This window comes from Pituophis catenifer, unplaced genomic scaffold, assembly GCF_029215685.1.
Source record: "Pituophis catenifer annectens isolate HBS135680 unplaced genomic scaffold, rPitCat1.0.hap2 SCAF_3, whole genome shotgun sequence".
NCBI lineage: Eukaryota > Metazoa > Chordata > Lepidosauria > Squamata > Colubridae > Pituophis > Pituophis catenifer.
Genome location: NW_027256883.1, coordinates 31,652,274 through 31,794,797, shown reverse-complemented (window position 1 = coordinate 31,794,797; position 142,524 = coordinate 31,652,274). Strand labels below are relative to the sequence as shown.

The window sequence follows — 142,524 nt, the reverse complement described above, 5'->3', positions numbered from 1 at the left end:
CTCTGTGGAACTGATCCACAGATTGGGGACCACTGTTCTACCTTATGTTTTTGAAGGTTAACTGCTTATCTAATTCAACAAATGTGTGGAGTAACATAATGCTTTTTAAATCCAAAATGCTAATGTTGAAATCTTCAGATAATTTAGGTAAGAAAATAATCAATTATAGAGTCTTGTTCTGAGATAGAATTTGCTTTCCCAATGCAGCATACTGCATTGGGATATGGCAGGGAACAGATGTTATCTAATTTTTAAATACTTGCAAATTGTTTAAACTCTACAAAGATAAAACAAGCAGAACCTCAGAATATGTGCATCTGCTTAAGTAAACTGCATATATGCTTACATATATGTTTTAGGGTACATTTACTCCCTGTAATTAATATAGTTCTTTAAATTGGATAAGAATGGGAAAGAGAAATAAATTTGCAGAAATAGAAGGAAAGCACCAATGGAGGAGAATATATATAACTCGATTGAACAATGGAGTAATTGGTGCTCTCTGACTTGGTTGTTTGCTTGCAGAGCTTTCATTACCCAGACTAGGTAATATCTCAATGTTAAAAAGAAGTAGAGTTTTCTCATTGTTTATATAGAATAGCTTATCCTGTCAATGTTGGTGAGAGAGAGAGGTTAGAAGTCATAATGAAAACTCGAAGTGAAGCTCGAGACAGCTAAAGGTCAATCTGATGATTAATTAAATAGGTATATTGAAATGAGTTGTACTACAGGAAGTAGGAAATAAAATGGAGTAAGGATATAAGTTTATGTAAATAAAATGCAATAATACGTATTATGGATAAGTAAGAATTCCTATGGGTAGTACTTTGTAAATTAAGATAATCAGGCAATACCATGTAAATAATAAGTAAATATTATGTATATGTATATGTATGTGTTTATCAACACCATGAAACCGGAAAGGTGGAATTGTATTATAATTTTCTAACAATAAAAACTTAAAAAAAAAAAAGAAAGAAAACTCCTTAGTTTCACAATGGACAGACTTGAACCATAGTTTCAACTGGAAAACTGTGAGCATCCTAGACCAAGCTAAATACAAAAAGACCCTAGGGATTTCCTGAAAGCCTAGCATTCAGACAAATTAGCCATCAACAGGCACATAGAGATAAACAACATTTGCACACTATTCAAAAGAGACCACCCCCCCCCAAAAAAAGCCAAAAAGCCAGAACATCAGCACCAGCAAACAACACTCATAAATAGAGGTTAACACCAGGGTTAATATCAAACAAAAAGCAAACAGTAAATAACAGCCTATCAAGGAACTACCAAGGAAGAAAACAACACCCCCACCAACACTGAAAGGAAAAACTACAGTGCTGTATGTAAATTTAGAGCAAACCCCACTCCTTTGTAGCATTGAAGGAAAGAAAAGTTTTGATTTAGACAATATGTGAAAAGTTCTCAAAAGGCAGATATATGAAAAGATCAGTTTTCCAGCAACTATATTGCAGGCTTGAAGTGAAAGGCATAAGCATTTTGCTAAATTATTTGACCACTATTTAAGGCATAAGCATTTTGCTAAGTTATTTGACCACTATTTGTTTACTAAATCAAAGGATCCTGAGTGGCGTAGGTGGCTAATGCCTCCTAAGGCAGCATTTAACCTCCAGCTGCCTGCAATTACTGCGAGTTCAATTCTCACCAGGCTCAAGGTCGACTCAGTCTTCCATCCTTTCTAAGGTGGGTAAATTGAGGACCCAGTTTGTGGGGGCAATAAGCTGACTTTGTATAAATATACAAAAGGATGAAGGCTATTGCTTAACGCATTGTAAGCCGCCCTGAGTCTCCGGAGAAGGGCGGCATATAAATCAAATAAAAAAAAATTAAAAAGTATGTTGTGCAAATGCAGCTATTGGAATTAATAAACCAGACAGCTATAGCTTACTTAAACATGTTGAACAATCATATCTTATTCTTCACCCATGTTTATCAAATGTTAAGCATTTACAGTAAAAAGGACTAGGATGATTAACATATTCTTAGGTATTATTTGCTTATTGAGATTTGAATCAAACTGCAAAATAACTCAATTTACTGAAGAGATTATGATCAGGAGAAGCAGTCCCTATCCCATCTGCTTTCCTTCCAATAACAATTTGCTAAAAATGGAAGACATCAGCAATAATGATCAAATGATTCACATACAGTAAAACAGAAGAATCTGTTTTTCTGAATGCTTTATCTGATGTTAACTTACAAATGCCTTATTGAGCTGCAATAGATTATCTCTTAATGTTGCAGAAGTAAAACAGAATCATCCATCTGTGGACTGCTGATAGCGGCAGCTAAGAAGGTGTTAGGTTTGATATTGCAACATTCTTGAATACTGGAGAAAAAAGTCAAATGGAAGATCATTTCCCAGGCTCAGCTGATGCTGCCTGGAGAAGCTTCCTCTGGAGCAAGTACTGGACATCTAAGTTAATGAATAGTATAGAGAGGGAGAATCTATTCATTTTTTTTTCCAGGTTAAATAAATAAATAAATAAATAAATAAATAAATAAATAAATAAATAAATAAATAAATAAATAAATAAATAAATAAATAAATAAATAAATAAATAAATAAATAAATAAATAAATAAATAAATAAATAAATAAATAAATAATTTTATTTCTAGACCGCCCTTCTCCCGAAGGACTCAGGGCGGTGTACAGCCTATTAAAAGCACAAAGACAGACATCAATTAAAAATAATTAAAATTATTAAATAATTTCGGCTCAGATTTAAAACCCCCAAAATTTAAAACCCCCAATTTAAAATCATTACATTACAAATCATTACATTAACCTGGAATCAATCCTGCTATTGGATTGGTTTAGTGCAATATGTGAACCTAGTCACGTTTTTCTTTAATCGGTTTTCCATTTAATATTCTGGAAGTTTAATTAGTCCAACATTTCAATAAGCCTTGCTTAGGAGTAGTGTCTAGTTCACCTTCAATACAGTCAAAATAATGTCTGTGACCAAGCAATCAAAACCATCATATTAGGGGTTCAACCCACCCATCTACCTATGGATTCTCTTGAATGGGACTGATGATACATTTTATTTATTAATTATTTATTTATTTGTCAAACATGTATAAGATAACAGATATAAGGATAAACATGATTATGAAAAGAGGATATGGACACCAATAAATGGGGGACAGTAGGACAGGGATGGTAGGCACGTTGGTGCGCTTATGCACGTCCCTTACAGACCTCTTAGGAATGGGGTGAGGTCAACAGTAGACAGTCTAAGGTTAAAGTTATGGGGGTTTGGGGAAGAAACCACAGAGTCAGATAGTGCATTCCAGGCATTGTTGCTGAAGTTGTATTTTCTGCAATCGAGTTTGGAGCGATTTACCTTAAGTTTGTATCTATTGTGTGCTTGTGTATTATTGCGGTTGAAGCTGAAGCTGAAGTAGTCATTGACAGGTAGGACGTTGTAACAGATAATTTTGTGTACTAGGCTTAGGTCAGACTGAAGGCGGCGTAGTTCTAAGTTGTCTAAGGCCAAAATTTCAATCCTGGTGGCATAAGGTATTCTGTTGTGAGCAGAGGAATGGAGGACTCTACTCGTGAAATACTCTGGACTCATTCAAATGTATTTGACCCCTTCTTCAGGCTCAGCCTGGTCATCGCCTATAAATTGTGCTATATTGGCTGATATTTCTTATTCCAGAACTGTCTTTACATGATTCAATCATAACTGTCGCTCAATTGGATATTTAAGATAGGGAACCACCTGCTTTTAGTGATTTTCTGTCTTCTTGTTACTCCTGCTGCCATATTAAGCCTTTAATCACCAGACTGACCAATCTGTTGCAATTTCTTCCTTCACCAAGGAGCCTTGGGACTCAGTTTCTTTAAATTTTATTAATGACCCTACCATGTGACAAGGACCTGGATATTATATTGGTCACCACTGACCTTTCTCATGATCCTTTTCATCTTGTATAGCAAAACTCCAAAGATGGCTGTTATTCAACTACATTTTCTGGCACTGAGCGATGCCTAATAATCTCATGTTGATGTGAAATTCCAATTTTCCTTGGACATCACCAGGGGTGGGTTCTACTTACCTTTACTACCGGATCGCAACGGGGCCGCATGCATGCTTTTCTGCGCATGCGCAGAAGCATTTTGATGATGTCAGGGTCGGTGGGCGGGGCCTCCCGCCAGTTTTACTACCGGTTCTATAGAACCGGTGCGAACTGGGGGCAACCCACCACTGCACATCACCCACAAGACAGTGTGGATAAATGTTATGCTGGCAAAAAGAAACCATGAAGGGTTTGGTAGCACCTTTTCCAATTAGCAGATTTTCTTAAAAGGCATATGTTTTCATGAGCTGCAGTTCACTTTGTCTGATGCATGGAGTGGCTACATATCAATTTAACTAGGATTTAATTAGGGAAGCATCTGAAGAAAAGGAAAGGGAACACAGACTGGCTATTCATATGCAGGTTAAAAGTGAGACAGATTACAGGTACCTTATCAATTAACAGTTGTAACTGTTAAAAGCCCATTGTGTGTTGAGAGCTTTGAGCAAGTCTCACAAGCTAAAATCAATTTTGTTTTCCGTTTTACTAGACTCCAGTACACAGATAATAGATTTAAATTGCAGGAAGACAGATTCTATTGTTAGAAATGTTAGAAAACCTTACAGAATGGAGTTGGAAGCGATCTTGGAGGTCTTCTATTCAACCCCCCCTCCCTCATTCATGCAGGAGGCTCTATACCATTTCAAGCAAGTGGTTTCCAATCTATTCTTAAAAACTTCCAGTGATGGAGCAGCCACCACCTCCTAAGAGAAAAAGAACACAGTTTAACAATGGAACCAATTATTCAGAGAGGTAGTTTCACCTTCACTGGATCTGTTTAAGCAGAGATTGCACAGCTACAGTATCTATTGGTAATATTTTAATTTCTGCATTTAAGAAAGGGTTTGGACTTGATGGCTGAAATGGGATCTTTTAATCCTGCAATTCTAATCAAGAGTTGAATTTTCTTTGCTCTTGCATTAGGACTGGGCTGGAATTACAAGATTGGTGTCTTATAAGAACAGCTGTTTCTTACACCTTCTTGGCTATAGTGATTTCAAGTTGATGATTAACTTCCAACTAATCCTGACTAGTGGTAAGGAATGCTGGGAGGTGTAGTTCAGCAATATTGGAAGTTACAAGACTCTTTACATCAGGGGTGTCAAACTCAAGGCCCGGGGGCTGGATCTGGCCTGAGGGGTGCTTAGATATGGCCACTCTGGAAACAACGAAGGACCGCCCGCAGCAGTAGTGGGTTTCAATTTTGGTTGCTACTGGTTTGCTCACGGGTGCGCGTGCTCACGCATGTGCACAACGCTTCTGAGACGACTGGGTGGGTGGGCAGAACCTCCTGCCACTGCCACTACCGGTTTGCCCGATCCAGTAGCAACCTAACACTGGCCCGCAGTGCCTCTGACAGCGAAAATGGAGCTCCCAAGCTCCGTTTTCACTGGCAGAAGTTTGCAGGAGGCTGTTGCAGCTGAAAATAGAGCTCGGGAGCCCATTTTCACTGGCAGATCTCTTGGGCCACAACAGACACCCCCAACATGAGTGACATTGAGCTTGCCATGCCCACCCTGGCCACCCAACCCCGCCCCATGAGGTCAAATACAACCCCGATGTGGCCTCAATAAAACTGAGTTTAACATCCCTGCTTTACATGGTTAAATTATTTGTGCCTTCCCAACACTAGGATGTTCATTCATTGGCATCTGAAAGAACATTTCCTTTTAATGGTGTCACATCTGTGTCTGATGAAGTCCTCCCATTGTTTAAAACAGCTTTCCCAATCTGCCACTCTCCAAATATGTTGGAACTTCAATTTCCAAAATTTCTAATCAGCCACTCTAACAGGGTTTTTGGATATTGTTGACTAAGGATATCCAGAAAGCATCACATTGGAAAGGACTTCATGTGCCCAATCCTAGATTCAACCTAACATGGAGATGATGATGATGATGATGATGATGATGATGATGATGATGGTAAATAATCTCCCTTTTTTCCTACCAGACTCATGTGTTTCTTGTAATAGTGTGTACATATGTTCCAAATGGCAAGTTCAGTGTAGAATTAGTGTTAAATTTGCCAGCAAAGATTTTGAAGAAAAGAGGATTGACAACTGTTATCCATAATAGGTAACAAATCCTAACCTTTGAAAATCCTTAACAATAATAATTATGCTTACACATCCAGCCTTACTCTGAAGGTTGCAACTTTGAAATCTTTCTTTCTAGGCTCCAAAAATTAAAGGGTATTTTTTAAAAAAATGAAATTCTAATTTCTCCTTTGTTTATTAGCCAACAAGGAACTGTGCTTTTAGAACAGACTGTTAAATTGCCAATAACTATGGCTGCAATTTGCTACACAAACAAACACATTTTCTTTCAGTCACCATACTATATTACATAAAGAAAACAATGCCCTTTACTTTGACAGAAGGGTTGTCAGATCTATAGTCAGTGAAACCAATCTGAATAATTACAAGAATTGCAAACAGCATTGCAAATCCTTATAGGATGGTTTCCCTGTTGGTCTTTGGTCCTTTTTCTTCTTGCATCTCATCATGGTTACAAACATGTTCAAGCAGCATTTTTTTTTTCTGATGGATCCTCGTGAAATTGTCTTAATCATATCTTTAACACAGGAGTAGATAGCTTCTGCCAACTTAGCTATGGTGTTGTTAAAGTAGCAATAAAGAGTCGGTGTGGTTTCGTTGTTAGGGTGCTGGCCTAGAAACCAGGAGATAGCAAGTTCTAGTCCTATTTTAGACATGAAAGCTGGCTGGGTGACATTGGACCAGTCACTCTCTGTCATTCACAGGATTGTTGTTATGGAGAAAACAGAAGGAGGAAGGAATATTATATATGTTCCGTGTCTTGAATTGCTTATAAAATAGTAAAGGTGGAATACAAAAATCGATAAAATTTTGCCTCTTAATCCAATAGCATTCAACAGCACTATAACAAATCTGATGTGCTACTGGGAGATGTAAACTTATATGAACCAAAGTAGGTAGAATCAAGTGGTTACTTATTTGATGCTTTAAACTGATATTGACGTATACCCAGAGGTGGGTTTCAGCAGGTTCTGACCAGTTCTGGAGAACCAGTAGTGGAATTTTGAGTAGTTCAGAGAATCGGTAGTAAAAATTCTGACTGGCCCTGCCCCATCTATTCTCTGCCTCCCAAGTCTCAGCTGATCGGGAGAAAATGGGGATTTTGCAGTAACCTTCCCCTGGATTGGGGAGGGAATGGGGATTTTGCAGTATCCTTCCCCTGCCATGCCCATCAAGCCACGCCATGCCATTCCATGCCCACCAAGCCACGCTTACAAAATCATAGTAAAAAAAATTGAAACCCACCCCTGCGTATATCTATATCCATGTCTAGTCCTCCTTCCTGTGCCTCACTTTCAATGGTCTCTGAGGACATAGTGAATTGCCCTCCTATCTCAGCCAGTCTTCCAATGGATTAAGAGAGATTAGTGCTGCAGGCAGTTAATTGCAGAAGGTGGAGCACAGGTGGTAGTTTCATTCAGTAGCCCTCAACTAAAAGGTGTGGTAAGGATAGCCAAATTAGAAGGATGGAAATGTAAGGAGAGTAGCAGTGCTTCTAAACAGAAGCATTATCACCTTGGCCTTCACCTGAGAGGTGAGACTCCTTACCCCATCTATTTTGAGCTAAAGGGATGAGTGTGAACAATTTCTATCACTGAGTGGAGGGGGAAAGGGCACAATGCTGAAATTGCACAACAATGAAATTATGTTCAAAAAGACTACTTGTTAGGAGAGTCAACTCACGTTAACTTTGCACACTCATGGGGATGTGTGAAACAGCTGCTTTGTTTCCCTGTGTTTAGTTGTCTTCTATCTGGAGACAGGTGCAAAAACTCTAAAGTCATAAGAGATCATCCCATTCCCACATCACTGCAGTAACATTTCCTGATGACTGGTAATGTCCAGAGAGAGAGGACTATGAAGCCCCAGGGTTAAAGCAGTCAGTTTTCTTTAGTCATCTTGCTGTGCTTAACTCATCTGGCAATGAGCTCAAAAGATGCAATCAAAACAAGACAGAAACTGACAATGGATTAGCAAGTTTCATGTTGGTAAAATTTTCCTGATTCAAAAAGAAGCAGAGAGAACTTTGACTCAACAGTGGGAAAGGCCCAGATTCTTTCAGAATACAAATCATTTAGATTTTAAATTTTAAAAGCAGGACCATAGACTGTAAGACAGCTTTCAAATTCCAAATTATAATATACAATTTTTCATTTTTATCTTGAAAATTACAACCCTATGCAGATCTATGACCAAAATGCATAGATCTATGCAGATTATGACCAAAATAGAAATTTTATTGAAAGTACATCCCCCTATATAAACGAAATGCCATTAAGTTCCATAGGCTTCAGATAAATATACAAGTGACTGCAGTCTCCACAGATGTGCCTCCTTCCATCCTCTCATTCTATATCAGCCTCCCCCAAACAGGTAGTCTTTCACTACATTAGGAGCACACGAGGCCCAGAATTCTCAATCAGAGTGCTATTTGCTGATAATTGGAATCATAATAGAATTGAAGGGCATCAGACAAAGGTGTCCAGGTCAGATACTATATTGCTAGAATAGTGCCATCTGGTGGATATCTTGACAAGCATTCTCAAATTAAAGGTATCTGAAAGCAAGTTTTTTTTGCCCATGGATATTGTGATCTCTCCATATTGGCCAAGTTGAAGGAGTGCAAAAATTGTGCCTAGTTTAGGACAATGTGGAAGAGGACACATCTAACTTTTTATTTTAAGTTATTTAATTGCATAACTTAAATAACTTATTCAAGCAACGAATCAGCAAACCTAGAAGCAAACAAAGTAAATCAAAAGCCAACATAGGTTTGTCAAAAACAGATCATGCCAGACTTATCTTATTGCATTCTTTGACAAAGTGACAAAATTAGTGGACTAGAGGAATGCTGTCGATATAATTTACTTGGACTTCAGTAAGGCATTTGACAAAGTAGACCACAACCTACTACTTGATAAAATAGAAACATGTGGGTTAGACAGCATCACCACCAGATTCACAATATTTGGTGGAAAAAAATAAATTAGAAACACCAATACACAGTATGCTGCATTTTCAAAATTCTTTATTCTTGTATTTATCACAGCAAAGAGCAGAGAGTCCTCTGGAAGCACCATCTTGATTTGCATCCAGCACACATTTGCATCTGACTGGTAAGCCTGCTCAGAAAGAAGTGTGAGGAGAGGGTCTCTCATAAACCCTATGACAGTTATGGCCAACACTTTGTGAAACAGTGGGCTGAACTAAAACAGGATTGGGTAGCTTCTGATAAAGAGCATGTTGCAAAAAGCCAGTATTTGTTTGAGCATGTACCAGACTACCCCCTTAAGCTATGATGGTGCTTTTGTACTTAGAGTAAAACATAGTGTGTGAACATAGCACAATCCCTACTAAGACTGTGTCAAGTAGGACACATGCTCTTTAGTGGCAGGTGAAAACTGCTGTAACCCAGATGGGACAGACTCCGCAGGGGTGTCAAACTGCCGTCCCACGGGACGGATGTGTCACACATAGGCCATGCCCACCCCAGCTCCACAAAGGGGAAAAACATTGTGATACATCCAGTGGTGGGATTCAGCCGGTTCTCTCTGGATCGTGCAAACTGGTAGCGGCAACTGCGGGAGGCTCTGCCCACCCACCCGGACATAATGTGTGACTACTGCACACATGAACCGATAGGCAAGGTAAATAAATCCCACCTCTGGATATGTCACATGATGGCAACGTGATGCCACAAGTTTGACAGCCATGGGATAGAGGCACAAAAGGCATTTGAAAAATAACCAAACAGTGCTGATGTAGAAGTATCGATGCGATATCAAAGCCTGATAATGATGATGCCAACTTTTAATAAAGGATAACAAAGTTGTTATTTAACAAAGGATTTGTTAAAAGTTGTTCAGGGTTTTAAGGATTTTTCTCCTTAATTATGTTAAAGGTATTTTCACTTTTTACTTGGCAGACAGTGTTATATTCTTTTGGTGTTCTTTTTTAAGCCTTGGTGTTTTTTTTAAAGTCTTCTTCCACTGTATCCCCCTGAGTCTCCCAGACTCCAAGGAGGTTTTTCAGAGGATTTGGAAAAAGCTATAGCAGTAATTTTCAAAATTGGCAACTTTAAAATGTGTGGACCTCAACTCCCAGAATTCCTCAGCCAGCAGCTTGGAAGTTGAAGTTCACACATCTTAATGCTGCCAAGGTTGAAAACACTGAGCTACATGGTTTATTCAATCAAGATCTTTTGATGAAACAGCCACTCATGTGTATGTGCATAACTACATATATTTCACCAATATGCACATTTTTTTAAAAAGCAACAAGGGAGGTATCAGAAGCTGTTGCTGTGCTGCATAAGCAAGATTTTGTTCCTACTTCAGAGTTTCAAATGTTGGCATTACTCAGATTTATAATTAGCAGGCGAAACCTCGAGCAGCAGCTGCAGATAGCAAGTGATTTTATCAAGCCACTCAAAGTGTATTCGAAAATGTATAAAGGGTAGGTATAAAAGAAAACCACTAACCATGAAAAGGAAAGCATATAAATACTGCATTTTCGGGGACAAAATTATAGGAACCAAAACTAAGAACAAGGAAACGGCCACCATTCCAAAGGCAACTGGTAAACAAACCTGTAAAATATAAACATAGAGTTAAGACAATAGGTGTTAAATAGATGAACAAGCAAGAAATGCAAAAAACCCATACATTTCATACATGAACACAAATCAACTTTAGGCACAATCTTGCCAGAGCTGCATTAGACAACCATTTCTTATGGATTTTCCGAGTACATACAATCAGCTTATGGTCACTAGGAGAACCATAAATAACTCTGGAGTCACTTTCTTTAAATGTGAGGCTTAAGTAATCATCTCACAATAATTTGCCTGAATTCATTCAATTTTGCATATGGCCATTATATATAGCACCGAGCTATTAAGCTAGTTTTTAAAAAAGGTGAATTTCATGAATGCAAAATCAGTACTGCCTGTGATGTTTTTTCTTCCACATTCTCTATCATCCAAACAGAATTTACTCCTTGTACAAACCCAGCAGAGCAAGGTTGGATGTGGTTCTCAGAATCAGGGAATGGAAAATTTTGAGAACCTGAGGACTTGTAAATGCCAATCAAAAGAAATACTGCTGGGATTAGATTGTTGCGTGATCTGATTCAGTGTACAGCAACTTCCTTTGTTTATCTATTCCACTGGTAAAATTGGCACTGGGCTTGCTTAGGGTGACCGACTGACCCTTCAAAGATTACCAGACCCAAACATTACATACAACAGGATGCAAGTTAAAAATTTAGTTATACATTTCCATTCCTTTCTATGTACCTTGTATGGCCTGAGTAGATCAGGCTCTCGATATCGGAGGACAATGACACTAGTGCATGTTAGTCCAGTCATAAGCCAAATGGAGAATCCAAAATAATTCATTAAAGCAATTAGATCGGATGAAATGAGGAACGCAGTTGCAATAACGGTGGACAAAATCATGGCTGGTGCTGGAGTAGAACGGTGGATATTAAGCATGGATACTATAATGGGCAACTGTCCAGACTGACTCGCGGCATAGCTCAACCGCCCAAGAGTGAATACACTGCCGTTGAGGGCACCGAATATAGAAATAGCCACAGATGCAGGAATTATCCAAGCAAATGAAGGGATCACTCTCTCAGCCCACATGACTGCTACAACAACTGAAAAGAAATATCAGCATTGTTAACAGATTATATGTAAAGGCTAAACAGCTTTCCTCAATATATCACACACAGCTTCGTATATTAATGAACCTTAATATGCTTTAGTGAACTTTGAAGAATAAATAAGATTTGGCTCCAGAGTAACAGAAGCAACATTGTTTGGAATTGCAAAGCTGAATAAAGCTCAGCGATCCTTTGCCCTTTCTTAGCTCTAAGAAAGTGATACCTGCAGCAGGTAACCATCATTAGGCAATCTTGCTGGAAGGGAAACCACCAGGTATTCTCATGTCTGGTCATTAGACTTACTTTTTTTTTTAAATCCATTTTAAAAGTCAGTAATGGCAAAGTACTTCCTTAGTGTTATCAACAACAAACAAAAAACTTGTACGCAACTTTGTGTTCACTCAGAATCCTAGGTGGCTTGTGGGAAATTTTCATTACAGAATTTCTGTTTGAGGTTGTCCTGGAGAAAGCATCTGCCAGAATTTTGTATAGTTCAAGTCATGATGGCAATGGAATAGGATGGCAATAAGAATGGTGGAACTGCAAGATGCAGTTGCAAAGATTCAATATATATATTGCAGCAATAATACAAACTAAATGCCTAGAGCTGTTTTGTAAAACCTTCAACTGGACCAATTACACCTTTAATAAAACATAAACATTTTTATACATTATTACTGGCATGAAGTTTGCTGACCACATTACCAATCCCTGTCTTCTGGGGCACTATCAAACATGCACAGGTTTAAGCAAAGCAATTACTTTAATCCTTTGGCTGTGCTGTCCTCCCTCTTCAACATAATTCCAGTCAGTGGGAAAAGCGTCTGTCAATCTCTCTCTCTCTCTCTCTCCCTCTCTCTCTCTCTCTCTCTCTCTCTCTCTCTCTCTCTCTCTCACACACACACACACACACACACACACACACACATCACAGTAGAAAGGGGGTGTTTCTGGATTAATCTCTAGGCTCGTTCCTGAGCCCTTTTCAATTCCTTCCATAAAATTCCATGTAACAAATCAAGGTAAAAGAAAAACAGTTTGGAATCATTAAAGGAGTCCAAGGGAACATAAGCAGTAGTTCTACATAGAATATATCAGTGATGGCGAATCTTTTCGGCACCGAGTGCCCAAACCGGAACCCACATGCATGCACGGAAACCCGAAGACCAGCTGGCCGGCGCATGCATGCCTGTTTTTTGGCCATTTTCAGAATGGTTTTTGGGAGTTTTCAGGCTGTTTTTCGGGCTGTTTTCAGAGCGATATTTGGACGTTTTCAGGGCATTATGCGGGCGGTTTTCAGGGCGGTTATGGGGCGGTTTTGGCCTGTTTTTCAGGCCCACAAACATCCCTGAAACATCCCGAAAAAGGGCCTGAAAATGGCCTGAAAAACGGCCCTAAAAACAGCCCCAAAAGTGGCCGAAAAACAGTCTGAAAAACAACCTGTTTTTTGGCAGTTTTTCAGGCCGTTTTCTGGTGCTCCGGCACCCGTGAAGACCAGCTGACCGGTGTGCATGTGTGCACCAGAAACCAGAATAGCAGCTGGTGATGGCATGCGTGCCCACAGAGAAGGCTCTGCGTGCCACTCCTGGCATCCGTGCCGTAGGTTTGCCATCACAGGAATATATCATTCTAGTCGTTCCTGTAGATAGATAGATAGATAGATAGATAGATAGATAGATAGATAGATAGACAGACAGACAGACAGACAGACAGACAGACAGACAGACAGACAGACAAATGCCAACTCCCCAGTTCCTCTGTGTTATGTTTGGAAAGCAATAAAGCAGTGTTTCTCAACCTTGGTAACTTGAAGATGGGTGGACTTCAACTCCCAAAATCCCCCAGCCAGCAGCGCTGGCTGGGGGATTCTGGGAGTTGAAGTCCACCCATCTTCAAGCTATCAAGGTTCAGAAACACTGCAATAAAGGAATGAAGTCTTGTCATTTCAACATTTAGTTGTTTGAACCATACAATGGAGAAGTGAAAGCAATCAAATCATTTGCAACACTGCTGGCTGAATAGTTTAGTGCTACAGTGCAATTCTGAAAGACCACCATTTAAATTTACCACCCATCATTTAACTGAGGATGCAAAATGGTGACAACCAAATACCTTCGTTTGCAGAGAGATGTGTGCCTACATAAAGCATTTACAACCAGCTGAAGCAGGATTGGCAATACAAAACAAAAGGAACCCCAGTGCTAAAAACATCCCTCTTCCTTTCTTGTTGAAATCTCAAGGGGCCTCCAGTACAAAGCCTATTCTACACAACACAGCTCTGCAGGAAGATACTAGTAGAATGGTGGCAGGCCAGCCTGACTGAGACTGTAGGAGGAAGGGGGAGGAGGCATGTCCCCATAAACCTGAAAGCACTTAATAAGCATCCCTATGCTTTCACCAACAACTGGTCACCTTATTTTACCTCCATTGGAGTGGATGGACAGCTTTGCAACAACTGTTGTTGCACTGTGTTGTTAAGCCAAGAACAATTTAAATCGGTCTTGGGGATTGGAGATGCACTGAAAGTGGTATCCTACAGAGGCAGTCAGAATATTTGTGCCGCAATTAATTGCAAGTGGATAGATTGCCTGTGATTCATCTGAGTTTATCTAGTGAATTCTTTGTTATATCGATTATAGGTGATACAATTACCCTTTGTGAATGAAAAATATAGACTCCCCAGTCATACCTGAGGAAACAATTTCCTGTGGTGTGAGAACTGTCAGATATGAAATGTTAACCAGCAAATAGAAAATAGTGACTAAAGGAAGTGCAGTCAACACAGTCCAAAGAATGTTTCTGCTTGGATTTTTAATCTCCTCTGTAAGACATAAAATAGAAATTACTCGAACGTATCTATTCATATAGCAAGAAAACATACAATCCCAAGTATTTATGAAAAACATTATTTTTTCTGTAATTTTTCTCAAATAAAAAAAGGTTTCCTGCTTTTCCCATTTCCATTCGTCAGGTTCTTAAAAGCAATTTGGAAACAATCCAGAAACATTTTCAGATTCATGGACTCTGAAATGCTGCATATACGAAGCAGTGATTAGTGCCCCTGAATCAGGGGTGAAATCCAGCAGGTTCTGACAGGTTCTGGAGAACTGGTAGCAGAAATTTTGAGCAGTTTGGAGAACCGGTAGCGGAAATTTTGAGCAGTTCAGAGAACCGGCAAATACCGGCCAGTTGTGGCTGGCCCCAGAGCGGGATAGGGATGGAGTTTTCGCAATATCCTTCCCCCACGAGTGGGGAGGGAATGGGGATTTTGCAGTATCCTTCCCCTGAAGTGGGGTGGGAATAGAGATTTTGCAGTATCCTTCCCTTGCCACGCCCACCAAGCCACAGAATCGGTAGTAAAAAAAAATTGGATTTCACCACTGCCCTGAATTTACTACTTTTAGTCATCACCGTTTTTGTTGTAATGCTTTAAATTTGATTTCAAAGCAAACATCATCATTAATAATTTATCACTGCTGTGTCCTGAACAGTGGTACAGGAAATACATGAACAAATTTAAAAATATAAATGGTTGCTCATGCAAAGCATTTCTGTTCTATTATTGATTTATTAGACTTTTTGGCTAGCTCTACCTACTCAACTCAAAGCAGCCAATAAAAGTCAAAATACAAACCACAACACCCAAGAAAAAAAATAACAAAAAAAATCACGATGAAAGCTAACAGAAGAGCCTATGTTCTGAGATGCAACCGTTGTATTTTACAAAACTAATCTGCATCTTATGATGTTAGCAGGGATATCTACTTGTTGAGTTATTCTTAAGGAGATTGACCCTGCCAGAAAAGAACTACAAGATCTAATCTCCCCTGAAGACCTCCAGAAATTACAAAGAGCAAATTTCAGTTCTTGTCATGTTTACATTCCATGAGTTTCTTCAGCCTTCTTAGCAACACCTGTAATCAGGTGCAGATCTTAGGAGGAGGTTCACATCTCTTGGAATCCTTAACCTGTTTTTCATACAGAAATACCTTTCCAGTTATCAGGCTTCAGAAATTTTCTCAAAAAGACACGGACTCCAAAATCCAGTCTCTTAGCATCTGACACTGTCATAAAGTTACATAGGTCTGGAATTTTGAAAATGCGTTGATGGAGCATGCTCATTTAATAATATGTCACCTTGGAAGGATACAGCAGGGATGGGATCCTATCAGTTTAGCAACTGGTTCACTGAGTGTGCACTTTGCGCCCATGCACATGTGTGCGCAATTTGCAGAAAACTGAACTGAGAGCAAGGAAAAACAGCTGAGAGTTGGCAATCCACTCTGCCACCCCAATCAGCTGGGCTTTGGAAGCAGAAATATAGATAAGTATAACACAGGGGTGGCGGGTGGGGGGGGGCACTTGAAAGAAACAGAGAACCGGTTCGCTCATGGCCAAAAGTCGGAGCTAACGGTTTGCACGAACCAGTCTGAACCGGTAGAATCCCACCACTGGGATACAGGTAGCTATACAGCACTGATTTCCTCCAGTGCTATCATCCTCTCTAGGAAGGTATTCCTTACCACCTATTTTATCTTTGTCTGTTTTTAGGCAGTTGTGTACATTTCCAGTCAAAGCACTGTCATACAAACTATATACTACAATCACTCTTAGAAATAAAGATGAAGCTGGAAGTTGTTTCTTCCCAAGATGGATTTTTCCCAATTCATTTACAAAAAGAATGTAACGAGGCCATGATTAATAAGAATTGGCCTATTTTAGTCTCACAGAACTGTGTGAAAATAAACTGCTTATTTCATTATGGCCAGATAAAGAGGGCAGTATTCTAAATGGATTTCAGTTAAATGGGAGAATGGATTCTGTCTGAGAGTTGAATGGAGTAAACAACAAACATGTCCTTTTTTTAAATGGCGAGGGTTGAGGAAGGTGCATAATGAAGGCACAGCAAGTGTCAGAGAGGGCGCACGAGGGAGGCAAAATGAGTTCAGGGTGGGCGGCATGGGATGAGCATAAAGTGGCTGAGGGAGGGTATAAGAGTGGAGGGGTCTTAGCTCAGCACAGGGGCGAAATGCTCTGAAGTCTGCTACTGGTTCGCTTCGAGCGTGCATGCGCGCCAAACTCACGCTTTGTGCTCATGCACACCACAGGTGCTAAGAAGCTTTTTCTGAGTCTGCAAAAGTAAATAGAAGAGCGGGGGGAGGTGACAGCTGTGCCACGCGATTTAGATTTGCTAGAAAGCAGGATTTCCTGCTTTCCAACAAATATAAATCACGCGGCACAGCTGATTGTCGCACAACTGATCTTCGGAACTTTTAAAAAACTTTTAAAAGCATTTTTTTACTACCGGTTCCAGAGAACCGGTAGTAAAAAAAATGCTTAAAAAGTTTTTAAAAAAAGTTCTGAAGATCAGCTATGCGACGTGTGATCGTTGGAACTTTTTGTTTTTTAACTTTTTAAAGCATTTTAAAAGTTCACCCCTGGGGTAGCATTTCACCCCTGCCTCATCAACTTGCAACCTTCCCCTGCCGGCTTCTCAGTTGACTTACTGGAGAAGTTGGCAGGGAAGTTCTCAAATGACAATTATGGGACTGTGGGGTTTGCAACCATCATAAATAGGATCTGTCCTATTTAGGATCTGTCAAGTGCCCAGATCATAATCACATAACTGCGGGAATGTTAGAACAGCCAGAACTGCAAGGATCAGCCATAACTACAATTTGTTCAGCATAATTTCAAATGGTTTTTGAATAAAGAGTGATAAGTCAAGAGCTAGCTATAGTCAAGATTTAGTTGACAGCACAGCAAGCGATTTGGCAAAGAAAATGGAAGACATACCTGCCAAGTAGCTGAGTGACCACCAGCCACCGTATGCATACAACCCTTGGAAAAATGCTTCTGAGATCTGCACAACATCTGGAATCTCTGCACTGAAAGCATTTTCGAATCTGGCTGTGTTCTTTTTCTTTCCTCCGCTCAACAGAACAATTCCACCAATTGCAACAATGGAGAGAGCCATCATCTTGAGAAAGGTGAAAACGATCTGCACCCAGGCAGCCATCTTGACACTTTGCCCATTGAGAATCCCAAGGAACCAGAGAACAGCCAATCCCAAACATTTCTTTGCCATCTCAGGAGCTGGGCACTCTCCATAAAAAGGTTGAATGGCATATTCGGCAAACAGCAAGGCTCGAGCAGCATTCGAGGCTGGTCTATTAAACATGGCTGTCCATAAAAAGATAAAAGCCACTGGAGAGCCAAGAGCTCTTTTTATGTAGCTGTATTCCCCTCCAGAAAATGGCAGTGCTATGATGAGCTCTGCGTAACAGAGAGCACCCATCAGCGAGATGATGCCACAAGCGGTCCAGATTATTAAAGACACACCAACATTGAGTGAGGAATATTTGAGCACTCCAGTTGGGGAGACAAAAATCCCTGCACCTATAATTGTGCCTACTATGAAGCTAACCCCTTCTAAATAGCCCATTGTCCTTTTAAGATGGATCTTGTTTTCATTGGTATTTGCGTCATTACCCTGGTTACCTTGGTCTTGCCCCATGGTTTCAGTTTTCTTTTGGTGCTTTTGAGTGAGCATCTGAGGGTAAGACTGTACCCCCTTCCGTTCTTGAGAGCAAGCAAGTGATTTCAGAACTCTGTCCTTTTAACTTTAAACGGAAAAAGGGACTGATGATTAACCATGTCTTTTCAAAGGACAAAGGTCAAGTTTTGCAAAGAACAATTAACTCAATCTGTGGGTTTTCTGCACAAGAGATATAATCCAGTTCCACTGAGTTTTTGGAGAGTTATCAGCTGGTAGTTAGCAGGCAGACTAATTCCTGGACCTCTACACATAATTTCTGTCTAATATATCATTGGACAGAATCATTTCTACCATTGGGGGAAAAAAAAGCAATGTAGAGAAAGCCCCCCAAATTATGGCTTCTGGAATTCTTTCCAATCCCTATGCTAGCAGCTCCATCGTGTGACTGTGGGTAGCATTCTGAGCCTCAACCCAATTTCTCATAGAAATATACTGGGGTGGGGTGGGGTGGGTTACTCTACAGCATCCAGGACATTTTCTAATTCAATCTTACTTTTTGTGTCTTCTCATTCCACATCAGACTGGATTTCCTTTTATTCTATTTTTGGGCAGACAAACGAACAGAGTCTCAAGCCTCTTTACATAATTTCTTTCCAATGTTCCATTAGATTGCACAGAATAAAAGACTATCTTTGGAGAGAATGTTAATTTTCCTCCTACATATTTTACTCAAAGTCTGCTACCAAATCTAAGTACCTGGTTAATCGAAATGAAGTGCTGCTCAATGTTCTCCCCAGATTACTCATTAAATGAAGCATATGGCCATAAAACTTTACTGGTTCTTTAATGATTTAGCAAACTGCTACCCTGGACTGAGGCAATGCTACAACGCCTTCACGTATTTGGTTTGTCAAAAAAAGAAAAAAAGAAAAAAAAGAAAAGAGTCCAAAGAAAATTCCTACAGGTTTCATCTGCTGGCCTTTAGTCTTTTAAAACTTTTAAAATGAAATTGTTCACCAGCCATTTTTACTGTCTTTACTCCCCCAATCATATGCAAGACATCCTTGCTCAATGACCAGTGTCTAGAGTTACAATGGCACTAAACAAGGAGACAAGCAGGCAGTCCTCAGAGCTGTGGCCATCGCAGCATCCCTGCAGTTGCAATTCGGGCACAATGATGGCTGCAACTTCTTCTAGTCACATGATCACTATTTGAAGCCTTCACTGCCAGCTTCTAACAAGCAAATTAAATGGAGAAGCTGGGAGAAGGTAATAGTCACATGATGTCCTGTTTAACACTTGGGATTTGCTTAACAAATGCACTTGAACTGCCATTGGAAACCAAGTGGATTTTGTTTTTGTTTTTGCTTTGTGACCATGTTGTTTGGGGATGCACTTTCCTGTCCCAATTATGGTAGTTAACTGAGGACTAACTGCCAGTTTGTATTTACAAGTAGTCCTTGACTTGCAAGTGTTAGTTTAACGATGGTTCAAAGTTACAACAGCCTGGAAACTGACCTACCCTCTGTTCTCAAGGGTATGACCATCACACATCACTTCTGCAGTCACCTCCTTGCAATTCAGGCTTTTGGCAACCAGCTCACATTTATAACAGTTGCAGTATCTTGCAGCCACATGACTGCAAGTTGCAACCTTCCCAGCTAGCTTCTGACAATTAAAGTCAATTGGGGAAGCCAGATTTGCTTAATGACTGTGTGATTCAGTTAATGACTGCAGTGACTTGATTAACATCCATAGAAAAAAATATTGTAAAATTGGATACAGTCATGTGATGACTTACTTCATTGCTTATCAACTAAAAATCTGGCCCCAATTGTGCCCATACATTGGGAAGTACCTGTATATGGCAGTGCATGTATATGCAGCGGCTCGACGCTCCAGAGACCGGTATTTTTTAATTGTAGTGGATGGGAGTGTGTTTGGGGATTGTTATGTGTGTTGGACCTGGTCTTTGGGTGTTAAGTGAATTTCATTGTATGGGTATACTGTGTATACACGTACAATGACAATAAAGTTATTTATTATTATTTATGTATTTATATCAAAGCTAAGTTCCCTTTAACTTAATAGTAAGTATGAATCTTATAACTATTACCTAACGCAAAGCCCTATTACAATATTTCTGAGTGCATGTGTAGCAGTGGTGGGATTTTTTTACTACTGGTTCTGTGGGCGTGGCTAGGTGGGCGTGGCAGGGGAAGGATACTGTAAAATCTCCATTTCCTCCCAATCAGCTGGGACTTGGGAGGCAGAGAATAGATGGAGGCGGGGCCAGTCAGAGTTTTTACTACCGGTTCTCCGAACTACTCAAAATTTCCACTACCAGTTCTCCAGAACTGGTCAGAACCTGCTGAAACCCACCTCTGCTCAGGAGGCAGAGAATAGATGGGGCCGGGGCCAGTCAGAGGTGGTATTTACTGGTTCTCCGAACTACTCAAAATTTCTGCTACCGGTTCTCCAGAACTGGTCAGAACCTGCTGAATATCACCTCTGATGTGTAGAGTTTGTGCTGTATTTTCTCAAACATTACACCATAGGCCAAGCCCATGCACCATAAAATACAATACAAAATGACATTATAGCCGAATTGACAGGTTTAATATTGCAGTCTAAGCCCTACAAACTGTTGGCAGTAGATATTTTTCTATAGAATACACGCCTCTCAACAGTTTAGCATTGTTTGGATGCTTTCGAAACAAACACAAGCGATAGGGAAGCAGCTGGGCTGACAGCCTTTTTGTTCACCTTTCTGCCTAGATGGATTGTTTTGAGATAACATGGATGGAAAATTTGGATGAAACTTACTAAATACAAAAGCTGTTATTGTAAAAGATAACAGTTGTAGCATAAACAAAGATTTTTGGAAGGACTGCCTTTCTTTATCCTTGGTTTAAGCAATAATAGATCTAAGAATGGCCTTATTTATTATGTACCACAGAGACCTTTGTGTCCAGGCATTTCAGAGAATCCACACAATTCCTCAGCCTAGAACAACTTAGACCATGTGATGGTGAACATGACATGCCACAATGTTTAGGATGACATGCCAGCAGTGACCAATACCCAACAACTATTCTTAAAAGCATTTATGTATGATATTTGAATGCCATCTGAGAATGTCAGGCTCTCCAGATAGTCTCATCCTCTTGTGTGGCTTCTGGGCCCTCCAAAAATGGTTCGAGAATGGAGCCTGCTTTCGCATGGCTGCAGATGCCACAGAAGAGCATTCTTCAAAGTCGTTTGAGGAAACCAAGACCACCGGAGCTGCCTCAGATGGATCTCAGGGGCCTGTCAAAGGAACGAAAGCTCCACCTGAAGGCAAGCACTTTGCAGCAGATTCTGGGGATCACACAGGTGATTGGACTGTATTTTGTTTAAATAAACAAATACATAAAGAATTGTTTCTCTTTTGTTCAGGTGTGGAGTGACATGCCAGCAGAGTCAAGTTAGGCATTTTTCAAATTTTTGACACATCAAGCCCAAAAGGTTTGCCATCGCTGACTTAGACCAAATCAAGGTACAGATAGTCCTTGACTCATGACCACAATTGAGCCCAGAATTTATGTTGCTAAGTGAGAAATTTGTTAAGTGAATTTTGCTCCATTTTATGACTTTTCTTGCCATATTTGTTAAGTGAATCACTGCTGTTGTTAAATTAGTAAAACAGTTGTTAAGTGAATCTGGCCTCCACATTGACTTTGCTTGTCAGGTGGTTGCAAAATATGAGCCCATGAGCCCAGGACATGACAACTATCATCAATATTAACTAGTTGTCAAGTATCCAAATGTAAATCACGTGACCATGGGGATGCTGCAATGGTTATAAGCAGGGGTGGGTTCTAAATTTTTTTACTACCGGTTCTGTGGGTGTGGCTTATTTTGTGGGCGTGGTTTGATGGTCATGTGACAATTCTTTAGGATTTAGCAGAGGTACTGGTCTACCAGGCTTTTAACTGCTTGCAGAGCTGTACCGGTCTACTCATTTGTTTTTGCAGGCTCTGGTCTACTCATGTATTTTTGCAAGCACTGGTCTACCCATTTATTTTTGCAGGCACCAGTCTACCACCAAACTGCCTTTTACCACTGATCAGCTGTAAGATAGCCCTTTGAAGCCCCACAGCAAGAGTTTAAACAGTTTTTTCCTTTTAGCCCATCAGCTGGGACTCAGGAGGCAGAAATAGATTGGGGATGGAGCCAAATAAAAGGTAAGAATAACGCGGGGGTGGGTTGGGCGGAGTGGTGGTGGGGCAGAATCGGTTTGGTGATATCATATTGTCACTGCTACCGGCTCGGCCGAACCGGGCCAAACCAGGAGGAACCCACCACTGGTTATAAGTGTGAAATATGGCCATAAGTCACCTTTTCAGTGTCGTTTGAACAGTCTTTGAACTAGCCAAAAGAGGAAGACAAAAAGTAGCTAGCAGATCACTTCACAATTATTTCAATTATTTTCACTGTTCCTTCTAGCAAAAGTCTCAATATCTGTCCTGTTTTTTTTGTGGTAAGTCAGTAGATGGGATACTTTCCCTAAACAGTCACTAAATCAGGGGTCGGCAACACTCAAAGAGCCACAAAGGCCCTAAGTGGAAGCCCCCCGTTCAATTCTGGAGCCAACGGGAAGTCCGGTTCCCCCCACCATAGTGTCTCCTCCTACCATGGCATCCTTTTTCCTCTGCCTATCCTAACTGAAAGCCCTATCAATTGTTGAGCTGACTGGCGACAGGGAGCCGCAGCAGAGGGATGAAAGAGCCGCAGGTTGCTGACCCCTGCAATAAATGAACTGTTGTAAATTGAGGACTACCTGTATTCACAAATACAAAGAAAACACAAGACTGGAAAGAGTTATGCTTGCCCTTTTCCATTTGAAATCAGTTCCATCATTAGGACTGGAATCTGGAGCCATGTAGATAGGGGACTCCAAATAAACAAGAGTCGAAGGGAGTGTGATGTAGCAGCCAATAGGTCAGGCAGGTCAAATATCAACACAATGTAAATTGGCAAATTGCATCTGCCAATTATCTTTATTTGCCCCAATGCATCTGTACCCTGGACAGACACCAGAGGGATTTAAAGACAAGTTGCCTTGTTAGGCTCTGCATCCAATCTGTGGAAATGATTAAAATAAAAATTGAGGGACTGAGCAGTGTTTCTGCTCATAGTTGCCAGCTCCTGGGAAGAAGGCAGGAGAATAATTAGGGCAGTGAATATAAGGAAATACAGCAGATTGACCAAAAGTTACATTTTATTTTGGCCCCCCTCAGACCTGATCACCAAACTACAATGTAAGTGACCAACTCAGCAACTCATAAGGTTTCCTACTAGTGATTGGAATTAAATTGATGTATAGTTAAATTTGATATGGTACCTTCCTGCCAAACAATCCGTTAATAGCATGATGAACTTGTCAGGTCACTTTTGCCTTAAACTAATTAGACTTCAAAATTACAGCTGGTTAATAAATTCTTGTGTAGTAACAAACTATTACAACTTAGAATGAAAACAAACCAGAAGACTCAGACAGAATCTATAGGCTGACTTCTGCTGATTGGCAGACAGGATTAAGAAAGCTAGCTAATAGTAGCTAATATCCCAACAAACTCAGAATGATCACAGATGGCATTCCCATTTGGAGACATGCATGTCCTTCAGATTAATGATGTAGCACCCTGTCCATTTCTGGAAACTTGACAAGTATCTGTACATATGTCTTACCAGACAGCATCCATATTTTCTGAGGGGGTGCCAACACTGTCTTTTTGTTAATGTTTAAAAAATAATTACAACAGATGGCAAGAAAATATATGCATAATTGTCAAGCTAGCACAAAACAGTGAGGATGTAGAGCTATATTCTGGGAAATGTGTGCAGTTGAAATCTTGTTCCAGAATATAAAAGATGGATAAAATTAATTTACAATAAAGTAAACCCAAAGAAGTCCTCAAGTCAAGCATGAGCTCTAGTTATTTTATGGACTTGTTCAACCGTTTGCCATTGACTTTTTTCAACTTCATGCACTAGCCAACATCTTGGACTCCTTTTCTGTGTTTTTTATCTAAGTATAAATTAAACCTGATCCTGTTCAGCTTCCAAGATCAGAGATGGCCAAAAGAGGAAGACAAAAAGTAGCTAGCAGATCACTTCACAATTATTTCAATCATTTTGTCATTGTTCCTCCCAATTAAAGTCTCAGTCTCTGTCCTGATTTTTTTTTTCGGTGGCAAGTCAGAAGGTGGGATACAACAATTAAAGTGTTGAACTATGATAGGGAGGCCCAAGTTCAAACTCTGCTCCTGAAACTCACAAGTTGCTTGTTAGCAGTCACAATGTCTTGTGCGATAATCGTCACAGGATTGTTGTGAAAGTAAACACTGTGGGGAACAGCTTCTGGGCTTATTAGCCAATGAGAGGCTGTCTTTCAGTCAAGTTGAAGTGCTACTTACCAATCCTAAAACAGCAAAAAATCACAGATATAACTTTTCCTAACCGTAGTGACCTCTATCTTGTTACAGGAATGATGTCAGCAAATAATGCAGTTTTTCTTATGCATAGAGTTAAGACATGTTAGGGAAAGGCGTTTTGAGTTTTGTACCATCTTTATTTCCCTTTCATGCAAAGCCACTAGATATTAGAAAAAAACCATCTACAACTCTTTGGGGTGGTTGGGGTTAAGGAGAAAATGGGTAAAGTGGCATTTTTAGTCATTTGACAAAACCCATCCTGGTTTTGTGCAGCTGCATTCAGAGGGAGCCTGAGGATTATAGAATAGAGTCAAACCTGTGTTTGAAAGCAGGCACGAGGAACGTGGTACCAGAAAGCAGCACCCAGGGCTGGTTCTCTATCTCTCTCTTCACCATGCAGACTTTTCTCAAGACTCTGAGCCAAAGAATCATCAGACTTGGCAAGGAAATGGAGGGAGTATGGCTTGAAAGAACTATTCTCACATTCCCAAAGCAGAAGGCTTTGGAAGACAATGCCCCAAAACCAAAGAAAGGGGATGTGTGTAATTCAAGTGCCAATTGCTGCCCATTGCAACACTGGAGGATTTTAAGAAGAGTGGACACCTATTTGTCTAAAATGGTGCAAGGTCTACTGCTTTAGCAGGGGGTTAGTTTAGAAGATCTCCAGGGTCCATTCCAACTTGTAATTCTGTTATTTTGCAGGATCTACCCCCCTAGTGATCCTCAATTATAACACCAACTAGATGGTCAACGAGACACACAGTGAACCTGCCACAGCTCATTTACTGCTTAAGGGGTAAAACAGTATTTAATATTCAGACAGCTAAGGATAACTTTCAAGCTGCCTCAGGTAAGGGGTGAGGATGAGAGGAAGGCAAAACAATGAGTTTTCTAGATCTCTTTGATGCCAGGGCAATGCTCCAGGGGATTATAAATGCTTCATTGGGTGAGGGTGTCTTCCCCGCCGCCCTTAAGGAGGCGGTGGTGAGGCCCCTCCTCAAGAAGCCTTCCCTGGACCCGGCAATATTGGCTAATTATCGTCCAGTCTCCAACCTTCGTTTTGTGGCGAAGGTTGTTGAGAGTGTGGTTGCGGGACAGCTTCCCCAGTACCTGGATGAAGCGTCGTATCTGGATCCGTTCCAGTCGGGTTTCAGGCCTGGGTACAGCACGGAAACGGCATTGGTCGCGTTGGTTGATGATCTCTGGAGGGCTCGGGACAGGGGCTGCTCCTCTGTCCTGGTCCTGTTAGATCTCTCAGCGGCTTTTGATACCATCGACCATGGTATCATGCTGCACCGGTTGGAAGAGTTGGGGGTGGGAGGCACCGTACTAAGGTGGTTCTCCTCCTTTCTCTCCGACCGGTCGCAGTCTGTGTTGACAGGGGGGCAGAGGTCGACCCCGAGGCCCCTCATATGTGGGGTGCCGCAGGGATCGGTCCTCTCGCCCCTTTTGTTCAACATTTATGTAAAGCCGCTGGGCGAGATCATCCGTGGTTTTGGGGTGGAGTACCATCAGTACGCTGACGACACCCAGCTGTACATCTCCACCCCGGATCACCCCAACGATGCCCTTGAAGTGATGTCCCAGTGCCTGGAGGCCGTACGGATCTGGATGGGGAGGAACAGGCTCAGGCTCAACCCATCCAAGACCGAGTGGCTGTGGTTTCCGACGTCCCGATATAGTCAGCTAATGCCATCGCTGACTATTGGGGGCGAATCATTGGCCCCCACGGATAGGGCTCGCAACTTGGGTGTCCTCCTGGATTCACGGCTGTCGTTAGAAGAGCATGTGACGGCCGTGTCCGGGAGGATTTTTCATCAGGTTCGCCTGATCCGCCAGTTGCGTCCCTATCTAGATCGGGACTCCCTACACACAGTCACCCATGCCCTCGTTACTTCTCGTCTGGATTACTGCAACGCTCTCTACATGGGGCTCCCCTTGAGGTGCACTCGGAGGCTCCAACTGGCGCAGAGTGCGGCCGCGCGGGTGGTGATGGGAGCGACATGGAGTTCCCATGTGACACCTCTCCTGCGCGAGCTGCACTGGCTCCCGGTGGTCTTCCGAGTGCGCTTCAAGGTTCTGGTTATCACCTTTAAAGCGCTCCATGGCTTAGGACCTGGTTATTTACGGGACCGCCTGCTACCACCAATAGCCTCCCACCGGCCAGTACGCTCCCATAGAGAGGGGCTCCTCCGGGTGCCGTCGGCCAAACAATGTCGGCTGTCGGCCCCTAGGGGGAGAGCCTTCTCTGTGGGGGCACCTACGATTTGGAACGAGCTCCCCCCGGAGATACGTAGGATCCCGGATCTGCGCACCTTCCGCCGCGCGCTTAAGACTTTTCTATTTTATCAAGCTGGCCTGGCCTAAATCTTCCCCCTTTTTAAATGTGGAAATTTTAAATTTTTAAATTTTAAATTCGTCTTTTTATAGGGGTATGGGTAAGGCATTTTAAATTGGGGAGCCATTTTAGATTTAATTCTGTTTTAAACGTATTTTAATTGTTTATATTGTATGTTTTTTAACTTTGGCTGTGCACCGCCCCGAGTCCTTCGGGAGAGGGGGCGGTATAAAAATCTAATAAATAAATAAATAAATAAATAAATGTGATAGCACTAGAACAATTGTTCTACTTAAATAATGAAATAATCTCTCATCATCTGCAGAAGGTAAAAGTGCCCCACTGAAAATATTATAGTTGTGCTTTGACTTGAGAACAAATAATTTAATTTTAACCATCTGGTCAGATTCCTAGCAATTACCAAGAAGAGTAGAAGTGGAAGAAATGGGAAGGATGTTAAGGGTGGCAAAAGATGAAATGCAGGAAGAAGACAACAGTTTCAACTTTATGTACCTGTAGGTACACAATTAAGGCATTTATAATTGATAATATTACCAACATCTATTTTGACACTGCTCCTGAAGCTTACTGCGGACACTTCTGAGAAGTGGTTAATCCTAACTGTGCAATTTCCAATTTGATAGGTACACATATCCCTTTTTGACTTTTCTCCTTCAAATGCCACTTTAAATGAGCCTTGGTAGTACAGTGGTCTAAAGCACCCTGTTATTAAGACCAGCTGCCTGCAATTACTGCAGGTTCGAATCTCTCCAGGCTCAAGGTTGACTCAGCCTTCCATCCTTTCTAAGGTAGGTAAATTGAGGACCCAGTTGTGGGGGCAATAATCTGACTTTGTATAAATATACAAAAGGATGAAGGCTATTGCTTAGCACATTGTAAGCCGCCCTGAGTCTCCGGAGAAGGGCGGCATATAAATCAAATTAAAAAAAAAAAATGGCCCCCTTGAGCCATGAGATTTCCTTGTTTTGCAAGATTTTTCCAATTTCCACTGGCAAGGCAAATAGAATTCACAAATATTATTACTGCCAGACAAGAATATTCAAGCCAGTACTAACAGATATATTGGATTGCATCAGAATCCTCCCACAAAAAAGCACTGTAAAGCTTATTGTATGTGCATTATGCAATGTTTATTATAGCAATAGCACTTAAATTTACACTCTTACAGGATATTTCATCTCAACCCTGAAACAGTAAAAAAAAGATATAACTCCAACTATATAGTGCAGTACTAGCTTTTTACACATTGAATTCTAAAAAAAAATGTTTGATCCTTGAGATTGTAGTCTGCATTGTAGATGTATGCAATCCTCATGATTGCGATTTAAATAAGTGTTCTCGCTGTTTCAGAGAAAGTGGTTTGGACTTTGAATCAAGGCACGTTTCATTCGAAATACAAAATATTTGCACGGGCAAATCTCCCAACTATCGCCAGATCGCAACTAAGAGGTACCGTAATTGTCCGCTGCCATCTGGTGGTCGTATTAATCTCTCAGTCCAACTCGTACAATCCTAACCTTGTTCTCCAAAGTTCCGGCAAGCCCTCACCAGTTGTTATTTTACACCTCTAGGAAGGTAAACCCGAATTTTCAAACCCAATTAGTTACTCTCTTCGCCTTCTCACTCGCTTAAAATTCCTTTCGCTTAAGCGGGAGGCACATCGCCGACAAGTTTCGATTTTCAAGCCCAATAAATCAAGAGAGCAGCTCAAAATGCAAAAACAAAACAAAACAGCGGGTCATTCACATTTTCTCCTTGGTGCTCTGCCTCCCCCCCCCAATAAAAATAGCCAATCTTATCGACAACTTCGGGTTCCTCTCATGAAAATAACAGGCTGGAAACTGCATTGCCGGACTGGGTTTTTATTTTTTAATATTTCAATAGACAAGTACATAGATATGTTCGCAGGTGCAAGTGTGGAATGAGTAGACCAGCAGGGACTCCCTTGCTCCTAACTTACTCTTTCCTATCATGCGTTCACAAGTGCAAATCACTTTCTAAACTTTTTAGGCGGTTTTTTTTCCTCTCTCTTCCGCCCCTGGAGTAGAGAGGGGCACCGAAACTACTCCCCACTCCCCTATGTCTGTCTTGCAACCGCAGCGCCTTCGTTTCGCCGCTGCTGGGAAGGAGAGCTGGAACAGCCCACACTCCTCCCGTCATGCTCAGCGGTGCTGTTGGCGCAGTCACAGCGAGGAGGGCCCTGGTGGGCGGGGTTCAAAGCGGAGGGCGGCAATTACCGCGGTTCAGGCTGGGGAAGAGGTCGCTAAGAGGAGCGGGATGGCGGAGGTCTGCGCAACTTCAGGGGAGCTCAGCCTAATGGATAAAGGCATCAAGAGGTGAGAGGCTGCAGGGAGGAAGCCTTGCACAGGGGAGTCTCTGAGCTTTTTCCAAATCCCGTCTCAGGTGTTGCTACTGCGAGGTTGCATCATTTTTGCACACTTAACTGGGGCTTCCCCTTGTCCTTTCCTCCGGTGTCATGCAGAAGTGCAGGGGTACATTTGGGGGCACAGATCCACCTTTGGGGGCGGGGGTTTCCTTGATCCACTGCCCATTTTTAAAGTAGACTGGGAGACGACAAGCCTGAATTGTTGGCCAAATTTAGCTATTTAGTCTTAAATTATTTGAAGACATTTAGAAGGGGTGCTCCGTGGAATGTTGGTCTTTTTATGTGGAAGAAGATGGCAAGAAAGTTGAGGCTGTTCGGTGCAACAACAAAAAGAGTCTTTCTGTAATGTATAATTTAATTTACAGACTGCTACCATAAGATCAGCTATCATAAAATTAGATTTCTTTGCTTTGGTGGAGAAAAAATTATCAACAGCTGCAAGTCATGATATATTTTTATTCATGAATACATTTTTTTTAAAAAAATTGATTTATATGCCGCCCTTCTCTGGAGACTCAGGGCAGCTTACAATGCGTTAAACAATAGCCTTCATACTTTTGTATATTTATACAAAGTCAGTTTATTGCTCCCACAAACTGGGTCCTCAATTTACCTACCTTAGAAAGGATGGAAGGCTGAGTCAACCTTGAGCCTGGTGAGATTCTAACTTACAGTAATTGCAGACAGCTGGTGTTAATCACAATGCTATCAGTCTGCTGAGCCACCAGGCTCATATTTAATATTTAATTAATATTAAATATTAATTAATTAATATTTAATTAATATTAAATATTAATTTGGATTTCTGCAATGCATTCTACATGGGGCTGCCCTTGAAGACTAAAACTTCAATTGGTCCAGAATGCAACAGCGTGGACAGTAATTGAGGCCCCTAGTTTGCTCTTGTAACACCTTTGTGTTACAAGCTGCACTAGCTTCCAATTTCTTTACAGGTACAATTCAAAGTGTTGGCCATCATGTTAAAGCCCTGTATGGAACAGGGCCAGGTTATTTGCAGGACTGCCTTTCTCTAAGAACAACTACTCATCCAGTGGTGAAATCCAAATTTTTTTAGTACTGGTTCTATGGGCATGGTGTGGCTTGGTGGGCGTGGCAGGGGAAGGATAGTGCAAAATCCCCACTCCCACCCCACTCGGGCCAGCCAGAAGTGGTATTTGCCGGTTCTCTGAACTGCTCAAAATTTCTGCTACTGGTTCTCCAGAACCTGTCAGAACCTGCTGGATTTCATCCCTGACACCCTATCGGGTCAGCTAGGGTAGGCACGCTCCTACTCCCTTCCCTTAAATTTTGCTATTTGATAGGAGTTAGGAAACATGTCTTTCCCAGGGCAGCCCTGTGGAACACTCTGCCTCTGAGGTGCAGCCTTCCTAACCGTCTGTAAAGCTTTGAACACCTAGCTTTTCCTCAAAGTGCTAGGATAAGATTAGATGACTGCACCAAGAAGTTTGACTTTGCATAATTGAGTATTTTTAGTATTAAAATTGTTATCCAAGGAATCATGAAAATACTGGTGTACCTTGTATACAGTGTGGTTTTCATGGGCTTGAATACTTGTTACTTGTTATAAGTAGTCCTTGATTTATGTCCACAAAACTCCTTTTTATGACCCTGTAATCCCTTAATTAAGGGTAGAGTCACAGCGACTGGAGTCCTAGTGGGATGTCCTTCCTGACATTATATCAGGTATAATCTTTTTGTACCTTAAAGAGAAAAATTTGCTGCTACCTAGAATTGAACTCTCAACCTTCCAAGCCCAATTGAACCCCAAATTTCTGTTGCTAAGCAAGATGGTTGTCAAGTGCAAAAGTGTTTGGCCTCATTTTCTGACCTTTCTTGCCCCAATTGTTAAGTGAATCTGTGCCACTTTTAAGTTAGTAACATGATTATTAAGTAAATCTGGGTTCCCTATTGACTTTGTCAGAAGGTCGCAAAAGATGATTACATAATCCTGGGACACTGCAACCATCATACATATGAGTCAGTTGCCAAATATCTGAATTTTGATCATGGGGATGCTGCAACGGTTGTAAGTGTGAAAAACGGTTGTAAGTGTGAAAAAGTGTCATAAGTCACTTTTTCCAGTGCCATTGAACTTTTGTAAGTCAAGGACTACACGTGCTTCAAAGTTTCTACATATTGTTAAAACCAATGTTTTGTCATATGTTCTTTATTTGTAGTTTAGCAGAGCTGCCTTTAAGTTCAGAGCTTCACACACTCAACTTGCACTGTAACCTGATCTCCAGAATTGAAAGTCTTGATCACCTGTTGAATTTACAACATCTAGATCTCTCATCAAATCGTATACATTGGATTGAAGGGCTAAGCTGCCTTGCAAACCTGCGTACCTTAAATTTGGCTTGCAATTTGATAACAAAAGTTGAAGGTCAGTCCTTAGATCAAGGCTGGATGTTGGATTAATATAAGATTCCTTCCATTTGTGGGAAGGAACTAGAAAGCAATGTTTCCCAACCTTGGCAACTACCAGATGTGTTGACTTAAGGCCTAGAATTGCCTTGGAATAGGCAATTCTAGGAAGTTCACACATCTTGAAGTGACCATGATTGGGAAGCTCTTTGCAGAGTCGGATTCTTAACTGTGATCTGTAAATAAATTTCACGGAATCTGTGTACGTGGATGGGGAAAAAATTGAAATTTTACTCACTTTTTTTCATTCAGTAACGTACGTCAGCAACAACCTGATTTATGATCTCCAGATTTCAAAAGATTTCACTTTAATAAAACTCATCTAAAATTATACCTTAGAAAAGACATGTTTATAAATTTAACTAATTAATAAAGAAGCATCTATATTGCTATCATTGTTATTTTTAAAAACATTTTGGTAACCATACTTGGGCATAATCGGTTTATGTTGCGTTTAAATGACATTTTTCTGAAACAAGGTCCATCGGTTTTACCAGACTGTCAAAGGGATTCATGACAGAAAAAGGTTCAGAATTTCTAGGATAGAGAAACCTTGCTAAAGGATTTTTGTTGATTCCTTTGCTGATACCAGTGCTGTCTCTCATATTGTTCTGAATGACTTCTCAAGGTTCAACATCCTCAGACAAAAGAATTAATAGTCCAGATTCCCCCTTCCCAGAGCTGCTCCAAGGGGAATGTCTAGACTAGGAGTCTCCAACCTTGGCAACTTTAAGGCTGGCGGACTTCAACTCCCAGAATTCAGCAAAGCTGGCTGGGGAATTCTGGGAGTTGAAGTCTGCCAGGCTTAAAGTTGCCAAGGTTGGAGACCCCTGGTCTAGACCAGTGTTTTGAAGATGTGTTGACTTCACCTCACAGAATTCCCTCAGCATATTGGCTAGAGAATTCTGGGAATTGAAGTCCATATAACTTCAAATTGACAAGGTTTAGAAACACAGATCCAATGCAGTATGTAATACTACTTGTAGAAAAATTGGATCAAGCCTGTTTGAACTTTCCAATGCTTGAAGATTTATTTATTAGGAAAATCATTTTTATAGTAATAGCTGGAATTTATATTTCTGAAACTGGAAAAATGGTAACTCTGTCTGCTTCTCCATAGAAACCTGGGAAGGTCAACCACAGAATATTCTGAATATATTGAAATATATTTACCTGCCTAAAGACTCTGCCACATCATTTAATAATAGAGGCTGAAATAAAACTGGTTCTTAAAACCTGTCATATTCACATTCCCTTTCCCCCCTTTAATTACAGTTCTTGAATGTTGAAGATTTATAGCATTTTTGTACACTTGACTCATTAAAAGACTGCCTGTAGAGATTTAGCATTTTTAATGGCATGTGCCTATTAGACGGTAATGGTTCAGCAATGCTTTTTTATTGTACGTTGCCCAGAGTCACAAATTGTAAGTATAAGTATAAGTATAATTTTATTTCTATACAGCCCTTTTCCCGAAGGACTCAGGGCGGTGTTCAGCCTATTTAAAAACACAAGACAAACATCAATTAAAAATTTAAAATTATTAAATAAATTCGGCTCAATTTAAAACCCCAGAAATTTAAAATACCCCAATTTAAATTATTATGTTGATAGCCCGGCCTGGTGGAACAACAGGGTCTTCAGTGCACAGCGAAATACCCGGAGGTTGGAGATCTTACGTATTTCCGGGGGCAGTTCATTCCACAGGGCTGGGGCTCCCACAGAGAAGGCCCTCCCCCTGGGTGTCACCAGCTGACATAACTTGGCCGATGGCACCCTGAGGAGACCCTCTCTGTGGGAGCGAACTGGCCGGTGGGAGGCTATTGGTGGCAGAAGTCGGTCTCGAATTGTGAGATAAGCAGCTATTTAAATATGTATAAAAATATGCTACACTCCTTGTGATAGGTGAGATAAGGGGACTCCAGATTAGATGTGTAGTAAGGATTCATTTGCAGTAGGTGTGACTTTGCAATGATATCAGAAGTATACTGCTGCTACAAGAAAACTGCATTCATGCTGCAGTTCTATCTCCCTCCCTTCCCCCCCCCCCAAGATTTCCAGTGTGTTTTGAGTTCTTTGGCAGCCTAACGCCAAACTAACTATAACTGAATCAGAAGACTAAAATGGCTGTGCTGAGGTTCACAATTAAAAGTACACAATCAGATCAGAAATAAAAGAGATGAAGAGTTCAGGGAATCATAATCTTTGGCTTGGCTACCAAGGCTAGCCTAAATTAACGGAGTTTGGTAATTATCCTAATGTTAATTTACAATCCATTTATAAATGAAGAAGGAGGCAGCATGCTTAGCCAGGATTTGTAAAGGATACATAAAATAAAAAAGATAAAGCTGTCAGAACAATAGCTCCTTAAGGCTTAAGCACAGAATGTTGACTAATTGGATGGGGTGGTAGAATGCTCACAGAATGGCTAGAAGTCTTAAAAGAAGTATTTCAGACTTAAATATGTGTGGGACTCATTTCTGATTGTTTGCCTATATAGTTGCTTTCATTAAATAAAAAATGTCTCTTCTCTAGGGCTGGAAAATCTATATAATTTAACTAAACTGAATTTATCTTACAACCGTATAGATGACCTTTCAGGTAAGAGATTTTCAGCTCAATCTATTCAAACCCAAGCATTACTGACTTTGAAGAACTTATTTGGAAATCCATATGTGCAGAGCCTAATACAGTGACAGTCATAGGCTTCAAAATGATGGGCAGAACCAGTTGATGCCTTACCTCTTTTTATGTGCATGCAATGCACTTGGTGCATAGTTTAAAAAGAGTAGGATTAGGATTACCCGGATGCATACACAATTTTGAGCCCAGGGATGTTGACACCCCTGTTTGTGGCATTGCAATTTTGGTGGTCATTAGAACTTTTAGAGAAGAAGGCAGTTTATCAGCAGGACTAGCTTAATATGTTCTTGTGCCTGTAGCTATCAGCTTTACAAGGTATTCCAGGCAAGAAACACACCCTGATGTACTAGCTGTGGTTTATTGTACAGTGACATTAACAGAATCTTACAATTCTGAGAGGACATTTCTCTCCCCATTGCCTTTACAGCCCAAGAATTAGGTTGCTTGCCATATCCACATTCCTTCTGAAAGATAAGCTGCCTCTTATCTGACTTGTGGCTGTGGCTCTTCCTGTCCCAAAGCCATTCCATTCCATATAGTGGCTGCAAATCAAATGGTGCCTGCTCCGTGATGATCTCATAATGCACTGGCAAATTGTCATTCTTGGTGCCTGAATCAATCCCCATCTCGAATTAGTCTGTCTCTCCTCTATTCCTTGGTTTTGCAACACTTGCTTTGCAATCATAATTGTTTTGTGGAGATAGGCACAATCGTTTTCCAAATAAATAAATAAATTTGGAATACTTTACAAAAGAAGGGCAACTTTTTTCCCTATTTTAATTAAACTGTGCTTAGATAAATGATATTTTGATGTTTCAACATTTATTATTGACATGCATTTTTTTCAGGACTTCTACATCTTCGAGGACCCAACTATAAAATTAATCATATTGAACTTCACAGCAACTGTGTAAATAATGTTAACCATTTACTTCAGTGCCTTAGTGGACTGCAATACTTAACTAACCTTACTTTGGAGAAAAATGGAAAAAGTAACCTCGTGTGTGCCAAAATAGGTAAAAGTGCTGCAATTGTTCAGGTGGATAGGATAAAATCTAGTGCACATGAAACTAATTTGGAAAAGCATTTGGAGTCTTTTCACAATGCAGTTATAAAGTAATTTCTTTTATTATCTAAAGGCTACAGAGAGATTCTCCTTCAGGCTTTACCTCAGCTGACCATCTTGGATGGGAAGAATATATTTGGTGAACCGATTAACTTAATGGAACCAAACTCATCTGATTTGAAGTGCTTGGAAGATCTCTTAAGCTGTTTAGTTTCATCCAGTTATACAGATGAAGAAGAGGTGCTGTAAATTAATATATTTTTGCTTTTATTTGAGGTCTATAAAGTTAGTTTGAACTTCTTTTTGTATGACTTAGAATTTTTAATTTCTTTTTAATAGACTTATGTTAATTTGCCAATAATAACACCACATATTGATCAAGTATTAGCCCGTTTTCGCCAGCGGACAAAGATATTACCTTGGACTACCACTAGCTCTTCCACTGAAATAATGTCATCGTCTGAGCCAGAAAAAATTAAATTTGATAATGACTCAAGGATAAAAAAACTAGAAGAACAGATATCTCACCTCTTGCAAAAGGTAGTAATTTTTAATGTTTTTTTAGTTTAGCTTGATAAATGTTTGTTGGTATATTCTCATTTGCATCATATTATTCCAATAGAAGACAATATGTGCAGCTCAGGGTTAAACTGTAATTTTTAATTGCATGGTGTCCATTTTGTTGAAAGATGTGATATAGGAGTTATTCCTTTGTCTGGTATTCTGATTGTACTTGTCTGAATAATGTTCTTAGCTCTTGTGGGAGATTGGGTTGTTACTTTGATAATGGAATACTTAGTGTTTGTTTTTTAATGTGTTTTTAATTTCTAACAACATATTTATTATCTTTTCCTGGATCAACAGAAGAAACAACAGCAAAATTGAACAGACCGAATAAGAGTTCCTAATCAACATGTTTGTTTATTTTCAGGTTACTAATTCTTCAAAAGCTGATGTGACTGTGAAAGCCAAAAAAGAAACAGATTTTACCTCAGAGAGTGGTAGTGAAAGTGGAAAAGAGAATAGAAAAGCTACTAAAAGGAGCAAGTTGCCTAATTATCGGAAAAGCACTTTATCAACCAAGCCCCGTTCTCAAAGGGCCAAACTGTCAGCCAGGTATGATATCTTAGTCTTAATTCAGTTATCGGTGTTTTCATATTCACATGTAGTCTGTTACTCTTTCATGAAGATAAGTAATTTGCAGAATTGAATCTAACCTGGTTTTCATGAAAATAAGACTAATTAATGGTGAAGCTTAATGGTGATGGAGCTCATTTTTGATCCTTTCTATAAATAATTTATATTTTCTCTTCTGACTTGGATAACAAAGTTAAAACTCAAATATAACTGCTGAAAATGAATCTAAAATTTTAGATTCATTTTATTTACTTCCCAAAAAACTAGTCCAGAAGTATATTTCTAGAAACTGTAGAAAGGATTATTGTTTGCAGAAATTTACCTGTGGGATAGAAGAGTTTAAAACCCTTCTAATTACTTTGGGGCCCTTTAAATGATACCCACTTGATATTCTGGCAAGCTTATATCCATTCCAGTATTCAAATTCAATTTTTGTTTCACTTTAGAGAACAAGAGAAAGATTTCATGAAGCCTAAATTTCAAGAATCCCACATCAAAGAGCAAGAAAGTTCAAGCCCAGTTTCAGAAATTGCAAGTTTGAAAATAGTGGGGGAAACACCGAAGAAATTGGGTGGGCCAAAAAGTCAAATGAAAAAACTAAATGTGGATACTGGTATTCAAGAAGAATTCACTTACAGGGTAGATATATTTATTATTCTGAGGTGATATGTGCCTGAGAGATTTTCATTTTTGCTGTGTAGTATTGTTATAAACTTCAAAATAAAATTGGGATAGCTTTTGTTGTAATAGAAGCAAGGGACTTTTGATACATTACTAGTTTGTTTCAGAAAAAGACATTTTCTTCTTTAGGCACTGATTCAAGAACTAGATCAGGAGAGAGAGAAGCGATGGAAAGCTGAACAAGCTGAAAAGAAACTCAGTGAAAGCATTAAACAGCTGCAGAACCAGGCCAAAGAAGAAAAAGATATTCAAAGCGTTGCTGTTTACACTACAGATAGGTGAGTATTAGTATATTTCTTTTGAGTTGACACTGTGCGGTTGCAATTCACATGGAAAGAATTTGTTCATTCTTACATTCTTAAGCACTTGAGAGCTGTAAAATATGATCAGTTCTTGTGGGTATATATAGATTAGCAAATCAGTTGAACTCACTGTATCTTTCAGATTACAGAGTTTCTAAGTTCTAAAGTGACATTTATTTTGGTATTTATTTCAGTGAATTTGATGGATATTACCTAGGTAAGCAAGTGGCCTAGGAATGGCAGAGCGAGTTAATCCTGAGCGATAGAACTTCAATGACTTACTTGATTTGGAATTAACTTCCTGGCCAATTTGATCTTGCAGAGTTGGTACGGTATACTTCAGGTGTCTTCGATTAAACCTACGTAATATATCAGGACCCTGGAACTGCCCATATACTATAGTAATGCCTATTCTCTGGAATGAGGTTTTCTCTGAGATCTGGATGGCCCATGCTCTGCCGTTATTTCAAAGAGATACGAAGCTATGGCTCTTCGCTCAGATCTTTCTTTCCATCCAATCTGTCATTCCTGCCATATTTTTCTTTCTTTTTCCTTTTATTAGTTTTATCGTAATTTCTTTCTTTTGATTGTTGCAAGCTATCCAAAGTCATTTGGAGTTGGGCAGCATAGAAGTACAGTAAGTTAGTAGTAATAGTAACAGTAGTAGTAGTAGTACAGCCTTTTGTATGAAAAATCTGGGAGTTGTAGTCTTGACACATATAGAGCATATTAACTGCTTTTATGTCCTAAACTGTAAATGCAAGACAAGAAAGATGTATGTCTAAATCAAGATTGTCCAACCTTTTGCTTGCTTGGGCTGCATTGAGTGAACAGAATTATCTGGGGTCGCATATAAAATATATCACCAGGCTCAAGGTTGACACAGCCTTCCATCCTTCCAAGGTCGGTAAAATGAGGACCCAGATTGTTGGGGGCAATATGCTGACTCCGCTTAGAGAGGGATGTAAAGCACTATGTAGCGGTATATAAATCTAAGTGCTATTGCTATAAATAACAAATTTTATTTTTTATATTTTTTATTATCTTGTGAGGTACTTTACTAGCTTTCCAGGGTCATAGGTAGCCTGCGGGCTATGGATTGGATACACCTGTTGTAAATTGTGATTCTCCTGCAGTGATTTAAACAAGAACATCTCAGTTCAGATATGCCTTGACCAGAATAATTGTTCTGTCATCTCTTCATTTGCTCAGTCGGAAGTTTAAATAACAGTGCGGAAAATAGGAGGAAAATGTGTTGGATATGTTCATCACCTTGAGTTATTTCTAAAAATAATGAAGTGGGATATAGGTAAGTAAATAAATACACCATCCACATACATGTTTCTCAGGCTAAGGGAGCTGATTTTGAGAGAACGGAATGCAAAGACAAGACTTCAGATTGATATTCAGCAAGTGAAAGAAGAAGCTGAAAAACTTGGTAAGGAGCTAGAGCGGTCCAGACAAAAAGAAGACGATCTGCAAAAGGCTTTCCAGGCTTTAGAAGAAGCTCTCTCCAAACTGGAGTCACAAAAAGCACAGCAGCAAGCATCGGAGGTAGAATTATTGGTTCTGAATATAACAAAAGATCGTGTTAATATTGCAGTTAAAAATTTCTTTGCTTTTTGAATTTAAAAAAAAAAATTGATCAGAACTTTACTTGATATATGAAGAATAGTTCTGTTCTTCCTTGAATATGGTCAAATGAATTACATGTACTGATTTTTGGAGAATGTTTTAAAATAAGTTGATCAGAATGATAAGAGACAGTGGTGTTTGTGTTTTTAATATTGGATCAAAATAGCTCTGCTGATTCAGTCCAAAAACTTTAAATTATTGCTTCCATACTGGCCAAGAGTTACTGTATAATGCGTGTGTATTTATACTGAAACCAGATAATAATTCTGGTTATTTTAAAATTTTAAAAAACCCTAACATTTGTTCATTGTACCATGGGAAAACTTGCTACTGCTCAAGAACATCTGCTTGTGCTATCAAGCTTTGAAATTGTGATCGTTTCTCTTGCTGTTATTTCAAACACTACAGATGAAAAGGATTCAAACTGCAGAACTTAAAACATCAGCAGCCGAGAGAGAAGTACAGTTACTTCGAATATCTCTTCAGCAACAAAAAGAAAAGGTGGAACAAGTCCATGAACTCCTAATGCTAAGAGAGCAGGAACACAGGTACATGTTTCCTAATAATCCAGCAAAGATATGTAGCATTGTTGAGTATGTGAGGTACAGCTCTTTTTAAATTTTTGAAACTTTGAATAAATACCTAATTTAAAAAATGTTGCTAAAATTTTTTCAAGTTTTAAACATCAGATTTCTTGATTGAATAAATCCTGACCAGATTAGCCTTTCTACAAACCTTTTGTAGAATAGATTATTATGTGGCAGTTCCAGATCAAATTTGTAAAAAATCAACAATCCAAAAATTATATACAATATAGATTTAAATTGAAAGATCATCAATGTCTCAGAAAATAAAGAAGGGGTCAAACTTGATCATTTTAGGGTAGAACGTAGTACATAAGACTGTCTTAGTTTCACTTGCACTCATAATGACTTGATTGTTTGAGTATTGTATCTTTTTTTAAAAAAATAGCTGCACAACTTGGAGTTCCTGATTACTTTGGGAGAAAGTACCAGAAATCCTCCAAAAGCTATCAACCAGGGGTGAAATGCTACCGGTTCGCTCCGGTTCGGGAGAACCGGTAGTGATAAAAACTACCAGCTTGGGCGAACCAGTAGTAAAAAAAATACTTTAAAAAGGTTTTAAAAAAAAGGTTCCAACGATCGCGCGGCACAGCACGATTTTTTTTACTTTTTTAAAGCATTTTTTTACTACCTATTCATCCGAACCGGTAGTAAAAAAATGCTTTAAAAAAGTAAAAGTTTAAAAAAAAAAGTTGGCCACGCCCACCCAATCACATGACACTCCCCCATCAAGCCCACAACAACCCTGTGAGGTGGGTTTGGCTGAGAAAGAGAGCTGGCCCAAAGTCACCCAGCTGTCTTTTTATGGCTAAGAACGTGAGCTCATGATCTGCTTTCTAGCCGGGTGCCTTAATCACTAGACCCAACTGACTCCCATTAACTATAACGAATTGTGTGAATACTGGATTAATTATATTTTTGTTTTATACTGGTCTGGCTTTTATACTTTTTGTTTGTTTGTTTGTTTTGGTTCTACCTACTTTGTAGAACTCAGTTTCCATCATGCCAGCCAAAAACATATGTGCCCTTCTTCTATTAAAGGCTGGCATGTAAGCTTAAAAAATGACCGAAAGTCCTTATGGCAGAAATGGTGGTTCTATAACAGAATTGTAATCCATCCAATTGGAACTTTTATGAAATCCTGGACTGTACTTTGTGCCTCCACATTAAATTTGGGCTTCTTAGAAGTATAGAATTTTGCTTATGAGAAGCAATTTCTGTTCATCTTGATGTAGAGCTGCAGTGGCGCAGTGATTAAAGTGCAGTACTGCAGGCTACTTTTGCTGCCTGCCGGCTGCCTGCAGTTCGGCAGCTTGAATCTCACCAGGCTCAAGGTTGACTCAGCCTTCCATCCTTCCGAAGACCCAAATTGTTGGGGGCAATATGCTGACTCTGTAAACCGCTTAGGGTTGTAAAGCACTGTAAAGCTGTATATAAATCTAAGTGCTATTGCTATTCTGTCTTATTGTTCCAGAAAAGAACTGGAAACCAGAGTTACATTAAATGGCTCAGAATTTCAAGAAGCTCTGTCAAAAGAAGTAGCCAGAGAAGAACAGAGACATAAGGACCATATTAAAGAACTACAGGAAAAACGTCATCTATTAAACCAGAAATATAAGGATCTAGAGGATGAGTTCCGTGTAGCCTTAACTATAGAAGCCAAAAGATTTTCAGAGGTAAGAAGAGATGAGATATATGGGAAAAGAAACCATAGGAGTTACTTTGTTCTTCAATTTAGGTAGATACTGAAATGACTTAACTACATTGAAAACATGTAAGGTTGAGGTCTGTGATTCTATTTCTGAAAATTGTGTTTTATTTAAAAGCTTTTAAAACCTAAGGTCAATACTTATAAGCTGCCAACATTATCACCAATTGTGCAGATGTTAAAATGGCATTTGTACAAGTGTTATATAATAAAGCTGCAGTAACCTTTGTCTAAAAGATTAAGAGATGCTTAGAATGTTCTCCTCTTGAAGGATTTCCCTTAACTGAGATTTTAAAAATGGTTTTCAGTGTTCACTATGCAGGTGAAGGATGAAAATAAAGTGATTTGGGTTCTTCTAATACAGGCTATCTGTTCTTCTCCTCTGGGTTCCTTTCCTGCACCCCAGGTTTATAGTTCTAGGTAGATTTTTGTATATTAATTCTGTTTTTCTAACCAGAATGAAAGTTCATTTAATGGTAATGAAGTCATTCTGAGTTCAGAACAAATGCATGTGTACATCACAATGATTCAAGTGTATGAAATTGATTTAAGTCTCACTAAATTTCAAAACAACTTCGCTATTGGATTCAGTTATTCTTCAAATGTCCTTCAGTTTTATAAAGCTCTTAGCTTTATCCTTCTCATTCTTAATAATGCTTCTTAGAAACTTGGGTAAATCATTGAGGATCTAGCTATGAAGAAATAGTATAACCATTGAAAAACCTTCCTGTATGTCAGTGGAATTATTTTCTTTAGAACACTTTGGCAAATGTATACTGACTGCTTGGTCATCTCAGTTCCAAAAAGTATTATGACTGGGATAATAATTTCTGAACAGTATTTTCTCAAAAATAGAACAAAACAAACAAACCTCCCAGCCATTTAGAAGAAAAACTTTATTTGGCTAAAAGAAAATAAACTTTTTCATGTAACTTTAAAGCAGTGTATTTTTCAAAGAAATTTATTGCAAGTAAAAATTTAAAATACAATCAGTTTGATTTGTTTAACTGTGTCTTATTCTGATATGTTTTAAATTAATAGATGGCCTGAATTGTTCTTTCATGGTACAAGTTAATATTGCATAGTGAATGCATTTTTAAATTGAACTGACATTCATTAAAATGTTATGCTGAACACCTTATTTGAATCTTTTGTTTTCTTGTTAAAATAGGTTAAAGAAGGCTTTGATAGACTTACTGCTGAGCTGGCAGAGCATAAACAAGTTCTTCTCCACTCTCAGCAAAAGGAAAAGCAATCTGCTAGTTTGATCCATGAGCTGACATCTGTGGTGAAAGAACAAAAAGATAAAATCACAGAATTAATCAAATCAAAGCAAGACATAGTGTACAACTTGAAAGTATGGCTTTTTAAATGTATCTGTTATATATATTGTATTCTGTACATTGTATTTTGTGATGAATCAGAAACACTTCAATAACAATAACAAAACATCTTGTGATGCTGTAGATTTGAATCCAGCTCAATGCAATGAAATCTTTTTGTATGATCAATGAGTAAGTACCGTATTTCCCCAAAAATAAGACCCTGTCTTATATTTTTTTGAACCCCGAAATAAGCACTTGGCCTCATTTTCAGGGAGGTATTATTATTTTGGGGTGCATGGAGCAAGATGGAGCTCCTCTTGCCGTCTTACCTGATTTCCAGCTCTCTGTTTAAATATTTTTGGGGAGGACTTATTTTGGGGGGGGGGGAGAAAACTAAATTTGCATGCTTCATGTTCTCTCATCTTCATGTTCTTTCATCATTCATTATCATAAACTGGTGATGAAAATTTTTTCCATGATGAAACATATTCTTGTGAGCACAAGACAGTTAGAGACAACAGGTAAAGTTTCTGTCCTGAAAGCAGGTGTAGAAGAGAAAAGAAATAAAGAGTGTGTATCTGGCAGAAATGTCTAATTAATAAAGATGAATTATTGCCTGGATGGAAAAGAATAGAATAGAATAGGGTAAGGTGGTGGTGTATGTTTAAAAACTTGGGAAATATTTACTTTTCAACCTGGGCAGAAAAAGGTAGCTTTGACCTACATGGAGGACGTGTTTCAATGGTGAAAACTGGAAGCTTATAGTTTGCTATCATTTTTTTTCAGTTGTTGCAGAACCATGATTTCTGGTCCTGCTTGAACTAGTCTCCTATATTCACTGTAAACTGCAATTTTTTTTTTTTAATTTGATTTGTATACCGCCCTACTCCCGAAGGACTCAGGGTGGTGAACAGCCAAGCAATAAAATACATAAATACACAAAATTTAAAACCAGATAAAATCAAATTAAATCATTTTGGCCCAGACCGATTAAAACACCCCAATAATTTAAAAACAGATTAAAATTTACATATTAAAAGAGGGAGGAGATTAGGCCAAGCAATAAACAATGCTCCTGGAATTTAATTCTGACATAGAAGATAGTAGCCCATGCTTTGGCTTGTTAACTATCTTAATTTTTTTATTCTTTAAGATTTCTTTTTATCCTTCTTTAGCTTTTCACCACTTCATTGCCCTTGATTAAATGCTTCATCAAGTTACTTACTTTTCTGAATCCTCTACAATTAAAGTCAGTGGAGTTCAACTAATAGATGCAATAGATGTTCCCCTTCAGTGTCATTAGGTTCTCTTAGAAATCACAACTAGAGGTCTTACTACTGTCAGCAAGAAGTGATTATAAATATGCTGCAATATGTATGTGAAGATGTTTGTTTTTAGAATATCAAGAGTTGCTTTAAAGTTGTTGGTTTCTATTTTTTCTTTTTACTTTTATGTAAAGAGCCGGATACAAACTCTTGAAAATATGGTAGAGGAAGACCAACAAAAGACTATTCAACTTGAGCTTCTTAAGCAGGAAAAGTCAAAACTTATCTCACAAGTAACAGCTCAGGTGTCTGTAATTGATGGATTAAAAGCAGAAAGAAAAATATGGGGAGAGGAGCTGGCACAGCAAGGTAACTACTCAGTCTTTTATCCTTTATCTATCCCCTGCTAGAACCAACCAGTTTTATCATTGTGTGCCTAATCCCCTGTAAAAGCCACAAAACTAATATCTAATACTATACATAGAAGACTGCATATCCCTGCCTTCCTGAAAGATAACCAAAGCAGAGAGAAAGCAACTTGTTCTTCTTACATTTGCCAAGAAAAAAAATCATCTCAAAAAATCTTGCTTGGTGAATTGCGAAATACATCCTGTTGTATTTGGGATCCAAATACAACAGGATGTGTACCTTAGTTGTACAGCATGTACACCTATTTTAGGGATAATTTCTCTTGTGCTATTGTGCGATTATGTTTGCAGTGCTCCACACAGTTAAAATAGACTTCCCCAAGATGTATCTTCACACCAGAAGCAGGAGACTCTGTAAACTGAGTGGCTTCTATTTTTTAAATATCTCTAAGGCAGGGTTTCTCATCCTTAGCAACTTTAAGATGTGTGGACTTTAATTCCTAGAATTCCCTGGCTAGCATATTGGCTGAGGAATTCTGCCAGAGAATGAAATCTATACATCTTAGTTTCTGAGGTTGAGAAACACTGGTCTAAGGGGAACATTTAGAAATACCATGGTTCCCTAGATGCTGCTTTCCAGGCCATTATTTGAAATACGAGATAGTTCTTTTGACAAGACTTGGATGTGTTTTGTCTTTGTCCAACATAGGTTGGCATAAATCAGGGCTGTCAAACTTGCAGCCCGCGGGCCAGATGTGTCACACGCTAGCCACGCCCACACCTGGTTTAGCGAAGGGGGGAAAAGTCACAATACATCACGTGACGCTGCGAGTTTGACACCCCAGGCATAAATAGTAACATTTGCTCCTCTTCAAATCCCAAAACAGCTTAGAGTAAATGAAATAAACGACCTCAATGGCAATCAGTTTCCTAGCTGCTGACACACTAGGGAAAATAATGCTAACAACAATTATCATCCACTCCAGGAGGAGGCCCGTCATATCATCAACCGCAATGTTTAAGAAAGTGGCTGTTTTGTTTTAATAACTCTGGGGTGGGTTAGATAGACCCGAACCCAAAAAGTCAGACAAGAATCTAATTACCTGTCTACTACTTTCACGACTAAATTTTTTAATTTTTCTGTAGGATAAAATCTGGGTCAGAGATGTAATCTTCCAAGCTTTTGGACTTGTGCTAGAGCCCATCTTCAGGCAACTTTTCTCTAACAGAATGTCTCCCACACACATTCTTCTAGAGAGACGTTCCCTGAAGATGGACTCCAGCATGAGTCTGAAAATTAAGAAGACTAAATCTCTGATCCCGGTGACCAACCCTGATTAGATCCTGCAACATTATCCTGGGACATGTACATTTGCCTTCATTCATTTTGGTTTTCTGATAGCTAATGAGGCGTGTATGTAGGCTTCTAGATGTTCCCAGCCTGTAGTCCAGTTATGGTTACATTTCTAAGCAGATTGATTACCTGTAAAAGCAGGAGGGCAGTCCACAACCTGAATAATGAATGAATCTTGTACTTAAAACCAAGCTGTAGATCAGCAGTGATCTCTTTTCTGTGAACTTTCTTATATATTTCCAGTGTTTACTACACCACAAGCATTGATGTCTTTGTTTTTCTCAGGAGCTTCTCTTGCTCAAGATCGGGGAAAATTGGAAGCCAAAATAGAAGTTCTAACTAGTGAGACTGAAGCTTTGAAAAAACAAAATGAATCTCTCAATGATGCTCTGCAGATTAAGTCTAAAATTGTGGAAGATCAAACTGAAACCATTAGGAAGCTAAAAGAAGTAAGGGTGTTCTTTTTTTTTTTTTTTGTAGCTGTCATAAATAACAGTTTAGACTAAATCATATTTCAGTTAGCCTTGATTATTGAATAAGACATGGTTGAGTCACAACATGCTAATCCAAAATGAAATTGATCAATGCAGTGTGTGAACCCTAACAATTCTAAACAGGGATATAGATACAACAGAGATTTATACTTTTATTTTGGGGCATTGAAAAGCTGCAGTTGTCATGATGGTATAGCTTCATGAACAGATTGAATACTGTTTTTATTTTTTATTTGCTATCTTTGTGCTTGTGTATTGTACATTGTTACAAAGGGAAATTGGTGTAGATACCAACACTTTTTTTTACAGTTTGGTACCAATATCAACCTTATATTGTTTTAATTCACTGTGGTAATTTGTTTCAGTGGCTTTTGTTTTATTTTTATTTTTATTATGATGAAACACAGCAATATAAAATAAATAAATGCTATTAAATAGAAAAATCATTATAAGTAATGTTTGGAGTCAATTACATGATTAAAAATAGTTTTGCTGAGTGCAAGGATAAAGTATTAAATAGAAAGTAGTTTAAAGATTTAGGTTGGATTGAATCTCATGGATTTGTGAGGTTGTGTTGGTAATAAGGTACTTTTTTTAAAAAAAACACTTTTTCCTGTTTGTTATTCCTTTTCAAAGTGGAGAGAATTATGTAAATTATGTGATGAGTAAAAAATTTTTAAATTCATTTCACTTTAAATTCACTTTAAATGTATGATTAAAACATTTTATTTTGAAGGCCTCACAGAACCGAGATGAGCAAATAAGAAAGCTTCGTGAAGACAATATTGAAATACAGAAGAGACTTCAAGTACAACTACAGGAAAAAGATGCACAGTTAGATAATTTATTGGAAAAAATAGAAAGACAAAATGAGAGAAAAGAAGAACTGAAGCATCAATTGCAAGAAAAGGATGCTGAGCTCAATGACATCAAAGAATCTTATAGGTGCTTAAAACCAATATCATCTTCTACACACATTGAAATATTATGGATCATATTCATTCATGATGGGAAGAGAAAATAAGGTTAAACTATAAATCCCCATTCCCATTTATAATCCTTGAGAGTGGCTGGTGGAAAGCCTGTCTTAAAATTAATAAATAAAGTAGGATTTTTCATGGACTAAAGGCAATCTCCGAAGCTACTTAGAACATATTTATTATATTTCAGTGTAATGAATAAAAAATGGCAAGATAAAGGAGGATTGCTGAACAAGTTGGAAGCACAAGTTAAACAAATGAAAGAAAACTTTGATATCAGGGAGCAGCAGCTAAGAGAGGAAAGAGATAAAAGTCTTCAAGCCCAGAAGTAAGTATTTCGATAAGGTCAACACACAATGTTAAGGTAACATTTTAGCTTATTAAACTACAGGTGAATGAAGAAGCACGCTCATAGACCATTTTATCTGTATACTAATTAGCCAAAATAATCAAGCTTAGTCACAAACTAAAGGAGCCTGAGTGGCGCAGCAGACTAATGCTACTGTTAAAGGTAGTATTTAGCTTCCAGCTGCCTGCAATTATTGCGAGTTCAACTCTCACCATGCTCAAGATTGACTCAGCCTTCCATCCTTTTTAAGGTAGGTAAAATGAGGACCCGGTTTGTGGGGGCAATAAGCTGACTTTGTATAAAATATACAAAAGTATGAAGGCTATTGCTTAACGCCTTGTAAGCCGGCCTGAGTCTCCGGAGAAGGGCGGCATATAAATAAAAAAAACAACAACTGTAGTTTATTTTATTCAACTCAAGAAGCTAGTCTGTTGCCGAGTTGCTTTGGCCAAAACATTACTTCTAGTTTATAGATGTGGAGTATTCTGCGGCTTGTCTGTTTCAAAATGAAAGTCAGAAATGTCTCTTTCATATGAAAATGATGTATGCAATTTGTTCACATGATGGTTTAATAAACTAGAGCCTTTGTTTTATATGTGAATGAACTGATTGTGTATGCTTTTCTGCTTGTGTTAAAGTGTCTTTTATGCCATACACTTAACATTCAGAACTCATTAGATCTCGTATGCAATTTTAGAGAAAGGAATTGTTTGTAGTGTAATTAATGAAGACTGCAACCAAACTTTGGTTTGCTGACTGTTTTTATATTTTTTGAAATAGACTTTCAAAGGATCAGATTAAATTAGGAAGCAGTTTTTGAGCACAGCTTTTTTATATCCTCTAAGAATGGTTACTTAGCTAGAGTTGCACCTTTATAGAAATAAGTCACCTATTAGTATACTTCTGTTCTTGCTATTATCTTTGGAAAAATAGCTTTACTTGAAGCAAAGCAATTTCTGTATTTCTCAGCCCTTTTTCTTTAAAAGACCAAATATTTGTTCTTCTTTTTTACCAGCTTTCATTGAAAATATACAAAATTGAATTTTCTCTTTTAATGTGATTTTAAATAATATGGATTTAAAAATGGCATTTGTCAGCAGCCTTGGGAATATGCTAATACTGTAGTATATGTTCTCTGGATTTAATGACAGATATATTTATAATTAGAATTATATGTTATTGTAGGAAAGAAGTTTATATGTTATGTGTATTTTCTTTTCTGTACCTTCCCAAATCTATTTCAAAAAGCCTTTATGTGAGACACCTGGGTTGCTGTAGGGTGGAGGAGAATGTAATTTTTTGCTTTCTGATACATAGGCATCACTAGATTTCACTTAATAGATAGCGCTAATATCAGCAATAGAAAATTATGATAGGATAGAGGAAGTTTAAGAATTTATCTTGTTTAGGATTATGATGGAAAAACTGCATTCTGTGGATGATGCTTTCCGAAGACAACATGAATCAACCATTGCAGGACATCAGGCAGAACTGCTACAGCTAGCAAATGAAAAGCAGAAACAAGTTGCGGCAGCCAATGAAAAGGTGACTGTGCTAAGCAGTTGAAATCATTTATATGTTAATTAAATGAGTTTGCTGACAAAAGTGATCAAATGTTTACCTTTTCAAACTGTTGCCTTCGCTTTTCCCTTTGAAAAAAGTTTGGAATTCAAGAATTGATGGATTCCTTACAAGGAGGAATAGAAGTATAAAGGAAAGTACTTGGCAGCTTTTTTATCTGTGAAATTGTTCAGTTAGGTTAATAGAAAGGTTAGATGTTGACTAGGAAAGACAAAAATGGTGCATGTGCCCATCACTTGTACAAATGGAGCTGCAAGCGCACACCTGCCACACGCACAGAACCATCCCCCTCTCTCCCCCGCCCCCCCTTCTGCCAAGCCAGAAAGGTTAGGGAACCACTGCTTTACAGGCCTGAAAAGATTGTAAATGGGAAGACTGTTTTCAAAGTTACTTTTTCATCACCATTGTTGCTGCGAATGATCACTGCAAGGGCCAGTCAGTTGCAAATGAAGATTACCTGTATGAAAACATGCTGTTGGCAATGCTATACTTTTCTGCCTTCATGGTATATCTTCAACTGATTTCACACCTGGTTTTATTGATACATAATAACCTTAACCACAACATTTATTTCAGGTTTACCAGGTTGAAGAAGAAATGCGTCAATTACTACAAGAAACTGCAAAGAATAAAAAGACTATGGAAGAGAAAATAAAATGGCTAACGGTTGCTTTGAGTGATATTCAGCAAGGACTCTGAGATACATCTATAGCACATTTGGCATTTGTAACCATCGTTACAGATTGATTGAAATGCTGCTTGTTGCCATAAGTTATATTTGTACTTGATGTAAATATTTTCAGAATAAAAGTTTTCTTTCGTTAAACTATCAGTGACCTAGAAATTTCCATATAAAAATAATTACATCAAACATGGAAGAAGTTTCATTCCATTATAGCTAAACAGTATAATATATTAGAATTAGGAGATCGGAGGTGATTAAAAGGACTGAATTTCATTCCTTAAATGCTAGATAGCCTTAAAAATGACAATATTTCATCAAAGGGTATTACAATCCTATGGTTGACTGATTATTCTGAAATTGGTTTTATGAAAATCATTGGAACTATTATTAATAAGTTCAAAGAGCATAAGTTGGCAGCCCCTGAAACTAAAGTGCCCAGAGTTGCTCTGTGAGAGAGATGAATGGTCTCTAAATTTGATATATAAATAAGTAAAATAAAGTGAGAAAAAAATCTACTTGTTTGTGGTATCTATCATTGTTCCTATTTTATAATTCTAAGAGGATGAAATAGTTTCTTTTTTACTATATTTTGAATAGAAATTTATGTATAAATCTTGAGATTTTGAAATATCTGTAAAGTATGAATTTTGAGTTCTTTTTCTACAACTTCTTATGGTTTTATTGCCTATCCTTTCCCTACTTGAAAGGATTATTCTGTTCAGGTACCTTTGCCATTATTTTTGGTATTCAAAACCATTGTCAGGTCTTTGTCAAATTTACACAGTACTTATAAACCATCTTTATTAGCACCCTTTAAAAAGCATTTTTTAATATGAGCATTTAAAGAACACTTTGAAGGGCCCAATTAGGTAATCAAATTCAATTGTTCGCTCATTATAAGAATCCACATAAAAGCATCACTAACAGATGACTCTTAATATCTGCTTGACTCATCCCTTGAAGGGAAAGTCGCCCATTTTCTAGATAATTGGACCAGGGCTGAATGGAAACATGCTACTTACAATTAATTAAAAACTTCCTACACCTTTATGTATAAAAACAGACACCGGAAGAACCAGAACCCTCTAGACAGAATTAAGAATCATCCTCTACACGGTGGGAATGCTCAAGTTTTGTGCAAGCCTGAAAGAAGTGTAGGGACTTCTAGTCATTTTATATATTTTATTTTATTTTCTAGAAATAAAATAATAAAATAATTATTTTATAGAAATAATTGATTTCTGGATCTTAAGATGAACGTCCTTCAAGGCAGACCCAGAACTATACAATAGGTCCTAGCCATTCAGCTAGAATCATAAGTTTTATTTGTCAAGCATATATAAAATAAAAGTATAAACATAATTTGAATACATGAAAAGAGTAAGTAAAAAGGAATATTAGGACAGGGACGGTAGGTACGCTGGTACACTTATACACACCCCTTACAGACCTCTTGGGGTGAGGTCAACAGTAGACAGTTTAAGGTTAAAGTTTTGGGGGTTTGGGGAAGAAACTACAGTGTCAGGTAGTGCATTCCAGGCATTGACCACTCTGTTACTGAAGTCATATTTTCTGCAATCGAGTTTGGAACGGTTTACCTTGAGTTTGTATCTATTATTTGCTCGTGTATTGTGGTTGAAGCTGAAGTAGTCATTGACAGGTAGGACATTGTAGCAGATAATTTTGTGTATTACGCTTAGGTCAGACTGAAGTCGGCATAGTTCTACCTTGTCTAAGCCCAAAATTTGGAGTCTGGTGGCATAAGGTATTTTATTGCGGTTAGAGGAATGGAGGACTCTTCTCATAAAATATCTTAGGACTCTCTCGATTGTATTTATGTCCAATATGCAATGCGGGTTTCAGACAGATGAGCTGTATTCAAGAATTGGTCTAGCAAATGTTTTGTATGCTCTAGTTAGTAGTACAACATTACCAAAGAAGCTACGCAAGATTAGGTTAACAACTCTTAAAGCCTTTTTGGCAATCTTGTTACAGCGGGCACTTAGATCTTTATAAATGAGTACTCCAAGGTCACTGAATGATGGGAGTTGTGGTTGCAGAAAGTTCCAACCTTGTCAATTGGAGAAAGTTTCATTTTAACACAAGTGGGGGGGACGGGGGAGAGAGATCCGTCGGACTTTGGGGAGCTTGCTAAACTGAAAAGGCAGATTGCAAACGTTTCCTCCTCGAAGCAACAAGCCTCTTTCCTCCCCCCACTCCCTCTTTCCCTACACAAAACTTTGTCTCCCAGCAACTGAGAGGCAGCGTCACTTCCTCCTCCCCCACCCAGCAAACGAGGCTGCGAGGCCCGGGGCTGCTCCATTCAGGGCCAGCTGTGCTCGCTGGCAGCCGGGGAGGAGAGGAGGCCGTCCGCGAGGGCCACGTGGGGCCGCCGCTGCCGGGGAAACCCCACTGGCCGAGGAGGCTGGAGCGATGCAGCATGGCCGCGGCGGCGCTGGCCGAGGTGGTTTCTAGCAGCGGCGGCAGCCTGGACGGCAGCGGGGGTTCCGGCGGCAGCAGCAGCAACAGCAGCAATAGCAGCAGCCGGCACGAGAAGAGCCTGGGGCTCCTCACCACCAAGTTTGTATCGCTGCTGCAGGAAGCCAAGGACGGCGTGCTCGACCTGAAGGCGGTGAGCTGGGGTGGTGGTGGTGAAGGAGGCTGGAAAGGGAAATAAGGGGGGTCTGAGAGATCAAGTGGGGAAGCCTCCCCTCCCCACGGAAGCTTTTTCCTGTCCTGGTGGAACAGCAGCTTCCTTACCTGGGTTCTGCAAGGAAAAAGAACTGGAAATAGCGGGGCCGGGGAAAGGTGATTCGTGTGTTTCCAAAACTGCCCCTTCACTCTTAACAACAAACAAAACAAACAAAACAAACAAGCATCCTGCATAATTATCACACCCGTGTCACCAAATGCACAGAAAGAACGTGTTCAGGTTAGGGGTTAGTGGCCACTTTTCTCCATCATGTCTATTTTATTTTTAAAAACAGCCTTGTACAATGGATTGGGGAGAAGGCTTCCTGATTTACACCTGTATTAACTCACATTATCATGTGGCAAAGCCACCCTTTTCTCCTCAAGAGCTCTGTTTTTTTTTTTCAAAGTTCTTCCTTCCTTTAATCCCTTTTCACTTATGCAAACAAACCTGAGAGGTTGGGTTAGCCTGCAATGATAAAGTTTCTGGCCATAAGGCATATAATATACTTTGCTGTAGGCTGAGAAGAGATTTATATTCAGGCCTTTCTCCCGTCTATAAATCCCCCTCCTCCATTCTGTGTGTGGTGAATTAAGATGCTAATGCCACACTTCTTTGAAAGCTTGTGCCCATATTCAAGAAAAATTTGGTAAGAGATGTAAAGGTTGTTATACTATTCTCCCTGGGTAAGCAGTGGAACAATGGATGTTCTTTTGTTCCTGAGAAAACCTGCAGGTAGGATTGCGGCCTAAACATTTGCGGCTTTATTAAGAAATAAGTTTGGGTGAATGCAGCGGAACTTATTTTCAAATTAAAGTAATCCAGTTCCGCTTGGTAAAGTAGATTTTTCTAGTGTTAAAGATTGAAATTACTTTCAGGTACAAGCCAGGCACCAACTAGCATTGATACTCAGTTTAGTCTTGATTACATCCTGTCTAAGGCAGAAATGAATAATCTGTGGCCCCAACCACCTGCTTTTTAAATCAGGATTGTTGAAAACTGACATTCACCATTTTGAATTGGAGTACTGCAATATAGTTTCCTAAATAGGTACGTCATCGTTAAAATACAAAGATCACTGCACCCCCATCCCAATTTTCATAAAAACCCTGTCCTTTTCTCCAGCCTTAATTGTAAGTGTGGGTCTGGTCATCAAAACGTCCATTGTTATTCAAGGGTAGGCCTAGACACTTGCTTAATGGTAGATCATTTTTACATGCATAGAGAGCTTCTCTATGTGTTAACATTGCTTTCTTTTTTTCCTTCTTACATTCAATCATGCCCAATTTTCAGACACTGCTTGGACAAGTTCCTGTAGTTTTATTGGCAAAATTTTTCAGGAGTAGTTTGCCATTGCCTCCTTCTTAGGGCTGAAAAAAAATGACTGGTCCAATGTCACTCAGCTGGCTTTGTGCCCAAGTTTGGACTAGAATGCATAGTCTGCTCGTTTCTAACCTGATGCCTTAATCACTACACCAAATTCACTGTCAGTTTACACATGATATAAAACAAGTTGAACCTCAGATCAATTTTTAATCAGACAAATAACATGATTTAGATAAATGTATGGATGGATATAGTCAAGTGTTGACTTCTGGCAAAGGCTGGGACTAGTTGCTGCAATTTTCTAGGCAGGATTTTTAGAAGTGGTTATCTTTCTCCTGGGGTTAAGATAGAGTGACTGGCTTAAAGTTACGCAATTGGCTTTGTGCCTAAAGCACAAAGTGTCTTGGTTTCTAGTCTGATGTCAATCTCTACATCAAACTGATTCTAATTTTATATATGTTAGGTACATTAAACCTGCTGGAATCTAAAATAATGTTTTACTACTTATTTGATTAAAAAATGAAATATTACACCATTAATTGAAGAAGCAAAAAAAATGTTTCATCCAGTGAGTCATTAAAATAGTATTAAAGTAAAATCTACTTTCCTTTTATTGAGAAAATTTAGGCAGCCTGCTCTTTCAAGGGTTTACATTGGATCCATGCCAATATAAAAATTACTGGCTTAAATCTTAGGCTGCTAATCACATTGACTACTACTTGCAGACTTTACTCTCTTTCTGCCTTGCTTTTAGCAGAACTCGGGATGAAGTAAGGTACCATGTGGCTAAGAATATCTGTAATGATAGCATTTGAGTTATGTGGTTTCATTCCCCCCCCCCATAAGGTACATAATACTTATATGGGATTGAGTTGGTGAAATTCATATTCCTTTAAAATTTGGCAAAACAACAAGTAGAAATCCATGGTAAAATTTACACTTCCCTAAAAAGTATATCAGAAATGGAGTTACCTGTCTTTGTAATAGTGACTTGCCATTTTCTGTTCTTTTCCAGCCCTCTTCTTAGATGAAAATGTTATATTATTCTTCTGAGTCCTCTTCAAGAGGGTTCCACCATCTTTTTGACTCTTCCTTCCCCTCTCACCCACTGGACTCACACATGGCTAACTCCAAAAGCATTCCTTTCCACGTGGGGAGTTCCATAGGCATGTTTTTAGGAGGTCACTTGTATAGGCATTTTGTTTGATTGCCCCTGTTCCACAGGCAGGGAGGGTGGTCCGAGGCCTCTAATTGTGCATCTGTCTCCTTGGAAGGTTGTGATTAATATTCCCTAGGAGGCTTGTACAAATGCACTGCAGCTGCCTAATGAGCCTCTCCTTTTGCCCTTCATCTCCATGCATTGTTCTTTTTTCTCCCTTCTTCCCAGGCTGCTGATACATTGGCTGTACGGCAGAAAAGGCGGATCTATGACATCACCAATGTTTTGGAAGGGATAGATCTTATTGAAAAAAAGTCAAAAAATAGCATCCAGTGGAAGTAAGAGAAGCAGTTTATGTATACTATTATATGCATGCTGAAAATTTGAAGGGTAACTTTCTTCCATGAATGTGATGAATGTATGAATTTTAAAGGGACTTGAATTTATTTTGTATATTTTATTTATTGTCTGTAAAGCTGTGCTTTACAGACAAACTCAAGCAGTTTAAAGAGTTTACAATAGAAACTTTTACTTTATCTTGTAAAACCATAACAATATGTAAATATCCTGACCAATCAGGATAAAAGACTCAACAATGCAGATTAACCAAAGTCTTATGAATCCATATGGGCTTCAGGTGATTTTAAAGCCTACAACATTGGGCATCCACCATAAATCATCTCAAACCATGAGATGGGCAAGAAATAAATTATATTTATATCCAAATAAAAATAAATTAATGAACCGAGAAAGAATCTATAAAAATGGAGGATGTCCTATTTCACCTTTCCACAATGCAAATTGCTTGCCAATAAAGCACATTAAATTGGCATTCCTGATAGATCTTACTATTCAGTTCTCAATAATATCTACCAGCAATTACCAATTTGTGTATTTTTGGCAGGCATTATATTTCAGATAGTAGGAAACATCAGCAACAATAGGACACATGTTTTTTCCCCCTGATTATTTTTTCAGTTGTAGGACCCATGCTCAGGATATAATATATGAAAATAATTTCTTTCAAAAAATTTTCTTCCTTAGTATGAAACTTAACATTTTTATATTAAGGAGTCTTCTGTATAGCAACGTTAAACTCTTTGTCTCACGTGCTAAAATCATATGAAAACGCTATTTTACCTTTCTATCACTTCGGCTGGAAAGGGAAACTTGCAAAACTTTTGTCACTTTCAGACCCAGCTGAACAGTTTGAAAGACTGAAAATCTGCTTTTTGTCTACTTATTGTCACTTTATAATATTAACTTTTTTTCTTTTAAGAGGTGTAGGGGCTGGTTGTAATACAAAGGAGGTCATCGAGAGACTAAGATACCTTGAAGCTGAAATTGAAGAGCTAGAAATAAAAGAAAAGGAACTGGATCAGCAGAAACTGTGGTTACAACAAAGTATCAAAAATGTTAAGGAAGATTCCATCAATAAACGATATCCTTTGATATGCAGTATAATTTGTTAGAGTAGGACAAGCCTTCCCCTGGGCCCTTCTGTACCTTTAACAGTGATTCTAGAGACTAAAGATGAGATTGGGACAGAAGACAGAGGAACTGGAATAGGATGCCCCTGCCACAAGCAGGTTTTTGTTCCTGTTGCATTGCCTATATATTAATTTCACACTTGTTGCCTCCACATCCCAGGTTATGTTAGTCTAGAGCAGTGGTTTGCAATCTTTTCTTCACCACGGAGCCCCTTTAAATACCTTTTGTGGCCATGGCTCCCCAAGACTTAACTCAAGATTTAAATCATAACATTTCTTCAAGCCTTCGCGGGTCACATAGTGGCCCCCCAGGGGTCTGCAGACTACAGGTTGAGAATCACTGGTCTAGAGTGTCTGTACTCTGTAGGATATTTAGCATTGCACTGAATTTGAATGGTTTATAGATTTTTTTTTCCAGAGTTACAAAACTACAGAATGGCACATTTGCTTGAGACTTAGTTCCCTGTTAAAAAGTCATCACTTTCAGTCTGATAGTTCTCAAAGTCATATTAAAATGAAAGAAACCATTTCATTATTTTTGAATGATGCAATTTCACTCATGGGTGATGAATGCCACACAGAATATTTGAACTACTTGTTATACCTCTTAAAATCTCATCAACTATATGTAATCAATTTATTTTGAACAATTCCTTGACAAGACCTACTTTTTCATATATCACTCATGAAGACATTTGTGACTGCTTCAGTGGTAAGAGAGAAGATTTAAGTCTTGCAATTTTTTTCCTACATGAGACACACAGGCTGTGTGATTAGTGTTAATTTAAGCATATAGCAGTTGTTTTTCAGAGAGCCTCATGAAATCCTCAGGAGCCTTTTATCTAATAACATAGATCTGCTATTCACAGTGCAGTGTGCTATCAATTTGTACTGTAATATACTATCTGCTCTGTATCCTTAATTCCTTTTCAGAGAGTAGAACACGATAGGATTTCTGTCGAAAAATTAGAGCAGTAGGAAACCGCACCCAGATGGGACTTGTAATGTAATGTAATGTTTCATTTACTTTACTTGTAAAGTAAATGAAACTTGAAGAACACAAAAGTAAAATGGCCAATGTAGAATCAAATAGGACTGACTTTTCATTAAAGCATGACTTGTGGTTTACAGAGCTGTTGCCATGTCTTATTTGCCAAGTGCATTAAAACATGGAGTTTCAGATTGAACTGAGAGAATGCATATAAAAATATAAACAAATGCATTCAATTAAGATTTGACTGTTTGTCCATAAACAGGAGATACACTACTAGCAATTCAAGCACCTTCTGGTACACAGTTAGAAGTTCCTGTGCCACATGTGGTATGTAGAAATAACCGTTTTGATTTAATTGGGGAAACAGAATATCCATTGCACAAAGCATATAGTTTAAAATTGTTCTTTTGTATCAGTTTTATAAAGTTGGACTACTATTGGTTAGTCTCACAAATTGTTTAAAAGAATGCCGTGTTCAGTAATTCAATTATCCTTTTAAATGATTGCAAATGATGTAATGATTATTTAAATTGCAGCTTGGTGATGTGGTGAAGATAATGATTCAATTGAATAGTTTCAATTTGAAGCCTGTGTAATGATGAAGAAGTGATATATGAGTGACTATATTGCACTTAACTATAAAATGTTATATCATTCCAGAGCCATATGTTTAGCTGGTGGCTCTTTCTGTGATTAGCCACAGAATTCACTATATTTCAGATGTTTAATGTCCATAAATTGATCAACTTGAAACCATGGTTTGCAATGACTTGAAGTAGCATGCATTTAGTATTCAAAATCACATATCATTAGGATTGACTTCCAAACTACATGGAAGATGGAAATTGTATTACTTATCAATCAATAGAGCTGGAAGTGACCTTGGAGATCTTCTAGTCCAACCCCTTGCTCAAGCAGGAGACCCTATACTATTTCAGATAGGAGGCTGTCTAATCTTTTCTTAAAAACCTCCAATGATGAAGCACATACAACTTCAGAAGGCAAGCTGCTCCACTGATTAATTGTCCTCACTGTTAGGAAGTTTCGTAATTCCAGGTTGTTTCTCTCCTTGATTAATTTCCAGGCATTGTTTCTTAAGTCTTGCCTCATGGTGCTTTGGAAAATAAGTTGACTCCCTTTTCTTTGTGGCAGCCCCTCAAATACTGGAATACTGCTATCATGTCATGTTTCTTTTCTCTAGACTGGCCATACCCAGTTCCTCAACCCTTTTTCATATGTTTTTGTCTCCAGGCCCATAATCATCTTACTTGCTTCTCTACTCCCTTATTTGGACTACCTAGATAATAATTTTCTAATTAATTTTTTCAGTTACCTAAGTTTTACTTATGATACAAGACAAAATTGCCAGTGGATTGAATCCAAATTTTATTTTGTGTAGCTGACATTTTGATATCAGCAGCACTAAATTATTCATGTCAAATCTGAGCCTTGTGGTTCTAGTGGGATTCAAATAAAAAATTGAATCATAGAATTTAATAATCAGACGGGACCAATTATGTTGTCATATCCAAGCTAATGATTAGTGCAGTAATCCAAATTAAAGGACCTCCACATATCTTGCAAAGGAGAATTCTTTGGAGAATGATACCAAAATGTTTGTTACAAATTTTGCTAACATTCAATTGAAATCAACCTTCTGCATTTTTAACTTATTCTATATATGGCAGTCAGCAACAGTGGAAAATAATTCCATATCATGTATTTATTTAAAAAAAAGAAAGCTTATTTATCTTTTCCTCAAGCAGGAATTCATAAATAACCTGAATAGCTATTAAATCAGAGTTGTTCTCAGGGATAAGGTTGAATGGGTTTGTCTGATGAAAGGAGTGTTGTGCCATCCCAACATAAGTCCAAACCCTTTGGATGTGCATGGTGATGTTGCATGCATGTTTAAAATGAATAGATCTTGCAACACAATTATAGGATGTTTCTTTTTGTCATGTTGGTGAAAGAAGGATGTATGGACGCCCATATATTAAACACAGAAAACTGCATAGTTTATTTGTCGATGAAGATTCTCAATCACCCAGATGGAGTTGTCTGGAAGCTGAATCATAGCAACTGAAAAGAAGTTTAGTTGTCATGATTTAACTTGCATGGCTTATTAATCCTCAAAACATTTCATATATGGATTTTTTAAAATAATGTCAAGAAGCCAAGTTGCCCAGCATTGTTATTTATTAGTGCCTAGTCAGTGTATTCAGTCTCATTTTGGTACAGAAGATATGCACAGTATTTTTATTTTCTAGTTTAATGTAAGAATTTCTGTCAGGCATTTTTCTAGCTTTCCTTTCCAAAGTGGTCTTGAGGGAGTAGAATGAACTGTTGTTTTGTTCTGCTTTGTTTCCTGAATACAGTTTTGTTTTGTTTTTGTCCTCTATTTTGTCTTGATCATTATGTAGCTGCAAATATATAGGAGATGGGGAAGTGAGTTTTATTCCTCATGGACCTCTCTTACATCCATTCCTTATTCATAAACTTAAAAGGACAGATTCATAATGGTAATTGCTGTGGGCTAGTTAAATTGGAAATAAAATCCCTACTTTTATCTTAACTCTTAATTAAAACTTTACAAATCTAATTTTGTTGATTTTGTAGTCTAAAACCTTCAAAAGCAGTTATTTAATATCATAAATACTGAATATGAAAAAAGGTTTGAAGGACTGAAAAATTATCTATTGATAGACTACAGAGTGGGGTTAGTAAGGATGTGATAGAGACCTAGGTTTTTATATAATGTGTTCAGACTAGGATAATTTGTGCTTTGAGAGAAAATTCTGGGTTGATTTGTTCAGTGATCTATTTTTTTGTTTTTCTTGGCTGTCTGACATATTTTCAGAAGCCTTTGTCCAAAATTCAAAAATGTCAATACTCTTCCTATCCTATTAGTTCAAAATCCAAGTTTCATTTCCATAGAATATCAAAGAGCATTGTTATATTATTCTGATTTTGAGGGAGATTTGGATATGGTAGTACAAATACTCCTTTTAAAAAAAAACTGTTTCTGAATTCTGAATTCTCAGTTGCATACTACCTGAGCTTGTATTTTTCAGTTAGTCTAAGATAATTGCCTTAGGATAAATTTTTAAAAATCAATAAATTTTCTGGAATCCTGCAGCAATTCCTTACTCAAAATAAATTCCATATCTGCATCCACTGCCAGAGAGTTTTCTTTTTTCCTTCATGAGAAAATATTAGATATGTAAATATAAAATACTTTTATTATTGAAGAATTTTGCTTTGTGGTTGTGCATTTTACTTCTTTGCAATATTTTACTCCATTAAACTGCTAAATAAGTAAATGTTGTGTAAAGATAATTTTATAAAAAATGCCAATTCCATATTGAACAAAACGAGGTGTTAAGTAAAGAAAGCATGTTAGCAAACTGATTCCCTACTGTTGCCGTTCAAAACTTTCATTTATAATTTTGAATTGAATCAGATTTGACTGAATATTGATTAGTACTTCTATTTTCATATAAAGCATGTTAAGACGTTCATTTTACTTTACCACTCTCTCTAAAGGGACAAAAGAAATACCAGATCAATCTAAAGAGCAGTCTGGGACCTATCCATGTATTGCTCATTAACAAAGAGTCCAGTTCTTCCAAACCAGTTGTTTTCCCAGTACCTCCACCAGATGATCTCCTGCAGTCTGCAGTTCCACTGACTTCCCCTAAACCAAACACAGATCCCCAGAGATTACAAGAGCCTTCAGATCTTAATCAGAAGCAATCCCTTCCACAGACTCCAGTGACAGATATATCAACAGGTGGGTATAGAAATTCTTTTTATTTTCAGAAATTTGCCCAGAAAACTTGATACCATTATTATATTAAAAAAATTGGTACTGTTTTCTCAAGGAATATGGTTGTATCCTGCATAATTTTTTAAACTAACTAGGTTATTTACAGACTAGATTTCTGAAATTTATATTTGTGTCCTATCTAAGAAAACGATTAGGATGATCATCCTAAAAATAATATATTTGCTAAAGAGAAAACTCTAAACTAAGCTATTACTATTAGAAAAAATATTGTAATTCCTGGTGCTAGTGGAGCGTGGTGGCTTATGTGGTTAGGATGCTGGGCTGATGATTGGCAGGCTTGTGTTTGAGACCTAGTTACTGCTGCTGGATGGGGTAAGCTCCCGTCAATCACTCCAGCTCCTGCTGACCCAACAGTTCAAAAGTTGGCTACCGTGAGTAGATAATAGGTACTACTTCAGTGGGCAGCTTAACAGGGTCTCAATGATTTTCTTATTATAAAAACTCACCTCAGGCTGTAAATCAAAATTCTTTAATCATGTTTGAGTGCAAGAATATCTTCATACAGGAGACGTTTAAGCATGGTATTCTATTTGATCTGCACTGAAATAATGAAATGAAATGAGACTATTCCTAATTATCCATCGCTTTGCATTCTACCCAAGCTGAGATACTAATTTCCAACTTTAGAATTCATGATTTTAAACCAGCCTTTCAAATTTGTTTTAAAATTCCAACTTGTTCTGGACAAAATGTGAAAAATAGCTAACTGGAAACATAATTTGATTGTTGTCCATCATCAAGAAAACAAAAAAATGGGTCTGTATAAATAAAAAGCTTGTGATACTCAGCATGTTCTCTGCCTTGAGTTATTTATAAAACAATAAAGGTGGAAAACAAAGAAACAAACATTTTGAACTAGGTAGTGCAATTAGCTAACTAGTTACTTATGTACTAGCTGGTGTGAAAAAAATTGCTTCTTATCTCTAATTGTGTCTTCTTATGCTGATACTAGTAATTATGAGGTGGCATAGATCACCAAAAAATATATGAAAATTTAAACAGCACTCCACATCTTGCAACAATGTCAAATTTGGCGGGATTTTAGTTTCTGACTGAAATAATATGGGAGCATATTATGTTAAAATTTTGCAGGATTTCATAAACTCTTGAGATATTATTTTATTGGATTGTTGTACATCTTCCAGAATCGCTTTCCTTGAGATGGGCGGCCATATAGATTAATAAAATAGAAGTTGTCAACCTATGCTCTTTTTCAATATTTGTTTATTGCACTGAACTATCATGTTGGATTTTAACTTGAAAAATTTCCACTACTCTAGATATCACTTTACAAGGAAGCTCAACTCCTGAAGCACTGTGTGCCAGTATTCCAGATTCTGAGTTGTATGATAGCCTTGTAACCGAAACCACGCCTAGCTCAACAATCCTCCCTTCTTCTTTCCTTCCACTGGATGTCAATAGTATTCTAAAGTCGAACACATTTGACATAGCAAAGATGGATGAACCTGGAGGTAAAGATCATCTTATGTTTATTTATTTGATTTTTTAAAAACCTTTCTTTATTGTTTATAAATAACTCATGGCGGCAAACATACCTAATATTCCTTCCTTCTCCTATTTTCTCCCACAACAGCCCTGTGAAATAGGTTGGGCTGAAAAAGATTGACTAACCCAAGATCATTCAGCTAGTTTTCATGTCTTAAGTGGCACTAGAACGCTTGTCTCCTCGTTTCTAGTCTGGTGCCTTAATCACTAAATCAAACTAAATCAATCAAATCATTTAATGTTAATTGGGAAGTATTATCAGAAATCCAAAACTTGAAAAGAATTGTACTTTTCTTGTTTGGTAAAAATGCTTAGCTGCTTTATTTTAAAAAAATAAATTAGAAGTCTTACAATTGACTTTAGTTCTGGGGTCAAGCCTTTTCATCTGTAGCTATTTTATAATCACTGCATATGGTACTGAGCCAAAAGTCCATGGATGACTAGACAGAGGATAATATAGCCAATTTCTTACAGCTACAGTGCAATATATTACATTGAAGGATAATTCTTACTGCCAATATCTGCTTGACCAGCTTTTCCTTTATGACATTACAGAGATACCCAGATTTGCTAACAGCTATTGTAGTGGTCTAGATACAATACGCAAATGCTTGCCCTCATCCTGGAAGCAATAAAATGGAAGAACTTCTGTCTGTTCATTTCAGCAACATCCTGTTTTCCGCTTCTCTCCAAATCTTTAATTATGTTTCATAGATAAATCTTTGGAAAGGGAAGTACAGAGAAAGAGAAGATTGTGGCTAAGATTGAGACCTTCCTATTTTAGGTTATTTTTGTATCTTAGCGGATATAGCATGAAGAGAATGCAGTATTCTAAATAATCTTAATACCATTTGTTGGGATAAAAGGTGACATTAAAAAAATTATACCACTTTTTTTTTTAATTTGATTTATATGCCGCCCTTCTCCGAAGGTTCAGGGCGGCTTACAGTGTGTTAAGCAATAGCCTTCATACTTTTGTATATTTTATACAGTCACCTTATTGCCCCCACAATCTGGGTCCTCATTTTACCTACTTTAGAAAGGATGGAAGGCTGAGTCAACCTTGAGCCTAGTGAGATTTGAACTTGCAGTAATTGCAGGCAGCTGATGTTAATAACAGTGCTTTAGTCTGCTGCGCTACCAGGGCTCTTATTGCACACGTTATGCCCAATTTTTGAAAACATTTATAAGATTATAAGGATTGCCAATATCTCTGACACATTTTTGATATAGTACTTGTCAAACTCTGTGTGCTTTATGAAAATGATCTAAAGCAGTTTTTGACTGTCTCCTAGTTGATGCTTCTGGTTGCTGGCCAAGGGCTTAGTTTTTCCTAGTGTGTTCTTCATAACTGCCATGTGGTTAATTTTTTTTTTTTCCTGATCCTTGTAACTTGAGATCATAGTATTGGGTGTGGCACAGCCAATATTGGGTGTGTTCATTTCACCAAGAGCAGCTTATATGAAATATTAGAAGTCCAAAAGAAAGTTTTGAAGAAATTAATTGAAGCTAGATTACCTGGGTACTATATTTCACTAAAAATAGATCATAATCTTGTAACTTTCTTTGATTCATTATCTAAATTCATATCCCATATGCTGAGGCAGGTTATCTTTTCGAGGGTGAAAAATGCTTTGTGGAGGTTTGAAGGTTAATTAGTTTGTTTAATAAAATGTTTTAATAAAATAAAATGTAAAATGTCATTTAGATTTGTCGGGCTCAGTATACTATTTTATGTTTTCACTTTTTTGGCATTACAGTAAAAATTAGGGGAGGTTAAATGAGGTATTTTGATTTTGCTTAGGCATTTTGGTTTGCCATTTCTGCATATGAATAGTTGTGAATTTCCCTTTGTCCACAGGTGTTATTAACAGTGATATCATTGATGAACTGATGTCCTCCGATGGTAAGTTTCTTATATTATAAAATTTGATGTGAAGATGTAAAATTACACTTTACAAGTTTGCACAAGTGTTAGTGCATGATTCCATTTTTGGATAGATGTACACCAGTAAAAATCAGAATTTCATTCATTGGTGTAAAAAGATTTGGGCTGAATTTTCCACTTAACTAGTGGCATCTATATTTATTACTTCCATTAAAAATAATGTCCTGACATTTGTGAGGAAGCACCTATAGTCCAACCAATCTGCTGTAGGTCATTAACAGGGAGTGAATTAGTAGCACACTTCTCAGCAGTAGACATAGAAATACTATGCTGAAGGCCATTAGTAGCCATTGTTCCTAGATCCATGAAGACTTAAGTTATCTTTTTTAAAACAACCTCAGCAGCTTCCTGCTGAAGCAAACCCCTGCTCCATCTAGTCCAGCAGTCTTTTCTCACAGTGGACAATTAACTGTAAATGGAAGCCCACTAGTCTTCCAGCAGGCAGCTTTCAGAAGCAATCACACTTCCATCAAGGCTAATAGTCTCTGATGTTCATGACTTTCATGAATTAGCCCAATCTTTTTTGAAGCCAGCCAGGCTATAGCCAGCTCATCTTCTTACAGAAAACCATTTATCACTTTGACAGTACATCCATTGCATTGAATTTCATGCAGTACCACTTGCATGTTGAGTATGTGTGACTAAAATTAACAAGCAAAACAATACCTGTGGAAAGCTAGTATTTGTATTTAAAATGTTATTTATACTTCAAATAAATCTGAGGCTTAGGATGTTCCACCTTAGGCCTCCTCCTTGCCTTGTCATGCCTTGGTCTACTGTTCTACCTGTTCTGAAGATTGACTTCCTAAGAGCACCTAGCCAATGCAATGCGAAACCTTCCTGCAGAAGCTGCCTTATATCATTCTGGAAACTATCACCATTCTTCCAATTTCTCTAAAGGGTGTGATTTTCTTCTCAAGCCAGGGAGGAGGCCCAATGCTATAGGACCCAGTGGGATGGAAAGCAGGCCTATTGCCTGTGGAGATCCAGCTGGGTGAGAAGCTGTGCATGGGGTGCCTCAGAAGCTGGGGAAGGCACCAAAAAGCCCAGCATAGGCAGATGTGATTTGGGGGGAAGCTGCAATGGGCTCCTGGAACTTTGCTGCCCTCCACCTTTAGGCACCCACATTCTGCTTAACAACTGCAGTGGTGAGATTGTTGAGCAAGGCAATTACATGGGTGCCTTGCTTAACCACCACAACTCATAACCACAATTCCAGGCTCAATTGTGGTTGTAAGTTGAGAACTACTGATAGTTGATTTTTACACAGAATACTCCTGGTGAAAACAGGAGGCAAGCAACTTTGGCCAGTTTCTTTCTTCTTTTATAGTCCTTGGAACCAATTTTCTCCCTTTTCAAGGCAATCTTCCATTTTTTTTTTCCAGCTCTTGATTGGGGGTGGGGGGGGGCATGGGGAATTCTAAGAGAAAGGAGAATGTGGTAAAGACTCTTATTATCTAGCAAGATAACTCCCCTTGGTCAAAATACTACTGCTGAAAAAAGTCTCCCTTTAACTTATGGAAGACTGTCTCATTCAAACCTATGGTTCAAATTGAATAATTTAATAGATGAAATGGTACTATTACAGCAGTATTAAGATACACCGAGCCATGGTAGTGCAGTGGTTAGAATGCAGTACTGCAGGCTAACTCACTGCTCACTCCAGGACTTCGACCCTGAGTGGCTCAAGATTGACTCAGCCTTCCATCCTTCTGAAGTTGGTAAAATGAGGACCCAGATTGTTGGGAGCAATATGCTGACTCTGTAAACGGCTTAGAGAGGGCACTAAAGACTGAAGCAGTATAAAGTCTAAGTGCTATTGCTATACCCGTTTTTATTTTTTAAATACCAAGCTGTATTTTGGAGGAGGGTGAAAATGAAAACAGTTGTTACTTTTAACATAGTCAAAATCCAAGTCAAAATTTTCATATCGCCCAAATTTAAACAGTAAATCCATATTCTGGGTCAAACTAAAGTAAGGGATTTACTCTGGCACTTGTTCAAGCAGGATAATTCAGTTCAATGTTAAAGTACATATTTTTATTTCTTTTCCTATTATTTTTCCACCCATTATGTAAAATTTTGAATAAGTCAGAAATTGAATCTGTCTACAGCAAAGAAATGTAATTATATTTAATGTGCAAAATCCTTTTATCTTACATTTTTAATAAGTCCTCAGGAAACTTTATCAATAACATTAGACAGTAGTGATTTAAGAGTTTAAATCACAATTTCACTTTAAATTATAATTTCAACTAGTAAGTATAGACCAATGTCCCAAATCCAGCTCTCTGTTGATAAATAATTTGGCTCTTAGCGATGCATAGACTCTAAAGGGATGAATATTATTTTTTAAAAAAATCTTGAAATATTTCTTCAATTGCTAGACTACTGCTTCCACTGTTGAAAACTATGAATTCCATTCTGTATCTGGAATTAAAAAACAGACAAAGGAAAACCATTTTTACTATAAAGATATCCAAATCTCATTCTTACTATTACTTCAAAGGTTATGCATAAAAATCACATTTTAAAAAAATAACAGGTAAAACCTATGAAAAGATAGAAAGCCAAGAATGCTTTGTATTATGAAGCTTTTGTTTGGAAGTTAATATGAAATAACTAAAAATCCCTGTCGCAGAGAAATAAGCCTTTGGAGGTCTCGCCAAACTTCAGCCTCATCCTTTACTTTTTACTTGTTTCTTAAATTCTGCCTATAGATAATACCAGCTTAATAATTTAGCATATCTATTTCATTAGATACTTGTACTACCAAGTATCTATTGAAATAGATATGCTAAATTATTACTTGTACATTAGATAATGTACTTGTACATTGTATAAGTAAAACTGCATTGTAAAGGTATTTATTTACTGTGAAAAATCATTTATTTTGTCTGAATTTAAAATTAAAAAACTAGAATTAAAACAACTCAGTAGCAGTATTTATTAATCACAGGAAATTTGTGAACTATGCTTTAAAAAAAAGATCTTTACTGACTGAGTATTTTTAAGGAAAGGAAAAGATATACATAAAGGAAGTAAGGAAAAAATGCATTTGATAGTAGAATAATATACCAGTGATAAACATCTTACACTAGTTTTTCTTTAAGTATAATCTTACATATTAATTTAATGTTTTCTACCACTGACCTTCCCATTATTGTCTAGCAATGATTACATCTGCATTCTGCATCCAGAATGTCACATTGTATTTAACTTGTTTGGTTTCTGAGTCATTTCTCACCATTTATAAATAACCAAATACTCTGAATTTTGTGGGATTTTTTAAGTCTGTCAGGTCTGTGAACTCTGTTTCATTACTTGTTACATTAGCTTGATAGAATGCATATGAACAACATAAGTATTCCAGGAGCTAGTGGCATAAAATCTTCCAAATTTCAGAATAGGAGTAAGGTTCATATTTTAAAACCTGGGACTAGATAATGTAATATTAGTGGTGCAGGGACTGAAAGGAGCAGGGTAATACTCCACTTTCACTCACACATATCAGTGAATCAATATAATGATGCTTACTGTGCCTGAATATTAACTAAGCATAACTTAAGATACTCTTTTACAGTTTTTCCTCTGCTACGGCTGTCTCCAACACCTGGAGATGACTACAGCTTCAACCTGGATGATAATGAAGGAGTCTGTGATCTCTTCGATGTTCAGATCTTGAACTACTAGATTTGATGCAACCAGATTTCCTTATCTACCTCTTAACTATGTAATACAGTAGATGCAGTTTTATAATTCGAGTATTTAAAATAATGAATGCAAAACTCCATGACTGACCAATGCTGGGCATACATTTTTTTAAACTGTTATTGTGAACAGTTTCGAAATGTAATGAAATGCAGAGTTGATACTCAAAGAACTGTTAGAGTATCTCAGTACAGTTACTTATATGCCTATTTTTTTCATTTATTTTTTTAGGAAGCAGAATTCTTAATTCTACTTCTCTGCTTCCATTAGAGCTAGCAAATCTGGTCTCTTAGGAACTCCCTATAATCATTATGAAGTTTTGGCCATATGTTTCAAACTTCCACTGCCATTTGTAAAGTAAAGGACGGTTTCTTAGGTTATTCCTCTCCCAGTTCCCTCGGGTGAACCCCCATTCTGTGGAGTGCCTTCTTTATTAGCACTTTAAATGTCTTTTTTCTTTTATTTCTCACATTCCTAGATTAAGGAAAGCACTATTTGTAGTTCATATTAAAGAACACCAATACTTGTATATTAACAAGATTTTTTTAAAATAAAAATTATTCAAAAGATTGCTTGTGACATACCAAAAGAATGTAGTTTTCATATCGCTATCTTGTTTTGTGCTACAACTGAGAAAGTAAGTTCGCAGCAGCATCCACGTTAGCCGGTTTGTCTTCCTGAGACTTTGGAATCTGAAGGGAAACACATGCACCTTGAAATGTTCTGCGTGCTAAAGATTTCATCAGCTAATATGGGCTTTTATTAGAGATACAATCGTCAGAACATTTGCTTAAGATATTTCAGAAGAAGAAACTCAGGCTTTTTAGGCTGCTTCTGCTCAGACTCCAGAAATGCATGTGGTAGGTTTGGTGGTTTTTTTATGTCTGCCTTCATTACCAATTGATGGGAGTTGGGTGGGGAGACATTACAGTTTGCAGAAATACATTTTAAAATATTGCTACAGCAAAATAGACTGTGTGAATATTATAAGAAGAGCACCAGGAAATCTTTGCAGTTGGGAAAATTTGTTTATCAACCTAAGGGTTAGAGAATATTTCAGAATGCTTTCTTCCCCCTGCTTAAATAATAATTGAGATGACTTTCTGAGGTGCAACATATACATTTTAGCAAAGGTGTGGACAAAACCATAGAGACAAGATGTAATCTATCAAGATCTCAATGTCCAGGAACAATATGATTGGTCAAATTTCCAATTTCTAGAAATTAGAAAGCTCAAAAAATATTACACAAATTGCTCCCTATCCACTTGACTCTCAGACATAGGATCAGGAAATGTGTGAAGATTCACAGAATCTCTCCAAAAGGCAAGATAATATATTTGGTTTGCAAAAATATTTTACTTTGGGAGTGGGGAGAAATGAAGGCAAGAAACATCACTCCTTTCTGCCACTTTTGCTGTGTTGGCTATTTTTATCAGAAAGGATCTGATTAAACAACCAACGTTTGGTTAAATTATCCGTCCCTCTCCCCAAAAAAGATACATGGATCAGAATTTTTTTCGATATGAACAAACTTACCTGAAGTTTCTTTGAAGAATCTGATGGAACAGTTTTGGACAACTGTTTAACATTTTTCTGTATTTCTGTAAATACCTCATCTATCTTGTGAACTTTTTCATCATTCACTATATTTATCTTTTGGGAAAAAAAGAAAAACAATTTGGCCTTTTTTATATCAAGACGAAACTGAAGAACAAAAGTACAACTACTCTAATGAATCTGTTTAATCTCCATTAATTTACAATAAATCATTGCAAAGGTTTTGGACAGAAAGAAGCAAATCATCAAGATAAGTATTCCCACAACATTTTAGTTGTTTTCTTTAGCAGAAACAGTTAAATATTTGATCTTTAAAACATAGAGTCCTAAGTAGCCAAAGGAATTAATAAATCAAATCCATAATACTTTTGCTACACATGCTACTGTGTGACCACTGAAATCCAAAATATGCATTCCCATGTTGCATGCATATATCGACTTCTGATAAACCGACTCCACAATTGCTCCTCTAAACATTAACTGGGACTGGGACTCTGAATATCAGTTGCAGGGAAACTGATCAGTTTTAGGAATTCATTGATTTTTAGGAAAGACTGTTTTATTGACCAATTAAACTTGTATTAATTGCCAATACGAAAAAGAAGCAATCTGAGGAAACTGATCATTTACCAAAGGCTTAAAAGAATGGAGGGAAAACAGGATTTTACTTGCTGGTCATAATTCTGAGTTCAGTACATTTAATAAAATGGAATTTTAAATGTGTAAACATTTTAGCACAATTATAAATCTTTCATAATAGGAATTCCTAATTGCATATACCAAACCTATGCATCTTCCCAATGTCCTTTCTTTTAAGCCTCACAACTGCTAAAATCTAAGGTATGATTTTCTACCATTAGGAATTTGGAAACAGGTAAGTCTTAAAAGTATGCAGATTACAATTAAACTATATAAAAAAAAAAACCTAAACTATCTAAAACCTTTGTCCAGTTGCCAATGTGTTTCAGCTCCACCTTCATAATAAATGTAGCTGCCAAGATTGTTTAATCCTGTCCTGTACTGATGTTGCTTTAAAAATGGGCCCTGTTAAGATCCATTCAAAAAGCTCACACTATTTAGTTGAACATTCTATTTCAATAGTTGCTAAGCAAAGCAGAACATGTTTATTAGCACATTCTTGCTTGGACTGGTATTGAGAAATATACTGTATCTGGCATTAGAGATAATAAATAGCTGTCTTCATGAATTTGGCCTCTTGGCATTTATAACTATATTCTGGTAATAAAGTCCATTATTAAAATATGAGAGATGATTTATTTCTACCCACATTGTAATTCCCAACAGTGAACAACCTTGAGTTAATCCCTTATTCTGGGTATTTGGAGGTGCAAAGTTCCACCTTCTATCCAAGGTCTCAAATATTTCTATCATGTCTCCCTTGCATTTTTTCTAAACTAAAATTGTCAAGCTGCTATAATACTTCATAATTTAGGCTGCTTATTCTGTAGGTTCTCTGCATATTCTATTGTTTAACAAATGTGACAAGAACACAAAACAATTTTTCAAACGCTGGTTGAGTTGGATGGTCTTATAAACTGCATAAATAAATATAGCATAGTTTTGTATACAACTGTTGCCAATGCTCTTATCAATTAGTTTGACTAAGAAATCCCAACACAAAAAGTGTTTTTCCCAACTACTATCAGGTTCAACATAGCAACCTTATTTTTTTTAATTTTTTTTATTTGAAAATATAAACTAAACAAAACAAATCACAACAAAACATGTAAAATATAAACAAAAATTCAAATATATATCAAGTTTATCGCAACTGTACTGTAAGTTCTTATTTGTGCTTTTGACTCCTCATTGTTTGGTCTTTCTCTTATGTCTATCTTTGTGGTTCATTGTTAACCTGTATTCGTAGTTTATGTTCCTATTTCTGTATTGGGTCACTCCATTTACTTCCTAATCTTTTTTCCCTTTTCTATCTTCCAACCAGGTATGCCACTTTTCCCATACTAGATAGTAATCGTGCTCCTCTCTATTTTGTAATTCCTTTGTGAGTCCGTCCATTTCTGCACATTCCATGATTTTGCTAATTACTCTATCTTCCGTTGGTATGTCACTATTCTTCCAATTTTGTGCAAAAATTATTCGTGCTGCTGTTTTTATTTTTTATTTTCCCCTTTTTTCATGTTTTATTTGTTTTATTTGTATAACATTCAATTTTCATCAAACAGTGTGTATTTGGGTGCAATTATGTTTAGATAATCATTTATACATCTTCATTATATTTAGTCACCATATTAACAATATAACAACATTATAATATAATAACCTTAATACTTAACATTTAACATCGTCGTCTTTAACGACTCTCCTCTATACCATTTCCTCCCTTTATATCTCCTCCTTTCTAACTTCTGTTTCTGTTATCTAGGTATTGATAAAATATGTCCCATATCAAAAAATACTCAGTAACAGTAACAGAGTTGGAAGGGATCTTGGAGGTCATCTTGACCAAACCCCTGCTCACACAGGAGACCTATACTAGGGATTCGAACCGGCAACCTTTCTGATCGACAAGCTCAGCGTCTTAGCCACTGAGCGACTCTTTATCCTTAATAGCATACATTAATCTATCCATTTCTGCGCAATCTAATATTTTTTAAATTACATTCCCCTCAGACGGGATCTTATCACTTTTCCATTGTTACACAAATACAATTCTAGTTGCCATTAATATATGCAGAATCAAATATGCAGTCTTTTTATCATATTTTTCTGGTAGAATGTACATACCTTTTTTAGATTGGTTGCCACTGGTTTTGCTTTACTTTTAGCCTTTAGTATTTTTTTATTGGCTATATGGAATACATTGGCCTGCTTCAATCCTTTTACCTTATTCTTGCCCATGACCTAAAGTAAATAAATATTTTGAAATGTTGTAATAATTAGTTAAACACTCAAGTTAATGGTTTAAATAACACCTATTTCACTAGTTGGAAAGATATTATCATTTCTGGTATATTCATTATTGAATGAATTATCGAAGGGTGCATTTTCAGAACAAGACATCTTCCATCAACTGCTTCTTGTTGTGATCTACTTTTTTATTACAAATATATTATCTATTTTTATTACAAATATATTATCTACATGCCTATTTCTGCATGATGAGGTTCCTTTTTTCTAGCTCTGGGCAATGTGCTAGAGCAGTGATGGTTAACCATGTGTGCGGCGGCCAACTCCTCTTTCGGGTTCCGGTGCACATGAGCGCAACGGAACCCAGAAGAGCAGCTGGCGCGCATGCCCAGAGAGGGCTCTGCATGCCACCTCTGGCACGCGTGCCATAGGTTCGCCATCACAGTGCTAGACCTTCTGTCATCTTTAATAATGCTGATATTAACTATATTCGCATAAAAAGACTTCCTAAATTAATTAATTGTAGGAAAAATAAAAACCTTCAGGAAAGAAAACGGATGGGCTATATGGCCAGAGCATTCTATAATATTGATACCATTGCACCTTTTAAGATGCAATAAAGTCATTTGGGCACATGACTGACATTCCCCTATATTCATGGCATGTTTTCCAATGACTAGTTAAACAGTGAATAGTCATTTTTGTTGACGGTCCATCCACCAATAACAATCATGTCTTTGTGTTTCTCTCCATCAGAGGTGTGTAGGGGTGGGGGGTGAGACTTTAAAAAGTAATTCACAATCAGCATATCACAAGTGGGTGGTTAGGGCTTACCCATCTCTCCTACCCAGTGGTGGGATTCAGCCAGTTTGCACCACTTCGGGAGAACCGGTTGTTAACTTTCTGAGCAGTTTGGCAAACTGGTTTTTGGAAGAAATCATTAGGGCAGAGAACCGGTTGTTAAATTACTTGAATTCCACCACTGCTCCTACCCTTCTTTGACCCTTATTTATCCCCCTTCTGTGGCTGTGGGAGGAGCACAAAGGTTTAAAAATAACATAGACATGGGAATATATATAGTACAATAGTCTCATTTCTGCAAAGCTGCTGTACTTTGCTGAAAACAGATGGCAAAGTTAACCTAGCATCTTATCAGCCTTCTGGATAATACAAAGTTGACCAGAAAAGGTAACACTCATTCTTCCTGCTGACTGGCTTTAGGGCTGGGGCAACTCACAAGCAGAGTGAATGAAGGGCTCCGGTGAAATGAGAGACACAACAGGCCATAACATACAGCATACAGATTCACCAAGGGTTGGAAGGTACATTTGTCAAGAGTTGACCCGCCAAACTAAATGTCATTGAACAGGCCTATTTATTTATATAGCTGCTCAAATTTATTTAAAACGTGTTAACCATAGAACAGTATAAAACAATATCAAACAGAACAACAGAACTGGAAGGGACCTTGGAGGTCTTCTAGTCCAACCCCCTGCTCAGGCAGGAACCCTATATCATTTCAGACAAAATGGCTATTCAATCTCTTCTCTAAAAACTTCCAATGCTGGAGCAACTACAACTTCTGGAGGCAAGTTGTCCTACTGATTAATTGTTCTAATTATATAAAAACCAGCAGCAATGAAAATTAAAATGGAAAAACCTGGCACCACAGTCACACTTCTCTAGTGCCCCTTCATTCACAACCCACTCTGGCCTCACCCTACTACATCGCCAGGGGTGGGGGGGGGGGAAGAGCCAGGTTTTAAGGGCCTTTGGGAAAGACAGAAGATTTCGGGGGGGGGGAAGAAGGTTCCGCAGGGCGGGCAGGGGCTGTTATAAGCCATGCTGGCCCCAGTCAGAGCTTAGCATCTTCTGGGTCAGGGGTCTCCAAACTTGGCAACTTTAAGACTTGTGGACTTCAATTCCCAGAATTCCTCAGCCAGCAAAGCAAAGCTGGCTGAGGAAATTCTGGGAATTGAAGTCCACAAGTCTTAAAGTTGCCAAGTTTGGAGACCCCTGTTCTGGGTATCCAATCAATGCTGCAACACTGCCATAAAACTCAATGTACGATCCAATAAACTCACTTTTTATTCTGTCCGAGGAGAAAAGGAGCGAGAAAAAAAAACTCCAAGCGGGGGGGGGACGACAATGTTCAAATGCGGTCCCACTTAGGCTTTAACTCTTCTTCGCAAGGGCGTACGCAACTCACAAGACGCCATCCGGAAGCCGGTCCACGTGGTGGCGAAGCTCCGCCTCTTCGGACTCGGCCCAAGAGATGCTGCGCAACCCGCGTCCGTCATTCGAGCGCGACGGGTTGTTCTCCTCCCCGCCTTGCCCCCCCCCCCTCCGGCCTCCGAGCCCGGTTGTTGAACCTCTTCGGGATTGCCTTGTCCCATTTCGGCGGGACGCGAGTGACGTAGTCCTCGGCCCCGACTGCGAGTGAGGGAAAGGACGCGGGTGTTGCTGGAGGAGCTGCCAGCCGTATCCATTTGGCCTCGCAGGCGCTTCGTTTTGAATAAGCCAGGGGTCCCCAAACTTGGCGGCTTTAAGACTTGTGGACTTCAATTCCCAGAATTCTCCAGCCAGCATAGCATAGCACAGCATAGCATAGCTGGCTGGAGAATTCTGGGAATTGAAGTCCACAAGTCTTAAAGCTGCCAAGTTTGAAGACCTCTAGAATAAGCCCAGCTGGTAGACACAGCTGGAACAGATGGCAGAATCAGAATCCTGCTTTATTGTGAGAGAAGTTGATAGCTGTCCAGAGTATGGGAGCTCCACAACAACCATAGGGGTTCATGTTGGTCTACCAGCACAATAATTGGCCTAATCCTGTTCCTACTGCCAGTCGCTACCAGCCTTCCAGTTGCAGAGAAATTTGGAATCCTGAAACCAGGCATCCCGAATAACTGTCACCGTGACCAAGCAGAGGATGGTGTTGCTAGAAGAGGATCACTTGCAGCCAAATTTGCTGCCGTTGTTGCCAACTGGCTAACACCAGCTCTGCTTCCACCACATGACTACTGAATTGTCATCTGATTGGCAACATCTCCAGTCCAGCACTAAGTAGCTAAGCACTAAGGGTCATGTATGAGAGATGGGGCTGCTAGACAAATTGAAGATAATAAATTGAATCGAGTTGTGGCCAAACAGCAGACTGTTGCTGGATGGGCCTGGTGGGCCATTTTGTCTCCTCTGGCTCCTGAGTTGTCACCATCTGTTGAGCACTTCTTCCTCCTAAGCCAGAAAATGGGATGTTTTCATCTGCTGTAATCATCATGAGGCTCTGCGACACCAGTCCTTTAAAAGGGATATGAGGAGCTTCCAGACTTTCCTCAACTATTGCAACACTCATAGAACATGTACACTATTCTTCACCAACAATCACTTGTGCTCAACACTAACTTTCACATTCAATCAGTCTGTGTATGTGTTTTTGTGTCTAAGGTTATCAACCTTATGACCTTCCTGTGAGTTCTCTAGGGGTATATGGTTAAGTATTGTGGAATAGGTCATCAACTTTATTTGTGACTACCATACTCTAGGATTGACTTAGAAAAATGAGATAAAATCTTCCTGCAAAGCCCGCATTATTACTAATTTTTTGATGATGCTACAGCATTGCAATTAAAATTATATCTTGTATGAATATCAGTCATGCTACTTTAATATAGAGCTGACAAGCTGTTCTTGTTAAAATATATGTTTGACAAATAGCAAATTGAATAAGGACTATTATGTATATAAGCTCATTCAAATAGCAAATTGAATAAGGACTAATATTTGGTAATCTCAGTACAGTAGTTGTTTTGAATAAGATGGCTTTAAAATCTGTGTTCACATCGCAAGGTCAATAAAGGAGAATATTTGTAGCACAGGGTTGAAATGAGGGGTTCTTGGTGCTCTGTGAGCTTGGTTGTTTTCTTGCAGACAGTTCATTTACCCAAACTAGGTAGGGTAACATCATCAGCTAGCACTGATTGCAATATTAATAGCAAACTGAAGATGGCGATGCATACACAGGTTACCATTCTTAGGGCTTGTGATTCTAAGGCCAACTTTCATGTTGTTCATCATTGTTTTACATGTAGAGACCAGCTATCACACACAAATAGGGCAGTAAGACATTCAGTTTTCCCCACTGCTGCCTTATAAGTGAGGAGAGGACTGATATTCCATTGCATTCTGCCATAAATGAGGATCCAATTTAGTTATAATAGTCTGAATCAAGATGTGCTGTGGAATCAGCTGATAAAAGAACTGAATATTAATTTAGACTGCAGGCAAGGAATGGCACCTTTAAATACATCAAAACTTTGCAAATAAGAAACATGCTCTCATTCCTTATCATGCTAGTTTCTATATGTTGGAGATGTATTTTTAAAAAGTATGCAAAAAGCTGTCCTATGTCCTCTATCCTCAGTCTGCTTTATCATCTCAGTCCTCAAGTACAGCAGTGTGCTATTTTCCCTGCTATTTTCTTAATGAGATTTCAGAAGTGTCTTGTTATTGTCTTATATTTAGAGCAGAAAAACTAGCCCAAGATCACCCAGTTGGCTTCATATCTAAGGTGAGCTAGAACTCACCACTTCCTAGTTTCCAGTCTGGCTGCTTAACCACTGGCCCAACTAACTCTCCTTTTATTTAATTTTTAATTAATTTTTATCCTGCATTTATTATTTATAAATAAAGCTGCAAATATACCTTCCTTCTCCCATTTTTCCCAAGAACAACAAACCTATAGGGTGAACTGGGCTGAAAGAGAGATTGGAATTCTCCTGGTTTCTAGACTAATGCCTTAATCCCTAAACCAGGGGTCAGCAACCCGTGGCTCTGGAGCCGCCATGTGGCTCTTTCATCCCTCTGCTGCAGCTCCCTGTCGCTGGTTGGTGCCCCAATTTGGAGAGGAGCTTCCAGTTAAGGGGCGGGGGAAACATGGTGTGCCAGGAGGAGACTCTATGGCAAGGGGCGGGTTTTCTGGTTGGCTCCAAAATTGATAGGGTTTTTGGTTAGGACAAGTAGAAGAAAAAGGACACTGCACTAGGAAGAGACTCTATGGTGGGGGAACTGGACTTCTGATTGGCTCCAGAATTGAACGGGGGGCTTCCGATTAGGACCTTTGTGGCTCTATGAGGATTTAAGGTTGCCAACCTCTGCCCTAAACCAAACTGGCTCTCTAAACTTCCTCTTTTTAAAATACCTGATTTTATTTGTGGCATTTGCTATCTGTATTTAAAATAAAGATAATTTACACAACCACTTAAGGGAAGATTTTGACAGAGAATCTAAAATCCATGGACATTGTAAGAGGACAGTTGCATTAGTCTATGTTAGCCAAAAATCAGAAGTTTGGTAATGACTGTTCAGAACTGTATAATTATTGGAATTAAAAAGCGAAGTTTTTGTGAGTGACAGCTCACTTTGTCAGATGTACAGAGTGACTTATTGGTGTTGCATTAAAATCAGGATAAGGCAGAGGAGGAAAGTGTGCGTGTGGGGAGAGGACAGATAATTTTGCAGATTTACGTCACAGTACATGTAAACTAGGTTACAAATGACTTATCAACTAACAACTGTAATGTGGTAAAATCTCACTTCAAAATATTTCGGGCATGAAGCAGAATTTAGGACTCTGTTGTGGAAGAAATTCAAGAGCACTGAGACAGAAGAATAAAGATCCTGAATTCTTGACCTGGATGAAGCACCTCCTAGCTACCCTGAATGCCTTCTTGTCTGCTCACCAAATACTTGGGCCAGTTATGGTTATTTTTCCTTATTCTCTTCCACTAAAAGACCACCTAATCTGCTAAAATCATCTTATTTAAGCATCGTACTCCTGCTGTTGCTCTCAAAGAAATTGTCATCTTTCGAAGATCGACAGTGGGACCCCTTGTGATAATAGAAGAAAAGGAGAAGCTGAAAGCAAGCACAGCTTTCAGATGTATTTCTCCTACAACTCTCACTGGTAACAGGAGAGAAGTGCAAGATCAAAGATTTAAGGGATCACATGGCAATTGATCACAAGCCTAGGATAAACCACTACAGCCAGAACTGCTCTCCCCTCTCCTGATTTTAGCATGAAGTAGAGCTTCATTTAGGAAGGTCCCTCTGGGAGTGAAGCGTGAGGATGTCCCAGGGTTTTCTTTTTTTATTACCATCCCAAGAGAACAGAATCCTAGAGTTAGTGGCCCTTGGATTCCATGAAGCGAATTATGTACAAAAGAAACGCATTCCTAGCCTTTAAGGATTTAGTTCATTCAACAGACTGCAAGCTGTCTCAATAAGACAATTGCTTTAACATAATTATATATGCTAAAGCATTTGAAATAAAGCTAAATTGGGTTTTCCTACACAAACAAGCAAAAAAGAATTCTCAACATACATGCGTTTTTAACATATTACAATTAATCAGGTACTTATAATTTTATGTGTAACCTGTGCCTGCATAACCACTCTACCTTCTGCCTCCTTCTCCTTCCCCTCACCTTATCCCAATTTAAATCCTACACCACATCAGTCTAGTCACAACATTGCATCTGATAAAGTGACCTATGGCTCATAAAAGCTTATGACTTCTCAGACAATTTGTTAATCTGAAAAGGTGTTATCAGACTCCTTCTGATTTTAAAATTGAAATCAGGCCAGGGCGTTTTAGGTATTTTACTTTAAGAAGACATGCATATATTAAATAGTGTTGCACAATACAGTCCTCGCCTTACAACAGTAGTTTAGTGACTGTTCAAAGTTACAACGGCACTGAAAAAAGTGATTTATAACCATTTCCAGAATTATGACCTTTGCAGCATCCCCATGGTCTGGTGATCAATATTCAGATGCTTGGCAGCAGGTTCATATTTATGACCGTTGCTGTGTCTCAAGGTCATGTGATCCCCTTTTGCGACCTTCTGTCAAGCAAAGTCAATGGAGAAGTCAGATTCACTTAACAACCAGGTTACTAACTTATCAACTGTAACACCAGCTGCCTGCAATTACTGCAAGTTCAAATCTCACCAGGCTCAAGGTTGACTCAGCCTTCCATCCTTCCGAGGTAGGTAAAATGAGGACCTGGATTGTGGGGGCAATAAGCTGACTTTCACACCGCTTGGAGGAGGGGGTGAAAGCCCTACTAAGCAGGTATATACAAAAGTATGAAGGCTATTGCTTTAACGCATTGTAAGCCGCCCTGAGTCTCCGGAGAAGGGCGGCATATAAATCGAACCAATAAATAAATAAATAAATAAACTGCAGTGATTCACTTAACAACTGAGGCAAGAAAGTCGTAAAATGGGGCAAAACTAACTTAACAAACATCTCACTTAACAACAGAAGTGTTGGGCTCAATTACGGCCATAATTGATTTTAATGGTTTTTATAGTTTTATTGGGTATTTTTAAAGGAAGGATTGGACTTTGTGTGTTTTATTGTTGTGAGCCACCCTGAGTCCTTTTGGAGATAGGGCGGCATATAAGTCCAAATAATAAATAAATAAAGTCAAGGGGTATCCTGTACTAGTGAGATTCATCCACTACACATACTAAGTGAGGGTTTTAGAGACATGTTGAGCTATGGTCTGATAACGGTAGTACAAAGTATAAAATGAGTGAAATCATGTATTACACAATGCCAAAATCAAAGAAACTGCATTAAGATTTAACACTGAAATAAGCAATTCTGGTATTTCAAGATTGTTTGGTCAACCCCGGTTTCCTATTGTAGCACCAGTTGGAATATTAAAACGAAAGGGAGCGGACTAGTCTGTTTATCTCTCCGGCCAATATTTTGCACATTATCTTATCATTCTCATATGTCCCTTTTATGCTTTTCTATCTGTATTCTTAACAATCATATCTCTCTAGCTGTCTTGGAACTGTGGAGGAGATAAAACAACAGCCAGCAATAAACCTCTGGTTGACTGTGTCCATTTCATGCATACACAATGCAAGCTGTTCGATCTGCAAGAGCTACTCAGCACCTGCTGCATAACAGTTTTGTCTGAACTAGAGAGATTGCAGGAAGAAAACTCCATTTAGAATAGAAGTTTAAAGTCGACTGGATGATCTTTGTAAATTTTTTTAAAAAAAATTTAAAATGTTTTTTAATTGTTTGTTATTGTTTTTAATCATGGGGCCAAATTTATATATATATATTTTAATTGTATTTTAATGTTTGTAGTTTATGTTTTTACTTGGCTGTTCACCACCCTGAGTCCACAGGGAGAAGGGCGGTATACAAATTTAAAAATAAATAAATAAATAAATAAATAAATAAATAAATAAATAAATAAAATCACTTTCAACCTGGCAAATGATTGCAGTTCATACATAACCATATTTCCAAACAGAATTGGTGCCAAACCTTCATATAGATTGTAGAACAATATATAATATGTATGCATGAGAACATATCTTTCTTAATCCAGATAGGCAAATATAAAACTATCTGCAATGTTGTGCAGTATATTATATGTGCACATGGATATTACATAACCTAACAAATTAGCTGCAAACATTGTCCACAAGCTACATCAGACGTATAATCTAATCAATGTTCTCATTTTCTAAACAGAAAGGATCAGTAGGGGTAATGGTGCACCTATTGCAAAGGAGATGAAATAAATATTGTCAACATCCAGCTTTTGTGTAAAAACTGATTTATAGAAGCAGAAAAAAAGATCTCAACTGCAAGTGACAAGTACACCATAAACTCTGGCAAAAATAAATCCGCTTTAAAAGTCCTATTAAAATAAGGCTTATAATTTGTTCCTAGCTAGAACTGACAGCTGCCGCAAGTAGGAAGAGTAAAGACAGTAGAAGAAAAGTTGGGGAAGGAGAGTTGAAGGTTTTGGTTTACCTCATCTTGACCAAACTGGGTGCACTACTTAAAATGGAATCCCTGCCTGTGTTGATTTCTATAAAGCCAGTCATGGGATACCGATATAATTATGCATTGGTTGGGAGTTTGGGAGTTCTTGCCAGCTATAGAGATGAAATGTAGACAATTCAGTGACATTTGTGAGGAAAGAGAAGAAAACTGTAGTTTTCTGTAGACCAACAGTAGTTTGGTCTGCATCAGCCTTACCTTCCCCAACCTGGTGGTCTCCCTTTGGTTATTCCTAGTTGACCAAAATGATGGGAGTTGTAGTCTATTGTAATCTAACAAAGATGGAGAAGCCCAATGTGGGAAAAGCAGGTCTGTAAGTATAGGTAGTCCTCGACTTATGACCACAACTGAGCCCAGAATTTAGGTTGCTACGTGAAAAATTTGTTAAGTGAATTTCGCTCCATTTTACCACTTTTCTTGCCACATTGGTTAACTGAATCACTGCAGCTTTTAAATTATGATTGTTAAATATGATTGTTAAGTGAATCCGGCTTCCCCCTTGATTTTGCTTGTCAGAAGGTCGCAAAAGACTTTGCTTCGCAACCCAGGACACTCATAATCATCATAAATACAAACCAATTTTCAAGCATCCAATTGTAAATCACCTGACCGTGGGGATGTTGCAATGGTCGTTAAGTGTGAAAAATTGGTCATAAGTCACTTTTTTCAGTGACATTTAACTTCAAACAATCACTAAACCAACTGTTATTAAGTTGAGTATTATCTGTGTTGATTTTGTGGGATTTTGCAGAAAAGAAAAGAATCCTTCAATCACTTTGTTTTTCTTTTAGGTCCCTGGGAGCTCCTCTCTCCAGAAGTCCCGGCACAATCCCGTTCTGATTCCGAAGGTTTGCATCGCACTTTTTCCTTAACACGCAGTTGTTTTAGATGCTGCGGTGCAAATGCTCACTCGCTCGGGGAGCGAGATGGGCGGTATCTAAGTTTGATAAATAAATAATTTAAAAAAAGGCTATCTAAAGGACACCCCCCCCGCGCGCTTTTGGAAAAGAGCGCGTCTGAAGAATTGAGCCCCCGAACGCAGCACCCGCGTAAACCGTGTAGCCTGAGGTGCCTTCCTTCCCCGAGCCGCGTAACTCCTTCCCAAGTGACGTTGCCCGAATGGGGGCCGCTCGCTGACCGGCCCACCTGGAGGCCAAGCGACGGCTGGCACGAGGAAGATAAAAGGGCGTCGCGGGGCTCTGCTGGGCTCCAGCTTCTCACCCCGGGGAGAGTCGTCGTCCTCCCCCTCCTCCTCCTGCCGCCGCCGCCGCCGCTGGTCTGCACCCCTTTTGACACCGAGACGGGTATTCGCCTCTCTGCAACGCCTCCATCGCCTCCATCCCGTTAAGCAGACTAAAATCATGTTACACTGGGGATACGAGGAAGACAACGGTGAGAAGGAGAGCTGGTGGCTCTCTGGGGGGATTAGGTGCAGGGGGTGGGCTGTCGGGAGACTGTGCCCGAGGGCCAGGAGAGGCTCTGCTCCCGCTGGAGATCACCGCCACCACCACCCTCCTCACATGCCCACTTCTTTCCTCCTGTTGGGATGGGAGAAGGTAGAAGGGCTTCCTTCCTAGGCCGTTGCGCCTTCGAGCCTCTTCCACTAGACGTGCGACCCCTCTCTCTTACATTTCACGTGTTTCCTTGGGAGCATGCCTGTTTTCCAACGAGACGGGGTTTACTTCCAAAAAAGTACCCATGGAATTTATTACAACCGCGAAAAGAACATTTCTTTCTTTCTTTCTTTCTTTCTTTCTTTCTTTCTTTCTTTCTTTCTTTCTTTCTTTCTTTCTTTCTTTCTTTCTTTCTTTCTTTCTTTCTTTCTTTCTTTCTTTCTCTTCCTTTCTTCCTTTCCTCCTTCCTTTTTCTCTCTCTCTCTCTTTCCCTCTTTCTTTCTTCCTTTCTTTCCCTCGTTCCTTCCTCCCTTTCTCTCTCTCTCTCTCTTTCCCTCTTTCTTTCTTCCTTTCTTTCCCTCTTTCCTTCCTCCCTTTCTCTCTCTCTCTCTCTCTCCCTCTCTCTCCCCCTTGCTCCTCTTTCTCTCCCTCCCTGCCTCCCTCTCTTTCTGTCTCACTCTCTCTTTTTCTGTCTCTTTCTCTTTCTCCCTCCCTCCCTCTGTTATATTCCTTTGGAAGCCAAATTTCTAAAAAAAATTGTAGAGGCATAGGTGCATTACTTTTCGTCAATTAGAGTACATTTTGTCTGAGTCTGGATATCTTTAGAGATTAAATGAAATTTCTTGATCATAAATTTGAAGCTGCAAAGTTAGACCAAAATGTAAAAATGTGTTTTAAAAGGATATTGCATAACAAATTATTTTTCATACTCAGCTATCTAATTCTTTTCTATTTAGCCATAATTTTGGAGAAAAAAAGAATGTTCATCAGCGATCTCCAAGGATCTGTGGAAACAGTAAATCACAAGTTACCTTAAATTGCTCCAATATTAAAGAAAGATAAAAAATCTTGATTTTTTAAAATTGCCCTTACTCTATTGTTCCTAATAAGACAAAGAAACAGCATCATATTGTCTGCATGAATGGTTTGGAGCATTTAAGATATGCTAAGTGAGATAAGGCAATTTATTGTTATCCCATATTTTGATTCTTTTTTGCTATATGTAATGTTAAGAATCACAATATATATTATTCTTCAATTAAGAGTTGTATTAATGATCTTTGGATTAAATCTCAAGGTTCGTGATTTGCACGAACCATTCTATGTTTCTCTGAACTTCTGGATCTATTACATTAAAATTAATATCAGGGCAGGAAAAATATTAAACTGAGTTCACAGAGATACTTAAAATTTCATTTTAGTACAGGTCCTGTTCAGGTCCAATTCTTAAATGTCACACATGAATTCTGTTTATGTTGGATTTCAAAAGAGAAATGCATATTATCGTCAATACTGCTTTTTAGTTATTTCTATGTTACACGCACAGCAAATAAATATATTGTCCAGTTGGAGCTGTTGAACCTGAAAGTGATTTTGAACAATGTGGAAGGAATAAATGAAAGATTATTGAAACATTTATTAAATATTCTGATATTAATATATTAATATTCTCAAATGCTTCTCCTGTAAAGACCCCTTTAATATAATATATATATATATTGAGGGGTTCTAAGTTTCCGAGTGTTTTGTTGATGAGTTTAGAATAACTCTGATTTTGCGTACTCTTTTGCTCCCTGTGATAGACAGGATTTAGTAATGGATTTAGGAAGACTTTTTAAAATGTACCATGTCTTACTGGATGTGTACATACCACAGTAATACAGATAATGAAAGACTTCAGTTTGGGATGCTGTTGTCTAATCTCGATGATACAGCAGGCTAGATGACGTCCGTTTAGGAAGCAAAGCATTAAAGATAATCCTCCAGAACTTTGTGTCCTGCTTCATAAGGAAAAACTTCAAAAAAAGGTTACTAGAAGGCTGGGTGTTACATCTAAGAGATACTGCTTTGACGGACTAAGTAGTTGATGCATATCAAGAATATCCAACAATTAACATGTCAATCTTAATTTGTTTCCACTATCAGTGGGGGCTCCACATTTAAAACGGTGTAGTTCCTAGGTTTGAGAACCTAACAATATCAAAGCTTTGTAAAACTTTGTCTTTTTATCATCAGTGACTCCAGTTGTGTTGTTGTGATCAAACAAACACACAAAGCACTTTTTGAAGTTCCACATTAATTTCCTGAACTTAGATGTTTTGTATTATTTAGGATGTGGCTATTTATTGGAAGGAAGATTTATATTATTAGCCCATACAAATAATAACTTCTTACATTTTTCGATTCACATATATTCTGGTGAATAAATTATTATTACATTCTCATTGTAATTACCCAGAATAATGGGTTACATTAATAACTTCATGCTTTCATTGAATTAAAAAGTTTGTGGTAAATCATTCCTATTATCACTTTTAGTAAACACAATGGAAATTCCTCTTGAATAAAATCTGCATAGGATTGCCCTCTAAATCAGCATTTAAGATTTAGTAAATTTAAAGTATTTGGTGAGCAGAGGTTGTCTATTCCTTTTTTGATATATCTATGCAAGCATAAAATTACTTAAGCAATCAGCACACTAAATTTTGTATATCTTTTTGGATACTGAGTGATAAATATTAAATGATATAAATGATCTTTCAGGAATGAAAAATGATATAGCTGACTCATTTTAGAAGTACAGTTTGACATTGCATATATGATATGAAACAGTGCAAAACATAATCTTGGTGGGGCAGAAATATGGTTGACGTAAAACAGATGGTGTGCAAAGAGATGATAACGAACGTGATAATGTATTTTTTTTTCTCGAGAATTAGAAGCTTAAGAAGGTTAAGATACTATTTTATTAGACTAAAGGACTTTAGGCAAGCCAATAATCTCTCCATCTCATGTATCTTACTATGATCTTGATGAAGAATTTTGAACAATTTTTGGATGATATTGCTGATGGATTCTGACCAGAGTAATATAAAATGCTAAGCATGAATTGGATTTTCTGTGTTAGGAAATACAAAACATAGGTTTCAGGATTTCATAATTTCTTCTCTATCAATATTTGACAAATCAAACAGAATCCCTTGTGATTAAAATTCTATGAAGGAATCTTGTGGTTAGATAGAAATCTTGCTTTGAACACTTAAGATAGTAGATTAATTAAAAACTGATTTTCAGACATTTCCAGAAAATATTACGAACAATTTCAAGGAAGTAGAGAAAATATGTAAGATGAGTACATTTTTTTTCTTGGTTTGAGAATTGTATTACACGCTATACAGCGTTTCAAGAACTTAACTCCAAAGTAGGTAGGACCAGACTCTATTTGGGGCACACTGCGTGCGGTGTTAGGATTTTTAAGTGCTGAAATCCATTCCCTAATCAGTCATTTTATCTCTTAATAATGAAAAAAAGAGAAATTTTTGGTACCACCCCCAAGGGCATAATGGCAAGCTGATTTTGCATTCCTGCTGAAGGAGATCTAAACTTAAACCAAATTCAAAGTTTGTGTGACTTATTGGTGTTGCAATAAAATCAGAATAAGGCACTGGAGGAAAGTGTGTGTGTGTGTGTGTGTGTGTGTGTGTGTGTGTGTGTACAGAGGTAATTATGCAGATACAGGTAATAGTACATGTAAAATAGGTTACAAATGATTTATCAACTGACAACTGTAATGTGGTAAAATCTCACCAAATTCCAAGTTTGGCTAAAAGCATTTCTGACGACCAAAATAACAGAAGCATTTTCTGTTACTCCTTTCCCAATGCAGAATTCTTCACTGAATGAAAAAGAATAGCAACCACTATTTCACAACCTATTGCTCTTCATTTGTGTTGAGATTACACTTCCTAAAATTCCCATTAATGTCAATCAGCCTGGGCAGGCTACTTCAGAGTAAGCAAGGCTGCCATTCGCTTGGTAGCCTTGATATTCTTAAATAACATTTCATATTATGGCTAGTGTGTAAAGCTGATCTAAATGCCAGTTACTCCAAATATTGTTAGGATCAATAGCTGACCAATAGTTTGCCTCTATTATGTAACTGACAGATATCTCTCTCTTTTCCCAAGAATTGTACAACTACTGTTTTATAATGATTTTTTGTTTATCATAACAGCAAAATGCCTAACATTTTTACTACCTTATAATTCTTTCATTTCTTTTGAAGAAAGATGGAAAAATTAAACTAGGATAACAAGTGCAGTAAATATGCTGAGTATTTTGGTTTTATTTTCTGTTCTGCCCTAAATTGGTGTTTGTGAAATTTGCCACTTCTAAAATTTAACTCCTGGGTTAAGAAATATGTTCATAACTCATAATTCTGATTTTGCGCATATGATAATGACTGGTAGTCTGAGACCTGGTTATTTTGGAATAAGTACTCAGGTATTTTAGGGGGCAAATGCAGGCAATACAAGTTCTGATGGCAATGTTAAGAAATCACCTTCTACATTTGAAAAAAAATATATAAACTGTATGTACTAATGAGAATGCAATTTTTAAAACTATTGTTAGTATTTCCCATATATAGTTCTAAGTGATATAGTGTAGTCTATCACCGCAATTCTGTCTTGCTGTATTGCATATCAGTTCTTTTGTGATGATGAAGTATTCTCTTTTCAAAGCAACCATACTATGTCAAGTTTGGAGATCAATATGTGGGCTTCCTAACTAGGCAGAGCATCTTCTTCAACCTTATCTGACTTCGATGAACCATTATTAATCTCTGTCTCTGAATAAAGCACTTTCTATGTTACTGAACCAAAGTAAAGCATTATAGTTGTGTGAATGACAGATTAAAGCATCTGATGGGTAAATGTTCTCTGAATCTATTGCATGTGTGTTAATTTCAGGTGTTTGCTGCATTCCTAATGACCAGAATGCCTGGAAGTAGGCAGAAAATGAACAACTCTAGTGTTCTAACCTGCATCCTTGGGTATTCAATTCATTAGAATTAAGATATTTGTGTAGAGGGCTGTCTTTCAGCCCTCCAAAGATGATGGGGTGGTATATATTCCATCCCTTTAAATCCAACTATTTTTAATTATTTTATTTTTTTAAAAAAAAAGAAAAATAAGAAAATCCAGGTAGGTTCTTGTGCATTTTTTTATATGACAATTTCTTTGTCTGACTATACCAAATGATATTCTGTAAACAGTGTTTTTATGGTAATCTATTCTAGGACCTACTCACTGGAAGGAAATTTTCCCCATTGCTGATGGAGACCGGCAATCTCCCATTGATATTCAAACCGAAGAGACTAAATACGACCCCTCCCTGCTTCCTCTCAGCCCCAGATATGATCCTTCTTCTGCTAAAGTCATACTCAATAATGGACATTCCACCAGTGTGGAATTTGATGACACTGAGAATAAATCAGGTTTGTTTTCTAGCAAATCAAGGCCTGATTTAATGCTCTATAACTAATTGTATCTAAATGATAAGGCAACTATTCTCTAGAGAAGATCCTTTTACCTTATCACTTGAGGGACTTTCAGTTAGTTGTAATTGTCTAAATATATTTGCATTCAAATGAGCTGTCCACATCTTTCTTGAATATGATTTTATCTGATTGGGTGCAGAAAGTTGGATAGCTTCCTAAATGCCCTATTCAAAGTGGGCTAAATTCCTTTCTCAAACACTGCTTTCTCTCATCTTTGGCATTGTTAGTTTTATGTTGCTCTCATTTCATGGGAACAGTTCACATTTTCTTTGTAATCCCAAGAGTTTTTTGCTTGCCTTCTTGTTCTTTTGTAGAGTGAATAGCAATTTTCAGGACAGTTATTTAGAACCAGAAAAAAAGCATGTAGGGGAGATGCCAGACCTTTAGTGCAGAGGTGGGTTTCAGCAGGTTCTGACCAGTTCTGGAGAACAGGTATTGGAAATTTTGAGTAGTTCGGAGAACTGGTAGTAAAAATTCTGACTGGCCCCACCCCCATCTATTCTCTTCCTCCCGAGTCCCAGCTGATCGGGAGGAAATGGGGATTTTACAGTACCCTTCCCCTGGAGTGGGGTGGGAATGGAGATTTTACAGTATCCTTCCCCTGCCACGCCCACGAAGCCATGCCATGCCATGCCACGCCCACCAAGCCACACCCACAGAACTGGTAGAAAAATTTTTTTGAAACCCATCACTGCTCTAGTGCTAAGCTGGAACGTCCCGCTATTATTTAACATTGAGAGATTCCATCAGTGTTTTTTACATCAATTTTGTGTTGGCCTTCAAGTAGTCTGAAAATATGCTTAAACATTAAAAGTTTCCAACCCTCTGTTTAACAATAAGAATCATCGTTATTTTTTACAGTGCTAAGTGGGGGTCCACTCACTGGAAATTATAGGCTGCGACAAATCCACTTCCACTGGGGGTCCAATGATAACATTGGTTCTGAACATGCCGTGGATGGAGCAAAATTCCCAGCAGAGGTAAAGTACTCCTCTGATCTGTTCTGAAGCAACAGGATTTATTTTTGCAGCATAATTAAAACTGTCCTTTCTGAGATGGCTGGTGTGATTTCAGCAGTAAAAATTATTAATTTTCAGTGGTAAATTTTACTATATTTGCATGTGTTTGGTGCATGTGTTTAGTGATATTGGCCAACCAAAAATGTAGTTGGTCAAATTCAGGCAGGAAAATGTAATGGTAGATGAGAATTTTATTATTTAGTTGGAAAATTTTTAGTTCCTAATAAGTAAATTTTATAATTTAAAACTAACCTGGCTGGGACATTTTTACTATATCTTGAATACTGATCATATCCTTGGTAGTAAATTCCATGTACTTCCATGGGAATTACTCCCAATCACATCTACTTAGAAATGCACATCAGTGGGGTTTTCTTTAATTAAAACCTGTGCTTTTGATTATTTCTGGTTGCTGTGGAAAGTGTTTTTGGTGTGTTCTCAGTAACATTTCCATATTCTTTCATTTATGTATATTGCACAATCTGTTTTTATTAGCTATTATGCTACTAGTGCATCTGTAGCCCATTGTAGATTTATTTTCTCAACTTGCCACATGTCTGTGGACACTGAAATTTTTAAAGGAATGTACCTTTTTGCAAACAGGTGGACAAATATGGGGAGTTAGCCAATATTCTGACCCTCTCAGACATAACTGCTATGGATGCAAATCTTCCTTTAAAATATTCCAGTGTTCACTGTCTAGTGACATGGTAAAACTGTAGTGTAAAACATGGAGGCCCCAGAATTAAACAGCTCTTTGGGTTCATATTGGTGAACATCAGAACAAATAAAATAAAACTATATTGCAGGGGTGTCAAACTGGCGGCCTGCGAGCCAGATGCATCATGCCTAGGCCGCGCCCACCCCAACTCCGCAAAGGGAAAAAACATCATGAAACGACATGTGACGGAAACATGATGCCGCAAGTTTGACACCCATGCTATATTACATATCATTTCCTTCTTTGGGAATAACTACTGTAAAACTTCCTTGTTCATTGAAAATATAACTAGCATCAGAAGAGGCTCTGAAATAATAGGAATTGACTCAGCATTTAAATTCCAACATTTCCATTAGGTTTAATAATTTTCTGCTTTCCTCCTTTTTACTTCACTTCTCAGCACACAGGAAGTATGTACTGATCTCAAATTGACCTTACATCAGTGGTGGGTTGCCCCCGGTTTGCACCGGTTCTATAGAACCGGTAGTAAAACCGGCGGGAGGTTCTGCCCACCAACCCCGGCATCATCAAAAAGCTTCTGCGCATGTGCAGAAGCTTCTGCGCATGCACAGAAGAGCGCGCACGCGGCCCCGCTGCGAACCGGTAGTAAAGGTAAGTAGAACCCACCCCTGCCTTACATTTTACTAAGCTGCTTAAGCAGCATAAACTTGCTGGAGGAGAATGAAGGTCAATTAAACATTTGGGAATGCCTAACCTGTAGTTACTAAGCCTTCCCTTTTATATTTTTCCACAATATTTGCTTCAGAGAGAGTAAAACTCTTAGTAAAACAGACTAAAATGCTTTCTGTTGATGTTTTCAAAAAACCAAGGGAAACCACACTATTTCCCTGTTGGCTGATTTATTGGTGTACTGGATGGGCTTGAGACCATGCTGGGTGGAGATGAAGTGAGGTATATCTGTGTGGAACCAAATTCAAACACTGTAAATGTTCTGTTTTTATAATACTGTAACAATTCTCTCAGATAAAAAGTATAGTCTAGTTACAATCTCTGCCAATTTATTTTAATGTGTTTTCAATGTTGAAATGGAATTGCAAAAATGCTTAATGGAAAAGGCATTACTAATACATTAACATTTCCAATGATTGCTTTTCTCAACATGAAGTCCTCAAAAAGTATAAATTGCTTCTCGTTAACTAACATTAAGAGGGACACTTTTCTGTGGTGGTTTTTATATATATATATATATATATTTCTGAAATGGAATAGTAGTTTGAAATAGAAGCACATGTTTGTCAGTACTGTAATGCAAGGAACTGAAGATTCACAGAAATAATTTCCTTGATAAAATAAAGGAAGATAGAAAAATGCCTAAAATTAATGGGGGAAAATCAGTGGGGGGAAATGACATTTGCAGTGTTTAAAGACTTATGTTTTTCACAGGAACCAGGTGAGATGGAATATAACGAATTAATAAGAGGTGCTTAGAAAACAGATATATAGCTGGAAAGAAATAAGTTCCATCTAAGAAACCAAATGGAAGGAGAAAATATTTAGGAATGTTTAGTCAGTTTAAAAAGTTTTCCCTCTGCTGATTATCAAGAACCCACTAGAAACCCTACTGATTTTTTGGGGAAAAAGACCCTAGATTTGAGAGAGTGTCAGGCTGATCATATGGTTGGAGACATGCCCAAAAGATCAGTGAACAGACGTACGGTGTTGAGATCCAGGAAGAAAAGGCTCTTTGGCTCAAGAATGCACCTCTGCCAAATTGGCACATGCTGGAAGAAAGAGCTGCTCTGCAAGCAGAAGACAACACTGTTCCTCTGGCAGATGATCTCTGTGGATCCAAAGTCCTATTAATCTGAGGCAGCCTATCTCCTGGACCCAGGTGTTTCCAAGAGGCTGCGGTACAGGACTGCTGAGGATGATGCATAAAAGAAACAGGCCTTAAAAGATTTCTCCAACAAGCTGTGGTTCAAGAGCGGTGGTAAGACAAGATACAGTACATACATCCTTTAAAAGAGAAGCCACGGGCCATTGGGATGGGCCTCCCCCACAGTGTTTCAGGATTTTCTCGTGTCCTTTCTTGTTTGTTATTTTTCATTAATCTACAATAAAAGCCATTCCTGTTGAAAGCATTGGTTTCCTCTTTGTAAAACGTTCACAATATTTCAGGAGATAGATTGTCTAGCTTTTTAAAGTACGTGAGTGTTGACACCTTAAGAATCTAGATTAAGTGAACTGAGCCATTAGAACTTCTAGATGTTATTCATAATAATACTTTGCACCTACAAAGCAGCTTTTCCGCAAGGATGTTAAAGCCCTTGATCCAGTGTGTGTGAATCTGAGGATTTGTGAAAGAAAAATGAGGGTGGGAACACAGCTGGTGGGAGGGAGTGGCATGAGGATCTGCCACAGACTCTTATTATTTTTATAAACATGCCCCAAACTAGGACTGGCTAGAATGGATCTTCAGAGCTTTGGACCAACGCGTGTGGAGCTTCCAAAGGACTACATGCATCAAGATGGCTTTTGGCTACTTGTAAAAAAAAAAAACCCAATGACTTAGCTCCCAATATTCCATCATATGTTACAAACCCCTGGCTAACTTCATAAAGTGATGATTAATTGTACTTGTCTTCTTGCTTTTCAGCTTCATGTGGTGCATTGGAATGCAGATAAATACCCCAGCTTCGTTGAAGCTGCTCAGCAACCTGATGGGTTAGCAGTCATGGCTGTTTTCTTAAAAGTAAGGAAATAAAATGACATTCTTTCATTTCAAATGTGGGAAGCACATAATTTTGTCTGACAGGGCGAGGAACACTTTAGTGGTTTGAAAAGTGGTTAGCTTGGTTAAGCTAAGCATAATGGCTTCCAGGGGGGTGAGTTTCACCAATTTGGGTGCTGGAGTCAATTATAGGCCCTCCAGTTCAAGAATTCAATGATCTCAAGTGGATGGGTAATTTTTTTTCTGGTTTTATTTGGGGAAGATGGAATTTTCTCCTTTTAAAAAACAAGCCTATTTAAACTTATTTTATATTTACCCTACTTTTTTTTTATTACTTCCTGTCTCCAAATGTTGAGAAATTAAAATTTGGCAATACAGTTGGGAATAGTTTCAGAGGACACAATGGATCACCTTGGGGATTTGAATCCCCTCCCCATATATATTTATTCATATTTGAATTTTTTTTTTTACAACAAATATCCTGAAGAATCTATGTGATGTTTTAGTACATACAAATATATTAAATATTATATGGAGAGCAAAACTATTTTTCCCAAACTTCTAAGGAACAAAAGCTTCCTAGATGCAGTTTGCTTTTGGGGAATGTGCATCCTCATTCACCTCATTATACCAGAAGAGCCTTTAAGAAGATGTTCTCCAGAAAAAATATCTCCAGAGGTCTACCATACAACCTATGCAAATCTATTCAAAACTATATCTTCCTGGAATTAGAAGAGTTTATATCAGATAGTGTGAGGTGGATTGCATATTCATAATTGAACTTCAGTAATAGGATCATAATTATAGAATAACTTTCTATAAAACCTCCTATTTTTCTTACGTATTTTGACATTTTGACCATTGGAATTTCCTGTGGTTATTTTTTAAAATACATTTTCTTAATTGCATATATTTCTTCTTTCTTTTTAAACTTTCCAGTTAATAATTTTGCTGACAAAAGTTAATGATAAAAACCAGTAAATAAAGTTTAAAATCAATAAAACTTCATTTTCTCTCAGCCAAAGAAACGATCTTATATTTATATTTACAGTTGGGTGAATGCAATTCACAACTCAAAAAAATCACAGACGAATTGGATACCATTAAAGTGAAGGTAAGGCAGATCAGGTCCTAGTTCTGTATATTCTTATTGGGATTGCAATGGAAGGTTTACTATTAAAAAACTGTTTTAGATAATAGATGGCAGACCTGTCTATACTTTTTGTTGATTCACAGAGTTATGATTCCTCTGCTGGTAGTGTGGAAGACACAGAATCTCTATAAGTACAGATGATGAATCAAAATGCTAAATGTACATATTCTCTTTCCAGTTCCCCTCAGCTGCTTTAATAGAATACTGTGCAATAATTTCTACGGTTCTCCATACAAATAAAGTGCTTTAAACTTCTCACAAGCACACGGTCTCTTGGTATTTACAGATAGTCCTTGTTTAGCGGCCACAGTTGGGATTGGCAACTCCATTATTAAGCAAAGCCATCACTAAGTGAAACTGCAACTGTGCTCATGATCTTACTTCAGCTTTCCATTGCTTAACACACCTGCGAAGATCATAAATGCTGTGATAAATCACAAAATGGTTACTTTTTCATCACTGTCATTAGCGGTAAACAGTTGCTGTTCAAGGCAGTCCTAAATGAGGACTACCTTTAGAAGCATTAAAAACTGCCAGATTTTGGCAACAAAACGTGCAAAACCTTTAAATGGAAGTAGAGAAGATACGTAAAATGCTAATTCTGCCCTTTAAGTATTGTCCATATATTTGCAGCCCAGATCTGGTAATCCAAACATTAGAGTTTGAGAAAGGGCAAACAGTGCTGACAATGATATGCTGCTATGTAAGAACAACCATAGGATAAATCTAAAGATCTCTATGGTCATGGAGGCAAAACTGGAGAAGGAAAGGTATCTTTTGGAAGCAGGAAGCCTGTCAAGAAGTAAGAATCAACAGTGGAAGTTATATGCCACACAATGAGATTGAAGAGGACATTTGCTAATTCCTTCTTTCCTTTAGGGTAACCAACACCGATTCACCAATTTTGATCCTTCCTGTCTTCTCCCTCGTTCACTGGACTACTGGACATACCTTGGGTCTCTCACAGTCCCTCCCCTTCTTGAGAGTGTCATTTGGATCATCCTTAGGGAGCCTATAAGTGTTTGCTCTGAACAGGTATATTTCCCATTTGAAATATCTTTTTAAAGGAGTTCTCATATGAATGTTTTCTGTTTATTATATTCTGATATCAGGAGTCTACATGGATCACCTATTAAAATCCAACTATGTTAACCACACAGTCAATAGAAAAAATCTAACTATGTGACTTATAAGAGTTGGCAATGACTATGTGGTTTATAAGAGTCAGCATTGATTTATATTCTGATATCAGGAGTCTACATGGATCACCTATTAAAATCCAACTATGTTAACCACTCAGTCAATACAGAAAATCTATCTATGTGACTTATAAGAGTTGGCATTGACATATTTAATCAATCAATATTAACCATTAAGGTGCAAGTATAATTAAGAGCTGCTGTATTCTATTTCGGTCCATTTTATTTAGGTGGCTTGTCAAAATTGTGAGATAGTAAATGTGTGCTTGAGGCTTGTACATACTTAAAGTGCTTAAATGTTACAGTACAAATTAAATACATTCAGCTTATGTTTACAAATATGTAGGCACTGTTTCATAATAGGTCGTCATTCATTAACTCTTTGTTGTTCAGTTGTTATGTCTTTGTGGGGCTCAATTAGAACTAATTGCTCATTAAAAAAGCACAGGTTTATACTAATATATGTCACCAAGAAGAAAATTATGTGCATGTGGAGTGCATTTTTGGCATTAATTCTTGATGAATTTTGTACCTTTTTTATCCACAGCTGGCCAAATTTCGCAACCTCCTGTGTACTGGTGAAGGAGAGCATGCCTATTGCATGCTGAAAAACTTCAGACCACCACAGCCTTTAAGGGGGCGGGAAGTAAGAAGAAATTAAAGGAAGGATAATTTGTTATAGTAGTTGACACTGTTATGGATGCAAAACCCATTTAAAATATTGCCCTTATTTTTTTTTTTTAATTTGAAGCTTTCATTTTTAAATTGTAGGAATTTTGATGGAAAGATTTGTGAGTAGAGTAGATAGAGTAGGGTGGGGTAGGGTAGGGTAGGGTAGGGTAGGGTAGAATGGAATAGAATGGAATGGAATGGAATAGAATAGAATAGAATAGAATAGAATAGAATAGAATAGAATAGAATAGAATAGAATAGAATAGAATAGAATAGAATAGAATAGAATAGAATAGCCATTATTATGATTCCTGACAATGACAATATACAATCTTGCCCCTACAATATAAATCCCAAATAAAAACCTAGGGTTTTTTATAAAATAACAGTAAATGCAAAGTATGCATAAGTAGTGAGATGATAAGAAGAAATAGAACAGGAACTAAAATACTTATATCCAATCAGGATATAAAGTTTATTTTAGTGATACAATATTTTTGTTCAATTATTTGATTCATCTATTTTAAATAATAGATTTTTGGCAGTTTGACTATGTTAGAGAGGCAAGGCACTCCCTTTTTATTAATAATATAATTAATAACGTAATATGTAATTGGATTGCAATACAATATAATCAATCAGACTTATTTTGAGTTGTAGTTAATATTAATATTACATTTTGTGGTCTGAATGAACTTCATGCTGTTATTCGATTGTAGTGTAGCATGTTAAGTGTGAGTGATAAGGATTCAATAGAAATAATTAAGGGTTTGTGAATGAAATGACCTAAGCAGGCAGAAGATTAAATGATTTAATCTTCCACTCTGGGATTCTAATAGTTTATGTTCAAAACATCCTAGGAATTTTTGCTCTGTAAAGGAACTCAATAGGAAATTATTCAACTAATTGGACCAGAAAGCAGGAATAGCAAGACACTTTAAAAAATCAAAATCAAATATAATGAAGGCAACATGTTTCTTTTTTTAAAAAAAAAATTATCAGTGATAACAAGGGTTTTTGCCTCCATTCAGAAGTGAAGTTTGGATTGAAATGTGTTTGTTGAATTATATAAGCTGTATGCTAATTGGTGGGTATTTGTATATAAAGCTGGGAATGATGGTTTGGAGATGGCATTGTTTCGTATTTAAAAAAAACTGGATCTTAATATTTTCATGCTATTTAAATAATTTCATAAAAGCATTGTTAAGGAGTCAGCAGTAATTTTGAATCAAGGCAAGAAGGAATAAATGAACAGTTTGGTCTATGCTCCTATGTTAGATATTTTTTAAAGAAAAGTTTACTGACAATAAATTAAGTTTTCTTCTAACAGTGTGTTTAACAATTATTTCAAATAATAGCTAATCATTTTAATGCTTTCAAATTTACATATTTTTAAATCCTTAAATTTTCACATATGGAAAGATAGGCTAATTATTCTTAATTTAGCAATTGCAATAAAATATATGAAACTAGATCCAATCTGAAACTATAATGGGATTAAATGTAATTTTACAATTAAGAAAAAGATTAATTGAACCACAGTCAGCCTTTTAGTCTAGTTACGTTTTCCTGAAAAGTTCCCATTGAATGTAATGGAAATTACTTTAGCATAAAGATCCATAAATATAGATAACCTTGATTTGAGGCTTCTCCTCAAACCATGTTTATTTAGTTTTCAAGTTAGAGGGCAGTCAGTGGGCCCAATCAACACACCCAAAAGAGGATTAGATATAGCTCTCAAAAATATAATGTAGTCTATTCATGGGGTTTAACTCCTTCTACATCAGGAAGAATGCTGACTATGGTTCAATTAATCTTTTCTGAGGTCAAGAAAATGTAGAAAACCATGTCTCTCAGGGCATTCCATTGTTTTAAGGCAGAGGTGTCAAACTCACGTCACGGTGGTGTCACGTGACGTATTAGGACTTTTTTCCCCCCTTCACTAAATCAGGTGTGAGTGTGGCCAGTGCGTGATGCATCTGACCCAAGGGCCAGGAGTTTGACCGCCTTGTTTTAAGGGGAATTAAAAATAAAGAAACAGGTGGAATCAGGGAAATATGCATGATACCTACACTGTGTCTCTATGTGTGTGTGGCAGTGAATCTTTGTGTGTTTTCCAGCCTAGCTTGGGAAGAAAAAGCAAGTAGGACAGGAAATGACAACTTCATGACTTGCTGTTGGGAAGATGCCAACAAGATGTCCAATACAAGCCTAGCTTCCCTACAAGGAATATGGTCCCCTAACTCAAAATATTTGCCATAAAAATTGTTGATGCTTTGATCACACCACTGTGGTTGCCATCTTGGCTGCAAACTTCCCTAATGCCCCAGTTAGATGTTGGTGCTTGATACTGAGTCTTTGGAATAGCTCAGGACTAGCTGGTTAAACAACACAGTGGAAACAATAATAACTGTTGTTCAGGATAGTGATGTTAAACCTGTACTGTTTAATCAATAGAACTTATCAACAAACACCAAATATTGACTAGAGTATTGTATCATTAAAATGAACATTCATTGATATTGATAAATTCATATTTTCATTTACATTTTGTCCAAGCCCTATTCTTTATGCCAGAATTTTTATATTATCCGCTTTGGAAATTCCAGTCTTCTATGCAGCATAAGTCACTTTGGACAGCAAGATGGGAGGTATATAAATAAAATAAATTAAAATAAAATAAAATAATTAACTATATAAGGACTTTAACATGCTTTCCCCAAACATTACTCTAAAAATTGATAGTTCAAAATAAAGGATTGATGAGCTGGAGGCAGAAATTTCTTTTTAGCTTTTCTGACCAGTAGGTGTCATTATAAACAAAGTAATGTTAAGATGGAATCTGAAACCATTTAAGTGATTTTTAGAGGATAAAAGAGCTACCGCTTTGGAATAAGTAAACATGAATGGTTGCAATGTGGCAAATAACTAAATATGTTCATAACACAAATTGTGCCAGAATAAGAGGGAAAACATTACTTTAAAACTAGAAGCTCTGGAAAAGACTAAGCTGCCTCAGTTGTGGATTGGGAATGAGAAGAAGCTGGAAGAATGAATCAATCCTTTTGCTAGCCCCTGATCAAGGAAATGCCATTCTGCAGTAAGTCAAAACAAAAACAATTGATGCAAAATACCAGCAGGGACATTTGCTGGGAAGGGTGTCAGTGATATCTACCATAACATTGGGATGTGTGCAATTATGTGCTTGAAACATCATCACTTTTTATATCTGCCATTGACCTCTGTGGATCGTCCTATATGGCAAGTCTAGTTTTTGCCAATTCAAGGATGAGTGTCTAGCATTTAAAGTCACTATCGGGAAAAGTTTATTGTAGAGTTGGGTTTTATTGCACAATGATTATTTAGCCTGAGCACTCATTAGATAGTTCCCCTCAGTAGAAATCTGGATCTGAATTATTACATGATTGATTAAATCAACCCAAATACACTTACACACTCTTAGGATTTGGTTAAGTAATGAAAAACATGATTTGGCTTTGGAGGGTTGCGATCTAAGAAACATGATAACTACTGAAACAAATAGATTTTATCAATAATTTGTCCAATAGTTTTATGGCTGGAAATTATTAACAACTGAGTATATCAATATATCAGTAGTGAATATCAATGATGAGAATATTTCACAAAAAATGTCTTAAACTTGGCTCAGAGTCAGTGATTGAACAGTGATAGCCAGTTTCACCTTTTATTACGAAGTTGGGAAAGCACCACTGCCAATTTGGCTGTGCAGACTGCAAGATGAAAGAATACTGGATTAAATCTGTTCTCCAAAAGGTCCTGGAAATTTTCTTCCTACAGGAAAGATGCTTCTGTTTTCCTATATCAGTCTCACAGTACATTTCACTAGTCTTTCTGATGCCTTTTGGTATTTTTGAGCTTTAGCATTTGACATTGTTGTAGAAGCTGTAGCTTTTCCTTCTACATCCCAATTACTTTCCATTCTGGATATGTGTCAGGGACAGCTTTATGAAGTGAAAAAGCCCATAGGAAAAAATTCCTGTGATTTAATTGAAACGCAGGAATCCAGTCAGACCCTACACCAGGGGTCAGCAACCTGCGGCTCTGGAGTCACATGTGGCTCTTTCATCCCTCTGCTGCGGTTCCCTGTTGCTCAAAATATTACAACCGCCAATGTGTGATACTTGCCAGCACCCAATTTATTGAGCTTTTCGACCCCCGGTAAGCCAACCATGGATAAATCCAAGAAAAGAAAAGTTTCAGAAGAAAACAGAACATTTAATTCAACTACATATGCTAGTTCTATGGTCGCTCAGGAAATAGTCAGGCACGGGAAGCATTTTGTGGCTCCCGGTGTTTTCTTTTCTGTGGGCAATGGGTCCAAATGGCTCTTTGAGTGTTTAAGGTTGCTGACCCCTGCCCTAGACCAATAGAATATGATTATACAATTTAAAAAAGAACTTTGTTCATTAGCCACTTCGTAACTCAAGATGTGCAAAAACTGCCTATCAACATTTTTTCTCCTTTGAAGGAAATATATTGAAGACATTTGATCTCCGCATCAAATGAACTGGGAAGAGAGAAGAAATTTTTGGCACAATGTTCATTTTGATGCTGTCTCTGAAAGTTCCAAGTATGATGCGTTGAAAACTCACTCATTTGCAATGAAATATGAGAAAGACAGCTTCGGATGTGCTGACAAGTTAAAGACAGCATGCAACCAAGTCCGCGCGAGCCCATTGCAATTTTAATTGCTACATTGTCAAATTCTTTAGCTGCAACTTCCACTCTAATGGTCTCCCTAGAGCAGGGGTCTCCAACCATGGCTGGCTGGGGAATTCTGGTAATTGAAGTCCACAAGTCTTAAAGTGGCCAAGGTTGGAGACCCCTGCCCTAGAGTATCATCTTTCCCATCAAAAGAATCAAGCAGGACTTATTGAACAAGAAAATCAGTCCAGCATAAGTGGTTTCAATTCTGAGGGGACCTTGATGCTCCCTGAGCTTGGTTGTTTTCTTGCAGAAGTTTCATTACCCAAGCTAGGTAACATCATCAGTGCTAGTAAAGAGTGGGGTTTTGCTTTTGGTCAGTTGGTAGAATAGTCTTGCTGGTTCTTTTGGCTTCTACAAGCATCAGTTTCCACAGCAACTTTTTCAAGTCTTGTTTGCTTTAGATGACGAGATGCCAAAAGTGGTGGTTTTTTTAAAAAAAAATATTTTTATTGCTTTTGAAATAATAGCAGAAACAGGAAAAAGCAAATGGAACAAAATAGAAAAATATACACATTATAAAAATACATAACAAGTGCTTAAAAAGTAAGTGAATATAATGCAAATACAAATAAGACATAGTATGTTGTCAGAACAATATATAATTATATAATAAAATATTTTTATGTTTTTAAAATAACAGAAAAAGAAAAAAAATGGAACAGGACACAGGAGATGCTAACAATTGGTTAAGTTTATCTTCTGTGCTTTACTTATGAATACAAATCATTGCAAATCAAGGATATATTGATGAGCCTTGGTGGCACAGCAGACTAAAGTACTGTTAAGTAACACCAGCTGCCTGCAATTACTGCAAGTTCAAATCTCACCAGGCTCAAGGTTGACTCAGCCTTCCATCCTTTCGAGGTAAGTAAAATGAGGACCTGGTTTGTGGGGGCAATAAGCTGACTTTGTATAAAAAAGAACACCGCTGGGGGGGGGGGGGGCGAAAGCCCTACTAAGCAGGTATATACAAAAGCATTTTGTATGCTATTGCTTAACGCATTGTAAGCCGCCCTGAGTCTCCAGAGAAGGGTGGCATATAAATCGAACCAATAAATAAATAAACAATAAATATGATGCCTCAGATGACATTGATTGATGGCACCACCTCTTGCTGATATGAAAATCTGCATTTTAACAATGATTTGAAAGAAGGGGCAATTTTGATGCTTCCTAAGCTTTGGCATCCTACACCAATACCTACTGAACCTTAGACCAAAGTCAGCTGTGAATACAAACCTGGAGGCAAACAGGCATTCCTACAGAGCAGAAGATTCAACAAAAATGCAGTAGCCCATCCAATCACTCTTGAACTATCCTCCCTAATTTCCAGGCACTGTACAAATTCATTGTGTTCGGTTGTTCCACTGCCCCATCTTCCTTAAGAAATATATGCCAAAATATTATCAAAATAGTATAAGGTCTCCTGCTTGAGCAGTGGGTTGAACTAAAAGATCTCCAAGCAGCGGTGAAATCCACTTACCTTCACTACCAGTTCAGGAACGGGAGTGCATGGGAGTGCAGATGTGCCTTTTCTGCACATGCGCAGAGCACCCAAAATGGGACGTAATGACGTCCCGGCGGGTGGGCAGAGCCTCCCGCCCCCAGCATTACCGGTTCGCGCGAGCCAGATAAATCCGACTGGATTTCACCACTGTCTCCAAGGTCTCTCCCAACCCTATTACTCTGTGTTCTACAATGAGTTTTAACCTACTTGTCTCTCATTATCTTCCAAGCTGAGAACATCAGCTTGGAAGATAATGCCTTCTCTGGTTCCATCCCAATTGCACAAAAGCAGTTTGAAGATGATCAGTAATCATGTTCTAGTTTACCAACCTTGTAAAACTGAGAACAAGAAGAAAAATTATTCCCCTGCACAAAGTTGTACTGTTCCTCAGGAAACCTCACCATATTTTATGCAGAAATTTATTGTGATCACACCACTCTTCTACAACATCCCCTCATCTTATGTGTATTGTATTTGTTTGCCTATTGACTGAATGATTATTACTATCAGATCAATTTTATCCTTTAGCAACCACTTAGATAAAACTTTATTCAGAATGGTTTATCTCCAACATGGCCCTACAGTTTTTTTTATTGGAGCACCCATTGCCACAGTAATTAAGCCTATGCTGTGGTTATCCTCTTCTTTCCTTTCCTTCTACCTTTATCAGCATTTATAGGCTTCTCATAAAAACCTGAGCCTCTGCATAATGTGTCCAATATATGGTAATTTGGTCAAAGCATCCATTTTATTTTCATAAAGTGTGACAGGGAAAAGTATTGCCTATACCAGTGACGGCTAACCTTTTTGCCGTCATGTGCCAAAAGTGGGGGGGGTGGGGAGCACAGGGGGGTCGGTGGGACCGGAAGTTGGCAAATGGGCCATTTCCGCCTCCAGAGGGCCTTCGGGGGGGTGGGGAAGGCCATTTTCACCCTCTTCAGGCTCCTAGAAAGCCTCTGGAGCCTGGGGAGAATGAAAAACGCCCCTCCCCCCAGGCCTTCCGGAGGCTGGAAACAGCCTGTTTCCCAACTTCTGGTGGGACCAGAAGCCCGAAAATCAGCTGGCTAGCGCATGCATGTGCGCTGCAGCTAAGCTAAGGCAACTCTTGGGTGCCCACTGATATGGCTCTGCATGCCACCTGTGGCACGCGTGCCATAGGTTCGCCATCACGGGCCTATATGGTTCTAATCTTTGTAGTTCAGACATATATCTGAATATCTTTTGCAAGCCTTCATTGTTATCTTACCAATAATTATCCTGTGGCATATTTCTTGATCGCTGGTTTATTTATTTTTAGTTGTTGATCCTAGAAAACAAATGTTGTCGACCAATTCAGTATCTCCATTGACCATTCTCAAACTGGGTGCTACATCTGTTATCGTTAGTTTATCTTATTTATATTTTTAATTTTTTTCCCATAGTTCTTGACCTTGTTTACTAGGCCTTACAGAACATTTGCTTTTTCACATGTTTGACTATGTGTAAATCAAATGTGAGCAACCCTAATATGAGCTAGAATTGCAAAGCTATCAAGCCAATTTTCCTTTTGAGAGAATGGATAAGCTTCATGCAGCCAAGAAACTGGGCCTTATGGACAGAAAAGGAAATGAAGTATTTACAAGAACCACATGGGTGCAGCATTTCAGAGAAAACATTGCAGTGTTTTATTGAAATTTCAAATAGACAACATGGTGCCAGAAATAAATTGGCCCTGCTTTGAAATACTGCTATCATAATAAATTACAGAAATTCAGAGGTGATTTTGTTTTGTATAATATCCATTGTCTGCCATGATCAAAAAAAACCCTGTTAGTATTAGATCAAGCCTTTTAAACTAGGATTGCACACCCATATTGTGTCTTGCAATCTTAGTTTGAAGGTGCACGATGCGTGTTCACGTTTTTCACATTTATTTGGGGATCATTTAAAACATTCCCTAACTTTTTATGAAGCTGCAAACTATTGTGACTTTTCTCTCTGTATTCAACTATCTGGCAAGTATCATCTCCAGAAAACAGAACCTATTTAGTTCTTATGGGATGAGAAAGTTCACCCTCTAGAGCAGGGGTTCTCAACCTTCCTAATGCCGCGACCCTTTAATACAGTTCCTCATATTGTTTTTTTATTTTTTAATTTTTTTTTTTTTTTTAATTTTGATTTATATGCCGCCCTTCTCCGGAGACTCAGGGCGGCTTACAATGTGCTCAGCAATAGCCTTCATACTTTTGTATATTTATACAAAGTCAGCTTATTGCCCCCACAAACTGGGTCCTCATTTAACCTACCTTAGAAAGGATGGAAGGCTGAGTCAACCTTGAGCCTTGGAGAGATTCGAACCAGCAGTAAATTGCAGGCAGCTGTGTTAATAACAGGGTGCTTTAAACCACTGTAGTACCAAGGCTCTTTTGTGGTGACCCCCAACTAGGGGTGGGTTCTAAATTATTTTACTACCGGTTCTGTGGGCGTGGCTTATTTTGTGGGCGTGGCTTGGATGTCATGTGACTGAGTGGGCGTGGCTAGCTGGTCATGTGACCGGATGGCCATGGCTATGTGTATAGGGACTACTCAGAGGGCTGAAAAAAGTCATTTCTGACAGGTCCTCACACTTTTGACTGGTCCTCCACTTATGACCATCCTCACATTTATGCCCGTGCAGCATTCTTAACAACCGTGTCACTCATTTCACAACTGCTTCTCTTCACCATGGTGACAAGATAGGGCAAAAACGTAAAATGTGAGGACAGTTGTAAGTTCAAGGACTGGTCAAAAGTGCGAGGACCAGTCAAAAATAACTTTTTCAGCCCTCTGAGTAGTCCATATGCACAAAAGGACTACCCAGAGGGCTGAAAAAAGTGATTTCTGACAGGTCCTCGCACTTTTGACCGGTCTTCGCACTTATGACTGGTCATCATTTATGCCCATTGTAGCATTCTTAACAACCGTGTCACTCATTTCACAACTGCTTCTCTTCACCATGGTGACAAGATAGGGCAAAAACGTAAAATGTGAGGACAGTCCTCGCACTTTTGACCGCATAGTCCATATGCATAAAAGGATACAGCAATAGAGAGGGATGAAGGAAGGGAAGGGAAATTAGAGTAGGAGGAAGGGTAAGAGAGGGAGGAAGAGAGGAGGAGAAGGAGAAAGGAAGAGGAAGTAGGGAGGAGAAGAAGAGGGGGAGAAAGAGAAAGTAAGAAGGAAAGAAAAGAGAGAGGTGGTAGGTTTGAGGAGAAAGATTGCTGTACAATAAAAAAGATGAAAGGGAAGAAAGCCAACCCCAAACAAATACAAAGATATTAAGATAAGAATGAATTGTTAAACTTTAAAGAATAAAAGAGAACAAATATGAATAAATAACAAAAATTAGAAACACACATACAAACATACAATGTATTTTCTTTGAACAGAGTATTTGGCCGGTTCACAAATTTAAACAGTGTTTAGCCATTTCAATTAAATTTACAATTTCTATATTTCCTTTTTGCCATATTTATTCCTCATCTATTTTTGTAAAAATCCAATATTACCCTTCATCCTCATCTCTAATCTTAATCAAATTCAATTTTTCCCTTCTATTCTATATTATACCCCTTCCCATTGTCATCTATTTTTATATCCATCCTCACATTGGTTAATTATGTAATATTAGTTGTTTAATATAAATTCAACATTTTAATATAAATCAATTAGTTATATAACTACCTTTTTTGTAAATTAATCAATATGAACATGAATATTCCAATTATTTCCATGCAATCCAATTTCTTACAAATCAATTATACTTACCAATAATAATAAACCAAATAATTTCCCCCATATATTCCTCCAAACCACAACTTAACCATTTCTGCTTTCAGAAATATACAATTAATAGTATCTCAATTATTATAATTCCCTAGTTAAATAGAGCTTTTTTTCTTTTGTGTTTTAAAATCTTGAACTCTCTTCTTTTTCCCTAAATTTCCCATTGTTTGCACCTACCTTTTTTGGTGAGGAAAAAGAAAAGAAATCTGCCTGCCTAATTTTCCAACGTTACAGCAAAGCAGTTTCAGTTTCGTTTTTCAGCATAGCTAGGGGGAAAAAAAATCTGCTCCAGGACTCTTTGCAAGGAAGCCGCAAGCCCTGAGCAAAACAGCTGAGACAAATCAGCTGAGAGTCGGGAGCCAATCTAATCAAGGGCTAATTAGCCTATGCTGAAGCTCCGCAGGCCAATAAAATTACAAAAAAACACCGAACCATTTGTTAAATTGCTGGCTCGCCCGCCCCTCACCCACCACTATTTATTGGCAATAAATAGTGGTGCGGAGGGGCGGGGCGAGCCAGCAATTTAACAAAGCCCCTCGGCAAGAATTTAAACAGTTTTTTTCCCTCTAGCCATCAGAGGGACTCCGGAGGCAGCAATAGATTGGGAGTGGGCGGGGTAAGCGAACGGCCGGCGATCTAACAGAGCAGAGAGTGAGGGTGAGTGAAGGCGTGGGGGGGGGGCGAGAGAGGGCTTTGGCAATCCCTGTGAAATGGCCGTTCGACCCCCAAAGGGGTCGTGACCCCCAGGTTGAGAACCGCTGCTCTAGAGCAATGTTTGTCAGACTTGGAAACTTTAAGACATGTGGATTTCAACTCTCAGAATTCCCCAACCAGCAGTTAGGAGTTGAAGTCTAAAGTTGCCAACTTTGAGAAACATTGTTCTAGAGACTTATAACTTCAGTTTATTTTTGTTGTTTCCTTCTCTGCCCCAGCACAGTATCACACTTTCAAATTAAGGCCTGGGCTTCAGCCACTTTTTTTCTCTCTGTGAGAGGGATTTGAACATATTTTCATCCCTAAAGGCATATGCATCTACTCGCAGCCTCAGTGATATCAAAAGGACAAATTCAAATTCAAATCTTTATTGTCAGTGCACAACATATGTACAATGAGATTGGTTGAGCTCTCTCAATGTACCCTCCCCAACACAATATAACTCACAGTGAAGACAGAAAATCCCTAGCCCAATAAATCATATTAACAAAACACCCAGTCCTATTGCACCAGTGTGAACATGTTATACATTGCGCTGGCCCTGCAGTCCATCATACTACATAGTCACATTGCCCAGCACAAGTTACTCCTGTGTTGGAACAAATGCTCAAGAGACATAGTGGGCTTGATGATGATGTTTGATACATGTTTTATCACCTCTACTTACCCTATCCTGCAGATGTTTATGGTTTGCAAAAAGAACAAACATGATCAGGGGAGCTTGGTCCTTCTTTTATGTTTGCCACATAGAGCAACTTAGAAGAAGAGCAGGCTACCATGTCAATTTCTGTAAGAGAGAAAGAGAAGGAGATGTGTGTTTTCTGTACTAAATGTATATCTTCTAGTTCCAAAGTACTTTGGACAATGGAGCAGAACCTCCAAGTGTGAAGGAATTCACAAGCCACTTGGTGTCCTCCAGATATGTTAGACTACAGCCAACATAAAATTAGTTTTGAAAACCAGTGTATCTGAAAGGCACTAAGTTGGGTTCAGCTTGTTAAGGAACAGATATCACACATTGGCAATATCCGATGCCTACCTAAGAAGATCATGGGTGCAGATAAGTTTTCATAAGATTGGAAGCCTGGAGGACATTCTAGGAAGAGACCTGTGTTAGTGTATGGTGAAAAAAAACAACACAGGAGTCTGATAGTCTAAATGTCATCAGATGCATGAAGTGAGTTACAGCTTAAGAAACCTTATGCTGTTTAAAAAAAAGTGTTAACTGGAAAAGATGCTATCAGACTCCTAATTTTAAGCCTTGAGGAGTCAGCTGGAACATTGAGTTCTAACATCCAATATGTGCTGTAAACATTATGTAAACCTGTTGTGCCTGATACTGGGCAGGGTGGCGGGGGGAGGCGGCTCTATCCTATTTGTGTGTCATAGTTGAACAATTTTATCACTCCTGCCATGCACTGGCTTCTATAGTTGATCTGAGCTGTGAGTCCTATCTACCATAACCCTGCAGGATTAATATCCATTTAATATTGCAATATGCAGAGATGACAATAGCAAAACTTACAATAGCATTGATTTTTTTTTTCTTGAATAAGAACCACCAACTCAAGTTTAAAGTACTGATGTGCCTGGACAATGTCACATTATATTAATTCAATTATTAATGCTATAATTGTGTACTTTGTTCTATAGCAATAATTTATTTTTAATTCATGAAATATATTATTTGATTATTTATTTATTTATTAAATTTATCATACCATCCATCTCACCAATAAGATAACTTTTAAAATATTACTTTACAATTTTTAAAATGGAGTTGAATAAGGAGGTACAATCAAATCTAGAAATTGTTTAAAAACATTCTAGATCAAAACAAACAAGACATTTAAAAGATGCAACTTTATTTTTGAAACAACTATTATATTTCATGTACTCCCTTTTTTAACTGTCCAAATTTGAGACAAAGTTTCATTTTTACAAATAATATAATTTATTAAATTGATATGCCTCTTGAGTCTTCATAATTCTGGATCAAAAAGTAAGGTCTAGACTTCTTTTCCTTTATTTTCTTTTAGTTATCTTTGTTATACAGTACTAGAAACTGTTACTAACAACTTCAAAAAAAAATGCAGTTTTTTTGAATATTACTGTCAAAAGTTTTACAATAATTATTTCAGAATGATTTAATTTAATTCAGGTAAAATTAAGAAGTATATAGTCTTCTTCAGGGAGGGAGGGAGAGAGGGAGGAAGGGAGGAAGGAAAGGTTTTGTAGATTTCTAAAACCTAAGCCCAAGACTTCTGGTGTTGATGACAACTTTAAGACTATGGATCTCTAGACTAGGAAAACAGTCCCCAAGGCTTTTGCTTTGCTTTTGCTTTGCTTTTGCTTTTGCTTTGAATTTTTTTTTTTTTGAATTCTTTTGTCCATGCCAACCATATCTATATATAATCATTGACTAAATATTATAAGATACGAAATTCAATAATTTGAATTACAACATGATTCAGAAAAAAAAAGAAAGAAAGGTAAATCACTATATCTGTGGCTTTTACTCCAACGAGGTAATTTATAGTAACTGGAATCCAGTTCTTTTTTTTTTCTTGATACATTTAAACACTTCAAGATTCAGGAACAAAACACCATCCACTCTTCAATATCCTAGGCATTCGGTTTAGACATTTTATTTAGAGGTGAAACTAACCTGATACCGTCTTGTTTCAGATTACAAGCATAGAAATGAATCTGCCTCTGATCTCCCAATTAGACACTGAGGTTCTTCCTTGTCTAAGTATGCTTGCAATGTGAAATCAATTCATTTATTCAATGAAACTGAGAGCTTTAAATGAACAGAGCTTTGCTTAAGAAATAACTAACACTTCTCCCTCTAACTGAAAAAGGCAGGGCCGAGTGAATAAGTCTTGTGTTATCAGCGATCACAGCCTGGGTAATGCTGACTTGAAAAACAGGGCAGGTCTTGTAGTACTATAACAGTGAAGAATACCTCAAGATTTCCATGGTTATACTGTCTGCATGCTGACATTTGGCAAAGCATGCAAGCTCACTTACTCAATGGACCTATACTTTTAATAGCATTGACATAGAGACTTTTTCTATGAGAGTTTTGAAGTCATTGTGTCATTATTGTGAGTCTCGTTTTAATTTTTTTGCAAATCCTATAAAGATTATTAAAGAGCTAAAAACAACGGCAAGATGTCTCAAGCAGTTATTTCTTTGGCTTGTGCTTGTCTATGTTAAAACAAGTTGTACCTTCTTAAAATAACCATGGGGATAGGAGAGAGGTGATGAAGTCTGGTCTGTCTATAAATCTTTACCTTTCAGTTTTTTAAAACCAGAAAAGATCTAAAGAGAAGCATGCAAGTATCATTCTACTCATTCGTTCTTTTGGAAATAATGCCACTGGTAGAAGAAGTTCAGTATTCAGTTGGGAACAGTGCAATAAATTAAAGTCCCATGTTGGCTGGAACTCTGAAAGGAAAAATGAGAATAAGGAGAAGGTTGTCTTGGGACTTCATTTGCACATCAAAGGAAGCTGGCAATGGTGGCTAGAGGATCCTTTGAATTTGCCCAGCTCCTTGGGCCAACTTTGTGAAAGTTAGGATGTTCTGATCTTGGATAAAGCCAGTCATGAACTGTCAGGAAATGGGAGTGGTGAGGAGCCTGATATCCACTTTCCCTTCCTAAAGTTAGAACAATACCCCCCCCCCCCTGGCCTTCTCAGAAGGGAAGAATTGAATGGAACAATCCCATAGCCTTGATGACCATGGGCATCTCTGATGGAGGGGGATAAGGATGGCAAGTCACATCACATGTAGCCATCACATGTCATGGCCATCATAAAAACAATAACTAGTATACATTACATACTTTGTGGCATAGAAATGATGATGCCATAAATGCATTCATCATCATGACTTCTTCAAGAAACCTATGCCTGGAACAGTATTTCTGGGACCATAAGATGGTACCTAAATGGTTCTAAATACACTGCATTTAATCTCTAAGTACACTATATTTACCATAACATTAATGCTTTCGTGTTAAATTCTAGCATTAGAGCTTTTAGGCAGAGAAAAGTGCTGCAATCTGCTTTAGTTTTCCTAAGCAAGTTGGATATTGTATTTTCACAGCCAAAATAACAGCAGTATATTTATAGGAGATGGTAGTGCTATTACTTGACAAATATTTCCAGAATCCTTCCAAATATTTGCTCTTCACATCCACGAAGAGCTTGGAAAAGAATAGAATGCCAGGCGCCAGTCAAATGCTAACAACAGATGTCATTTTCCAGATCCCCTGCTGCTGATATATACATGTGGGACTTAATGCACATGTACAAAACTAACTTTTTAAAAGGTTGGCATGAATCTACAGCTGAAATATTTTTATACAGAAAAGACTCTGTTTTTTGGCTTCTCTGATTCTGGCTAATTTCATGGGAACAATTTTGCTACCCAAAATTTAAGATATTCATAGAACAATTTAATACATACATGCTGTTCCCTTTTGGAGCAAGCAACTAAATGCAAAGTGCAGAAAACGAGTAAGAAATAGTAAGTAAAAAAATTAAAGCAGGAGATGAAAAAAATAAAAGGAAATGTTATCCCTTAGTTTGCTTGAACATCAATCACTGTATCTTTCCATAGCTTTCTGTCCTTGTAAATCATCCTTGCTTCAATTACTTGCTTCCTATATTACTCCTTATTTCCAGGTTGTTACTTCATAGTAGGAGCTCACTTTTCTATTTAAGCCACATTCACCAAAACAAAAGATGTGCCCATCCCATACATAGGACAAATCCATCTTGCTTCTTAGGCATGTAGAACAACAAATACCTGGACTAAATCTGACATGTCATTTGCTAACCAAAAAGATAAGACCGAAAGCATGCAGAACAGTTTTCTTCCTCCCTAGGAAATCTTGTAATAGATAACTAACCTGGACCTCATGCAATTTCTCTCCCGCTCATTTATCTTGCAAAGATTATTAACACATTCGTTCCAGATCAGTCACAATTGTCTTCTTGTTATTTATGCAATAAAGGGATTCTGACTTTGTGGGGAAGGAATTCCCATCTTTGTTATCCTTAGAACAGAGTTTCTTAACTGCTCCAAAAACTGCTATGGATTGCACAGGGCTTCTCCCCAAATCTTCAAGTTGTTAGGATTCCAGTTCCCAGAATTCCTAGGTCACAGCATGCTGCTGGGGAATTCTGGGAGTTATGGTCAAAACATAGTAGGCAGATGCAGATGTATCGTACATAGTGGCACTTCTATCATGCATAAGACTGTTCTTTTGTAGTATAAAAGTAAATACTATGTTCTAATTTGAGTATTGAAGAACTATTTTCTAATAGATAGGTTCAGATTTAAACATTATAAATTGGCTTCTTATTAGGTTTATTTTCAGAGTGAATACAGGTAGTCCTCAAGTTATAACCACAATCGAGCCCAACATTTATGTTGCTAAGTGAAACATTTGTTAAGTGTTTGCCTCATTTTACGACTTTTCTTGCCACAGTTGTACGTGAACCACTACAATTTTTAACTTAGTGACACAGTTCTTAAGTGAATCTGGCCCATTGACTTTGCTTGTCAGAATGTTGCAAAAGGGGATCCCGTGACCCCAATGTCCCAGTGCAACCGGCATAAATATGAACCAGCTGCCAAGCATCTGAACTTTAATCATGTGACCATGGGGATGCTAAGTGTGAGAATTATATGGAACTGTAAGCCTAGTTGTGGATTGTGGATTGTGCAATGGGAATAATAACTTTGATATTAAGGAATTTCATATCCTGGTGAAGACACACCAAAATTAATTAATTAAATTAAATTTAATTAATTAAATTTATATGCCGCCCCTCTCTGAAGACTCAAAAGAAGCACTTGCTTCTACTTCATTAATTCAAATCAGTAGATTTTAAAATCTTAAAATGGCATTTAAGACACCTCCTGACTGTGTTTTAAAAAAGGCATACACAACTGGCAGTAGATATTCATACAGGCTGCTCTTGATGGATAAACTGGATGCAAATATCAGTTTTGTACACATGTTCCTCAATGAGATAAGAGTTGGAGATATGGCCCTGGGTATCATAGCCAGAGCAGGATTTGTCGTCATCCTCAGAAAATTGAGGGTGGGGTGTGGGTGTGGGTTCGGGTACATGTACTCTTCTAAAATGTACCAAATGTTCTTTAATTGTGTCCTGACATAGTTCAATGACCTAAAAATTCTACAAAATTCATGTCCAAATATATAAACCAGAGATGTCTGCAAGGAAGGAGTAAAAATGTCAAGATTGTAGCCATAACCATGTGCTCTGTCTCTTTTGAACATACATTGTGATCCAAAAGAAAAATATTGGATATAAAATCTAAATACCTATCATTTTCATTTTTTAAATCAAATCCTTCCTTAGAAGAAAAAGACGAGCACTTCTTTTGAAAGACAGGCAGGAACTATTTTTATTTTTGGAATTGTGTTTTTCATGCTTTCTGTCCTCTATTCTTCTAGAAAACTGATGTACAGAACAAAATTGCCCCTCTTTCAGCTCCACAAAGAATACAAAACAATTACAAAACTTCCATGACCAGAAAAGTTATCCTATTTGGCATTCGGGAAGAGGAAGGATCAATTCCCCCCCCCTCTAATTCAGTCATATAAAAAGTACCAGGTGAATCCTAAAATGAGAGTTACTATAAGGTATATTTTGATTAATATGGCTTAATAATATGGTGAGCTAGAAGGAGAAAGATCTTCAGTGCCTTTTGGGAGACACATATTTGCCCTAGAGAACGTATTCCACTCTTTGAGCAAATGATGGAGCCATTTCTTTCTTCTGGGGTCATGTTTTTAAGCCAGGACATTTTATTATGTTTATTTTTTGTCTATTAGCAGAATAGACAAATAAAGAATAAAAGGATTTCCAGAAGAAGAAATGGTAGACCAAAGATGTTTTTATAAAAAGCGGAGCTGACTATTGCAGTGGAATGAAGAGCTGGCAAGTAGGCCAACTTCTCCAGACAAGGCCCAAATGTTGTGTGTTTTCTGGAGTCGTCAAAGATTACACCCTCGAAATTCAACAGCAAGTTTTCTGACAGAAAGTCAAACAAGTAAATGAATCTTCCAATCATACTACAGATATGGTATGGGTTTATTTGTTTAAATGGAAGTTTTAGATATAAACACACAACTACTCAAATAATTCCCTTGTCACAGTATGTTAGACTTCATAAATAAGGATGCGTTATTTTATGGCTCAAGATGTGTAACCAAGTGATTCCATTAATTTCTGTTTACCTGTTGGAGCAAAGCAATTTGTGTGATTGTTTGCTTTTTTGTTAATCCTGACTGAAGTTTTAGTGGCTTACTGAATGAATCTAACCAAGTGAGTGGCCAGATTCCTTTCAATATGTTTATAGATAGTTTTGTAAAAGTCATATTAAAAACAAATGTTTGTAATGTATTGATAGTAATTGCTATTGTAATGCACTAAGAGTGTTCACAATTACTCTAAAAATCCATTACTTGTTGCATTGGTTTTACAGTTTTATCCCTTTTCCAAACTCTGTTAAAAAAAGATGGGTGTTACAGCCAAACTATTTTTTTTAAAGGGTAAAGTATATCAGAAACTGCAAAACTAGGATAAATTACACTGGCCTACTAAACTTGAAGATAGCTTGCTAATAGAAGCTTCTTAAAGGTTTTCAACATTTTATTGTTCCTGTTTTGATATCTAGATCAATAAAGGCATTCAGTCAATTGTCTGTTAAAGCTATTTTGGTAACCTGTTCCAATAGGATATGATCCAAATACACGGTTACACAATACAAGGCAAAAAGGTGTGAGATAGCTTACTTTTAATGCCTAATAAAAATAATGACCAATAATCTTAGAAATAAGATCCAGTAAAAAAAATTCTCATCCTAATGAACAGATAAAAAGGAGAAATAATCTGCAAAAACATGCTTCATTGTAGTTTGCCATTGTAGATGGCAATTTCTGGTATCAACTTATTTGCTCACTCTGAGTGAGCATTCTGCTGGCTCTGTGAAAGATCTTGGGGGAGTAACCAGCTTTACGATAATGCACTTTTAGGTTTTGTCTGCCAAGCTTTTAAGTAATCCTAGGACTCTCTCAGTGCCATAAGGTTGCTGTGAGTGATGGAACAACTGCTCTGTTTGCTCCAAAGCAAAACAACTGCATCATATTCTCATCCCTGATATACTTTGCCCTCTGAGATATTTTTTTGTTTTTATCCTAATCCAACATTTGCAAACAATCCAGTAGCAATCTTTGCTCTGTCTAAAGAGAGGAGAAGGATATGCTTTGAACAGTTGCATTCAGGTCAGAACAGTCTGACAATAACACCATGTATCTATGGTGCATGAAATTTGCACGTGAAACTTAAAAGCTACAGTATAACAGATGAAATTGATCTACCTAATCCAGAATAAAAAATATTTTCCAAACTTCCATTTCATCTAAGTCAGGAATGGGTAACCAACACCATCATTTTTGCTGCTGCTTGAATGTCTTTCCTTTTGCCACAGAACAGTTTTACAATACAGTTCCTGAGTTTGCATAACAAATTGAAACCCATTTTTAGGGGTACTGAATTATATTGAACAATAAGTAAACAAATCATGCTGCATTTGTATATGATATTAAGTCAGTCACAGACACATATATATAATCAGGGCTAAACCTACCTAAGCTTAGCAAGTTGTCAAATATAGCTTCTAGGTCTTTAATTCCCTTGATTATATCTGTTGTGAAACTCCAGCCAAGGGATAAAATGTACATTAAACTTCTTGTAAGTGTTGGTTCTCACTTTGATATGGATTCAAGTAATGCAGGCTCCAGGGCATATAGTGCCCTAGGCCACATTCACTGATGGTGCCACATCACAAAAATGGAAAGATTTGCATTTTTAGAATGATTCAAAAGGAAGGATAGCATTGGTACCCTCTAGCCATTGGCACTTTGGCTTAAAGAGACCTTGAATTCAAGCAACTATTAATGGAGATCATAATTAGCTGTGGACCTCTTCTTCATTACTGAAGAAACCTGCTTCCAGTCTGGGGTAGAAGGAGGCTAGGAGAAAAGTCTCAATAATCTCCACTATGAGGTACACATAGAAGTATTGATTCTAAATAGAAAGCAGTTCACACACTGGAATTCTTGAATCTCTACCATTTTCATTTTAGTAAACTTTACTAAATAGAAATTGAGAAAAAGAATCACTTTCACTTCAAGCCACTACAAGAGATCTGGAAGTTCTACCTGGTTTAATACACCTATTTTGTCTTCAGCTCACTCTGTATAATAGTTACAGGTGGTCATCACACAGGTGAGAGAGACCGACCAACTCCCCAAATGTTGGTCTCTCTCACTTGTGTGATGACCACATGTAACCATTATACTCTAAGCTGTGCTTAGAAGGCTAATCATAATTTTTAAAAGTGCAGTCTCCAATGAAGAAAGTTATGCATCTCTATTATAATTGGAGATTTCAGGCATTAAATTTAGGATTTAATTACCTATGGGAGTTTTTATTTCTACTTATTTTTTTAACTGGACTATATAGCAATGCAGATAGGGATAGTAAAAGTTGTGCACCCAACACATTTGGGGGCATCATATCAGGAATGACTGTTTTAGACATGTTTCTTTTATCACATAAAAAAACACCCTATATGCATAACATGTTTTCCTTTGCTATATGTGCCTCCTTAATAGTCAATGGCTGAGGGAACAACAGCAAGAAGACAGTGAATAGAACTAATTGTTAGGGCACCATTTGTCTTCACACAAAATAAGAAAGTTATCAGGGTAGAGAGACTATTATGTGTACTTATCTCAGATGCCGAAGACTACCAAGTAAACCAATAAGTACCCACTACCTTGGAAAGATAGGAGAAAGAATATAGATGCATAAATATCTGCAGTGCACAATCAGTGATGGAATCTGATATTTTTATTCTTGTTCAGTATCAAGCTCTAATCTATCCGAGCCATGTCAAAGTGTCTACTACCTGGGCAAACCACAGGCACGAAGAGGTGTGATTTATTGCCACGTCCTGGTCAGCAAGGCTGACAAAATCTGGTAACACAGATCTGTGGTCGTTACTATAAATTCCATGACAAACACAAGAGGAACCTTCTTAAGATGCAAGATATCAAGTGTACAGCATAAATTGTGTCCTAATCCAATGATGTGTATTGTGAAGAAGATGGTTCATTCCCTGATATTTATACCTGCATTTGGAAAAAAAACTGTCACCTCACCAACTTTGTAGTAAACTCATATTTTACTTTGTTGTGAAAGTTGCATTTTAAAAAAGCAAGACAGGAAGAAAATTGACTTGTTTGAGCTGAGATGCTGAAGAAGGCTTCTGTGTATACCTTGGACAACAAAGGTGACCAACAAGCAAATATTGGAGTGTATAAGAGCAGACATGCCACTAGAAGGCAAAGTCATGAAACTGGATCTCACTTGCTTTGGCCATGTCACACAGCGGAATTCACTGGAGATAGCATTATGTTTGGAAGCATTAGTGGTAAAAGGAAATATTAATATATTGATTAGAATGAAATTATTTCATAAAAATATTAAATTATAATGTCATAACAATTATGCTGACTAGAATTCTTATTAAATGTGAATCCCATACTTGATTCCTTCCAGGAATCCTTCCTGTCTGTTCTTCACAATCCTTCTCTTTATCTTACTATATTACTGCTTTTCTTGTTGTTGTTAGTTGCGAAGTCGTGTCTGATCCATCGTGACCCCCTGGACAACGTTCCTCCAGGCCTTCCTGTCCTCTACCATCCTCTGGAGTCCATTTAAGCTCACACCTACTGCTTCAGTGACTCCATCCAGCCACCTCGTTCTCTGCCGTCCCCTTCTTCTTTTGCCCTCAATCTTTCCCAGCATTAGGCTCTTCTCCAGTGAGTCCTTCCTTTTCATTAGGTGGCCAAAGTATTTGAGTTTCATCTTCAGGACCTGGCCTTCTAAAAAGCAGTCAGGGTGGATCTCCTCTAGGACTGACTGGTTTGATCACCTTGCAGTCCAAGGGACTCGCAGGAGTCTTCTCCAGCACCATAGTTCAAAGGCCTCAATTCTTTGGCGCTCAGCCTTTCTTACGGTCCAACTTTCACAGCCATACATTGCAACTGGGATTACTGCTTTTACTGCTATTTAAAACTGAAACTTTCTTTCAGGAAATAGCAAAACATGAACAGCAGGCCAAAGAAGAAGTAATATGTGGGTCTCCATTTTATCAAAACTGGCCGATGATATGTATACTTAAGTTAACTGCTCAGTTAAAATGGAGGAAGTTTCCAACAGACTATGGTGAGTATAATTTAATATGCATATCAGCATCCATATTGATATCCATATCAAAATCATGATCTAAACAGGAACCAAAAGGAAACAAAGAACTCGGTGGCTGGACACCTTCAAAGCTGATACCAGCCAGAGCATAGAACAACTCAAAGAAGTAGTGCAAGTTTGGAAGATAAGAGATTTGACCCATAGAATCGCCAACAGTCAGACACGACCAAATGGGTAACATCATCATATTGTCCTGTTTAGGGTTTATTTGAATGTGAACATGATAGATAACAAATAAAGAAGGTTTGGGACTGAATATTCCAGTTGTTGTCACAATTCAGTATGTGTTAAACTAGGATTTTAGAAAACAACATGATAGACATAGCTCTGGTTTTAAAAGTGATTCAGTTATCTGAAAACTGAAATAGCTTGCAGGTATTTCTATCATATGTAAAAACTAGATGTGAGTGAATGTCTATAGAAAAGACCTGATTCAGTCAGAAATTTCATCCCCACAGTGGGACAGAATGAGTAAATAAAGGAAAAACTGCTGATCCCTTTCCCTCTGTACTGCCCCAGAATAACTGTGGAGAATGACCTGATATCATAGTGACACACTCAAACTGGGTGTTGAAATACTTGCTAAGGTATGCATAAGTAGTCTGAAAGCAATGTTTGTTTTATCAGGTTTCAAGAAGCTAGGAAACATACATACAGGATTATCTTATTTTATCCATTTAATATCTCTATGAAGGAGTTCTGTTTCATAGTTGACTAACAGTTTGAACCCATCTCTCTAATCTAAAATTTGATCCATTACCTCAGACAAGACTATACTCATCAAGACTGTACCCAGAACATCAAGAGATGCAGGTTGCAAGGAAAAGAAACTGTCTTCAGGAATCAGGAAGAGCTACAGTATGTTTGAATTTCATCCCTGATATAAATCTCTGAAAGAACTGTGCTGTTGTTGAAACAGGGGTGAAATCCAGCAGGTTCTGACAGGTTCTGGAGAACTGGTAGCAGAAATTTTGAGCAGTTTGGCGAACCAGCAAATACCACCTCTGACTGTCCCCAGAGTGGGGTGAGAATGGAGATTTTGCAATATCCTTCCCCCAGGAGTGGGGAGGGAATGGGAATTTTGCAGTATCCTTCCCCTGCCACGCCCACCAAGCCATGCCATGCCCACCAAGCCACGCCCACAGAACCAGTAGTAAAAAAAATTGGATTTCACCACTGTGTTGAAAGGTTTAAAAGTATATTAAGCACTTAAACTATTAAATGTTTATAAAAATCACATTTATTGGTTGGAATAACAAAGCACTAACTTTATTGTTGTGTCAACTAGACTGGCAGATTCATTGTTTAAAGTGTTTAAATCTGTTGAAATCATGCCTTTTCTCAAAAGTTTAAAATAGAAAAAAAAAAAACCCACAACAATACTGTCAGCAGTGTTTCAGTGGTAGATGCTGACCTCTAGTGTCTATTGGGAAGAAATAATAGCTGAAATAGAAAAATTTCAAACATAGCTTAAGAACCTCAAAAAGAATAAAATAATAAATCTATGACTTTTCAGAATAATTCATTTGTATAACTATTCAAACTACATTCTTACTTTCTTGCTTGCTTTTACCTTTATCCCTGAGTCTTGTGAACTGTGTCTCAGGACATTTGCAATAAACCACTATAGGTTTTTATAATAGTTTGAATTAAACCTGTTGGATTTTAGGCTCTACTAGGTCTGAGGTAGAAAGGATTATTCTTTCCAGTTTTGATGCCACATAAAAATTATGAACAAAGAATGATATCAACTATTATTCAACTTCTTGATCGTTATAGTTGGGCACTAATTCATATAAAGATGTAATTCTAATTGATTGTTACATAACCCACCGTTTTTACATAGTTTAATGAGTTCAGTAGGAATAAATGATCAGTCTAAGCATAGCTAAGAGATATCTAGCATTTATTACCTGTGGCATTCATTTAAAGGAGAACAGGGCTTCAATTGTGTGGTGATAGCTGCCATCTTGACCTTTTTGAACACCCTGAAGATGACTTTAGATAGGGTTGAAAGATCTTATATAAGGTTTTACTTACCAATAATTCAGCAACATTCAAAGTTTCTTCCTTTTGCGGAAATGTTCAGCCAATGATATTCTCTTGCCATAAGAGGGAGGTAAGAAATCAGTATTTTGGGACAGGGATATTATTTAGATTGATTGTCTTCTCAGAGTCAATTATCTAATCTACAACATGTTCATTCTAGACATCCCACAGGACAATTTGTGCTGGGCTGCCACGGGTAGAATATGAGCAGGTGGAAAGGCAGAATAGCAAAGACACACCTCACCATATCTTCCTTACATGCTCTTCCTACCAAACCACATTCAGTTAAACCTTGCTGGCTGAAGATGATGGCCTTAGTAATGTATCAGACTGGGGGAAATTGCAATTAATGTGAGAGAGAGAAGAAATATCCTAGAAGATTTTCTATATTATATCTCATAAACTTATATTATAAATCTATAATATCCAAGTAGAGTAGTGGTTAGAATGTTGCACCAGTAAATTCCAGGTTCAAGTCTCCATCCTACCAGGAAACTCACAAGGTGATTCTGGACCAGCTCTTCTTTCATCTCATCCTATATTATGAAATTGTTATGACGGTAAATTTAAAGAAGAATTTGTAGCAGGGGTGAAATCCAGCAGGTTCTGACAGGTTCTGGAAAACCGGTAGTGGAAATTTTGAGCAGTTCGGAGAACCGGTAGCGGAAATTTTGAATAGTTCGGAGAACTGGCAAATACCACCTCTGGCTGGTCCCAGACTGGGGTGGGAATGGAGATTTTGCAGTATCCTTCCCCTGGAGTGGGATGGGAATGGATTTTGCAGTATCCGTCCCTGCTACACCTACCAAGCCACGTCCCACCAAGCCACGCCCACAGAACTGGTAGTAAAAAAATTTGGATTTCACCACTGATTTGTAGGCTCTCCTGAATTGCTTGGAAGAAAGTGAATAGAAAAGTAAGAAAGACATGGAAGTAAAATTGTTTACAGCGTAAGAACGAAGGATCAACATTTCTAGTTACCATTTTGTGAGACAGCTTGTTAAAAAAATTAAATTAATATATTTGTTTTTCATCTCCATACATTTTGTTTCCCTTTTAGCATTGGCAAGTAACATCATTTCTGCAATGGAATCATTAATAAAGGAGTTAATTCTTCCACCATCTATGCACCAGTTTGGGTATTTCATTCCAAACTTCACGTTCACCACCCACTTTTGAAAACATTATTTAAATTAATTGAAATCAACTATAATAATATGGACGTAGCATAGTAACAGTACTGAACAGAATTGACACCAATATGATTCCTTGGAATTTTTAACATTCACCCAAGGAATAGAACATTTTAGGAAGGTCTGTGCTGGATGAGATGAAAACTCTCAGGATTGTGTTGTGCAATGGTGACTTTGTTATGGGTCTGCAGGAAGCTGTTTTGGGTGTACACTACAGGAAAATGATTATTTAAGAGCACAATAAAATTCTGCCATTCATCTTCCACAATAATTGATGGCTAAACATACTGGACGCTTATGACTAGTAACTACCGAGAGCCTTATCCTCCATCATAGGTGTATAATAATCCATGGCCCACTGTCTCCACTACCATTTAGGATTAGCATACACTGTGGATTTACAATTACAGAGGTATGCAAATCACACAATGTGTTCTCATTGGTGAGAGAGATTGGCAAGTGTTAGGAGAGGTGTGTGTTACTGCCTGCTATCTCTTGAGATGTATGTTTTCTTTAAAAAAAAAAAACTCTCTCCATTTAATAGTATATTTAATTTTATGGGCTGCTGAAGCCCAACAATTTCAAGGTTATAAACACTTACTTTTTGTGCATCATACTTGCAGCATAATTTAATTTTATTCCTCAGCATAATCATATATTTGCAATTTGGGTGAGGGACGACAAGAGTTGCAAAGTTTATTTATTTATTTATTTGTTTGTTAAACATGTACAAGATAACAAATATAGGTATGAATGCAAACATAAACAAAGGAAGGAAGTACAGATAAATGGGGACATTAAGACAGGGATGGTAGGCATCCTGGTGCGCTTATGCAAGCCTCCTTTACAGACATCTTAAGAAAGGAGTTAGGTCCACAGTAAACAATTTGACGATGAAGCTGTGAGAGTTTGAGGCTGTAACAACGGAGTTGGGTAGAGCATTCCAGGCATTGACCACTCTGTTGCTGAAATCGTATTTCCTGCAATAGAGTTTGAAGCGGTTTACCTTGAGTTTGTATCGATTGTTTGCTGTTTTGTTCTCTGGAATTCAGTATAGTTACACATGTGTACCATATTTCCAAGCAGGGAGACATTTCAGGGCCTTCATTTCCCTACAAGTAGGATATCATTACCATGATCCATGCTTTAGATACATACATTGGCTGAATACTTAGACATACATTTCTATTTCCTACCTAATTTCTGATTATTGGCTATGAGGTTCTGGATGGCAATGACAGTTAACATTAATCAGGGAATAAGAAAAAGTGCATTTTGACCAATACTCAATACAGAGGCATCTGTGGAAGGAAAACGATGACTTATGCACAGTGATGTCATTTTATATTTGCATGATCATACAATTATATATGTTGTCATTTTGGTGTGACTGCAATTTGTTGAAGTTTCTGCTGCTAAAATCCATCATATGGATTTGATTCCTTAGTATGCTATCTTCATATTATTATCACTGGGATTGAACAACAATAGTTACCCCTTTTCCATATATAGAGAATGTAGTATTTTAGCAATAGAAGAAGGGACCTTAGCAGAAAGAAATGGATTGTCAGGAGATAAAGAATAAGACAGAAGCTCTGGCTCCTCTGACTTCAGTAAATTATTCAGCCAAATATTTGGTTAAACAATGGTGAAACAAACCATGATTTTGAACACCATAGGAACTCAGTCACACTGACAGTAAAACAAGTGATTTATTCCCCAATGAGCCAACAATTTAAAATAAGTTCTTACAGTTTTGTAATAAACCCAATTGTTTTAGTTTTCCAATGTATTCATAGGAGGGGAGCAAATTCAGTTCCAATTCTCAACATGGCTAGGTGGCGATAGAAACAATTCAAAATATTGCACATCCAAGTTTATGTCTAGAACAAAAGTATTAGGGCACTTTGGGAAATAATCATTTCCAGAACAATACTAGCATCTGGGTCCTTCCTTGCTGTACCATATTCAAAGGGGGGAAAAATAGACAACAGAGCATCCAGGTAAGAAAAACCTCTGAACCCCTAATTAATTCCCTTCCTTGATAGCTATGTAACTGGAGTTAGAAAGTTCAATGGATAAAAATAAAAACACCTTCCCACATTTATGTTCCTACCTCATTCCTTGGCAGGAATTAGGAACAATCCATCAAAGTGGCAGGTACTTAAATAATCACAGAACAAATTCCATGCAGCTACCAGCTGGGATTAGCCATCAAAATGTTGGATTTAAGTGGTTTATAACATGCAATTTACATTTGGACTGAAATAAAAAAAAGTGTGTGTGTATTCATGGAAGATAGGTATGATTGAATGTTTGTCTTGAATGAATGCTTGATCATGTCTCCTTGTCATATTTAATGGAGTCAGGTTTTTCTGCAACCTGTAAAGTTCTTCTTATAGCTATTTATCAATGGCTGATATATTCAAAAGAAAAGAACACTCCATATGGAAGGGAGCAGAAGAAAGTTTCCTTAAGTGGTTGGATTCAGATCACTAAGTCTAGATTAAAGCCAGCCCTCAGCCATGGAAGCTCATAAAATGACTGGTCAATCATTTCTCTTTGCAGTCTCCTTCATGGGGTTGTTGTGACAAATAATGGAGGAAGGAGTACCGTGTATGACATCTCAGATTTCTGAAGGAAAGGTAGGCTTTAAGTATGACCCCCCAAAAAAATTCAGAAAAGTTTTAATTTCAATTGATAACTCAATCCCAAAGAATGTGTTGGTTCAAAGATACAAAATGTGTTCTGCTTGCAAACAAATGGAAATGAAACAGATTTCTCCTCCCCCATTCCTAATTGGTTGCAGATATTAAATATTACATTGGCTTGACTTCTATGTATCATCACAATCTTTTCCTCCAACATTTAGACAATGCATTATATGAGTTCCTGCACATATGTCTTTGCTTACAGTACTTAATATCTGATAATCCAGTCTGGAATCTTGTAAAGTGTAATGAGATCTCTAGTAGGCAACTTAAGATCCTTGTAAATCCCTTCTCCTTAAGTATTATTGACTATTATATTATCATCAAACTTGCTTTCTTTTTAATATACTAAATATTTTATAAATGTCTTTGTAAATATGGGTGTGTATGCATGTGTGTGCTTACTGTATGTGCAGACATATATGATAATTCAGCTGTCATTATAGATCTAAATTATAATTCTAAACATATCCTTCCAAACATGACTTGTGAACTGTTCAGAGTTACTTAGGTGAGATAGGCAGCCATACAAATCAGATCAAACCAAACCAAAATGCATTTGTATGAGTAGCCATTAAATGTTTTGTGTAACTCAACAAACAAAAACAACAACTTCCTGTATCTGTTTTTAGTATTTTATCTGGAAGAAATAGTATAGGAGGGGAATCATTTCTGTTTTTTCTCAACATTTCCTGTTGCAGTTTAATAATTCTTTCATATTGCTTTTTTTCAGTAAGCAAATCAGTGGTGGGTTTCTACCAGTTCACCCCAGTTCGGGCGAACTGATAGTGGTGGGGGCAGGAGGCTTCTCCCACCCATCCGGATGTCATCACGGATGCTCTGCGCATTCACAGAAGGTTCTGCAGATGTGCAGAAACTCCTCACGTGAGCGAAGCAAGGGTGCATGCACGCGCTCACAGTTCCGAACTGGTAGCGAAGGTAAGTGGAACCCACTACTGAAGCAAATATATGTGTTTTCCTATCTCTGATGTTTGCTTATGACATGTTGGACAGGGCATTGAGGGGTGGGGAGGTGATGTTTTTCAGTTGGCAATTGACAATGGCAGCTGGATCAAAGCTGGCATAACTTCTTGAGGAATGCTTACAGGAGATGGTGACCCCCCCCCTAGGCTAATGCTTCTGGGCCAGAGGTGGTATTCAGAAGGTTATGACCAGTTCTGGAGAACCGGTAGCGGAAATTTTGAGTAGTTCAGAGAACCGTTAATACCACTTCTGACTGGCCCCACCCCTATCTATTCTCTGCCTCCTGAGTCCCAGCCGATCGGGAGGAAATGGGGATATTGCAGTAACCGTCCCCTGGAGTGGGGGGGGGGAAATGGAGATTTTATAGTATCCTTCCCCTGCCACACCCACCAAGCCACGCCCACAGAACCAGTAGTAAAATTTTTTGAATCCCACCACTGTTCTGGGCTGCAAGGCAAATGTATCATGGAGATACAGAGGTTTGTAAAAAAGAGAGAATTGTTAAAATGCAACCAGACTTTTTTTTGGTGCATGTGAGCAGATTAGCATAGAGGAGAGGGAATGCTTACGTACATGTTTACAGAATGCAATTGCCTCTCTGCAATAGCAATTGCAATTGCTAATGTACCATTATCTTCTCCAAGGATGTGTTTGGATTTCCCAGTCTAGTATACAGGTCTAGGATTTTCTAAAGCTCTCTGAGTCCAGTACTAATCCTGTCCAACCCGGCTTAAATTTAGACGAATGAATAATAATATTAAAAATGCTTGGACACAGCATCTGTTTTTTATTGTAATTTAAACACTTCAAATATGTGCAAGGTACAATTATACAACTCGCTTACGTGCTCAGCAATATATGAGAACTGTACAAATATTTATAGCTGTAAGTGTTTCAAAATATTTTCCTATGCATTGTATTTTGGAATTTTGGGGATGGGAAATATTGGTCATAAGGAAGGCATCAGATTTTGAGATGGTACACAAATCGTGTAATCTCTTTCTCTGTCTCTCTCTGCAGGGAGGAGTCAGTGACATCAAAATAGCGGACACAGTCTGGTAATTTAAATCCATTCCCTTTGTACATGCATGCATTGTGTGCAACACATATTCAAAAGAGGCAAGGCTTCAGTCACCCAGTAGTGACAATAAAAAAATAAAGTTGCAATACTATAAATCCTAATTAAAACCAGGAATATTAAAAATAAATTAAAAAACCTTTAACAAGTTAAATCCATTTGAAAGATGTGTGTTAATGCTTTCTGTGAGTTTTTGTGAGTTTAACATTTTTATTGGGTTGTAAAATAAAATAAGATACAAAATAGGAAAGTAAATAGGAAAACGGTGGGGAGGAAGAGGAGGAAGAGAAGTGAGGGAGGATAAGAAAAAAAGTAAAAGAAATATTTTTGCGCATACAATAGTCTTGCTGCTGTCAACATATGTAGAATGCTTTCTAAAAATCAAACTAAGAACTCTGGAAGAACATTCCAGAGACATGGAAAGAGACCTCAAGGAGACTGAATCTGAACCACTGAAGGAGAACTCATAGCAACTAGAGCAAAACTTCCCAGACGATCCTTATCCGTCTTTCTAGTGGGATTTCAAGGACTGCACAATGAAATTATTTTTTTTTCCCTTCACTCAGGACACTCGTGCTTTGCAGAAAAGCCAGTCCAAGACCTGCTATGCTTTTCAGAGACTGTTAAATCCCTTTAATTCAGGATTAAAAATGATTCCAGTCCTTCTGGTGAACTCTGGTTTTGTAAGCTCCTTTGTGCACTTTAATGTCTTTGTTTAAAAAGTCCACCCAAGAGAAGGGGACGCCTCATCAAAGCATACCTATTATAGGACAGCAGAGCTATGTGGCAGGCCTATCACCAGCTGCAGCACCTCAGGATTTATGGCTAAACAAATGTTGCAAGCTCTTGCAGAGGAAGGCATGCCAGCTGTTGACTTGTTGCCCAACAACTTGCGTAAGTGCTATAATTGAAATCCTGAGTTCATGTGGCTGTGGGAAAAGGAACAAATTCAGAATGAATGCTTTCCATGCTGGGGATCATGGAGTACAGCGTGGGTTCTTCCTGAATAGATGCAGAAAATTTATGGAATTTTTGAAGAGGGTCTAGATGGGCAGGAAGGCAAGAATAGACATGAAGATAAATCAATAAAGTATTTTCAAAGTGCATTTAAATGACTGCCAGTAAAACCAGTGGGATTGTTTAATCTGGCAATTAAGATAATGAATTACATGGGAATTGCAGCTATTCTGTGTGATTATAGCCACATTGTGTGCACATGGATGGGGAAACCAAACCATTCTAAGTGGAACATTGGGTGCAGCTGAATGCTCTTGAAAAGTAAGCAGATAAGGCAGAAGGATGACTATATTTTCTTCTCTTGGCTGTTTCTACTTAAATTTAAACATAACTACTTAACTGTAGCTACTTAAACATAATGTATAAGAAGAATTGAATTAAATCATGCCATCATAACTGAGATATTAAAAATAAAAGCGAAAGTATGTCCAGTTTATCTCTGAGTAATAGTGAATTAAAAGTCCCAAGGGTGTTTTTTTTCCCCCTAAGAGGTAACTGGACTTTCTGTTTTTTCTTTGAAGACATTTCATTTCTTATTCAAGAAGCTTCTTCAGCTCTGACTGGATGAAAAGCTTCTTGGATGAGAAGCGAAACGTCTTCAAAGAAAAACCAGAAATTTCAGTTGCCTCTTGAAAAAAAAGCACCTTTGGGACAACCATGACCTGAATGGCTAAGAATCTCCATAAACAGTGAATTAAAAGAAAATCAAGATGAACAAAAAGATTTTTTAATACAGTCAGAATTAGCTGACAGTAGCAAACCTTTATGTCTATAGTTGTTGGTTTAAAAACATATGTTTATTTTAACTATTTGTATTATTAACTGTGATGGCCTATGAATAGGTAATACATAACTCCTAGTAATCTATGAGATGCTTGTAAACTCCCTAGGAAGGCTGTTTAACCATTACTGTGCAAAGGTCTAAGCACCATATGCAGACAGCTTTCCATTGAACATAATGTGAAAAAAAAATCTAGACACACTACATGACTATACGAGCTATAATTTGGGACCAAAGGATTATTTCATTTCCTATTTAATCTTTCAGTACAATTTCTGCAGTCTGGAAAAAGTTCCTTTGACCATGATGTTAAAAAGTGAAGGTACAGTTCTCACCATAATGAGATCAGCAACCTAGAAAAACTAGTGTGCAAAGCCTAAAAACAATTAAAAAACAACAACAGAGACTTCTCAATTCTACTCCCTCACCACCCGATCCAGCTCTGCCAATGTATATTAAATGCCCTCACTTATTTTATTGAAAATTCAAGTACAATGAATAATGTTTGAACAGATGTTTGAAATAAGGGATATGTGAATAACATTCAGTCCAAATAAGATATAGTCCAAATAAGATATAAGATAAGCTATAGTTGTCTTTTTCTGTTATCTGAATTCCACCTTCCTGTTCAACATGGGTCTCCTTATTCTTCATACTTGTACCAAAGACCTTCCTCCAATTGTAAAGATCTCAATTTGATTTAGAATCCTTATGCTCTGGAGTCTGGACTATGAGAACAGAAGAGATTAATCACAGTAACAGTCTATGTATAATAAGAATAATTAGCAGGAAAACAAAGAACCACTATGCTTATTTCCTTATTTTAAAACAACTTTATTTATTCTTTTATCACCAAAGATAAAATACAAAAACAAAGAAAAGGGAGAAAAAAGAAGAAACTAATAAATACCCAACACTAACAACAAAAATAAAAAAAAAATCAGGTATAGAATACCCCACTCAAATATCAAATACATCTAACATGAATCATAAGAAAAAAAAATCCACCCCAGCTGAATGCTGAAAGATACATCAAAAATCTAATATCTTCCCCTTTCCTTTCATAATGGGTCTACAATAGTTATAAACTTTTTCATCTATATTTAACAAAAGTGCTATATTACATAAACAAATATCCCTGATGTGGAAATCTATTTATCTAATAATTGAAGTGATCCAACATCTCTTTACACACACCCACACCCACAGTGTGTGTGTGTGTGTGTGTGTGTGTGTGTGTGTGTGTGTGTGTGTGTGTATCAGAGGTGGGTTTCAGCAGGTTCTGACCAGTTCTGGAGAATCGGTAGCAGAAATTCTGAGTAGTTCGGAGAACTGGTAGTAAAAATTCTGACTGGCCTCAGGCCCAGCCCCATCTATTGTCTGCCTCCCAAGTCCCAGCTGATCAGGAGGAAATGGGGATTTTGCAGTAACCTTCCCCTGGAGTGGGGAGGGAATGGAGATTTTACAGTACCCTTCCCCTGCCACGCCCACCAAGCCACACCCACAGAAACGGTAGTAAAAATTTTTGAAACCCACCACTGGTGTGTATATGTGTGTCTGTATAAAAGGTTACCCCAAATTTAAAACAATCTTCAAATCCTTCTGTTAACCATCAGTCATTATAGTTAACACGTAGAAAACCCACAAACGTCTTCCAGTCTCTTATAGACTTGCCTAATCTATTGTCTCTAATCAAAGCAGTTAATTTTGTCATCTCTGCTATTTCAGTCAATTTTAAAATCCACTTTTTACCAGTCAGCGTCCCCTTTTCCTTTCAATGTTTAACATATACAATCCTCACAGAAGTCACCATGTAAAGAAATAATGTCCCAAACTGTTTTTCGATTGGTTTATGCATAATATCTAGAAGAAAAACTTATGGTTTCATTAATGTTGAAAAACTTCTGGTTTAATTAATTTTAACTATTTTCATCATTGTCAATTTTGCATTTATCCAATGTGATACTTACAAGACCATCACATATGGTAGAATATGCCTGGATTTTGGTTGCATTTCCAACACTTGTTGGCAACCCCTCTATACGTTTTCACCACTCTGTCTGGAATCAAACACCAGCAGTACATCATCTTATAAAATTTTTCTTTCAGACTGTAATTCAAAGTGAATTTTAAACTAGTTGTCCATACATTCTCTCATTGGATTAGCATTTCATTGTAACCAAAAATCTTCGCCCGTTTTACCATAAAATCTTTAATAAATTCATTTTCCAGATTCATCTTAAGTAACATTTTATAAAGTTTGACAATCAGATGGTCATCTCCAGAACATAAATCCATGTCAGATTTAACTTCTTCAAATACAAAACTTTTTTTTTATCAAGTTTAAATCTTTCAAAAATTCTATGATCAATCACAAACAAATTCTTCACATACTAATTGTTCTCTTCTTTTTATATTAAACACTTCTTTTTTATCAGTAGAACTTGATATGTCATCAACATATATGGTGACAACTAAATTGGCACTTTTTCAAGCCAATCTTCTTTTATATTTCACCATACATGCCCAATTAATTGTTTAATAACATGATTCTTAAAACCAGGTTTAGCTTTTACCTTATTGCATCACAAATAAGCATGCCACACAAATCTCAAATCAGAACCTTCAAGACCTAATAACGTTGGGTTTTTCAATGTTATCCAATCTTTTAACCATACCAAACAACAGATTTTGTAATACAATCTGAGAACCTAGATCTCGTCTTTGTTTAGCATCCTGTAGGAGCTTATATTTTATTATTGGTTTTTTGTTTTGCCAGTAAATTTGGATATTTCTTTCTGCCACTGTTTAAAAGAAGAATCTTTACTCAACATACAGTAGGTATAGTCTGGAAAAGAAATACCATTCTGGGGAATATGTTTATCTTAATTATTAAAATTCTTCCCATTAACGACAAATTTAGTTCCCATCTATGTAAGTCAGAATCATTGGGCTTATTTCCATCCTTTCTCATTTGCAGGTCCTATATATATATATTTAGACTGACTGAAGAGAGATCCTAGTCAGTTCATCTGGGCAAAGAAATTTTGCTTATGTCATTTAGGTTGTATTCTCATTTAAAAAAAAACCTCCATAGACTGGGGTGCCATTAGATCTACTTCTGGCTTTAGATGGCTTGCCTAGATGGTATCCATGGCATGAAAAACCTTTTCCAACTAAGGCTAGTATGCTAACCGAGACCCTCTAATGGACAGAAATAGCCTGGCTCTTGAATCCATGCCTTGATAACATCCAGATTCAGTTACTGAAATAAATTATATGCGGGACTACCTCTGATGATTACTGAGGAATACTAATGCAGAATACGGGAACTAAGTATAAGAAAAACTCCATGGAATATATCTTGTAGAGATCATTATACCTAGTGATTAACATATCCTGTGATACAAATACATTTTTCTGGTAAGGAGGACATAATGAACAAGCCTTTGAGATCTTCTAGATAAAATCCCAGTTCCAGAACTCTGGTGAGATGAATCCCCAGTTATCATCAAGTTTTAACCAGGACTTTTCTACTGTGAGCAATTTCGATATATCCCTGCACCAGTGGCATTGTAATTCCAGTAATGAAAATGCACTTTCAAGGCAGTGAATGACAGTACTTAGTGACTTGTATTTAAAGAGGTAGCCACAACTATTTTTAGGAGTGTTTTTATTTATTTTTCCACCCCAGTTTGAATATTCTAGGCGACATTAGCAAACAAATATATTATAGAGCAAATCTACCTAGAGTTTTCACTCAAGGAGCAAATGACAAAGATCAAATTATCATATTTTGGAAGCATTATGTGAAGACCTAGCTGTCTGTAAAAGATCATAATGATGAGAAAGGTGGAAGGAAAGAGAAGGGGGAAAAAGTGACCAGCAGAATGGTTTCCATATACCAAATCTCAAAATCTGTGATTAAATAGAAGAAAGAGTTGAACTGCATAAACCCCACATCAACTAATGATTTTCTATAAAAATGCACAGATACACAATGTTATATGGCCGTGATGGCGAACCTGTGACATGCGTGCCAGAGGGGGCATGCAAAGCCCTCTCTGTGGACACGCGCACCATCGTCAGCTGCTCTTCTGGTTTCTGGTGCACACATGCACGCTGGCCAGCTGGTCTTCGGGGGTGTCAGAGCACTGGAAAACAGCCTGAAAAACAGAAAAAAAAAACCAGGCCATTTTTGGGCCATTTTTGCCCTGGAAAATGGCAAAAAACTGGCCTATAAACAGCCTGAAAATGGCCCCAAAATGGCCCAAAAGCTGGCCAAAAATGGGCAAAAACCAGGCATGTGCACACTGGCCAGCTGGTGTTTGGGTTTCCGGTGCTCCAGTGTATGCATGTGCTTGCACGCGCATTCTAGTTTGGGCACTCGATGCCAAAAAGGTTCGCCATCACTGTTATATGGTATCTAGGCAAGATAATATGAAAAAAATATCTAGGTTCTAGCATTCTATGCCCAACAAATTTTAGAAAGCTTTTGTGAGAATTTTCATAACTCTAACTTACAATGATGTACTTGTAAAAATGGCTAGAGGAAAATTGTTGTATAATGTAATTGAGAAGATGTTTTATATATAAGCTGTTGTGTATCTCAGTAGTAACTTTGGAAAATACTACTAAATTAAATCCTGGTGATATTTTGCCCCCAAACTATCAGACCACTTCGCCCAACAGCCTCATGTAGATGTTTAACCATGCTTCCCGTCATAGTAGAATGCAATATTGTGAAGTGACACCCTGCTGTGCTTTCTGGCAGCAAACGACCACCAAGATCTTGGCATCCTTCAATCTAAACACAGCACAACATGCCTTCAAATATACTGAAAGGCATGTTATCGGTCAGTGGTGGTGAACCTTTTACTCACTGAGTGCTGAACAGGTACGTGCTTCGCGTGCTTTGTGCACATGCGTGCCATCCACGCTAACATGCGGCTCCTCTCCCGTGCGCTGTGCATACAACTGCACCATCTGCACATACGCACCACTTTCATGCAGCTCCCCTGTGCTCTGTGCGTGCAGGCTGCGCACAAGTACACTCGCACACATGCACATGTGCGCAACGGAGGCCTGAACACCAGCTTGGACATGTGCGCATGTGCAGCTGTAAGTAAGTTAGGAAAGATGGCTCTGCGTGCCACCTTGGGCACGTGTGCCATAGGTTCGCCATCATGGGCCTAGTCTATTGAAGAGAAGGCTTAGGAGAAATCTGATACAGTCTTCCAATACTTGAGAGATTGTCACAGAAGACGACAGAGTCAACTTATTCTCCAAGCTGTCTGAGGGCATTACAAAAAGCTACAGGTGGAAAATCATTAAAGAGAGATTCAACTTAAAACTAAGGAGAAATTTCCTGACAGTGAGAACAATTAATCAGTGGAGCAGCTTTCCTCTGGATGTTGCAGATCCAGTGCTCCATCACTGGAGGTTTCAGGAAGAGACTGGACAGCTATTTGTCTGGAATGGAATAGGCCAGTGATGGCTAACCTTTTTTGGACGTGTGCGTCCAAATCCCCAAAATGCAATGCGTGTGCGGCCCCACGCACGCGCCCCACCCCTGCACATGCGCGTGCAGCCCCCCGCACGCACACCCACGTGCGCGGGCCCGCTCACTCTCCCCACACATGCGCACATGAGCCCCACGCATGCACTCTGCCCCCACGCATGCCCCCTGCCCCCACGCATGCGTGGCAGAATCCCGACACCCAGCTGGCCAGCGGGAGGCACATGTGCATGCATGGCAGAGCTGAACTGGGTCAATGGCTTGCGTGCCCACAGAGAGGGTGCTGTGTGCCACCTGTGGCACGCGTGCCATAGGTTCGCCATCACGGTTATAGGTGGAATGCCACCAAATATTGTTCCCTGTTTCATATTTTGCAGAATCAGCACCTGTGATTAAAGGCTCAGGTTTTGCAGATGTTGTTTTGTACCTAAATTACTCCTGCCATTTCTTGCCTCTGCATGAGCCACAAGCCAAAATTTGAAGCCATAGGTTTCTACATCCATATTTGTAAAGACACAAGTGGCACAATGTTTCATCGATTCATTGATTTATTAAATCATTTAAAAAAAAAAAGGCTTTGATGCATATTGCTTTGCTTCTAACTAGGCAATATTTTTTAAAGAAATATTTGAATGCAGGACACAGTTGCAATCTTATTGATCATGGGCAATTGCCCAAAGGCAAAAAAAAAAAAAAAAAGCTGATTGGATTTCTCCTCAAAATTAGAGAGAAAGTACCCAGTTTAGGGAGCAAAATCCTTCATTCCTTTCAGTCTTCAAAGGTTTCCCTACACTGGAAATGTCAATTTTGCAAAGAAAAGAGATGTAGGAAGAATTGGGTGGGTTATATTTCAGGAATGGCTGTGAATTAGAGGTACCATAGCTGGGTGACTAAAAATCCGTATGATCAGTACAGAAATAGGGAGGTATAGAAAACTTAGCTTGCAGTAATTATGGTCCGATTTTTACAGTTGGCCTTCTCATCTCCATTATGCTTGTCCCCTATGGAAAATTAAATGAATCATTTAGCTGGGTTAAATAGCATCATTTCCTATGTTTCACTTAACTTTATATAAGGCACTGTGTATTTATCATATTCAGCTGTTATGATATATGTCTGGAATTATTTTCAAGGAGTGTTTATTTCTTAAACACTCCTTGAGAATAACTTCCTTAAACACTCAAGGAGTGTTTATTTCTTAAATTAAAATGTGTCAGTCTACTATTTCCTTGGGGGCTAGTGTGTTATCATCTCCTGAATAGGAGACATAGTGATAAAATATACTATGCTCATTGTGCTTGCATTTCTTTTCCAAAGTGCCTATACGCTTAAATATTGTGAGATATTACAAGGCATTACATGTATACTGAGAGCATATGCACCAAGAGAAATTCCTTGTGTGTCCAATCACACTTGGCCAATAAAGAATTCTATTCTATTCTATTCTATTCTATTCTATTCTATTCTATTCTATTCTATTCTATTCTATTCTATTCTATTCTATTGTCCCATTTTCTCCTATTCCCAATTAAAATCCTTCTAGGAGATTTAAACACACTAGAAAATACCGTATTTTTCGGAGTATAAGATGCACCTTTTCCCCCCCAAAAAGAGGGTGAAAATCTGGGTCTGTCTTATACTCCGAATGTAGCTCCGCCCAGCTTCTCAAATGGAGGTTTCAGAGGTTGAAAAAAGCATCAGAAACAAAGCTTCAGAAAAGAAAACCCCCAAACAGAGCTTCAGAGGCTTTTTTTCTGAAGCTGTTTTGGAGGCTTTCAGAGGCAGAAAACAAAGTTTTTTTCTGAAATGGAGTTTCAGAAGTTTCAGAGGCAGAAAAAACTGTTTCCCAGGGATGTTACAACCAAGGCCTAGAACCCCATTTATTCCTTGTGCCATCTTACCTTTCCTAACTTGTTTGCTTTATCAGCAACAGTAAAATACAGCACAGAGGACTGTGACCAAGTCATACCAATTGAATATTATCATTTCTTTTCTTCAGTACTATCTGGAAATGCCAAGGACTGGATCTGGGACTGTTCCATAGAAAGCAGATGCTCCAGTACCGAACCATATATTTCAAAGGTGGATTTCAGCAGGTTCTGACCAGTTCTGGAGAACCGGTAGCGGAAATTTTGAGTAGTTCGGAGAACTGGTAGTAAAAATTCTGACTGGCCCCACCCCATCTATTCTCTGCCTCCCAAGTCCCAGCTATTGGGAGGAAATGGGGATTTTGCTGTAACCTTCCCCCGGAGTGGGGTGGGAATGGAGATTTTATAGTATCCTACCTCTGCCACGCCTACCAAGCCACTCCCACCATGCCATGCCCACAGAACCAGTAGTAAAAATTTTTGAAACCTACCACTGATATAGTTTCCTCTAACAGAAATTAGCAGGATTAGCAAAATTGCTTCACTGCAAAATTTTGTGGGATGGAGGTTGAAAAGCAGTCACATTTATTTGTTTAAGCAAAAGAATCACAAATAATTTTGTGGTTCTTCAAAGACTAGCAATGTCTCAATATCAATATCAGCAGGATCAATAGCAATATTAATATCAGCAGGAATTTCTGCAATTTACAGTTACTTCATCTTATATGGTACTTTCAGTAGCGACCTTTACTTTTTCTACTTTATGACTTTAGTTGTTTTTCGTTCTTTGATCATTCACCTTAGGTCAGCCTATCAAGGTCAGCAGAAGCAGAAGATCATCTGATGGCAAGAATGAATTGCCAATCTTTTGGAATTTCAGTGGAGACACACCTCAAGGTTATAAAAGCAAATGGCTTACAGCAGATTTTCATTCCTGGGGTGTTTTTTTTTTTGTTTTTTTTTTTGAGCCACACTATGCCAGAGTTCATAAAAGCAGATTGTGTAACTCAAGCTTTCATATTTGGAATAGGCTTCTGGCTGATCTATTCGTGCCACACAACTGAAAATTGTCAATGATACCCACCTGATGAGTGAAGCAATTATGAAGTTGTTTGAACATAAGTTGAACTGCAGTCAAATATTTGAAAAGTGGAAAATAATTGTACATACATCACTATCATATCCCTTGCACTTCAAATACGTTTTTAAGTGATTTGGTATGTCTTGTTCTATTTATCTAGTCATATTTTAGATGTACATCTTCAATTTTTGGGAAATGTAAAAACCAAATGACACAAGATCATGCTTAATCTGATATACAGCTGCAACTGTTAGAGTAGGAGTGTCAAACTCAAGGTCCATGGGCTGGATCCGGCCCACGGAGTGCTTAGAACTGGCCTGTGGGGCTGCCCTGGAAACAATGAAGGATGGCCTGTGGTGCCTCTGCCAGCAAAATCCGAGCTTGGGAGGGTGCCTGTGGCCCTCCCGAGCTCTGTTTTTGCTGACAGAGGGTTGCAGGAAGCTATTGCAGCCGAAAATGGAGCTCGGGAGCCCGATTTTGCTGGCAGAGTGTTGGGCCACCACAGGCGCCCCTCACACGAGTGGTGTCGAGTTGGCCACACCCACCCTGGCCTCGCCCACCCCAGTCCCCCAAGGTCAAACACAACCCTAATGCAGCCCTCAATGAAATCAAGTTTGATACCCCTGTGTTAGAGGAGCAGGTATTGGCTTTGTCTCCTTGGTGAAATACATCTTTGCTGTAAGGATAAGATATAAATACAATCAATAATAATCATAATAGATGACAAATTTTACTGTGACTGTATAAAATACTATATGGTCTGAGATCTACATGCAGAAGAACACACATACAATATACAGAAGTTTAGTTCTTACTGCTACCTGTCATTTCAGATCTGCAGCGGAATTAGCATTAGAGACCCTCATAGGAAATAACAGAAAAAAACAGGCTGAATTTCTGAAACTGATGAATCCACTATCAGGCCTTAAGTTATTTCCACACACTGGATATTTTTATTCATTTATCAAATTTATATTGCTGCCCATCCCACAAGAAATGACTCTGGGTGATGTTCAGCAAAAATTATAAGAACAATAACAGGTAAAAAGCAGTTAAAAAAAAAAGTTTAAAAAGCATAAAACCCACAAGAGATTAGACCAGAAAGGGAGGCACTTTGAGATTTCACCAGCCCCCTGAGGCCCCAGGCCAAATGACATACACAGGTCTTGAGGGGCTTCCAGAAAATAAATAGGGATGAAAATGATCTCACTTTGGAGGAAGAATGTTCCATAAGGCAGACACCATTTATAATGGTCACATATCTAATCTAGATATACAATATGCATGGTCTTTTTACAACTATGTATTGTGTAACTGATTGCCAATTTTACAGCAACTTCCAGCATTATGCTACAAATAGACATTGGGTATGTCTAGTTTAGTGAAAAGAAGGACTAGGGGAGACATGATAGCCGTGTTCCAATATCTCAGGGGTTGCCAAAAGAAGAGGGAGTCAAGCTATTCTTCAAAGCACCTGAGGGCAGGACAAGAAGCAATGGATGGAAACTAATCAAGGGGAGAAGCAACCTAGAAGTACCGTAAGAAGAAATTTCATGACAGTTAGAAAAAAATAATCAGTGGAACAACTTGCTTCCAAAAGTCGTGAATGCTCCAACAATGGATATTTTTTAGAAGAGATTGAACAACCGTTTGTCTGAAATGACATAGGGTTTCCTGCCTGAGCAGGGAGTTGGACCAGAAGACCTCCAAGGTCCCTTCCAACTCAATTATTCTATTCTATGTCGATCGAAAGGTCGGCAGTTCAGCACGTAACGGGGTGAGCTCCCATTACTTGTCCCAGCTTCTGCCAACCTAGCAGTTCGAAAGCACGTAAAAAAAGCTAGTAGAAAAATAGGGAGCACCTTTGGTGGGAAGGTAACAGCGTTCTGTGAGCCTTTGGCATTTAGTCATGCTGGCCACACGACCACAGAGATGCCTTTGGAGAGCATTGGCTCTTCGACTTTGAAACGGAGATGAGCACCACCCCCTAGATTCGGGAACGACTAGCACATATGTACAAGGGGAACCTTTACCTTTACCTATGTTTTTGTTACTGCAAAACGTGGAAACACTTTCATTATTCAACCTGATCTTTGGTGAGTTTAAGCCTAATTGTATTCTCCTGTGAGTAAACCTTGATAAATCAAAGAGGACTTTTCCCCCAAAGGTCTGGGCAGTTAATCATGTTTCTCATGTAGCTGACTTTACCATGCCTATCTTTCCATGCTCCAAGCTACCTCTCTATTGTCTGTCCCTCTTTGTCTCCCACTACCACAAGACAAATGAAAAGGACAGCTGTCATCAAGAACAGGAGAACAATTTGGGGAATATCATTTGGCGCTCTGAATAAAACAGGGAAGTGGTTAACAAGCTGTTGCTGCTGCTGCTGCTTCATGGGACATGAAGTAATCAAAAGAGGGCCGGGCTGGATAGGACAAAAGGTGTCAGTGTCATTTCATGGGATATATTAGTGATGGCTTGAGTCATTTTGCACTGCAATCATAGAACTCTTGTCAATTTGCACCATGACATCAGATGATATTCCAGACAGAAAACAAATATAGATACAATTGCTTTGATTAGAGAGTGGAAAAAGTAAATGATCATGTGAAGCGTTGTCTTAACTTAAAAAAAACAAACAAACCCTAACTAACCAACTATAATCAACTACTATTTACAACGTGAAAGAATATTTTGCATAGCAAATGCTTTTTTCAAATTATTATTCAAAAGTTCTACGGAGTGTATTTTTTGACCCTGATGGAATTCTTTAGCCAGGTAAAGTGAGGAAAGAGGGCAGAGGTTAGATTCCAGCAGAGATTTTTCTCACCTCTTTCCCTTCTAGAGTCACTCCAAGTGCTGTGTTTAGCTCCACCTGACGTAGATTCACACATTTCCCTGCAACCTATTTTAGGGTCTTATTTTTCAGCTGCAGACTGCAGCCAGTAAACAGCTTCTCTCAATCAAAAAACTTTTTGCTTAACCTCTAAAAAGAACAAAATTGATTTTTTTTTTTAAAAAAGGAAATTAATTGTCCATTAAGGGTAACTGCAAGAAAACATTGCATTAAATGGATCAATTTTTCCAAGAATATTAAAAGTATTAACTGTGCCAAATCACAGGTTGGAGGAAAGAAAAAGAGATTAAACAGACCTGTGCCCAAGGATGCTTTTTAGAAAGAGAATTCCATGCCAAGTTTGTCTCCCATGTGAAAGTTTGTTTCCATAAGTCCTATTACCTCTCATTGGCAATGACTCTCAATCAACAATTTCCAAAGTTTACAAGGTCAAGAGCAGCAGCATTCACAGCAAACCCCAATGATACCAAAATGGCAATAAATGAGTAATGATCTCATTATGCAAATATTTCTCTTGTGTCTCAACATCTGACACAAGGGTGTAAGCAGAGGCATCGGTTTGCTTATGTTGTCATACTTATTTTGTCACTTGCCTGCTGTCCTCATAGATGCAAAGATAAGCTTACTGTAGATTGTTGATGTCAAGAGAGAATTATGTGCCATACAATTGTGATATGGAGCACACATTTGTTCCCCTGTTCTTATTCATATGTAAATCTGTTTGGAATTGCAACAAAAAGGATTATTCATTTGAAGAGAAGATTGTTAAAATATCCTTTTTCACTCTGTCTTACAGCATTATATGAAAACTAAATCAATGTGCTAAAAAGAAATAAAAAAGCCTGAAGATACTGATTGATATGGATGTTGGATTTTTTTTCCTGAGACCAAGACAATTAAAATGAAATTTACATTTACTGATATATAAAATACATAGTTTGGAACTGTACATTTATGAGACTGGAGTAGAACATAAGGCAGTTGAGTTAATTTGCTATCCATACCTTCTTGAATCAGAAAACCATCACTCTGAACTTTCCTGTCCTCTTACTGGTAGCTGCTATGTTACTTTTATTGCATCTGTTTCCAGTCACTGTGGGTCATTTGTCTTCCCTCCAAGGTAACAGGTGACAAAGCCTAATAGATTTTTTTTTATACCTTAAGGGTGTTCTGGGATGGTGTCCTGTTACAGAGGGAAAAACTACTTTAACAGAGGTACAATTAAGCCTGGTGGCGCAGCAGACTAATAGCCTGTTATTAACATTCAGCTGCCTGCAATTACTGCAAGTTCGAATCTCCCCAGGCTCAAGGTTGACTCAGCCTTCCATCCTTTCTAAGGTAGGTAAATTGAGGACCCAGTTTGTGGGGGCAATAAGCTGACTTTGTATAAATATTCGAAGTATGAAGGCTATTGCTTAACGCATTGTAAGCCGCCCTGGAGAAGGGAGAAGGGTGGCATATAAATCAAATTAAAAAAAAAATGCTCCCGGTTTGGACCGGTTCAGGCGATCCATTAACGATTGTGGCAGGTGGTTCGGAGAACTGGTAGCGATGGTGGTGCAAGTCTCCGCCCACCCACCCAGGTGTCATTACTTAATGCTTTTAAAAGGTTAAAAAAGGCTCTGACGATCGCGCACCACAGCTATGATCATCAGAGCCTTTTTTTTTAACCTTTTAAAAGCATTTTTTACAACCTATTCACCTGAATAGGTTGTAAAAAAATGCTTTAAAAAGTTTTCTAAAAAGTTGGCCATGCCCACCCAGTCACATTACCCCCCTCCCCTCCACCACCAAGCCATGCCTACAGAACCGGTAGTAACAAATTTTACATTTCACCACTGAACTAAGCATGACCTAATCCTGTCTCAATCACTCAAGGGCTCTGGAAGAGATAAGGGCAATATCAAGGGGTCATAGGCAGGGGTGGGTTCTACTTACCTTCACTACCGATTCGCAACAGGATCGCTTCTGCGCATGTGCAGATCGATGATGATGACATCCGGGGTGGTGGGCGGGGCCTCCCACCAATTTAACTACAGGTTCTTGCGAACCGGTCTGAACCGGGGGCAACCCACCACTGGTCATAGGAGAAAAAAAATGCCTGGAAAAGTTTGTGCTGCTGTTAAAGGCAAGTGAGAAGAGTATTTGTATCCAGATGAATGTCTGCTTGACAGGCATCTCTTATCCAAGTACAGAATTGAAGTCAATTCTCACTTGACCTCTTTCTCTGTTTCATTGCACTGCTGTGTTGCTTATTGTCATCATTATTTTTAAAACAAGGGTGCATAACTGACCTGCAACATTTTAGCTTACACTATAGGGACTGATCTGCTTTAGCCTACAAAGAAGCTAAATTCATTCAAATTAGCTCAGAAATATACATATTTACAGAATGAACAAACTTAGATTTCATGTTAGTCTTGGCTCCAGGTGACTGCTTGGAAAAATCCCTGCTGAGATATTCTTGGCAAGTTTTTAAAGTGGCTTGCCATTGCCTTCTTCCAAGGGCTGAGAAAGAGTGACTGGCCAAAGGTCACCCTGCTGGCTTTATGCTTAAGGCAGGACTCAAACTCACAGTATCTTGGTCTTTAGCTTGATGTCTTAGCCATTATACCAAACTGACTCTCTGAAATGTGTTCGTGAATTA

At 38.0% G+C, this 142,524-nt stretch overlaps 5 protein-coding genes across 6 annotated transcripts; 3 read left to right on the top strand and 2 right to left on the bottom strand.

Moving 5' to 3' along the window:
- Window positions 1-10,528: 10,528 nt before the first annotated feature.
- Window positions 10,529-18,358, bottom strand: SLC7A13 (solute carrier family 7 member 13). Its single transcript, XM_070942156.1, has 4 exons — window positions 17,638-18,358; window positions 14,531-14,662; window positions 11,471-11,835; window positions 10,529-10,762 (listed from the first exon to the last, which is right to left on the bottom strand). Exons 1-4 carry the CDS (start codon window positions 18,356-18,358, stop codon window positions 10,529-10,531), a joined length of 1,452 nt encoding a protein of 483 aa, XP_070798257.1.
- A 10,978-nt stretch (window positions 18,359-29,336) lies between these two features.
- LRRCC1 (leucine rich repeat and coiled-coil centrosomal protein 1) lies at window positions 29,337-50,307 on the top strand. The gene is given in 21 exon segments (XM_070942155.1): window positions 29,337-29,378; window positions 29,380-29,435; window positions 29,437-29,514; window positions 31,763-31,968; window positions 34,545-34,610; window positions 35,501-35,668; window positions 35,792-35,958; window positions 36,058-36,258; window positions 36,650-36,834; window positions 37,302-37,494; window positions 37,666-37,814; window positions 39,188-39,392; window positions 39,882-40,021; window positions 41,532-41,733; window positions 42,937-43,122; window positions 44,550-44,724; window positions 46,363-46,526; window positions 47,308-47,516; window positions 47,742-47,879; window positions 49,310-49,445; window positions 50,058-50,307. Coding segments are annotated over 21 exon segments (3,189 nt in total). The 3' UTR covers window positions 50,181-50,307.
- A 2,276-nt stretch (window positions 50,308-52,583) lies between these two features.
- Window positions 52,584-69,415, top strand: E2F5 (E2F transcription factor 5). Its single transcript, XM_070940472.1, has 9 exons — window positions 52,584-52,798; window positions 55,572-55,681; window positions 56,623-56,784; window positions 57,502-57,545; window positions 58,090-58,154; window positions 61,374-61,620; window positions 62,958-63,149; window positions 65,045-65,089; window positions 68,715-69,415. The coding sequence occupies exons 1-9, from the start codon at window positions 52,607-52,609 to the stop codon at window positions 68,822-68,824; spliced, it is 1,167 nt and encodes a 388-aa protein (XP_070796573.1). The 5' UTR covers window positions 52,584-52,606; the 3' UTR covers window positions 68,825-69,415.
- On the bottom strand, window positions 67,150-83,396 carry RBIS (ribosomal biogenesis factor). Of its 2 annotated transcripts, none has more exons than XM_070940471.1 (5): window positions 83,314-83,396; window positions 73,168-73,284; window positions 70,381-70,497; window positions 69,427-69,534; window positions 67,150-67,561 (listed from the first exon to the last, which is right to left on the bottom strand). In XM_070940471.1, the coding sequence occupies exons 2-4, from the start codon at window positions 73,279-73,281 to the stop codon at window positions 69,466-69,468; spliced, it is 300 nt and encodes a 99-aa protein (XP_070796572.1). In that variant the 5' UTR covers window positions 73,282-73,284; window positions 83,314-83,396; the 3' UTR covers window positions 67,150-67,561; window positions 69,427-69,465. The 2 variants fall into 2 exon arrangements, with proteins under 2 accessions (XP_070796572.1, XP_070796571.1); XM_070940470.1 differs by lacking the exon at window positions 83,314-83,396 and adding an exon at window positions 75,375-75,565.
- A 78-nt stretch (window positions 83,397-83,474) lies between these two features.
- Window positions 83,475-97,904, top strand: LOC139314692 (carbonic anhydrase 13-like). Its single transcript, XM_070940468.1, has 7 exons — window positions 83,475-83,559; window positions 88,861-89,058; window positions 89,983-90,101; window positions 93,479-93,574; window positions 94,605-94,667; window positions 95,586-95,741; window positions 96,453-97,904. The coding sequence occupies exons 1-7, from the start codon at window positions 83,529-83,531 to the stop codon at window positions 96,564-96,566; spliced, it is 777 nt and encodes a 258-aa protein (XP_070796569.1). The 5' UTR covers window positions 83,475-83,528; the 3' UTR covers window positions 96,567-97,904.
- The last annotated feature ends 44,620 nt before the right edge of the window (window positions 97,905-142,524 follow it).

Excerpts from the sequence above, each read along its gene's own strand:
- SLC7A13 (XM_070942156.1), bottom strand. The coding sequence starts at position 18,358 with ATGGGGCAAGACCAAGGTAACCAGGGTAATGACGCAAATACCAATGAA. Across the intron at positions 14,663-17,637 it reads GTCACTCAGCTACTTGGCAG|AGGAGATTAAAAATCCAAGC; the intron begins GTATGTCTTCCA and ends TATGTCTTACAG. Across the intron at positions 10,763-11,470 it reads ATCTACTCAGGCCATACAAG|GTTTGTTTACCAGTTGCCTT; the intron begins GTACATAGAAAG and ends TATATTTTACAG.
- E2F5 (XM_070940472.1), top strand. The coding sequence starts at position 52,607 with ATGGCCGCGGCGGCGCTGGCCGAGGTGGTTTCTAGCAGCGGCGGCAGC. Across the intron at positions 52,799-55,571 it reads GCGTGCTCGACCTGAAGGCG|GCTGCTGATACATTGGCTGT; the intron begins GTGAGCTGGGGT and ends CCTTCTTCCCAG. Across the intron at positions 61,621-62,957 it reads AGTGACAGATATATCAACAG|ATATCACTTTACAAGGAAGC; the intron begins GTGGGTATAGAA and ends CCACTACTCTAG.
- RBIS (XM_070940471.1), bottom strand. The coding sequence starts at position 73,281 with ATGGGCAAGAATAAGGTAAAAGGATTGAAGCAGGCCAATGTATTCCAT. Across the intron at positions 70,498-73,167 it reads TGGCAACCAATCTAAAAAAG|ATAAATATAGTGAATGATGA; the intron begins GTATGTACATTC and ends TTTTCCCAAAAG. Across the intron at positions 69,535-70,380 it reads ATTCTTCAAAGAAACTTCAG|ATTCCAAAGTCTCAGGAAGA; the intron begins GTAAGTTTGTTC and ends GTTTCCCTTCAG.
- LOC139314692 (XM_070940468.1), top strand. The coding sequence starts at position 83,529 with ATGTTACACTGGGGATACGAGGAAGACAACG. Across the intron at positions 89,059-89,982 it reads TGACACTGAGAATAAATCAG|TGCTAAGTGGGGGTCCACTC; the intron begins GTTTGTTTTCTA and ends TATTTTTTACAG. Across the intron at positions 90,102-93,478 it reads GAGCAAAATTCCCAGCAGAG|CTTCATGTGGTGCATTGGAA; the intron begins GTAAAGTACTCC and ends CTTGCTTTTCAG.